At 39.3% G+C, this 126,007-nt stretch overlaps 10 protein-coding genes and 1 long non-coding RNA gene across 14 annotated transcripts; 8 read left to right on the top strand and 3 right to left on the bottom strand.

The window, feature by feature from the left end:
• The first annotated feature begins 4,840 nt into the window (after positions 1–4,840).
• Positions 4,841–22,486, top strand: LOC6049992 (gustatory receptor for sugar taste 64b). 2 transcript variants are annotated; one of them, XM_038260249.1, is made up of 10 exons: positions 4,841–5,310; positions 5,367–5,932; positions 5,992–6,272; positions 6,329–6,520; positions 21,014–21,154; positions 21,270–21,403; positions 21,455–21,893; positions 21,951–22,113; positions 22,173–22,262; positions 22,326–22,486. In XM_038260249.1, exons 1-10 carry the CDS (start codon positions 5,193–5,195, stop codon positions 22,404–22,406), a joined length of 2,205 nt encoding a protein of 734 aa, XP_038116177.1. In that variant the 5' UTR covers positions 4,841–5,192; the 3' UTR covers positions 22,407–22,486. The 2 variants fall into 2 exon arrangements, with proteins under 2 accessions (XP_038116177.1, XP_038116176.1); XM_038260248.1 differs by having other exon boundaries at positions 21,005–21,154.
• On the top strand, positions 9,084–10,800 carry LOC119768840. Its single transcript, XR_005278252.1, has 4 exons — positions 9,084–9,584; positions 9,645–9,716; positions 10,038–10,132; positions 10,193–10,800. It is a non-coding gene; the product is annotated as an uncharacterized LOC119768840 (long non-coding RNA).
• On the top strand, positions 11,138–12,433 carry LOC6049994 (gustatory receptor for sugar taste 61a). The gene is made up of 5 exons (XM_038260257.1): positions 11,138–11,418; positions 11,471–11,909; positions 11,967–12,129; positions 12,188–12,277; positions 12,340–12,433. Exons 1-5 carry the CDS (start codon positions 11,301–11,303, stop codon positions 12,418–12,420), a joined length of 891 nt encoding a protein of 296 aa, XP_038116185.1. The 5' UTR covers positions 11,138–11,300; the 3' UTR covers positions 12,421–12,433.
• Positions 18,409–20,879, top strand: LOC6049993 (gustatory receptor for sugar taste 64b). Its single transcript, XM_038260258.1, has 7 exons — positions 18,409–18,713; positions 18,770–19,198; positions 19,441–19,577; positions 19,693–19,973; positions 20,030–20,192; positions 20,250–20,339; positions 20,635–20,879. The coding sequence occupies exons 1-7, from the start codon at positions 18,596–18,598 to the stop codon at positions 20,722–20,724; spliced, it is 1,308 nt and encodes a 435-aa protein (XP_038116186.1). The 5' UTR covers positions 18,409–18,595; the 3' UTR covers positions 20,725–20,879.
• A 1,797-nt stretch (positions 22,487–24,283) lies between the features above and the next one.
• Positions 24,284–25,877, top strand: LOC6049990 (gustatory receptor for sugar taste 64f). The gene is made up of 6 exons (XM_001866630.2): positions 24,284–24,521; positions 24,581–24,775; positions 24,827–25,265; positions 25,321–25,483; positions 25,545–25,634; positions 25,694–25,877. Exons 1-6 carry the CDS (start codon positions 24,284–24,286, stop codon positions 25,775–25,777), a joined length of 1,209 nt encoding a protein of 402 aa, XP_001866665.1. The 3' UTR covers positions 25,778–25,877.
• A 3,730-nt stretch (positions 25,878–29,607) lies between these two features.
• On the top strand, positions 29,608–32,826 carry LOC6049989 (gustatory receptor for sugar taste 64e). Its single transcript, XM_001866629.2, has 4 exons — positions 29,608–30,223; positions 30,294–30,456; positions 32,417–32,506; positions 32,704–32,826. Exons 1-4 carry the CDS (start codon positions 29,610–29,612, stop codon positions 32,791–32,793), a joined length of 957 nt encoding a protein of 318 aa, XP_001866664.2. The 5' UTR covers positions 29,608–29,609; the 3' UTR covers positions 32,794–32,826.
• Positions 32,817–35,353, bottom strand: LOC6049988 (gustatory receptor for sugar taste 64f). The gene is made up of 5 exons (XM_038260253.1): positions 35,161–35,353; positions 34,348–34,400; positions 33,446–34,179; positions 33,238–33,392; positions 32,817–33,175 (listed from the first exon to the last, which is right to left on the bottom strand). The coding sequence occupies exons 1-5, from the start codon at positions 35,217–35,219 to the stop codon at positions 32,827–32,829; spliced, it is 1,350 nt and encodes a 449-aa protein (XP_038116181.1). The 5' UTR covers positions 35,220–35,353; the 3' UTR covers positions 32,817–32,826.
• Positions 35,354–37,092: 1,739 nt separating this feature from the next.
• On the bottom strand, positions 37,093–38,099 carry LOC6049987 (glutathione S-transferase 1-1). Its single transcript, XM_001866627.2, has 3 exons — positions 37,974–38,099; positions 37,496–37,918; positions 37,093–37,431 (listed from the first exon to the last, which is right to left on the bottom strand). Exons 1-3 carry the CDS (start codon positions 38,058–38,060, stop codon positions 37,279–37,281), a joined length of 663 nt encoding a protein of 220 aa, XP_001866662.1. The 5' UTR covers positions 38,061–38,099; the 3' UTR covers positions 37,093–37,278.
• Positions 38,100–38,740: 641 nt separating this feature from the next.
• LOC6049991 (gustatory receptor for sugar taste 64a) lies at positions 38,741–40,551 on the top strand. Its single transcript, XM_001866626.2, has 4 exons — positions 38,741–39,385; positions 39,449–39,735; positions 39,791–40,043; positions 40,441–40,551. Exons 1-4 carry the CDS (start codon positions 38,741–38,743, stop codon positions 40,549–40,551), a joined length of 1,296 nt encoding a protein of 431 aa, XP_001866661.2.
• Positions 40,552–40,577: 26 nt separating this feature from the next.
• LOC6050002 (mucin-2) lies at positions 40,578–98,776 on the bottom strand. 3 transcript variants are annotated; one of them, XM_038260245.1, is made up of 8 exons: positions 98,440–98,776; positions 72,580–72,716; positions 43,877–46,169; positions 43,213–43,821; positions 42,692–43,156; positions 42,329–42,628; positions 41,657–42,265; positions 40,578–41,595 (listed from the first exon to the last, which is right to left on the bottom strand). In XM_038260245.1, the coding sequence occupies exons 2-8, from the start codon at positions 72,631–72,633 to the stop codon at positions 40,868–40,870; spliced, it is 5,058 nt and encodes a 1,685-aa protein (XP_038116173.1). In that variant the 5' UTR covers positions 72,634–72,716; positions 98,440–98,776; the 3' UTR covers positions 40,578–40,867. The 3 variants fall into 3 exon arrangements, with proteins under 3 accessions (XP_038116173.1, XP_038116174.1, XP_038116175.1); XM_038260246.1 differs by lacking the exon at positions 41,657–42,265; XM_038260247.1 differs by lacking the exons at positions 41,657–42,265; positions 42,329–42,628.
• A 16,349-nt stretch (positions 98,777–115,125) lies between these two features.
• On the top strand, positions 115,126–122,845 carry LOC6049535 (gustatory receptor for sugar taste 64a). Its single transcript, XM_038260254.1, has 7 exons — positions 115,126–115,228; positions 115,305–115,694; positions 115,752–115,921; positions 115,986–116,275; positions 116,340–116,502; positions 122,391–122,480; positions 122,583–122,845. The coding sequence occupies exons 1-7, from the start codon at positions 115,135–115,137 to the stop codon at positions 122,706–122,708; spliced, it is 1,323 nt and encodes a 440-aa protein (XP_038116182.1). The 5' UTR covers positions 115,126–115,134; the 3' UTR covers positions 122,709–122,845.
• Positions 122,846–126,007: the final 3,162 nt, after the last annotated feature.

Below are 126,007 nucleotides of genomic sequence, written 5' to 3'. Positions count from 1 at the left end.
TCGTCTGTATGCCGTTGTTGATCAGCAAGAGCCAACAGTTGAACCACCACATCAATACGGAATTCCCCGATTCGCCCGGTGTGTACAAATATTTAAATTTCAGCTGATGTTCGTCTGTATTGATGAAACGATGAATACGTTCAGCAAGGGTTATCGCTATGAATTAGCTTTCTCTAACTTGGTTGTGGGTTCTATTTGATCACTAATCAGTAATTGAAAGATGAGCGTAGTAGGTTGTTATTGTTAAGTGTGCACAGTTGAAAAATACAATTTTTTAAAGTGGGCAATTGTTCGCGAAAATCGGAAACGGGTTCCACTGCCAGTTTGACAGATCATACGATTCAGCAATTGATTGGTGGCTTTTCAGTTTTTTTTTAATTATTAGTTATTCGCTTTCAATCCTGTCATTATTTCTGGAGCAACATTTAAAAAGGGCGCTTAAGAGTTTTGACAGCTGGATCTATATGGCAAGTTCTGAGTCAAAAGGTAACTATTCAACAAAACGCGCAGTGTAAACGAGTAGCTGGGGAAGCAAGCTATTGTATTACATTTGGATTTTTGTGAAAATTTTACCTGATGGCTCGGAATTTCCATTTGTTTCTTTAAATAACTGTAATAAACTTTAATAAATAAATAACCGTGTCAACTAAGTAGGGGAGAGTGGGGAGACTTGATCCCCGGGGACACTTGATCCCAAGCCTGTATCTCGTCAGCATGTGGGTAAAACAATTAGCTTTGTTCTAGAAAGTTGTGCGAAATTAACTAAAACTCATTGTAGAAAACAAAGAAAAAAATTAAAAAATGTTTAGATTCAGTTACACACATTTTTCTAAAACGAGCTGCAAAAAACTTCCAAGAGATTTTTTTTTCTTTGTATTGATATGTATAGAAAACACTCAAAAATTATTGCGCCTTGCAGCAATTTCTAGAGTTTTGTGTCAATCGTGCTAGACCTAGATTTTTTCATCACACTGCTTTGCAGGACTGAGAACTGTCAACTTTGCGCACTTTGCACCTCAGTAGAGTGCTGCGGGAAAATTTTCATCACAGTTAGCAAACCGAATTTCCATCACACCATCAAAACAAAACATGTGTACTGCATCGACTTCTGACCACAATCTAGTCATCAAGCTGTGGTGGCCGAGGCAGATAAGTCATTGAGATGGTCTGTTAAAGGTTCCTGGATCGATTCTTGTGGTTGCCACTGTTAGGTTTTTTGGTGGATTATTTTTTTCTATTGAGTTCGAGGGCATAATTATATCGACCATCTCGAGCTATGTTCAATGAGTCAGTAAACGGTACCATTATTATCTCGACCCGAGGTCATGAATTGACTGAAAACCTGGCTAAAAACCAATGGATTGTAGACGAAAGAAGCCTTTTTTTATTTTTCGGTAAAAACAGTACTAAATTCTCTTAACTACCGTATTTATGGTAGAACCGGGAAGAACATTTCTTTTGAAAGACTTTATTAGACAGGATTACATGTCCTATATAGCATTGGTAAAAGTTTGAACAAACTAAAGGGTAGCCAATGATAACAAATCGCCCTCTCCGACGGCGAAACTCCGGACATCTGTCTATCTCAGATTGATCCGCATGGGTAGCTTGAATCCCGGGCAGTTGCTTCTGCTCCGCCGTCTGTCACCTTCCCATCCCCTTCCCCAGGACCATAGAGGACGATAACTACTGGCATCATCGCCATGAAGGGACCCGGATCAGCGCCGGATCAGCCGGATGTTGTACCGATCCAACAAGTAGTGAAGACGTTCGCTGGTTGTCCACCATCCGCCCAGCAAAAGACAAAGATTCACCGTAAGTCAAGATCCCGGCGCAACACCGCTGCATCCCGGTACCGAAGACCACGATTCCTCAGTCGAAACAAGACGTTGTCCCTCCACTTAGCCGGTCCAAACACTTTTTCGAGCTTTTTGAACTTCCAAAAATAAACAAATAAATAAACAGTCTGCCATAGCAACGGATATCGTCGTCATCACTGTGAAGAAAAATCACTGTGATGAAAAAATACTGTGATGAAAATAATTGCGCAAGACTCTAGTAAAGTGCAAAATGCGCAATATTCAAAAAAATATTTTTTACACATGAATTGTTTGGTAAACTTATCAACTCCAAAACCCTTACGCATTTGATGTTAAATTTATCGTCATACTATTTTTACAATCAATTGTTTAAAAAAGTGCGTTTAGGGAGACTTGATCCCTGCATTTTTACAGTCACTGGAATCAGCCTCAAGATTAATTAATTGAGCTGGGTTTTCATACATAGTTTCCTTTAGTATAGTTGTACATAACTTACTGCAGTTTGAACCATTTTTCAAAAGTTTCGTAAACAAAAATTTGCAGCTTTTGTAAACATGCTTAATTTTGGTATAAAAAATAATATTTTAAGTTTTTAAATATTTAACATAATAAACTTACAGGTTTTATGTGAAATTGCTGTAACTTATAGAAAATTAAAAGTTTGGATGAATAAGAAACAATTTGCTTTAGATTTCTTCAAAATGTTGAAAGGGGGATCAAGTTACCCCTAACATTTTTAAAATGCCGGTTTAAAATATTTTTTTAAAACGCTTGGCATGATTCGAAGAGTTCATCTGATGAAATATTCTTATTAGCCAAACACAGATAAATGTTTAAGCTTTCAATTCATGCAAAAAGTTTATAGTTTTGTGAGAAATTGACAGAGTTATGTGCGATACAAAAAAAGGGGATCAAGTCTCCCCACTCTCCCCTACTCTTTTGGACTCTTTTGGACCAAACTTGGAGGAAACGTTCATCTTTCTATAGTTTACAAAAATTCCAAGTTTGGTGCCGATTGGACAAAACCTTTTTCTTTGGCCCCGCCCTATTTTTTAACGGTTTTCTTAATAACTTTTTATTGTTTTAGTCGTAACTTTCCAACTATTAGACCAAAATACTTTCTTCTGGATGCATTTTATATGAAATTGTCCAAGGATTTCAATGTAAATAATGTTTCAATCCTCAAATGCCTTCCAATATTGTTTCTTCCCAGTATATGGTTTAAAACGTGATTTTCACTCATCATTTAATTTTAAACATTTTTTATTTGATCACCATCGTGTTCCCCGTGCAATTTTACATAAGAAACAAAGCATATCTAAAACTAAACCAAATCAATGCAAAGGAACAGCCCCCTAAAAATAAAAAAAACTCTGAATTTCCTACACAAAAACCCAATCAAAGCGTTTTCGGCTAGACGGGTTCATTCCGCTTCGAATTCCGCTTCGAAAATTGCTTCGAAATTTTCTAAACAGATTGTCTGATTGAGTTCCGCTTCGGTTCCGTTTGAGCAATTTTTGCACAAGGGCGACACCTGCTGGTGTATGGTGGAACCTCGATGACATTTCGCCGAGTTTCGCCGAAGCGGTTTTCTTGTTGATTTTTGGCAATCAAACGTCAAAGTGTTAGGAAAAAAGTAGGAAGTAGGAAAACTTGTTCGAACCTGTTTTCTTTCGCGCCACGTTTTTTTTACGGAAAAACCTCGGGAAAAACAGATTTGCCGTGGAATTAATCGGACTGGTGAGTTAAGCTCGTTATAAAAAATATAAAATAACAGTGACAGTAAGTAACAGTTTATTTCGTTTTTTCAAATTTTCCCGCAGACACGTTTGGCCACTAAGCAAACCTGGCGGAAGCTTCCCTTTCGACACGTCCCAGAAGTCCTCGCTGTGGATCGAGGTGATGATCAAGTTTTGCGGCAGGTGGTGCTGGGGGACGGGCGGAAGGCGGCTTCAAACCGCACTCAACCAGGCAATCAACGCTCGCAACCGAAGTGGCCGCCCTTCCTCACGCTCACGACAAGAACACGCAAACCTGCGTTGTGGGAGGTACCAGACGTACAACCGGGTGGTGCAACCACCGGTCTACAATGCTTCTTGTAGGCAGGTTCTTTCATCAAGTTCCCGACGCAGAACAGCTAGTTTGGTCCGCCGAGCCCTGCCCAGATCGTCAAGCTAATGGAGCAGCACAACGTCAGTGGCAAGGGATCCGAAATGTTGACCGAAGCCACCAACAATGACGTCGTTACGGATTGCACCGAGGAATACAATCTGTCAGTGGTTTATGTTTATTTTACAGAATAAAAAAACAAATATGAGGACTGGGGGGTTGGGTTCGTGTTAGGCGTTTCATTTGACGAGAAATTTAAATAATAAATAAAATTCTTTCAAAATAAGAAAAAATGCTTTAATCAACCTCTCTGGTTGAATTCAAATTAATTTTGGATTCAACCAAAATAAAAAGAAAACCAAAAAGTAAAAACAAGAATAAGAAGAATCAGCTGTCAAAACTAATCCGTCCATTCCGTTTCGATTCCGTTTGAATTCCCCTTGAACCGATTTGCGGCGAAAACTCAAACGGAACCGGTTGTTGCGTTTGAAACGGAATGCGTTTTAGAATCTAAAACGAACACTGTTTAGAATTCGAATCGAACTTTTTTCGCTCAAGCGGAATTCTAAACGGAATTCACACGGAACGTGCTGAGTGGGAATAAGCGCGAGGCATACGTTTGCTCTCAAGGCCTACTTTCAGGGGTTTGCAAATTCAATTTAGTTTTTTGCCTTCCTCACCTTTCTGAGGAAAGGCTATAAAATCATTCGAAAAATGGACATCCAAATTTGACCTTGTAGACTCACCTTCATGTATACCTATCGACTCAGAATCAAATTCTGAACAAATGTCTGTGCGTGTGTCTGGATGTGAGTCCGTGCACTGAAAAAATTGCACACAAAACATAAAGGAAGCGCATCTGGGGACCTGAAACTTCTGAGGAGGGTGTATTGTTTATAAGGGCAGATTAATGCAACACTGTGATATTTAACCAAACAAGTCTAATTCATTAGTCATGAAAAAGTGCAAACTCATGCTTTCCTAGCATTACACTTCACTGTAAATAACGATCCTATAAATTCTTTAAAAACGCCCGACACGTAGACCCCTGTGGTTGCTGCACCCTATTCAAGCAGCAGAAGGCACTGTGTTTCAAGCTCAGCAAATGACCGTTCCGTAAATTAAAACGCCCGGAAACCCGACACACAGATAAATTAAAACAATTTGTTACTCCTCTGCGAGCACTGACGGTGATGCCATGTGTTTTTGGTTTCATGTGGTAGCGATTAGTTCAGGAGCAAGTTAGTCTGAGTGCAGAACAACATGAAGCTGCTGGCGTTAACCTCCCGACACTTTCAGCTACCGTGGCCACAGCCAAGAAAGGGGTCGGCCGCCGTAAGCAGTAGCTACCACGGCAGCTTTCATCAGGCTATTGCTCCAGGTTTTTGTAAGATTTTGATGAATTTGTGGTTGAAATTAATAAGCCTCTCGTTACAGTACTGTTCATAGGGCAATGTATTGCGCTGATGCCGGTCGTGGAAATCTTCAACCACAACTTCCGGCGGGCTCGGTTCAAGCCGTTGAGTGCGAGATTTTTGTACTCGATGCTTTACCTCGCGATTGCGGGTGTTTACGGGGTGTGCACGTGTCGATGGTGTTTTGTTAAAGGCTTGGACGTGACCTTGTTTGGAGATTCGGTCTTCATTGTGGTAGTGTACATGACGGCCGTTTTGTTTCTGCTGATTGCTCCACAGTGGCACACCGTGCTAAAGATGTTCAACGAGTGTGAGAAGGTCATGCTTCGAGACGCGTACCGGAAGGTAACCGAACGTTACACACGATTCAACCTGGCTTGGCAGATCAGGTTGATCGCATTTGGGATCATGCTTCTAGCAGTTATCGAGGATTCCTTGAGCTTCAACTCTGCCTACCAGGGAAATGTCGTGAATCTTCAGTTCTGCAACCATTCGAACGTCACTTTCTGGGAGAATTTTTACATTCGTGAACATCCCCAAGTATTGCGAAACATTCCCGTCAATTTTGGGTCAGTTCTGATCATCGAGGTACGTTCCAACCTTGTCAAGTTCAACACAGTCAATGCATTAATCTCCCCCTCCGGTAGTGGCTCAACAAGTGCATGCGGCTCACCTGGACCTACCTGGACGTGTTCATCATCTCGTTCAGCTTGGCGGCCCAGTTTCGGTACAATCAGATCTACTACCGGCTGATATCGCTACCAAGTGTCGCCTCGCTACCGTCGACCTTTTGGCGCAACATTCGCACCGACTACCTGGCCGTGTCGCAGCTGGTCGCCTTCCTGGACGACAAGTTTGGCCACCTGATTCTGCTGGCTTGCGCGAATGATATGTTCTTCATAGCGACGCAGCTGTTTCAAGGATTTCAGTGAGTTGACTGTTTAACTGTTTGAAGAAATGAATTAACCTCAATGATCTTTTCAGACGGCGTCCCGCTTTTGCAACGATGATCTACTACTGGTACTCGTTGAGTCTGCTGATATTCCGGACGCTGTGCATGCTCTACGTGGGATCCGGCATCCACGTGGCCTCAATGAGTCCGTTGACTATACTGCGGAATGTGCCCTCGAAGAATTGGGGGCTTGATGTAGGGAAAGCTAATTTATATCCAAAGCTGTAAGTTTGTATTTAAAAATATTCAACAGCTTCAGAGATTCATGGACGATGTGGCCTCGGGAGACAATACGCTGTCTGGGAAAAAGTTTTTCTATCTACGCAGACAGATTATTCTTGCGGTAAGTGAGTTTTTGCTTAAATCGAGGGACGTAAAACATGTGAGCTTAAATGTTGTGGGAGTGTTGATGTGCCAACAGTCGACAGATTGGTGCTGGAGGTACCTGAACGGAGACGGGTGCGCACAGGCGATCTTGCTGAAACATATCCGGAAAAATTTTGTAAAACGGTAAAGCACAGAACACTCGACTACAGTTTGTACTCGTGCCTATACAGTCGATCTAGTTATTAAGAAAAAACATCAATAACAACAGTGACTTCCCATGTTCGCATATATGTCCCATATGCAAAAACAGCCAGCTGAGAAAAAATCAAAAGAAGTTTGTCCCATACATAAGGCCTTGTGTTAAATTTAAAAAAATGTAATTCCTCCGGATATGTAGTACAAAGTACTACATGAAGAGGGTTCGGGGCAACTGCTGTGTGAGTTGTTGGAAATTGACTCATTTGGGTGGACTCGAAAATTGATTTTTCCAGCAACACATTTTGGGTCCTTTTTACTATCCAAAAAAACCCAAAATTTGGAAGCGATTGGTTAAGCCCTCGATGAGCGCAAAGCGAATGAATTTGTATGGGATTTACTACGTGGAAACTTGCATTTTCACATTTTTGAATTTACATAATTCCTGTTTTATTAGTTTATGAAACTTACCAAGTCTATCGAAGACAGTATGGTGCTAAATTGCTTCTAACAAAAAAAGACATTTCGAAATGCTCGGCAAAAATCATATTTTTTGCCAACACTGCCAAGTCAAGCGGAAACGTGAGAAATGTTTTCGGAACATTTCTTCATAACGATTATACGTAAGGTTCATCAAAATATAAGAAGAGTGTTGTTTGTTTTCTACTATATGGTTCCTTTGACAATTTTGGCAGGCAATACAAGTTTTACTAATTATTTCAATACACTGCTGTTGAAAAATCTGTATCTTTTTTTGACACACTTTAGCACCACACTGTCTTTGAGAGAGTTATTAAGGACATCCAGGGCTATACTTCTACGGTGTTAGTTTCATAAAATAATAAAACATGAATTTTGTGAATTCAGAGTCGACGCTGTCGTGCTATCATGTCGCACCCGCCATTTCGACGTTCTGAGAATAACGCGTTTTAATGTTTGACTTTGAATAAACAAAAACGAGAGCTCGAAATGTAAACAATGGATAACACGTTTTGTTTGGTTGACCATTATGTGTATTGCCCCTAATTTTGGTTGTATTTGGTTGCTGGAGTCCCGAGTTATAATTACAAATGTTTACGGTAGTCTTAGTTGTACGTGCGTCAAACGCATCCTGACCTGCAATCCCTTTGGCCTTTTGTCGCACTTACATCAATTTTCAGGGAGTGACAAGATAGCACGACAAGATTGAAACTTCTTTCGTATGAAAAGTGACAAAAATCCGCGGAGCTTTTTTGGTTTTTATTGAATATCTCAGGATTGAATTCGAATTTTGGGGATCTGTGAAGGTCAAAAGGTGAGGCATTGTGAGCTGCACAAAATGATGTTCTTAACTAAATTTGGCTTAAAATGCACGCACGACAAGTTAGCACGACGGCGACGAAATGTGAAAATGCAAGTATCCTCATAGTAATTTCCATACAAATTTCATTCGCTTTGCGCCAATCGTGGGATTAACCAAACGCTCCAAAATTTTAGGGGGTTATTTGGGACCCTAAGAGGGACCTAAAAATGTATTGCTGGTTGGAATTATATCATTTTCAATTTTCCCATATAACTAGATTCCACCCTAATGACTCATTTAGTATATATACTTCACATTGTTTTACATTTTTGAATTTAATGGAATACATTTGGATAAACAAAAATATACTTAAACAACTAATCCAAACTTAAAAATAAAAAAAAACTAAATTTATTGAAACATTCTAAATCATAAGAAAGAGTAAACTACGAACTGTATTTGAAGATGTAGCGATAAAACTAATTTTTATCTAATGGATCACCCATTTTCACGAACGCCTGTTTACGATTTTCGGAGCAAATGTTTTCTATCGATAACTGCGGAAAGTGTTGAACAGTTCGTTGCAAACAAAGTTGTTTGACCCTTTCTGGTTTGATGCGAGTGAAAGTTAACGTTCCAGCTTTTAAAGTTGGACAAGCGTTGGGCGTTCCAGTGTAAACTCAACAAATATTTTTTTTCGAAAATTTAGAATTGGATGGTTTAAAGTTCTAAAATGTCACGCGAAACATTAATTTGTTTTTCCGTCCTTTATCAGATGGCTGGAACTCTTGTGACCTACGAGCTGGTGTTGATGGATCAGATAAAACAGGCCCCCGATGGTTCCAAAGACTGTTCGTACTTCTAGTTCTATGACTCCTAGCAGCTGCAAGATTTCCCACATATTTCAAATAACCGCCGACCCTTTGTACCGTAAATGTATCACAATGTGTATAATTATTAAAAATGTTCCACCGCAACTGACATGCACAACAAGCTCAAAGATATATGTTTTGATTAATGTGAAAATAACCCCCGATGTAAAGCCATGAGCTCACTACCAATGGACGACTTTTGGGGAGCGTTGAAGCCCGTCATTTTTGTGGCCCACCCAAGTAACCATCCAGCATTACTAGAAATCATAAATCAGATGCAAAATAGCATTCACCAGCTAATCAGCTGTAAAACGGCAAAGATTAAAGCAAATCAGCTCTAAAATAACTGCATCGATAACAGCCGTTTTAGAGCTGATTACCAGCTGCCACTAGCATCACTGTTATAAATTGTCAAAAAACTGGCAACACGTCTGTCGTGTTGACCGAGAGTGAAAGAGTGCGACTGAGAAAGAAAAACAAAACGGTAAAAAACTCTCGCTCTCTCCGTCACTCCTAGATCAACAAAACCAAAATAATCATGGTGATGGAAATTTGGATTCGGGTAAATTACTGCTGGAGCCGAGGCTGGAGCCTGTTTTTCTTCTAACTTTCGTGAGTATAGCACAAGATTATTACTTAAGAATCATCTATTAATAAACAAATATATTTCAGGATGCATAAAACAATGTATTTGCCCTCCAACGTGGAAAACAGCGGCCGTTCCGGACCATCAGCAATTGGCAGGTGAATTTTCAATTTCAAGGCTGCAGCTGCTGCAGACTTCCCAAGTAACCATCCAGCATTACTAGAAATCATAAATCAGATGCAAAATAGCATTCACCAGCTAATCAGCTGTAAAACGGCAAAGATTAAAGCAAATCAGCTCTAAAATAACTGCATCGATAACAGCCGTTTTAGAGCTGATTACCAGCTGCCACTAGCATCACTGTTATAAATTGTCAAAAAACTGGCAACACGTCTGTCGTGTTGACCGAGAGTGAAAGAGTGCGACTGAGAAAGAAAAACAAAACGGTAAAAAACTCTCGCTCTCTCCGTCACTCCTAGATCAACAAAACCAAAATAATCATGGTGATGGAAATTTGGATTCGGGTAAATTACTGCTGGAGCCGAGGCTGGAGCCTGTTTTTCTTCTAACTTTCGTGAGTATAGCACAAGATTATTACTTAAGAATCATCTATTAATAAACAAATATATTTCAGGATGCATAAAACAATGTATTTGCCCTCCAACGTGGAAAACAGCGGCCGTTCCGGACCATCAGCAATTGGCAGGTGAATTTTCAATTTCAAGGCTGCAGCTGCTGCAGACTTGACCGGAATTGAACGTTGGAATGCAGACTTGATGGGCTTGCGGTGCTCCGGCTGAAGGTTCAGATATAGGAAATTTCGATGAACAAATGATTAAATAAGATCAATAAAAGTACTAAAGTCAAACTAAGAGTTACGCACGCTTTTCTCCGAAATTAAAAGATTAATTGACTCCAGGCTTTCTAGGGAGACTATTTGAAAGAGGTTTTCAGAAAATGTAACAGTATCTGAAGCTGTTCAATCTCGTCAACAAAACATTTCCCAAACAGGCGTGGCGATACGGGAACAGGAACCACCAGTAAACATCGACGAACACTTCCATCATCTGGCATCAAATCCCCAACAAAGCAAAATCTATCAAATAAAATGATTCCCCTCCGGTCAGCTGAGCGTCGGTAAAGTGGTAACAAACAAACCAAAATAGAACAGACAGGTGGAGGAGAAAGGAAGAGAGAGAAAATATTTTTGCTCCTCTCATTTTTTTTGACATTCATGACAATTGTGCAGGGTTGGATCGCCAACAGTAGGGGACCAGCTGTAAAACAGAAATATAAAGTCCAAAAACAGCTGCAAATCGGTTGTAAAAGCGCTTTTGGTGCAATTTTGAAAACTGTTTAGCTGTTATGCGTTGCACTAAATGCGCTTATAGTGCTGAATAATTTCCTGTTTTAGTGCTGTTTGGTTACTTGGGCAAATATTCACATTTTTCCCAGTGCAAGGTGTTTTCGCGAAGGACATCTACGGAATCAACTTCCGGTGGCGAAGTCTAAGAACGCTGTATTCGTTGTTCTTTCTTGTGCTGGGATTTATCTTTCTCTGTACGCAGATCAACTTGACGGTTCTTTACAAGGGAACTCTCTGGGAAGTCGGTAAGTTTGGGTGTGGTTTATAATTGTGATGTGGGTGAAACTAATATATTTCAGGTGGAATTCTGTACTTTGGACTAAACTTAACTGGAGCGATTTACTTTTTAATAATCTCCAGGAAATGGCGTTCCATAATGATAAGGTGGAAATCTAAAGAAGATGTGTTCCTGAGACCTCCGTATAGAATGTACGGACGTAGCTTAAAGTTCAAAATTAGACTTATCGGATTTTCTGTGATCATACTCGCTATTAGTAAGTGTATAATGTTCAATCTCAAAATAAAACTAATTGAACTCCGTTTAAGTCGAAGAATCACTACACTTAGCGTCAACAATCAAAGTTCATCACAAATATATCAACTTTTGCAATGTAACCGGCACTTTTTGGGAGCTATACTACAACCGAGAACATACACGAGTGTTCAAATACGTCAGCTATAACGTGCTTACTGTGCTGTTGGTTGAGTTCACTCACAAAGTGTATCTGTTCATTTGGTCCTTCATGGATCTCTTCATTACGCTCATCAGCATCGGACTGCTGACCCGGTTCGAACAGTTTTACCAACGAATCGAGCACCTCAAAGGAAAATCAAAGCCGGAAGTATTTTGGGCAGAAGTGCGCGGCGATTATACCAAGATATCCAGTTTGGTAACGTACTTGGACGAGATTCTTTCGCCAATGATTTTGATCACATGTGCTTCGGACGTGTTCTTCATCACGTTTCAGCTGTACATGACGGTCCGGTAAGCTTCTTCTCCGCCAATCTCAGATATAGTACTAACAAATGTTGTACCCAACAGTATGAAAACAACGTCGATCACCAAAATCTACTATCGCTTTTCGCTGATTTTCCTCATATTCAGAGCTCTCCTGATGCTGCTCATCTCGTCCCACGTATACGTGGCATCACGCAAACCACTGAAGGTCCTCCGAGCTGTTCCCATGAGCTCGTGGTCTACTAGCGTAAGAAGAAAGTAGTTCAAGTGAGGTACCAAAATAACATTTTTGATACTTTTATTAGGTACAAAGATTCATCAACGAAATTTTAACGATTGATAACGCACTCTCTGGGCATCGATTCTTTTACCTCAAGAGGAGTGTTATTCTAACGGTGAGATTCTCTAAGGTTTTTGCTTCATCCTTAAATGTTTAGTGAATCCTTATTGATTTTAGATGGCAGGAACGTTGATAACATACGAGCTGGTGATGCTTAGCGAAGAGAAACCACTTGAAAATTCAAACATTTGTGGATAATTTTATGTATGGGAACAATACATTGTCAATACATAACGATTGCTACAACGTATTTCTCCTGAAAACTATGCAGTATTTACAGCAATACAAAAATCTTTTCTTTTTCTGGTTACCAGATTTAAACAAAAACGTTAAATGTGTGTTTTGAAAACAAATCATCATCGTTTCTTTTGAAAAAAATAGACTTTCAATCAGACGAAAATCTCATCTTCGGGGCAACTAATAATATAACAAATATAACTCATTTTGAAAACTAATTTAATTAACTCATCGCCCATCCCGACTGACCCCAGTTAATTATAACTTATGGCAACTTATCAACACTCACTTCCAACACTTGGCCGAGGACCGCCGCCGCCGCCTCTGCCACGACCTGCGTCAATCATCGCAACGCCATACGCAAATAATATAATTAACGGCCACAAACTTCTCATTCTAAAGCACTGAGTGACGCGTGCGATGCCACGCTAAAATATTGTTATCCTTGCCTCGTGATTTAATTCACCTAACCGTGCAACCGATTCACACCGCACACTCCGGAACTTTCACGTCCTGTTTCGTGTGACAACCGAACTCCAAACAACAAATGTTTAATCCTTCACCGCCCTGCAAGCTATACATGAGACTATACATAGACTGAGACACGGACAGAGAGAGAGAGAGATGTACTGAAAATTGGATTGTACTCTCTGTAGGTTACTGCCAGCGCAGCGTGGTTAGGGTATGACAACTTTTAATTGGCCTGGACCAGTTTGGAACTCAATTGTTGGGAATTACGTACATCAACGAACTCTTTCGGTACGCGTCCGTCTTGCGACGTAAATGTTTTCTTCAAGCATCAAGTTTGCATTCGGTCTGGAAGCAAAAAATATTCTGTCCAAGAAGATAGTGTAACCGCATTTCACCTACACATCTTCAAGAATCAAGTACAACAATCTCGATCTACCGCCTACAAAGTGCTAGTGTAAAAAAACGTAAAATGAAAATTCTCGTTTGAAATGTATTTGTCATTGCTCGATATGTAAACGTGAAGATCAAAAAATCAAATTATTCGCGCTACAGCATTGCCATGGCGTTCTCGATTGTGAGATTCCTACTCGAAACTAAGTGTCCGAAGGCTTGATTTTTGAGGCAATTGCAAACCTCTTTTTACACCTTAGCTTCCATCCACCCCGAGAGTAGAACTGACGACTTTTGTATTGTGAGTCCAACTGCCCACCAGCGACTCCACCGAGGCAAGACCCAGGGAGACGACTCCTACAACTGGACTGAGCTATCGACCTAACCTCTAGGTTAGACCGGGGCCAACATTTACTTCCCCGTCTGACGGAAGGCGTGGTCAGACAAATCTCGTCTCGAAAAATGCCACCGGTACACTATGGTACATTGGGTGGCCAAGTTTCAAAAAAGTGACCTTCTCCAAATATTTTTTGGTATTTTTTTCTCGAAAGTAAACATTCTAACTAAGAAAAATCCAAATTTTCAAAGCTCTAAGTTTGTTCATTACGGAGATACGCAAGCTGAAAGTCAAAAAATGGAGTAAAAAACTAGCGTTTTTCGTAAAAAAGGCTGATTGTTAACTTTTAACATAGCTCAGCCATTTTAAATGTTTTATTAGGACAAATATACATCGTTGGAAAGGTAATGAGATAAGCTTTGAAACTATTAATAGATAAAATGTTGTTTCCAAACCAAAAACTGAAGTTTTCATCGAATAACTGGAGCATTTTTTGACAAATCATATTTTTGTGTTTGTTAATCGAGTACTTTTTTGCTAACCGATGCTAAACATGAAACTAAGATCACTTGAAAGATTGGATTATAATCTAACATTGCTGAAATTTCCAGCCTGCGATTTTTGCGTTTTCGGAGATATGCCATTTTGAACATTTACGTTTTATCAAAATTTGCTGCAATCTACATATGCGCCCGTTTATTTCACTTGCTTTGCTACCTACTTCGTGGGCATCGTCGCTTCAAAAATCAATACCTGGTTTCAAGAAGTTCGAAATGACTTTATTAGAATTTTCTGTTGCCTACATTTAAAATTGAGTACTTTAGTCAAAATAAGGTATTCGTACCGAAGTTTCTCAACCGAAAATGGAGAATCTCAGTTTGATACCGAAAAAAGTATTCATCAAAATGTTGACTTAGCATGATGAATTTCTGCGATCAATCCATGAAACTGATCCACATTTAAGTTCTTTGTTGGTTAGTACAAAACATCATAAAAAGTACCTTTAACATATCCTGAAGCTGTCACAAACTCTATAATCAAATAAATTTTAAAAATATGGTTTGTATTTTACCGTTTTACTTCATAATTAATATTTTGAATAAAATTATTTTTTCTGTTATTAGATTTAACAATTCAAATTTTCGCAATTTATGCCCGTAAGGGTGGGGGGGGGTCTCAAATTATATGGCATGGCCTCACAAAAAGAAACACACAGCAGTAAATAATAAATATTTGACTTAAAATGAATTTATTACGCTTAACAAAATTTTGTTGGTGGGAAGGAGGAGAGGGGGGGGGGGTGAAAGAAAGAGGAGGGAGGGGTTGTGTCCTTAAAGTGGGGATGTATTAGCTTATCCATAATTTAATAATATAAACTTGCAATACAATATATTTGCAATTCTGTTGCACTTGCAAATATATGAAAAGACTATTTATTATGAACAATCAACTATTGAAAAACATGAAAAGTCATAAAAATCGACGTATATCATTTCAATACCATACAATTACCCAAATTTGTATGAAAAAACATTTAAAAAGCAAAAAAATAATTTGGCCGCCTGTTTGTATGGAGATGGCCCATAGTGCGGTACCGTCTGGGATCGAACCCAAGCCGACCGGGTGAGAGGCAACCACGCTTACCCCTACACCACGGTCCCGTGAAGATACAAGATTTTATAAACTTTCTGCAAAAAGAAAGGCAAATCTGACAGAAGAAAGTACTTTGTATGTTTGCCGTTGTTGATAAACAAGAACGAACAGCTGAACCAGCACATCAATACGGAATTCTTCGATTCGTCTAGAGTAAAATTTATCAGATCTTCGAATATAATTATTGCAGGGCTGCGTTGCCCTTATATAAAATGTTTGAAATTGCAAAATACTGTGTAAAAATGTTCGAAGTTTGCAGAATATGCCTGCACGCCAAATCCAGATAACACAGATCTGTGTAAAATTTGACACAGATCGCCTAAAACCTGGAATACCCAGAATCTGTGTACAAGCCTTGTACACAGATCTGTGTTCAGCCGTTGTCTGTCAAATCTGTGTAATTTTTCAACCATCAATCTGTGTAAAATTTTACACAGATCTGGGTAATTTTTACCGCACCTGGTTTTTTGCCGTTTTTATAATTAAAACACGATTTTCGATTGATTTTAAAAATAAAACATCATTTATTCTCGTTTATTGACCTAATAAATATACTAACAAAATATTTTTAACCACATTTGATGCACTTTTGCCCGTTTTGTGACTGTCGATTATCGTTATTTTTGGGTTAGAGTTGGCTTCTCCCGATAGCGACGAAAACAACATAACAATGACGACGAGGATGACGTCGTAAAGTGCCACCCAAGCTGGCTTCCGGAACCTGTGGCCACTTTTACTTTTACCAACAAGAATATTCCGGAAACTAAAAAAGGAAAATCAAGGTAAGGTTAGGTATTCAAAGTTTCTAGAAACATTCTTACCAGGTTCCACAAACAATCATTTCATTGGGTACTGGTTAAATTTTGGAAGATGGCCAAAGTCTGAAATAGTAAACTAATTTTAAATAACGAAATAACTCAATTAGAGAAATAAAACTTACCAACTTCACGAATAACTTTAATGGTGCCTGTTAAAAAATGACAACTGTTTTTTACACAGATTTGAAAGAAGGGCTTTTCAAAAATCTGTGTATTTTTTTACACAGATCTGTGTAAAAAAATTACTCAGATTATGAAAGCTAGAACTGAACAACAATCTGTGTAATTTTTTTACACAGATCTGTGTTATCTGGATTTTGCGTGTAGACTTTTAGCCATCTCATTCTTCATCGGTCTGATAGCCGTGCGGGCTAAAGCGCCAGTCCTCTCTGAGAGAAACGGGTACATTGGGAGCGTTCTTTTATTACGTAACGCGAAAAATCGGACTTTTAGACCCCCTCCCCCACCCCCCTCGTAACAAAATTTCCATACAAATTTTAAAAATTTTGTATGGAGCGTAACACGGCCTCCGACCCCCCTCCCCCCCCTACTGCGTTACGTAATAAAAGAACGCTCCCAATTACTGCAATATGGTTGTATGGAAAAAAAATAAGTTGTTCAAATTTAGTGAGCACAGCAACTTTTTAGTTCCTTTAAGAATACTAAACAATTCCCCAAAGTTTGGAAACGATTGGTTTAGTTCTCACTTTGCGCAAAGCGATTCAAATTTGTATGGGAACTTGTATGAGGAAAACCATTTTTTTTGGATTTCGTTTTTTTAGTCCAGGTTTTACGCTATATTAAAACCGGACTCGTATTCGGTTGCTCTAAAAGGTGCTCTACAACTTTCCCCAAGAGAGTAGGGTGCTAGCTAGTAACTTTTTTAGGGGCAAGCTAGCACCCTACTCTCTTCAGAAAAATTTTAGTGCACCTTTCAAAGCACTCGAATACGAGTCCAGTTTTAATGTAGCGTGAAACGTGAATTTTATAAATATCAAAATCCAGAAAAATGCGTTCCTCATAGAAAATTTAATCGCTTTGCGCAAAGTGAAGACAAACCCGACTATATAAACCAGGGGTGCTCAAAGTTTTTGGAGGCCGGGCCAAATTTAAAGCTCAAATGAGCTTGCGGGCCAAATATACAAAAAAGGTTGTTAAAAAAATGAATTACGTTATTTTAATGTAAAATATTACATTTCTGTTATTTAAAAAAAATGTGTATTCAAAATAATAGAAACCACAAAATAACTGGTTTCTATCGGTATTGTTGATTTTGTTGTTTCTGGTATTTGAAAAAAAAAGTTTTTAGCTGAATGTACTTGTGTTTTCAAAAAAAAAAATTAAGTTTTGTTTTTATATTTCGAAAATGGTGGTGACATTACATGTTGAACAATTCACCTATAAGTTAAGTGTGGCTAATGAAAAACTTTTAGAAAATGATGAAAGCTTCCGCATAGTTAACCTGCAATCATTATATTCAAAAAAAAAAAGCGAAACAACATTTATTTATTTCATCGAAAATTTACTAAAATTCATATAAACCCAAACATGCTCAAATGATTTTAAATGCAAAGGAATGCTTATTTAATTAATTTCAGCTAAATGCACTTAAATTTAATTTTTTTATGTTTTTTGAAAATATCTTTTTGCTCACGGTTTTCGAGCCAATTTTTTAATAATGGTGGAGGGGTGGGTTGATCGACGAAAGCTTTGTTAAATATTTGCTGCAAACTTGATTCTCAGATTTCCACATTTTGTCTGCCTGAATCAGTTGATAGTCAATCAGATTCGTTATCTAACTGTAATGAGTTCGAATCCCTAAGGAAGTACAATGTAAGTTTGAGGGTCAGTTTATAAAAGGGTCAATATGACTTGCAAATTGATAAAGAAAACTTTTATTTTTGCAACTATTACAGAATTCTACCTAAAAAAAACTTGTACGTTTTTTGATATTTCTAAAAATGTTTGATAAAAGTTTTGACGATATTTACTAGTTTCACTCACATTGAAACGTGTGAAATTGTTTTAATTACAAAATATTTGGAACAAATTATTTCCTAAATAATATTAATAATATTATTAATAAAAAAAATAAAAAAGATTAGCATAAAAAATCTTAAAATAAACCCTAATTTTGAAAAAGTATAAAATCACTTTACAAGTGGTCAACGGGCCATTTTACATGATCATTCAAAATGGGTCCGCGGGCCACAAAATATCACCTCGCGGGCCACGTTTGGCCCGCGGGCCATACTTTGGGCACCCCTGATATAAACGACCATATAAAGTAACGCCCGGCACCTGAGCAAATCACCGTTCCGTAAATTAAAACGCCCGAAAACCCGACACACAGATAAATTAAAACAATTTGTTACTCCTCTGCGAGCACTGATGGTGATGCCATGTGTTTTTGGTTTGATGTGGTAGCGATTAGTTCAGGAGCAAGTTAGCCTGAGTGCAGAACAACATGAAGCTGCTGGCGTTAACCTCCCGACACTTTCAGCTACCGTGGCCACAGCCAAGAAAGGGGTCGGCCGCCGTTAGCAGTAGCTACCACGGCAGCTTTCATCAGGCTGTTGCTCCAGGTTTTTGTGAGATTTTGATGAATTTTTGGTTGAAATTAAGAAGACTCTCGTTACAGTACTGTTCATAGGGCAATGTATTGCGCTGATGCCGGTCGTAGAAATCTTCAACCACAACTTCCGGCGGGCTCGGTTCAAGCCGTTGAGTGCGAGATTTTTGTACTCGATGCTTTACCTCGTGATTGCGGGTGTTTACGGGGTGTGCACGTGTCGGTGGTGTTTTCTGAAAGGCCTGAACGTGAGCTTGTTTGGAGATTTGTTCTACATGGTGGTAGTGTACACGTCGGCCGTTTTCTTTCTGTTGATTGCCCCGCAGTGGCACACCGTGCTAAAGATGTTCAACGAGTGTGAGAAGGTCATGCTTCGAGACGCGTACCGGAAGGTAACCGAACGTTACACACGATTCAACCTGGCTTGGCAAATCAGGTTGATCGCATTTGGGATCATGCTTCTAGCAGTTATTGAGGATTCCTTGAGCTTCAACTCTGCCTAGGGGAAATTCTCGTATCTTTGGCAGGTTAAGCTCTCGCTCCTAACTCCATCCAATTTGCTGATTTTCACTATTTAAACAACTAATTTTGCAAAACTTTTGGTAGAAACTTGCTTGCTCACTTCTTATTGAGCTATTTATCACTCGATTTCAGTTGAAAACGCTTTTATTTAGCTTTAATTGCATGTCAAAGTTCTGACCTGCCAACATTAGAGGCACGCTGGAATTAGATGCTGTTCCCCTACCAGGGAAATGTCGTGAATCTTCAGTTCTGCAACCATTCAAACGTCACTTTCTGGGAGAACTTATTCATTCGTGAATATCCCCAAATATGGCGAAACATTCCCGTTAATTTTGGTTTAGTTCTAATCATCGAGGTACGTTAGAAACCATCCATAAACCACGTGGACACATCCCACGTGGTTACAGGATGATCCGTTGCAAACTTCTCAAATTCAACATAGCCAATTCATTAATGTCCCCCTCCGGTAGTGGATCATCAGGTGCATGCGGCTCACCTGGACCTACCTGGACGTGTTCATCATCTCGTTCAGCTTGGCGGCCCAGTTTCGGTACAACCAGATCTACTACCGGCTGATATCGCTACCAAGTGTCGCCTCGCTACCGTCGACCTTTTGGCGCAACATTCGCACCGACTACCTGGCCGTGTCGCAGCTGGTCGCCTTCCTGGACGACAAGTTTGGCCACCTGATTCTGCTGGCTTGCGCAAACGACATGTTGTTCATAGCTACGCAGCTGTTTCAAGGATTTCAGTGAGTTGACCATTAAACTGCTTGAAGAAAGGATATGACCTTAACAACCTTCTCAGACGGCGACCCACCTTTGCAACGATAATCTACTACTGGTACTCTTTGGGTTTGCTGATATTCCGGACGCTGTGCACGCTCTACGTGGGATCCGGCGTCCATGTAGCTTCGATGAGTTCTTTGAACATTCTGCGCAGTGTACCCTCGGAGGATTGGGGGCTTGATGTAGGGAGAAATTATTTATTTTCAAAGCTGTATCATTGTATAAACACATTTGAATAGCTTCAGAGATTGATGGAAGATGTGGCCTCTGGAGACAATACGCTGTCTGGGAAGAAGTTTTTCTATCTACGCAGACAGATTATTCTTGCGGTGAGTTTTGGCTTAAATCGCGAGACGTAAGTATGGGCGCATAAAACGGGGTTTGAGTATGCTCTCAATTTGTCATAAAATTAGTGCATTTCTAAACCGTTTTTCAAAAAGGGGTCATGGAATTTGAACACTTCATTCGTGTTTCCCGTTTTCATAAACGTTTGTGCACGGTTTTCGGAATTCATTTTTCTAAGTGAAACTGCGGAAAAGGGTTGAACAATTTGTTGCAAACAAAGTTGCTTTAAATTTTATAATATCGCGTGATACATTAATTTGTTTTTCCGTCCATAATTAGATGGCTGCAACTCTTGTGACCTACGAGCTAGTGTTGATGGATCAGATAAAACAGGCACCCGATAAAACCAAAGACTGTTCGTACTTCTAGTTCTATGTCTCCTAGCAGCAGCAAATTAAAATTAAAATCCCACATGTTTCAAATAACCGCAGAACCTTCTACCGTAGAATGTATCACACTGTGTATAATTATGAAAAAAGTTCCACCACCAACTGGCACGCACAACAAGCTCAAAGATAAATGTTTTGATTAATGTGATACATTTCCCTCCGATTTGAAGCCATGAACTCGCTACCAATGGACGACTTTTGGGGGGCGTTGAAGCCCGTCATTTTTGTGGCCCAAATATTCACACTTTTCCCCGTGCAAGGTGTTTTAGCAAAGGACGTCTACGGTATCAACTTCCGGTGGCGGAGTCTAAGGACGCTGTACTCGTTGTTCTTTGTTGTTTTGGCTTTTATCGCTCTCTGTGCGCAGATCAACTTGACGGCGCTTTTTACGGTGACTACCGGGCAAGTCGGTAAGTTTGGACATGATTTATGATAATGCTGGCGTTGAAACCAATATATTTCAGCTGGAATTCTGTACTTTGGACTAAATTTGACTGGAGCGATTTGCTTTTTAATAATCTCCAGGAAATGGCGTTCTATGATGATCAGGTGGAAGTCTCAAGAGGATGTGTATCTGAGACCTCCGTATAGAGTGTACGGACGTAGCTTAAAGTTCAAAATTAGACTTATCGGATTTTCGGTGATAATACTCGCTATTAGTAAGTGTATAATGTTCAATCTAAAAAAACACTAATTGAGCTCCATTTTAGTCGAAGATTCGCTACACGTAGCGTCATCAATCAAGATTCATCACAAATATATCAACTTTTGCAATGTAACCGGCACATTTTGGGAACTATACTACAATCGAGAACATCCACAAGTGTTCAAATACGTCAGCTATAATCTGCCCACTGTGCTGTTGGTTGAATTCACCCACAAAGTGTACCTGTTCATTTGGACCTTCATGGATCTCTTCATTACGCTGATCAGCATCGGACTGCTGACCCGATTCGAACAGTTTTACCAACGAATCGAGCACCTCAAAGGAAAATCAAAGCCGGAAGTATTTTGGGCAGAAGTGCGCGGAGATTATACCAAGATATCCAGTTTGGTAACGTACTTGGACGAGATTCTTTCGCCAATGATTTTGATCACGTGTGCTTCGGACGTGTTCTTCATCACGTTTCAGCTGTACATGGCAGTGCGGTAAGCTTCTTCTCCGCCAGTTAAGGATGTAGTACTGAAAAAATTTCAACCCCACAGTATGAAAACAACGTCAATCACCACAATCTACTATCGCTTTTCGCTGATTTTCCTCATATTCAGAGCCCTGTTGATGCTGCTCACCTCGTCCCACGTGTACGTGGCATCACGGAAACCGCTGGAGATCCTCCGAGCTGTTCCCATGAGCTCGTGGACTACTAGCGTAAGAAGAAAGTGGCTTTAGTGAGGTACAAAAATATGTTTTCTTATGCTATTTATCAGGTACAAAGATTCATCAACGAAATACTAACGATTGATAACGCACTTTCTGGGCATCGATTCTTTTACCTCAAGAGGAGTGTCATTCTAGCGGTGAGGTTTTTTTTACGGTTTTGCTACATCCTTTAATGTTTAATGAAATTTTGTTATTTTTAGATGGCAGGAACGTTGATAACATACGAGCTGGTGATGCTTAGCGAAGAGAAACCTCTAGACAGTTCAAACATTTGTGGATAGATGTTTTAATTATTTAGGGAACTATACTTTCTTAATAAATATCGATTGCTGCAATAAATTTCTACCAAATTATGCCTAAAATATACCCACATTTCAAGCTATTCTTAAAACTGTTAATCTCGTTATGTGCAACACAATAAAGTTAGTTTTGAAATAATTTCCCGTTCCGATTACTTGATTGAAACAAAAATGGGTAATTTTCTACCAATTCACACGAAATCAGGAAAAGTTGCCCCAACCCCTCTTCGATGTGTGTGAAACTTTGTCCTCACGAAATTTTAAAATAAAAATTGACTCTTTCGAGGTTATTGCAGATCCGAAAAGCACATTAAAAATTCTTTAAAATGACATATTAAAAATTTGTTTACAGTTGAATAACGAAAAATTGCAGTGTTTTAAAAACTTTTTTACTGTTTTTTTTCAATGAAAATACGATTAGGAATCGAGCGTACAATTTTATAAAAATGTCCCTTTGACACCAAATTTCCATCTCATCACCTTTTCCGGCTGCAAATTATTGAAAAACAAATCTTTTCTCAAAAATGCAAGAGGACGTACCGCTACACTGTCACGAGGTATCGTGATCAGGGACAAAAGTAACCCCTTAGAACAAAGTTTCACTCTGGTCGGGGCAACTGCTGTGTGAGTTGGTGGAGAATGACCCATATCGAAAAAAGAAACAAGTTTCAAGCCCTCTGACATTTTTCGTTACTGAACCGTTTAAAAAAATTCTGGGAGATTTATAAGCCCAGAAGGTTATTTTATTTTTCATTCATAACAAAAAATTTCATTTTGATGTTTCGTTTTTTCGGAACTGCAATTTTTTACTAACTTTGCAGAGTTATTTTTTATCGTTTTATGTGGTTGTAGAGTACACAATTATAAAAAATGCTTGTTAGCTTCACATGTTATTGCAATTTCACGAAATATTAACGAATAACTTGGGTTGGGTTCATTAGACATGTGTTGCTCTAATTTACATGAGACATGAGCCATGTGTTGCTCTAATTTAAACGGTTACCCTCCTTCTGGGTCAAAAACTCAAAATTACTGCGAAAGTTTTAGCTTAGTTTTTCATTACCTGCTCAATGATGAATTGCATGATAGTTAAGGCCGTAGAAGGTGTCTTTCACTCTTGTCAATGATGTTTCTGAATTCAGGGTCCAGGGTAAATGCTTCTACAAACAACACAAAGAAACCCATTTTTTAATTGATACGTTCTGAATAAAGATTTGAATGTTTTTTCTAAAACAAACATGGCCGCCAAATGGCCGATCCGGCAAGATGCCTTTCAGAGCCTTAATGACAGAATTTTATCGAGTCCGGCTTCTTAAACCATAAAAAAACACTTATGTGTCTCCAGATTGGGTTTTTATCCAATGTGCTACCCAATGTGTTACGTATGGCTGCATACATCATTTCCATCAAACATACTGAGATACTTAAAATGGCATAAATGGTCATATCTTGAGACGGGGTTGCCAGATTTTTAAACGAAAAAAAAACAAAAGATCTCTATGGAATACCAAGCCGGATCGAACGAAACCTCCCGAGCTCAAATCGGAAAAGCTAAAACTTGGCAAGAAAGCGATTTTCATATGTGTAACGATGAAGTGCAGCTACATAAACTTTTGATTCATTTGATAAATCTATTGTCATTTGAATGTTTGCTAATGAATCAGACGATCATAAAGCTTGATTTGCCTGGAATTTGTTTTTGATTCACTGCGAAGCCGCTGTCTTGCTTCTCATAACAATTTTACAAAAAAAAAACTTGGAACAATTAAATTAATGCAGCCTCAATTTTTTTATAGAGCTGACCTAAATTCAAACAGTTCAAGTTGAGGTAGAACAGCAAACAACTTCAATACCCAGCGATGATCTCCCCGAACCAAGACGATTTTTGGGGCGCGCTCAAGCCCGTAATTTTTGTCTCCCAACTGTTTTCGCTGTTTCCGGTGCAGGGATTGTTCGCAAAGGATGCGTCCGCTATTCAGTTCCGTTGGATGAGCCTCCGGACTTTGTATGCGTTGTTTTTCCTAACGCTGGCAGGGCTGGCGATTTGCGCTCAGGTCAATTTCATTGTAGGAACTAAGGTGTCTACCGGTGTTGTCAGTAAGAAGTTTGAAGGAGGTTGAGGTTTTCTTTTATTCATAACTGTATGGAATTTTCAGCGGAACAGCTATATTTTACATTCAACTTTTGTGGTACTGTCTGCTTCTTTGTGATCGCTTGCCGTTGGAAACAAATTATGATGTATTGGAGAAAACAAGAGGACATTTTTCTGCGACCACCATACAAGCCATATGGGATAAGTTTGAGAGTTAAAATCGGAGTTACTGGACTATCTCTAATAGCACTGTCTTTCGGTAAATATAGTTGAAATGAAAGTTTGCATTTAACTCAATCTCTCTTTCTAGCTGAAGACATACTTCACATACTATCATCAATGAAGGTCAATCAGGATTATATTGATTTTTGTAATATTACTGAACCATTCTGGATGATTTTCTACACCAGAGAACATCGTAAAGTATTTGATTATGTTCCTTACAATTGGCCCATGACACTGCTTGTGGAGTTCACTCACAAGGTGTATTTGTTTGTATGGTCATTCATGGATGTTTTCATAGCGTTAATAAGCATTGGTCTACTGACAAGATTCGAGCAATTGTACAGCAGAATCGAGCATTTGAAAGGAAAACCAATGTCCGAGGCTTTTTGGGCCGAAGTTCGTAGGGATTACATGCAGATTTCCAACCTGGTAGCTTACATGGACCGAGTGCTCTCTCCAATGATACTAATCACGTGTGCCTCGGATGTTTACTTCATAACTTACCAGCTGTACAAATCCATTCAGTAGGTGTTTGCTTAAAGATAGGCGACAAAATTTGAAAAACGATTTTATCCTTAGGTTGAAACTAACTTCGGGAACAACCTTCTACTATCGATTCTCCCTAGTGTTCCTCATCTTCAGAGTCCTGGTAATGCTGCTCACATCATCACATGTCTATGTTGCCTCTCGCAAACCATTGGAGATTCTACGAGCCGTTCCCATGAGTTCTTGGACCACCAGTGTAATTAAAACTAGCATTTTAAGGAATATCTTCTCTATTTTCACATTCCTTCGTGTTTCAGGTGCAACGATTCACTAATGAAATTTTGAACATCGATAGTGTCCTCTCCGGTCACAAATTCTTTTTTCTCAAGCGAAGAATCATTCTGGCGGTAAGTTTGAGTTCATTCCACAGTTGACAGAACTAACGCTTCCCTTACCTCCCTTTCAGATGGCCGGAACGTTGATTACGTACGAACTGGTGATGCTCAGCCAAGTGAAGGCAACGGACAGCGAAATAAAGTGCGAGGATTGATTCGTTTGAAATCAGCACTGACGGCACACAATTAGAAAGCAAACATTCCCGCAATTTTGAGAAAGATCCCCAATGTTCCAGAATTCATCCCAATAAAAAACCATTTATCTTGCTGACGTGTGTCCACCATAGCGAAAATTCCATCCCTCGGATTCCCGCTCAACTAATCACAAACCACTCAACCCTGGACTTCCGAAGCCCCTTGATTGTCATCCTCGATTACTTCCTGGCGTGTTGGGCTGCCAAAGTTAATTTCCCCCCTCCGGTTCGGCCAGGCGTGTAAAACTGTGGTCGTGTTGATGTTTTCCTGCTTTACTTTCGATTTCTTTTTTTGAGCTAGGGTGTTTCAAAACACAAGGAATATTTGGGGTAATTTTGTTTTTTTTTTTTTCGTTTCACGAAAACGTTGCATTGATAATAAATGTTGTTTTTGATTATTCTAAAAGTGACAAACAGTTAATTTTTTTTGCCTTCCTCACTTTACTGGGGAAAGGCAATACAATCACTCGAAAAATGAACTTTTCAATTCGACCTCCTAGACCTACCTTCATGTATACCTATCGACTCAGAATCAAATTCTGAGCAAATGTCTGTGTGTGTGGTGGGATGTTGATCAAAAAAATTTCACTCGATTATCTCGAGACTGGCTGAACCGATTTTGTCCGTTTTGGCATCATTCGATCCATCTTGGGGTCCCATAAGTCGCTATAAAAAATAATGCAGTTTAGTTAAGTACTTCAAAAGTTATGCTAAAAAAAGATTTTGACTAAAGTTTGGAAGATTGTAAAAAGGGTGGTTTTTGTAAGAAAACCTTTCTAACGCATCCAAGACATTGAAGATCTGACAACCCTATCAAAAGTTGTAAGCACTTAAGTGTTATGTATGCACTTTTTGGAGACCGGTCTCATAAGTTTTGATGAAAACGTTGTGAAAAATTTGAATCCTTCAAAAGAATACCCTTGTCTTACAGAACCACCCTACTAGCTTTACCCTGTGCGGACACATTCCACGGTGAAGCTTTCGGATCATGCTGACGCTGCACCTTGCCGAGGCCAAGCCGAGGCGGCCACTTTTTGGACGGCAACATTTTCTTCTCCGTCTGGCTGACAAACATGGCCCTCGTTTGGGGTGCATCCAAACCACAAGGTCGTTATGTTTTATTTTTCATTACTCATCCCCATCCCCAAGAACCAAAGTCCAAGGGCCAATGATGCAGCGAAATACCGCTTTGGTCCTTCCACAGGGCGTTAAAGTATTACCCTTTTATGGGAGATACTTGCACCCAAAGTTATTTGGCCCGCAAGATTACCGCCACAGTTGGTTCGGTTGGGCCGTTTCCGGAGGTTGTATTTTCATTTGAAGAAAATGTTCACCACCAGCCCTCGGAGTGATAACTTAATTTTGGTTCGTCCGAAGGGCGCTTCGTTGGAAAGTGAGGAGAAATTTCCCTTCCAAAGAAAAAAGTGTGTTTTCCCAAGCTATGTCTTAATTTGAATTTACAGAGGAATTCTACCAGCAGCGACGGACTGTGAAATTCGACCAGGAGGGTAGCTTCCTGGCCGTGGTGCGACCCGTTATCATCCTGGGTCAGGTTTTTGGAATTTTCCCGGTCGTGGGCTACGGGGCGGCGCAAGCGGACCGGATCCGTTTCGAGGTGTGCTCGCTGCGGATGTTTTACTCGGTGCTGCTGCAGCTGGGAGGGGCGACCATGTCCGGCTTTTCGCTCGCAACGTTCTGGACGACCGGGGTGGAGTTTTCGAAAATTTGTAGGTATTTTGTGTAAACTTTACATTCATTGTTCAGCAGCAAATAATTTAAATTTTAATTTGACTGGAATTAATGCTTTTAATTCAGGGCAAATGTGATGTCCTGTAATTTATTTGGTATTTCTCTCAGCTTCAAGCATACACAAAAGGATTTTTTCAGCACGAGTCGTACATTTATCCAACGAGGTTCACCGAGGTGGATAAATACGAAGAGTGCTGAAAAAATCAAGTTTTGCAACGAGTTCCATACAACATTTTTTGTAATTCCAAAAAACACACACTGAGTGAAATTTTAAGTCCAATTTTCATGTATTTTGTCAATAAATCGTTTAAATCAAAAAAAATGTTGAAAAGTGTTACTTTTCGAAACAAGTGCTGAAAAGTTCAACTTTTCAGCACCCGTTTGAGTGCTGAAAAGTAGAACTTTTCAGCATTTATTTTGAAAAGTGTTGCTATTCGATTCTGTTATTTTTGGTACAGAAAAGTAGGCTATTTCGTCGTTCAAGAATGACAGGAAAAGTAAATAGTTTCACGACGGAATTGCAAAAAACATTTTTTGCAATTCCAAAAAACACACACTGAATGAAAATTTAAGTCAAATTTTCATGTTTTTTGTCAATAAATCGTTTAAATCAAAAAAATTATGAAAAGTGTTACTTTTCGAAACAAGTGCTGAAAAGTTCAACTTTTCAGCACCCATTTGAGTGCAGAAAAGTAGAACTTTTCAGCATTTATTTTGAAAAGTGTTGCTAATCGATTCTGATATTTTTGGTACAGAAAAGCAGGCTATTTCGTCGTTCAAGAATGACAGGAAAAGTAAGTAGTTTCACGACGGAATTGCAAAAAATACCATTTGTGTCTTCAATAGTAAATATAAAAAGTGTTGTAACATAATCAAGAGATCTTTGAACGATTCAATTTTATTTCTTCGCATTACGGCCGTTGAAAATATGTTTTTTAACTTTATGTATTGGGGGCAAAAAAAATAAAAATAAAATAAAAATTTAAATATCAAGCCATGGTGTCAATATTTGAATGAAAAAAGTGTATTTAAATGTATTTCACATAAGCTCAATTGCTTGGAATCATTAGTTTTATAAATATCTAATTTTTGATTAAAATTTTATTTTTTTGCGGTGGGAATTTCACAAAAATTCAAAATTGTATTTTAAAATAAAAGCCGTCGCTTGATATAATTCGGAATTATAATTCGGAAAAATAACTCGAAAGAGTAGAAAGAAAAAGGGACAGTAAACATTAGTAAAATTATCGTTTTATTTTTAAATTAAATTCAAAATGCTCATACATATTTTGATAGGTATTACAAAGTTGATTATTGAGTTTATATTATTCGAAATAAGTATGAAATACTATAAAAAAGCGCTTTAAAAATCATACGATCTTGTAAATTTGATTCCAACTATTAATACACAAAATTTCATCCGAAAAACTGGCATCCTAATAAACGTTTATTTTGAAATTACAGTCGACTCTCTGGCTGTCGATCTTCTCGATATCAATAATTCTCCATCTATCGATGAATTCTTCAGTCCCTTCAATCTGCAATGCATACTTCAATTATCTTCATTCCTAGAAATTTTCCCTTGTTTGAAGGATCTCTTTCTTCGAAGGTTCCTTGGATTCTGTTTGCTTCAAAGATCTCTTCCGGTTGTCAATAATTTCACTTTCTCATGGCTTGCATAGACATTTTTCTTGGCGAAACGAAGCTTTGAAGGGTGTTTGACATTAGTTTGTTTTTGTTTGATGGACGTTGCCATGATTCTCTCCCATAGCTGGGTATCAAGAAAAAAATATTTTCAATTGAGTCTTTATTTTGCATCGTTCTGTAAACTGATGATTCCCTTCCTCGACGGTCCCTTGGATATTGACAACCAGAGAGTCGACTGTATATAAACAGGTTCACTAGCAAAAATATTTTTCTCGAATTATTCGCTTTTCTCTATTTTTTTCTTTAAAAACATGTTACCGTTTCCAATTTAAAAGCCTCTGAAGACAAAATAATAAATTGACCAAAAATATGTTTTATCCTCTTTCCAGTATCTTGGATGTTTTTCACCATCAATCTGTTGATAACCACGAGCTTCACCGTGCTGGCCCGTCGCTGGCCGGAACTGATGAAGGAGTGGGAAAACACGGAACAAAGTTTACCGGACCAGCCCCTGCTCGCCGCCAGCAACAAAAAGCTCCACCGAAAGGTGGTCACGACCATGTCCGTTCTTATGGTGAGCGCCCTGTTTGAGCATGCCCTTGCGAAGCCCGCCGGTCTGTACCGGGCTTATCGTTGTGGCATCCAGGATCTGCTGGAAGCGCACCTGATGCAGGCCTTCCCGGAGATGTTCTCCTTTATAGCGTATGATATTTACGTGGGATTTGTCGCCCAGGTCGTCACCACCATACTAACGTTCTATTGGAACTTTGTGGACCTGTTTCTCATCACGCTGAGCATGGGCCTGCGCCAGAATCTGGTCCACATGAATCAGATCATCATGAGCTCAAGGGGACAGTTTCATTCTGAGCTGTTTTGGTACGATCACTGGAAGCACTTCCAAAAGGTTTGCGAGCTGGTGCATCTGTTCAAGCGGAAGGTGGCCTATCTGGTGATACTTTCCTTCACCAACAACTTGTTCTTCATTTGCATACAGCTTATTGGTGTCCTCAAGTGAGTATTACGCAGTGTATTGAGCTTCATGTGAAATATTCAGGTTTTCCGCCCTTTCATTATAACGCAGACCCGTCCCAGGACTAATTGTGGCCATTTACGTGTGGTATTCGCTGGCTCATTTGATGACGCGAATGATTATGGTGGCCATGTACGCCGCTAGCATCCATGACGAATCGAGAAAGTTGCTGCCCATGTTCCGGACGATGCCGACCCAGTTCTACAACAAGGAGGTTGGTAATTTATTAATCATGAACTCGAACCAGAGCAGATATTTTAGGCACTTTGAATGTTGTGCCATGTTGTCGCACGTGCATTTCGGAATGAACTGAGTTGAGAACGCCGTTTTGTGGCCTGTACAAATACAACCGTACAATAACATAACAACAGAGTTAAATCTTGTCTAATTGTACAGATTAAGTTTAGTAAGAAACCAATTGGCATGCATGTTACACAACTTAACTGTGACTCGATAGCATAATCGCAACGTATTAGTCTATGCAATAAATTTGATTTAATGGTGCGTTTCAGCCGTTTTCCAAAACCAGCAAATTTGTCTTGTGTTGAGATTATCATCATCATACAACAGACGCTTTAGTAGGCACATTCCGAATCCCTCATGAGAGCCGAGGGCGCTATCTTCATTAATAAATAACAGATAATGTTATGATAACTGCTGATTAGGGTGCCCAGAATACGGGACTTTTTCTCAAAACCTCGCTCCACAAGCTGAATATTGTTCCTTGACCTATTTTAGGACTCTGGGCCAAATATGAGCAAAATCGGTTAACATTTACCCATTGATACTCGGGGGTGAAGTTTGTATGGGAAAAATCGAAAAAATGTATGGAAAACCCAATTTTCTTACAGTTTGGTCTACACGGTGCGCTACTTACATCCAAATATTCCCAAAAGTGAGATTCTCATTGGAAATTTAATGCTCTACAACTTTGTAGAACATACCAAAACTGTAAAACTTAATCCTGAAAAGTTATTAGCGATTTAAAAAAGTCAATTTTGTATGAAAAACATTTTTTTCACCAACTTTAGGCTCGGGTATCAATGGGTTAATCTCAACCAATTTCGCTCAAAATTTGCACAGATGCTAAAAATAACCCAATAAACCGTTTTCCGCTTGTGGAGCAGGGGGTCATTTTTTCTGGGCACCCTACTGCTGATAGCTTTCCCTACTGATGGCTCATTATTTTCAACTTGTTGCCAAGTCAAGGACCTTGCTGATAACACTAACCAACAAAAAAAGGAAATATGACTAGGTGATGCAAAAACTAGAAAATCCCCAGAACCATACAAACCCTGAAAAAGCATCGAAGCATTGAATTTCCATAAAGGTCTTACTTTAGAAGTAGCGTACCTTGCAAAAAAAAACCCGTAAGAAAGTTGATTTTTCAAATATTTTTTCTGATTTTCCCCATACAAACTTGACCGATTTGGCGATTTTGTTTTATCCCAGATTCTTAAAATAGCTCAAGGAACAATATTCTACTTGTGAAACGAGGTTTTGTAGAATAGTCATGTTCTGAACACTCTTATGTGCAGTCATTTTTTATAATTTTGTTGGCTAGTGTAGGAGCTTTTCTGTACGGGCTTAGACACATCAAAAAGTTATATTCACATGTTACAAAAAAAAACAAAAATGCGCATTTTTTCACTCTACAACCAACCTCCCAATCTGTCCTAATATTGTACCGTAATCCTCTATAATCAATAATTGCTCCAGATTGAAATAAGTACCAAGAAGCACAAAACAATCTTGTTAAGGAAAGCGATGCCTCTCTAGATCAGGACCATTTACCCCCCAGAGCACGTTCTTCCTGGCCCGGAAGCCGAAACTGGAGGCTGATCCCCCCACGTTTGGTCGATTATATCGTGGGGCCATTTTTAAATTAGGGAGCGTAAAGCAATTCCGGAATGATGGCCAGATTGTGACCTGACCGGCAATAAATTTAGGTGGTTTGCACTGGAGGAAAAGTTTAGGGAAATTTTAAGCAATATGATGTTTCTGTTGGTAGTTAAACTTAATGGCGTGAAGCAAACATGGTCCGTAGTTAGGGATTTTTCGGAGAATCACAAGGCATAAAAATCGTCCCTAATTACGCTCCTGTCTTCCCTAGAGACTGTCGTTTGCGAAGGAAATTTCAATATCGTTTTTTTCTCTTATTTTATCTTTTCAAGATTCAGCGCTTTCATCAGCAGATGGAGAATGACACTGTTGCTCTCTCGGGATACGGATTCTTTCATCTCACCAGAAAGCTGACATTGAAGGTATGGAGACTAAGGTGTCACAAAATTGACTTTTTACTGCGCCATTTCAAATATTTGCTTTTCGGGGAAGTCCCGTCTCCCCTCTTCTAAGTGCTTCCACAAAAGTCAACTTTATTACAACCCAACATCACATGTTTGAATGGCTTTATTCTTCAAAAAAATAATCAAACCCTTCATCATCTTATTCGTCACAATAGGTCGCCGGTACCGTCGTGACTTACGAGCTTGTGCTACTTCAGGTGAACGATTCGGAAGAGAAAAACGGTGACCAAAATCCGTGCACGTAAAAGCAAAACCACCCGCAAACCAATCACGCCCCCCTAGAAACTTCTCATTTTGCACAAATCCACCTCGACGGGTTCGTCCTGGTGAAACTGTATCAGCACCAGCTCGTAGGTTATGATCGAGCCGGTCACTTTGAGAACCAGCTTCCGGGTCATGTTGAAGAATTTCATCCCGGTGAGGGCCACGGTATCGTTGACAACCTCCTCGGCGAAGCGTTTCGCCTCGAGGCACCACCCGTCCCGCGGGATCGTCCGCAGCACCTCAATGGGCCGCTTGGACTCGTCGTTGACCTCGGCGGCGTACATCGACACGGCCAGCGTTCGACCGATCAGGAAGATTAGGCCGAGCCAAAAGTACACCGTGTGGACAAACGTTGGATGGGAGCTGGAATTGTTTGTTGTTTTGTTTTGTGATTAAATCGGTTTTGTGCAACTGAGTGTACTTACTTTAAACTTTGCAATATTGATACACAAATAAAGAACAGATTATTTGAAATGGATAGCATGGTTATGATGGAAACTACATCGTCCACTTGTTGTACCAAATCACAGATGTTACGGTAGTTTTGTCGTTGTTCACCCCAGAATTTCTCTGTCATGCTCTGAAAAAAAAATAATAATATTGTTGCAAATATCTAACAAAAGTTCAACTCACCTCTCGTTTATGCTTCATCAAATATTCGTTGATTCTCTTGAGCGTATGTGAAAGTCCTATACTGGTCACAATCACAAATAAATCGATGTAGCTCCACAGAAAGGTGCATAAAATGTTGATGTATTTAATGAAAAATCCTCTCACTTTACTGTACTCAAAGTAGTGGAAAATAAAAACAAAATTAGACTTGAAGAAAAAGTCCACCGGATCGCCAATATCCGGACAGTCCGAAGTGTAATAAACGGCTGCAATGATAGAGATCAGATGTTCCGTCAAAGACATTGTTATTACAAGCAACGAAATCATCTTGATCTTCCAAGCGAGAGCCCCTCGATCGACGACGTTGCCCATCTGGGGCAATGTCTGTTCCGCGTCGTACCACGACTGCATCAACTTTGGCCACTTTCGAGCCAACAGCAGAAAGCGATACATCCCGTACAGATTGTACGAGTAGAAGAACACCGTCGTCAGGCGGTTAAAGTTGAAATTTTTCATCAAGAACCGTATGATGGCGTTCACCGCTACAAACGCCGTCCCGGCTAGCCCCACGTACGTGTAGAGTGCCCGTTTGCTGAACCAAGAGAAGTGCAACCTGCGGGGATCTTTGGCCGTAACGTCACACACGGGCATGACGGCAAACAGTTGGGCCGTTGCCAGGAGGCCCCCGACGGCGTCGTGGAATGTGCCGTCCCGAATCCAGTCCTCGCGAGATGCCCGCTTGAAGAGGTTCAGTTCTGGGGAAAGGTAGAGTTTTCGCGAAGGGCTCTTAATTTGCTCAAAATTAAAATTCTCGATTAAATTTTCAAAAGGCCCTATCTGCATAGGAAACCCATGAGGGATAGGTTGTTTTGAAAATTTAATCTAAAATTCAACGTGATTAATTGGGCAAGTTTCATACTAACCGGTCACAAAGTGAGATTTCCGCTCCACAGAAGGGGCGATGTCATTGTTGAACCTGGAATGTGGGTAGAAAAATCTTCAATGCTCGTGGGCCCACTTGTACTATCTACACCCAAACGGAGGCGATCAAATCGTCTGAAAACCTTGACAACGGACATCGAATGACTTCAAAGCAAATCTCTACGAAATCGGTCGAATCAGTGCATTTTTTTTTATTTTGGTGGTAATGGTAATTTGATGTTTCACTTCGCTTGGAGACGGTAATTTAAGCGGATTGCATACTGGACTTCGTCATGTTTATGCGATGATAATGCAAGTAAAAGTTGTCTAGGAATTAATCCAGGTTCGCAAACCCATGACAACCGTCCAATACTGGCCGCTACCATCTCCAACGCGCATCAGGGGCAAGGATAAGAGGTTGGTGCTGCTCGACTATTTCGACAGGCCAAGGCAAAACATCCACTAATTCAAAAATCGACATTCTAGTCCATGTTCCTACTTTTCTAAATAGTCCTCATGAAAACCTACAATTTCGCCGAAGACGCAACATCGATCCGAAAATTCCTCCAAAAGATACAGATATCCGAATATTTACATGCCGTTTTATAATGTCAAAATTGACTGGAGCCTTGTATGTGTGAACCAATGCGCCCACACAATTTAAGCTAAATCAAAAACTACTTTTAAAATCGATTTCCAAATTAAACAGCCGGCTTTCTGTCGTAATTTAAAAAAAACTGGTCTGTCCTTTCATAAAATACCAAACCCAAAAATAAGCTGCCATTGTTATGCATTCTACACTCGTCAACCATTACCTAGTCACTTTGTTGGTCCTACGGCGGAAAAGCCGATCCTGCACCAGCTTTCTGGCCATACCTGCAGGACACACACAACGGGGTCCGTTCAACGATTCTGTAATGTGCAAGTGTGGGAGTTGAGGACACAGAGTCAATAGCACGTGGGGGGCGACGTTTTGCACGATGAATGACCAAAACCGTTGGCGGAAGGACTTAAACTGTTGTTTGTTTGAGCAGGAGCTCGACAAGGTTGATATTATGTTGGCGTTTCGTGAATGTTGGGAAATTAGTACTGCAAACATCGTAATCGCAGTCAAGTGGGACTCACATCGTGGGAAATAAATAATTGAGTATACTGTGCACTGTTGCCTCTGCTTGCAAGGTATGGCCTTTCGTCCTTTGCACAGAAAAAAATAATGTAAATTTGGAAGCTTGAATTTTGGAAGGTTTAATATTACCTCTTTTATGATGTAATTTTACCTCAATTTAGACTGAAAAAGTGACATTACACCAGGAAAATGGTAAAATTACACATTTCCAGAGGTAAAATTACACCTTTTTTTTTTACATAAAAGATGTACCCCTTCCCAGATGTAATATTACCATGATTTTTTTTTCTGTGTGGCTATACGTGCAATGGTGCTAATAATGGACCTTATAGGCGCCGGTTGCACACGTAATTAGTGCTATGAATAATTAATTATTTACGGCTTACTTCAGTTGCAGAGATTTCCGATAAATCCGATTAAGAGGATGCAGCAAATGAGTCTCCAGGGGACGTTTCACGTCAACTGATCATACCAAAAACATAAAAAGCAAAGTTCAAGCAATATTTATTTAAATTTACATCAAACACGAAACACAAATTAATATGATTAAAAAATACTTTTTCATCACTCACTTTTTTTCGAATTAAAAAAATCATAAATAGGAAGTTTGTCAAACAAATATTTTAATTTTTCAGAAGGTGAAATGATCGAGGGACTAAACTTTTTAATTTTGTGTGTTAGATTATAAGAACTCTGTGAATAGCATTTTTTTAAACTCATTTCTCATTACATTTTTCACTTGAAATAAAATCCCAGAAAAACATTAAAATTTAATTTCTTATTTTTGCTTTCTTCAGAAAGATTAACAGTTGCTTTTGAACAAAGCAAAAGAAATGATTTAAATCTTTGTATTTGTAATTTAAATCTTTGTATTTGTATTTGTTTGTAAGACATCAAGTCTTCGGCAAAATTGAAGATATTGCTTTTGAATTCGACTTTTCACACAAAATATTGTATTGCGCTAAATAACCATTTTACACAGACAGATTATCAATAGACTTGATTATCCGAAGGTCTCGAACAATTTTCGCTCCGGATAATTAAATCATCGGACAATGAAATCACGAAAAATAAAAATAAAAATCGTTTTGTTGTCTTATTTTCGATTGTCGAGCCTTAAACTACTCTAACGTGATGTAGATTGTTTTAATCCAGGATGGCGGCCAAATATTGGTGATTTAATATTGTGAAGATGTAGATGAGAGCACAGAGCCATGATTTGATAAATTAATAGGCTATCAACTAATCAAATTTGACTAAAAAATACAAAAAAATGATAGCTATGGTCAAACCAATGATACAAAAAAGTGGTTTCAGGAAGGCCCCAAAAAAGTTTTAGCTTAATTATTTATTTATTTTTCAAACATGTTTCATCAACAAGTTTATAACTTCTAACAACCCAAAAATTACTCCATTCAAACTTCTGTATATTGTTGCTTGGATGCCGTCTTTTTATTCTAATTTTCAAAAGCATGCACTGTTATTTCTTTTTACTAGCTTTAATGTTTTTGATTTTACCCAAATCTCATCAGCAAATTTCAGAATTTTCAAAAAGTTAGATATGTACATTTAAACTTCAACTTTAACGAATCATTTATGCCCAAGAATGAATGACTCATCAAAAATGCTCAAATTCCAACACTATCTTCATTTACCATCACTCGCTATGGGGCAACCCACGTATATATATCAAACACACATTTTTGTACGATTTTCTTATCAGCAGTAATCCAAACGCTGATAAACGTATATAATATCGATTCACGCTGTAGCACGGGTTACATCACAGTGTCGGCACACCATTTATCTAATCGTGCTGCTGCTCTTGGGCCACCAGCGACTTAAAGAATCCCCCAATCTGCTGTGCGCAGCCCTGATCTTCCTCAAAGCCCTTCAGGACCTTGCAGTTGCTGTACCATTCCGCCAGCCTCGGGTACCGGGCCAGGTCGAATCCGCAGTGCTGCAACGATCAAGCGGAATTGAAGGTGTTGTTTTCAAGAGTTAATCTTTGATTTAGAACTCACCACCAGCGAAGCAATCGTCGGCAGCAGGGACAAATCGGCCACGGTTAGGTTCTCCCCGGCGAACCAATCGTTGCGCACCAGAAACAGCTCCAGGTTGGTGAGCCCTTCGTCCAGCTTGGCCATCATCTCGTCCGTAACGGTCGAAGTTTGGCGCTGGAAAATGGGCGCCATCTGGCCGACGGTTTTGGGGTAGAATGCCGACAGGTCGTGGTTCAGGACGCGGTTGATGAGGGCCTTCTCCTTGGGGATGTTTGGGTACAGGTCGTGGCCGGGCGCGTAAGAGTCCACCAGGTACGTCAGAATCGCTCGCGATTCCCACAGATGAAAGCCATTGTCGTCCAGGGTTGGAATCGTATGCTCCGGATTCATTTGGAGGAATTCCTCCGTGCGGGTACCGCCAGCCATCACGTCCACCGGCTTGAACTAATTGGCAAAGGTTAATCGGTTTATAATTAACACATTATTAATTGATACCTACCTCAACATTTAATCCCAGCTCTCGGATCAGCAAAACGACGGCCCTGGCAGGGGGGCTGATTGGGGTGTAGTACAGAGTGATTGGCATCTTTACTATAACGTGGGACTGTGCGGCACTAATCGAAACAACCAAATCGCTTAAACGCCAGTTCGAGACTGAAATCAAAGGCTTGTTTTTGGTTCAAAAACCGTACTATTGATAACGCATTTCAATACTGATAACGCGTTGAGCACAGGTGCTTAGCCACATGTTTGTCTCATTTGCTTGAACGCATAATATATCCAGGTTAAAATTTTCTCAATTTCGATTCAATAAGAACTGAGTATTGTTGATCGAATAAATTGAATTGTCTCTTGAAATTAATCGTAACTGAATAGTAAATACCCTTCTAAACTGCTGGCGATTGGTTGCTCACTACTCACTGCTCACCAAATCCTTCAGCTCTTTAGAAAGTTAGCCTACTCCGACTCCTAATCCGGCTTCGAAAGTTTTAGCGACCCCGACTCCGTCTTTTCATATTTGTCGACTCAGACTCCGGGTTCTCAAAAAGACTCGACTCCGCAGTCCCGGATTAGTAAATATATTTATGTATCAGGAGCATGAAATCGTTCATATCCTTAATTATTGCATAGCCACTCTGCTGAAATTATATGGAACTCCACTGGTTTCACGGTAAACAATAATTAGGAAACCGAATCAATTCTGCATTGACATTCACCTTGCTATGCACACCTCAGTCTCATTAGGAAACGATACCGTAGCTAGAAATGTTCAAATATAGTAGTACAAGTTCTAGTACAAGGCCAGTCCTTAGCAATAACCAAAGAGATACGTTCCATTCAATCATGCAACCAATCATATTATCCGCCCAGTGCCTAGGACTATTTCCGATAGTCGGAATCACCGAGAAAACCACATCCGCACTGCAGTTCCGGTGGTTTTCGCTCCGAACCGTTCTAAGCGTAACTGTGATGACCAGTGCATTTCTAGTAGCGATCGCTGAGCTTCGACGGATAGCAAGAACCGGAGTCAACTTTTCCAACATCATAAATCCTTACTTCTTCGCTGATACCGCCATCATCGTAGGATTGCTTATTCGATTGGGCCGCCGTTGGGAGCATCTTATGGTCCAGGTGGAGAACGTCGAGCGGATACTGCTGAAACCGTGCTACAACCTTGGGCAGGTACATCTGAAGAGAAACTGTTGGCTTGCCGCCGGATCGTGGTTGGTCTTGGCTACCACGGAACACTTTTTCGCCACAACATCGTTCGTCAACGATCAGCGAATGGAATCACTGCGCTGCAACTGGACTTACACCAATGCGATCGAGAACTATGCTCGTCGAAACTACGCTTACGTCTTCAATCTGCCCTGGATGCCGTACAACATTCCAGTGCTGCTGTATCTAAGGGTATCAATAGCCTCTCAGGACTTGTAGTATCATTCATAAATTATGTGTCCCCTAACCCTCTAGTACGTGACCTTCTCAGTAACACTGGCATGGACCTACCAGGACGTTATCCTGATCGTGGTTTGCATCTACATGAACACTCGCTACCGGCAGTTCTTCACCCGAATCGAGGTCGCAGCCAGCGTCGAACGTCCACCACCAGCTGAATCGTTCTGGGGTGAAATTCGGTACCACTACATTGCGCTGAGCGACCTGCTCCAGTCGATGAACTACGAGCTGTCCGCGCTGGTCATCAACTCCTGCAGCAACAATATCTTTCTCGTGTGCTACATCCTGCTGCACAGTCTGGGGTAAAAACGGTAATTTTTGTGTCTGAAACTCCTCATCCAAGGTCTCATCCCGTAGCCCCAAACAATCGACACTATCGTTCACGTATTTCTGGTTCGCCGTGTGCTTCTTCGTAGGACGAACCTGTACGGTTATGCTGACCGCGGCCAAGTTCGACCGTACGCTGAAACGTGCCCTGCAAGTGGTGCATCGAATCCCCAATGAAGGCTGGTGCGACGAGCTCAACCGGTATTACCACCATCTGCGAATCGAAAAGGTCTCCCTGTCCGGGAAACGGTTCTTTTACCTCACCAGGAGGACCGCCTTTGGGGTAAGCAGTGCGGATTTGTTCTAGGTTATTTCACACCCAGGACACAAAAGAAAACCGGAGCTCTTTGTATGAGATTCTTACTCTGAACATTTATTGGCAGAAGTGCCAACAAAGGGAGTCAGTAGCTTGGCTGTCACAGAATGTCATCAGGGTTTGGTATGGGTGTATCAATATATTCCAAGTTTAATACCTTGACTTTTTTTTGATAAGGTCCTATAAACAAATGTAAACATTGAGTGTATCCCGCTTACTCCGATGGACTTTGACATAAGGTGTGAAAGGGATACACTCAATGTTTACATTTACAAATTATACTTTCCCATAATTTCACTGCTTGTCAACGGCACAGTGTGAAATCATTCGAAGAGAACTCACTGATTGATCATGCATTTTTCAGATGTTTTCCGTCATCTTCACGATCGAGATTGTGATGATCAAGTACTCCAAAATGGCCCGCAACTCTGGTGTTCCGGCAGACTGCTCAACGCTGGCGTTTTCACAGGATTGATCTTCAACGAAGAAATAAAAATCAACAAACCATTTATTCAATTTGACTTTATTTACAACAACAACTTCGTAATCCTTCTTGTCATTCCGCTATATGTACAGTTTTAGGGGGGGGGGGGACAGCGATTCCCGATGAAACTATGCTTGCACGCCTGGTACTCACTAGCTCATAGCATCAAATGTGTTCATAACTTCGAATCTTTGTACAGACTATGGGAGGGGTGGCAGCTTTCGCTAGTGTTAACACATAAAAATAAAGAGTATTTTTCCTTCTTCTGCAAGAATCATCCCGTATTCTTAACGCGAGGTTAAATTCCCTATTTCGAGTGGGGCTCAAACTGGAAGCCCTTTACGCTGAGCGTGATTGAAATGATTTCCTTGGCGGACTCGGACAGGTCCCGCTTGCTGCGCTCCAGCAGCGTGTTTTGGTTCTCCTCGACGTTAACCTCCTCGATGGTGGCCGGTTCCGGTTGTTCCGCCAGGGCGTTGATGTCGTTCAGCGTGCTTTCGCTCAAGTGGCGTACGATGCGCAGTCCGGCTGGCAGTGGTGGCAGGTAAGTGGCCGGTGGGTTGGTACTGCTGGGCCTGTACGGTTGCGGGCAGTTAGGATCCGGCGAGCCTGGGTAGCAAGACGACGGGGTGGTGGTGTAGAATGGTCGTGGGCAGGCCGGGTCCGGCGATCCTGGATAGCACGGAGCACGGGTTGTTGTCGTTGGACGGGGAGTCGTTGGACAACGAGGATCTGCCGAGCCTGGGTAGCAGCGAAGAGCCGGTGTGGTAGTGGGCACGGGTCGCTGGGTGGTAGTTACAGGCTTAGGACAACGGGGGTCCGTCGAGCCTGGGTAGCAACGAGGAGCCTGCGTCGTCGTTGGCGTTGGTCGCGGCGTTGTTGGGCACCGTGGGTCGGTCGATCCCGGATAACATCTCAGAGCTGGTGTGGTGGAAACTGGTTTAGGACAACGTGGATCCGTGCTTCCTGGGTAGCAGTTTGGTGCGGCAGTGGTCGTTGGACGAGGAGTTGTTGGACATCTCGGGTCAGTGGAACCTACGAAGAATTTTATTTATAACGAATGATTCAAATCACCCACCCAGACCTGATCTCATACCTGGATAACATCTCGGAGCTGGTGTCGTTGTGGGCACTGGTCGCTGTGTGGTAGTTACCGGTTTGGGGCAACGAGGATCCGTACTACCTGGGTAGCAATTTGGCTTTGGAGTAGTTTGCACAGGGCAACGAGGATCCGTCGAGCCTGGGTAGCATCGAAGAGCTGGTGTCGTTGTGGGCACAGGCCGCTGTGTAGTAGTTACAGGCTTGGGACAGCGCGGATCCGTACTGCCCGGATAGCAGTTGGGCTTCGGAGTGGTTTGCACAGGACAACGAGGATCAGTAGAGCCTGGATAGCATCTGGGAGCAGCGGTCGTTTGCGGAGGAAGATAGGTTGGAGGTTGAGTCGTTGGTGGCGGTTGTGGGCAACGTGGGTCAGCGGATCCCGGGTAGCAACGTGGAACTGGTGTTGTTGTTGGTGCAGGTCGCGGAGTTGTGGTCGGCCGTGGCGTTGTTGGGCATCGTGGGTCGGTCGATCCCGGGTAGCACCGCAGAGCTGGCGTAGTTGACACCGGCTTTGGACAACGAGGATCTGTGGATCCTGGGTAACAGTTGGGAGCGGCAGTGGTCGTTGGTCTTGGAGTTGTTGGACATCTTGGATCGGTGGAACCTATAAAATATACGTGTTTTAAAGAATGCTTCAAATCACCTAAACCTTAGTCGTAACCCATACCTGGATAACATCTTGGAGCCGGAGTCGTAGTCGGCGCTGGACGCTGTGTAGTAGTTACTGGTTTGGGGCAACGAGGATCCGTACTACCTGGGTAGCAATTTGGTTTCGGCGTGGTTTGCACAGGGCAACGTGGATCCGTCGAGCCTGGGTAGCATCGGAGAGCTGGTGTCGTGGTAGGAACAGGCCGCTGTGTAGTAGTCACAGGCTTAGGGCAACGTGAGTCCGTACTTCCTGGGTAGCAGTTTGGTGCAGCAGTAGTTGTTGGTCTTGGAGTTGTTGGACATCTCGGGTCACTGGAACCTAAAACATAAGCGTTGGTAATGAAATGATTCACAAAATTTTAAACAACCTTCTCTAAGTTACCTGGATAACATCTTGGAGCCGGTTGCGTAGTAGGCACAGGCCGCTGTGTGGTAGTTACAGGCTTGGGACAGCGTGGGTCCGTACTTCCCGGGTAGCAGTTGGGCTTCGGAGTGGTTTGCACAGGACAACGAGGATCAGTAGATCCTGGATAGCATCTGGGAGCAGCGGTCGTTTGCGGAGGAAGATAGGTTGGAGGTTGAGTCGTTGGTGGCGGTTGTGGGCAACGTGGGTCAGCGGATCCCGGGTAGCAACGTGGAGCTGGTGTTGTTGTTGGTGCAGGTCGCGGAGTTGTGGTCGGCCGTGGCGTTGTTGGGCATCGTGGGTCGGTCGATCCCGGGTAGCACCGCAGAGCTGGCGTAGTTGACACCGGCTTTGGACAACGAGGATCTGTGGATCCAGGGTAGCAGTTGGGAGCGGCAGTTGTCGTTGGACGAGGTGTTGTTGGACATCTTGGGTCAGTGGAGCCTAAAAGATTACCATTTAAAAATAATGATTCAAAACCCCCTAAACGAAAACCATACCCGGGTAACATCTTGGAGCTGGTGTCGTTGTGGGCACAGGTCGTTGTGTAGTAGTTACTGGTTGCGGGCAACGTGGATCCGTTGAGCCCGGATAACATCTTGGAGCCGGTGTCGTCGTTGGCGCTGGACGTGGCGTTGTTGGGCACCGTGGGTCAGGAGATCCCGGATAACATCTCAATGCAGGCGTGGTCGATACGGGTTTCGGACAACGTGGATCTGTGGAGCCTGGGTAGCAGTTTGGTGCCGCAGTGGTCGTAGGACGAGGAGTCGTTGGACATCTCGGATCAGTGGAACCCGGATAACATCTGGGCGCCGGTTGCGTAGTAGGCACAGGTCGTTGTGTAGTAGTTACGGGCTTGGGACAACGTGGGTCCGTACTTCCTGGGTAGCAGTTTGGCGCGGCAGTGGTTTGCACAGGACAACGAGGATCAGAAGAGCCTGGATAACATCTTGGAGCAGCGGTTGTTTGTGGGGGAAGATAGGTGGGAGGTTGGGTGGTTGGTGGAGATGTTGGACACCGGGGATCGGTCGATCCCGGATAGCAACGTGGGGCCGCAGTCGTCGTTGGAGTTGGCCGTGGAGTAGTTGGGCATCGAGGATCAGAGGAACCTAAAAAAATGCTAAATTAAGAAACATTTAACTAGAGAGCAGTCATCTAACAAACCTGGATAACAGCGTGGAGCAGGCGTCGTAGTGGGAGCAGCCGGTGTCGTTTGAGGACAGCGTGGATCCGTGGAGCCTGGGTAGCAGCGAGGTGCTTGCGTAGTCGTGCGTGTAGTCGTTTGAGGACACCGTGGGTCGGGTGATCCTGGATAACATCTTGGGGCAGCCGTGGTCGGTGGTGGAGTCGGTCGCTGTGTAGTAGTTGTTGATTGCTCTGGCGGCAGGTACGTAGGTGCCTCGAAGCAAGATGGATCCTGGGAACCAGGATAACATCTTGGTGCTGAAGTCGTGGGTCGTGCTCCCGGGCAACGAGGATCAGTTGAGCCTGGGGTACATCTGAGCACAGGCGTACGGCAACGTGGATCGTTTGACCCGGGGTAACAATTGGGCTCAGATGGTGATGGTCTGACTTCTTCCACTGGTCGCGGGGTTGACGGTACTGGTCGTGGACAACGTCGGTCAGTCGATCCCGGGTAACAATCCGGAGCTGAAGTTGTTCTTTGACTCTCAACTGGAGGTACGTAGATGGGTGCCTCGGTGACCGGTCTCGGGGGTCTAGTTCCTCGGCCAGTTGGTCGTGTGCCACGTCCTGTGGGACGGGTAGCACGCTCGGTAGAAGGACGGAACGTGGTTGGGCAACGTGGATCCGATGAGCCTGGGAAACAACGTGGCGGTGCCGGAGTAGTTACCGGTGGTTCGGTTGGGCATCGTGGGTCGTTGGAGCCAGGGAAGCACTTCAAAGGAGCCGGAGTTGTTGGGGGAGCAATTGTTGGGCATCGTGGATCGGTGGATCCTGGGAAGCAACGTGGAGGTGCCGGGGTAGTGGGAGCTGGTGCAACTGTTGGACAACGTGGATCTCTTGAGCCCGGGAAACAACGAGGAGATGCCGGGGTAGTTGGAGCTGGTGCGACTGTTGGGCAACGAGGGTCCGTAGATCCCGGGAAGCAACGCAGTGGTGCTGGAGTAGTAGCTGGTGCAGGTGTTGCTTGTTGACGACACCGTGGGTCTCGAGAACCTCGATAGCAGTTGGGCTTATCGGTAACGAGAATAGTGTTGCACCGATCATCTGTGGATCCTGGCGCGCAAACAAACTCAGTGGTTGCAACGGTTGGTGGTCGTGTACGGCGTCGCTGAGGAGCAGTTGTGGTTGGTTGGTACGCTGGAGCGGCAGTCGTTGGCCGAGTTCGGCGTTGCGGTGTCTGCGTGGTATATGTCACGGTTCGTTGGGTCGTGATAGGGACGGATGGTTGAGCAGTTGAAACTGGTCGACGACCGCGAGTTGGGAACGTGGCCGGAATAGTTTGCGGTGGTCGAGTTCCTCGACGTGGGGGAACTGTAGCAGCGGGAGTTGGTCGTTTAGTTGTAGTTGAACCCTCAACAGCTTTGACTAGTTCTTCGATTTCACAGACTTGCGGACCACAGCCTCCTCGGCAAATTTCAATATCACACTTGAGGAACACCTGCATCCGATCGGGGAATTTGAACGCCTTGATGTCATTGTGCACAATGAGAGTTGCTCCCGTGTTGCCAGTCTGCGTCGTCTTTTGCCATTGACCAAACAGCTTCTTCTTTCTGGAGCATCCATTTTTGTCGGAAAGTTGCAGTCGTTTTGTACCCTGTGCATCGTAATCGGGGCTATCGTAAGCATAACAATCCCTAACCGATACGTCATACTCTCCACGTGGATCTCTCAGATATACCAGGATACTGAGCGCTTCGCCGATCTTAATGATACTCGGGATCGGAGATATGCTTGGGTACGATCCTCGCTGGATGTCCATCCAACATTCAACGCCTCCTGTAGCAGTCGGGACATTGACCACTTCCAGCATGTCCACAACGAAAGGCTTGAAGAAGATGGTGTTCTGTTGCTGCTCGACCTGGCTGCAGGAAATTCGCCGGGCAGTATCCCAAGCTTCCTGAACATCTTCATCGCTCTGGATGACCAGCACGTTGTCCACGGACGAACACACCGAGCAAGATGGCTTGCTTCCACAGCCATTGAACGGCACAGTGAACGAGAACTGTCGCCCACCCCGACCCGGAGTCACGTAACGACACTTTGGATCGTTAAAGTAACCCTGACTGTAGATGATACCCTGGAAGTCCGACTCGAACTCGATGGTGACGAACATGCCATTCTTCTGGTCACAAGTGACATCAATCGTCTCAATGTGGGTATGATCGTAACGAGGCGCGACCGAATTGGCCTGCCGCGGGTACTTTCTCGGTGCTAGTGCATTTGTGTACTCACTTTCCTCCAGCGGAAACAGCTGTGACAGCACCGCAGTGGACTGTAAAAATATAGAAGGTGTAAATTGAATATTAGTGATAGGACCACTTTGGTAGTTGAGTGTATAAAGCAATTTCCCGCGAGGCGACATTATACTCCAAAGTCTTTGCTTTCAATCTCTTCTGCTAATGAAATTCCGCTAGACGAAATGAACTTCGTTTCACAGATGCAATGGATTGTACCTTCTAAGGTATTTTCAAATCAATTCTAACAGCAGATGTGACTTTTGGCGAGGAATTTACGCTCACAATATGCGCTGAGAAATTCTTAAGCAAGGAATCACGTCGTCACGTTCCCAGACTCCCATGAGCTGAAATTAAAAGTTTGTCCAAGTTCATTCCTGCAAAAGTGTTCACACGTTGAGTGGGGGCGACTATTTCTCAATCAAAGTTTTTGAACAGTTTTTGCATTCTTCAACGAGTGATGAATGTTTTGCTGATGAATTGCAAATCAAACAGTTTGACCTCGGCGGTACAGAAGTCAACCGCCAAGGATCGGCAGTGCCATTTTGAGACGGGAACCTTCAGACGGCAGCTGTCAGACGGAATTTAATCCACGCCATGGCTTCCAAAGTAATATGCATAATTTCCCGCTCAATCATCTTGGATTTGCAAAATTTAAAAGCAAGCCAGAGTTCAATAGCATGGGGTCGTGAGTCATTTCTGTCTTCAAAGCCTAGAGATAAGGAAACAGCATCCAATTCCAGCGTGCCTCTAATGTTGGCAGGTCAGAACTTTGACATTCAATTAAAGCTAATTAAAAGCGTTTTAAACTGAAATCGAGTGATAAATAGCTCAATAAGAAGTGAGCAAGCAAGTTTCTATCAAAAGTTTTGCAAAATTAGTTGTTCAAATAGTGAAATCAGCAAATTGGATGAAGAAAGGAGCGAGTGCTTAACCTGCCAAACATACGAGAATTTCCCCTACTTCAAATATCTCGATTCGAGCGTTACTCTAATATCATTTTAAAGCCTTCCCTTGATCCCTTTCAAGTCATGGACAGTTTGGAACACGCAAGAATCGCTCTACAGGTGCCGTTGACAAATCGCTATCTTCCGTGACGGAACGGAAATTGCAAACTCAAAAAAAGAAGCTCTCCCACTTTTCTTGCTAATTCTCATCAAAACTCACGCCGTGACCATTCCAGCGCGCTCCATCTTTGACGCCGAGGACATAAATTACCCAAAAACAGAAACGATACAACTCGCTGTTTTATTATTATTTTTTTTGGCTGTGCGAAAAAACGAAACTTTTCCCCTTCTCACAAAGCGGCGTGTAATGTCCTTTCTGTGTTGAGTGTTAATTATGTAGAGGTAAATAAACACGGTGGGTGGAAGCCGGGTGAGAGTGGGTGCGGTGAGGTTACTTTTTCCTACTAAATCCTTCTACAACTCGCAACTGGGGGCGGTCAGGGAATCGTCGTCCTTGGAGCAGGGTCAGAGTAAACATTTTCACGTTTTTGCCATTGGAGGGAAAATAAGCCTTGCACGAAGTAGTCGTTAAAATTGTTGTTTCTCGTAATTATTGTCAAGTTGGTGATATTTTACGAAATTATATGAAGTATAATAGTAAAGCAGATTTTTTTTTATTTCGAGTAAAATGCTATGAATACAAAGAGACGAGTTGTTCCTTTTAATTCCGCTACATATTTTAATATCTTGACAGATACGTATTTCGTCTACTACTTGCAGACTTCATCAGTGTTCTGTTCTCGACTCGAGTAAAATGCTGTTCTAATCAAGTTGTCGTTCTTGTCGAGTGTTTGAAGATGTCCTTCTTACATCATCATTGATCGATAGATTACACCTTTGCACTTTCGCATGTTTACATTTAAATTTAACTACGATTCATAAAATCGTAATTAAACGTGTGATTAGGCCGGTTACGTCGAATCTTAAGTTTAAACCTGTTTCAACAAACCGAATTGACTTGTGTTTCATCATTCCCTTGTCATGTAAGTTCACTTTTTTTTTTTGGTGTCTAAAAAGACGAGATTTTCACGACAAAAAAAATCTTCCTATAACATCGTTGATCGGAAGGCACGTTTACGTTTTGATTTGGGTTATTACAGTTGCAGAAATATTTTGTTTTTTTTCCGTCTATTTTTAATACTTTGAGCAGAAAAAAACTATTCAAGACATAGTATTTAAGAGGGCTCGACGAGGTATGCAGTTATTAAAACCTCTAATATTGAATGTTTGATCCTTTTGAAATGTTAGTCTTGATTCAAAAAACTGAAAATATTGTTTTCAGAAAGATCGAAAATTTCACGAATGTTTCATAATTTAACATTGAAAATCGGACCATTAGTTGTTGAGATATTTTAGAAAATAGTGGGTTGTTTGGGTGAACTTAAAACATATCAATTTTCCTGTTTTTAAATTTTTGCATGGCAATATCTCACAACTAAGTGTCGTTTCAACGAAGTTCAAAAAGCAAAATATAGAGAAAAACCTTTCAAAAATATTATTTCAAACGTGGGCAAACAAGTAACCTTATTTTTAAAAATGAATAACTGCCACTATTTTCAAAAATGTTACCTAAAACAAGCTATATCTTGAAAACGGTGCACTTAGTCAAATTTTCACTGAAGTACCGTAAAACGGGGTGACTTTGATAGCCGGGGTGACTTTGATAGGTTTGTGATTTTTCCGCAAAATGAAGAGTACAATTAAAATACGTACGCAATGGTTCAGAATCATACTGACTGGTACTGGTAGAGAAGTGTTCAAAGTACCTCAACAAGAACTTTGCATAAAATTTTGAAATGTTTAAAATTTTAGTTAACTATAATTAAGAATATGTTGATGAAAGTCATTATTTAAAACTTCTCAAAGTGTCATGGTTTTCTCAATGAACATGATTTTGAATCGGAAAACGGAATGCATTTTTGGGTTCTTTGGACAATTTTCCACTAGGAGAATGTTAAATAAGTTTGTAAATAATAAAAATTATGTGTCCTTGAAACACAATTTAAAAAAAATCTCCAAATTTAAAGGCAATTTCAGTTGAACAAATTTCATGTAAAATGTGAAAACTTGTGATTCATGCTTTGTATTCAGTTTAAAATGCAATATAAATCGATAATTTTATAAACAAAACTAGTTTTAACAAATTTCAGGCAAAATTCCTACTTTTCAACAATTTTATGTAAAATTTATTAGTATTTTGATAAAAAGCTTATAAACTTAGTTAACTAAATATAAACATTGATTTTTTTCTTTAAAATTATATCAGCTACTTTAGTGATGGTACATTTAACGTACAAATAAAGTTTGAACAGTTTAAATATGATTTTAACAAGAAAAACTATGACTATCAAAGTCACCCCGGAATTTAAACTAAGAATTTTTAACGTAACTATTTTTCTAAACACTATTGAAAAAACTTTTTTTCCAAAATAGTGCATGGACTTTGTGTGGCCTACCCCAGTACATGTTTTAAAAATAATAATCTTGAGAAAAACCTTACCTGTTGGAAAATATTTCAAAAACAAATTGAAATCCTATCAAAGTCACCCCGGTTTACGGTACTTTTTGATTGCAAATTCAATTTTACATAGAAAAATGAAGTTGAAATATTGTTGCGACCAATATTTCGATTTTTGAAAAATATCAGTATTGATTCAAAAATTTATAACTCGGTAAAGATTTTTTGCACATTTTGCAAACCAACTTTTAGTGACATTTTTTGTCTAGTCCTTATCCATCATTATTTTTCTTAGTGAAGTTCTTATCCATACCTACTACTTTGCCGAAGACACTAAATCGATAAAAAAAATTCCTTCAAAAGCTACAGATGTTTGAATTTTCATATGTCATTTTGTATGGACAGTTGCCAATTTTGTATGGAAAATGATATGGACAAACTGATGATGCAAAAAAGCTTCTTTGGAAATAGCAAAGGTACAAAAAAAGTTTCAGTCGGATTAAAAAATACAAAAAAACAATCGAATGACCGAAATCTCAGAGAATTGCTCCTCAAAGTTGAGCTAAAGTTTCAAAATGTTGATATCGAATATTGGAAAAGCAACCTGAAATGGACAAATGTTAAAATACACATTTTAAAATAAAACAATCCAGAATTACCGTACCGTTTTGCTCTTGAACAGATTTTCAAAATTTAAACAAAATGATTCTCCTGTGTACTAAAGCCCCAGTATCTTCAAGTGATGATGAACCTTAGTTTTAAAAATAGAACAGCATGCTGTACCCAAATTACATTTTGGTCTAACATGCAAAAAAACAGCATTTCATCAGCTAAAAGGGCAAACCAATTATCGTTACAGTGCTGATTTCCAGAAAAAAGCACATCAGTAACTCCATTTTTGTCTGATCTCATCTAAAATCGTTAAGCTGGAAATATGTTTCAATCGTCAAAAAAGCACACCAAAAAGGATTAACCCGAAAAAGGGCAGCGTTCCCTGTTTTTCTCTTCCCACGGGATTGTGGCCTGCCATTTGGGGTGTTCAGCGAGCAGAAAAAAAACCAAACTTTGATTTTACCGCCATAAAATGGAAATTTTCCTGAGGCAGCAGCAATTTGGATAAAACGGACCTCATCCATTATTTGCATGATGGATAACTTTCCGGTTTCGCCCTGGGGCTTACCAATTTTTTAATGTGATTGACACACGCTCATGAGATTTATCGTCGAGCGTGCAAATCACGACCCTACAAAAAAAAACCTTGTCCTCAGCAACACATGCGTTGTCCTGCTGCTGCTGTTTAGCGGCTCCGCTCTAACGTGGTCAACGCTTTTTTTTAGCACCATCCAGAGTTGAAGCGCCCATGTAGCACCACCCTAATTAGACTAATTAATGGGGACGACGCGTCATTGGTTGCCTTCGGGGTTGGCCGAAGATGCAAATTTAATGAAATGCGTTAAGATTTTTCTAGAGAGGGAGAAAAAAATCAAACAGTGGCCATTTCAATTTAAAGCCGGATTCTTCTTTGTCATTACTCAGCCAGTTGATGCTCATTAGAGGTGAAGCTCTAAAATGTGCCGCATTGTAAGGTGATGGGAACGATATAGTAACCTTATAAATTTCGAAATGATTGTTGAATACCGTAAACTAAGGGGGATATCAAGGGCCTAAAAAATGTTGAAAATTTTTCAAAGACTATCTGAAGAAACTTAACCCGACTTTCAGAGTCGAGGTAAATAAACATCAAAAGATATTTGCAACGGCTCAAATGTTCATTATTCTACAACCATTGCAATTTTAGTAACAGTTAAATACATTATGATTTTTTTTTTGCGTGAGTTTTTTAGAATAATTCTCTACGAAATCGGTCTTTTTTATTTTTTTATTTTAGTATTTTTTAAATCCGGCTGAAATGTTTATGGTGCTTTCGGTATGCCCAATGAAGCCATTTTACATCATTAGTTTGTCCACATAATTTTCTATACAAAAATGATGTATGAAAATTCAAAAATCTGTATCTTTTGAAGAAATTTTTTGATCGATTTGGTGTCTTCGGCAAAGTTGTAGGTATGGATAAGGACTACAAATTAAATAATTTAATTTTTAATTTTTAATTTAATTTTACATTTAACATTTTGTCACTAGAACTGTAAAAAACACTATTTTTTTATATGTTTAAGGGGTTACATACATGTAAATCGGCAAAAATGTCAGAGGTTGGTTTGAGTACAAACTTTAATTTTATTTTTCAATCTGTTTTCAAAACATAAAAATAAACATTTTCAACTATCAACAAAATAAATTTGAAGACATTTGGTTGTATCATTGCCGACATACATCTACAGCATTTTCAAAAAACGGGTGCCACGATATCTCAACACTGCCTTGACCAAATCGGCTCAAAATTTTGGTGAAGACTCATTAAACCGGTCCCGTGTGCATGACGAAGGCTGATTTTCAAAAGGTTTATTTTTAAAAAAGTTAAGCATATTTTTATGTTTTTCATATTAAAAATCGTCAGTTTTTGATTTTTGTATTTTTTTAAATGCAATATTGTAAAAGCGATCTGCGTCATGTACACAAAATATGTCTTGCGAGTTCACACCCCAAATTTCAGCCAATTTGGTTTACCCCATTTCGAGATATCGTGGTACCCGTAAGTCAACTTGGTGTTCAGAGAAAAACGCTTGCAAAGTTTGACAGCTCGCTTTGCGTATGGCAAAATTTTGATCTTAAAATTTAAACGTATCTTCCTCTGTTTAGTCACGAAATATCTTCATGAAACTTTCTGGAGTGATTGAAAATCATCTTTTAAGTTGATTTAATAAATTTTGTGTAGTATGAATTTTGTGATTTTCTACATGTATGTAACCCCTTAAGGGGACATCAAATGCCAAATTTTTAGAAATTTCCAGGTTGTGCAAACATTTTTTGACCGAGTTATTATTTAATGAATCAATACTGATTTTTTCAAAAAATCGAAATATTGGTCGCACAAAATTTTCAACTTCATTTTTCGATGTAAAATCAAATTTGCAATCAAAAAGTACTTTAGTGAAATTTTGATAAAGTGCCCCGTTTTCAAGTTATAGCCATTTTTAAGGTAACTTTTTTGAAAATAGTCGCAGTTTTCATTTTTTTTAATTAGTGCACATGTTGGGCAACCTTTGAAAAAAATATTTTTGAAAAAATCACAATTTTTTACCGCGTATCATTTTTTGTGCAGTCCTTATTCATACCTACAACTTTACCGAAGACACCAAAGCGATCAAAAAATTCCTTCAAAAGATACAGATTTTTGAATTTTCACACAAAATTTTTGTATGAACAGCTGCCAAATTTGTATGGAAAATTATATGGACAAACTAATGATGCTAAATGGCTTCTTTGGGCATACCGAGGCTCCAAAAAAGTTTCTGAAATTTGTAGACCCAATCTCACCCCCCTGAAGACGATGCTGTATAACTTCAGGTTCTTGTTTGACAGAAAATCTCTACGAAACAAATGTGATACTTATGCCCATAAAAAAAACCACACGGCTATCAGGTATTGAAGAATGCGAAGTATAAACGCCAATATGACTATTTTACCCTTTTTTGTATTTTTTTAAGAAGAAGAGGACATCAACTTTAAAATATGTAACGGCCTTATTTTTCTCCATTTCATTACGGCAAGGACAACTAATTTGTTTCATTTTTTTGTATGAACTTACAGTAATCTTCTCTGTATTTAACAAAACTCAAAAACACTGTTAAAAAATTACGATTGAATATTACAACTAAACCAAGCTAGTTCAAACGAACCCACCTCGTCAAGCCCATTAGCACTTCAAAATTACCTAACACTCAGGTTGGTCATGATTGTCGTGCTTCCAGGGTCACCGTGCACTTGACACCACTTTCCCATTCATTAAAGATGCAAATCAGTTTAACTGCTAATCAGCAGGTGTGTTTGGCTAGTTCCCTCCTTCCTAATGGAATGTAAATATTGAGAATCACTCAACCAAATTTGCAAAGTTCACCTGCTGCTGTTGTCCCCAATTCCGCCTGAAGAGTTCACCAAAACTTGGGGCCCAATTCATCCTCAATTAGCTCCTTGTCAGTGGAGTTAATTAACTGCGCACAAAACCACCCTCCCAAAAATTCCGGCAAAGTATGCGGCTTCACTTTTCAAGTGAGCTTTTTGAACCTGACCTACGTCAAACCGCAGAAGGCGAGTCACCACCAACTACCGACTAATTTGGACCTCCCAAAACATGCTTTCGGGGTGGAAAGTGGTGATTATACTTTTGGCTTGTCTCTTATTTGCCCATCTTCACCGCATGGTTAACCCTCTACTACTGGTCGCTGTAATAATTGAAAAATTGTTAAATTTGAAAACTAATTTTAAGATTTTTGTTCGATTTCACTCGGTTTTTGTAGTATAAAAAAGTTTTATCAAACCAATTTTTCTTGTTAAAAAAATATATAAATATATTGAGGGTTGACAGTCCCACCGTGGGCCGGCTGTTGTGATCCAAGTTTTAATTTTGGACATCACTCTTCTTCACACCGATCATCATCATCCAGTGAATCCACCGCTGGAGCCGAATCCCACGAGCTTGGACGTCCTTGGAACTACTTCGAGTTTAATAATAAGTATACCTGCAGCCACTGCCCTGCTGGCCCGTAGATATCTCAACCAGCGCAGGAGTTGCATCTACCCGCTGAGTACCGGATGACCTTTTTTCGCTGATGGTACTCTCCCCCCAAAGTGGGACATCCTGACTCGATGGTCACCCGTGTCCAAACGGCGCGTCCCCGTGAAGATCGTCGAGGTTTGATATTTCGCCGGGGTGCTCTTCAACACGACCCCATAAAGCACAGCAGCAAAAAAAAGCTTCATTTCCTTAGGAGATATGATTGCATAATCACGACCGAGAGCGGCTTGCATTAATTTGCAGCTCTCGAGCCCTGCGCGCCCAGGTCGCAAAGTGACTCCTGGACAGCGGTACAATACACCACCGTTCGATGAAGGTCTTCTCGACGTCGTCGACACGCGCAGGTTAATCGTGAACAACATGATGCAAAGAGGGTGGGTATTAATCGCCGCACAGATATTAATTATTATTATTGAGTAGAATGAGAGGGGCACAAGATGAACCATTCTGCGGGTTTAACCGGTTCAACCGGGTCGGATGGGAGGTTGAAGACAGTGTTCGATAAAACTGGTGAAGAGATTGAGACATCGATTTCCAAACTTACACGCAGAATACTCACATTTCATTGATTGAACCGTTGATTAAGTGATCGTCCTAGGCATTCTTTTGAGTGAACCCATAGTTGTTTTCAACAAAAAAAAACTTTAACAGCGCTTAAAATGCAATTCTGACAAAATTTAATTGAAGAATAGCAGTGCATTTGATAAAGAAACTCTCATAAACCACGTGCAAAGTGACACCTTGTGGAGGGATTTGACTATTTGTAAGACCAATTGTTCACAAGAGGACGGGAGGATCCAAGAGGACCCCCCGTCCTCCCCGTCAGGAATTGCTAATTGATCCGGGAAAATAAGATAACTTTGTGCAAAAGAAGGCAATTTTGATACAAAAACTTTTCATCATCTTTCAAACAAAATTAAACAAAAAAACTAAATTGTATGCAAAATTAGTTTAATTAACGGTATTTTTTGTGACTTGTCACTGAATCAATAATCAATTTTTGTTTTCGTGTAAACAAGAAATATTTAATAATTCTTTTTATAACTCCAAAACTTGCTTTTTATTTTAAGATTTTATTTTGAACCAACTTCTGATATAAATTGGTCAACATTAATAAAATGAAATTTCCAACTCATTGATAAAAAAAATATGGCAAGCATTTTCTATAATCAAAATGAGTTTTCCAAAACATAATTCTGGAATGCAATTATCCACTATCCATGCACAATATTAGGAGAGAGTGGGGAGACTTGATCCCCTTTTTTTGTATCGCGCATAACTCTGTCAATTTCTCTCAAAACTATAAACTTGCAAGAATTGAAAGCTTAAACATTCATCTATGTTTGGCTTATAAGGGTATTTCATGAGCAGTTCTCTAGGATTTCGGTCATTCGATTTTTTTTGTATTTTTTAATCCGACTGAAACTTTTTTGGTGCCTTCGGTATGCCCAAAGAAGCCATTTTGCATCATTAGTTTGTCCATATAATTTTCCATACAAATTTGGCAGCTGTCCATACAAAAATGATGTATGAAAATTCAAAAATCTGTATCCTTTGGAGGAATTTTTTGATCGATTTGGTGTCTTCGGCAAAGTGTAGGACTACACTGGAAAAAATGATACACGGTAAAAAAAATTTGGTGATTTTTTTATTTAACTTTTTATCACTAAAACTTGATTTGCAAAAAAACACTATTTTTTATTTTTTTTTTATTTTTTTATTTGTTTTAGAGGACATAAAATGCCATCTTTTCAGAAATTTCCAGAATGGGCAAAAAATCATTGACCGAGTTATTTTTTTTTTATTCAATACTGATTTTTTCAAAAAATCGAAATTTTGGTCGCAAAAATTTTTCAACTTTATTTTTCGATGTAAAATTGAATTTGCAATCAAAAAGTACTTTAGTGAAATTTTGATAAAGTGCACCGTTTTCAAGTTATAGCCATTTTTATGTAACTTTTTTCAAAATAGTCGCAGTTTTTCATTTTTTTTAAATAGTTTGCCCACTTTCGAAAAAAATATTTTTGAAAAGCTGAGAAAATTGTCTATATTTTTCATTATTGAACATTGTTGATACGACCCTAAGTTGTTGAGATATTGCCATGCAAAGGTTAAAAAACAGGAAAATTGACGTTTTCGAAGTCTCACCCAAACAACCCACCATTTTCTAATGTCGATATCTCAGCAACTAATGGTCCGATTTTCAATGTCAAAATATGAAACATTTGTGAAATTTTCCGATCTTTTCGAAAACAATATTTTCAAAATTTTCAAATCAAGACTAACATTTCAAAAGGGCCAAACATTCAATACTACACCCTTTTAAAATGTTAGTCTTGATTTGAAAATTTTGAAAATATTGTTTTCGAAAAGATCGGATCAGATGAACTCTTCGAATCATGCCAAGCGTTTTAAAAAAATATTTTAAACCGGCATTTTAAAAATGTTAAGGGTAACTTGATCCCCCTTTCAACATTTTGAAGAAATCTTAAGCAATATGTTTCTTATTCATCCAAACTTTTAATATTCTATTAGTTACAGCAATTTCACATAAAACCTGTACGTTTGTGTTTAAAATATAACAAGTTTAGTATGTAAAATGTTTAAAAACTCTAAATATTATTTTTTAGACCAAAATTAAGCATGTTTAAAAAGCTGGACATTTTTGTTTACAAAACTTTTGAAAAAAGGTTCAAACTGCAGTAAGTTATGTACAACTATACTAAAGGAAACTATGTGCAAAAACCCAGCCCAATTAATTAATCTTGAGGCTGATTCCAGTGACTGTAAAAATGCAGGGATCAAGTCTCCCTAAACGCACTTTTTTAAACAATTGATTGTAAAAATAGTATGAAGATAAATTCAACATCAAACGCGTAAGGGTTTTGGAGTTGATAAGTTTATCAAACAATTCATGTATAAAAAATATTTCTTTGAATAATTTTTGAGTGTTTTCTATACATATCAAAACAAAGAAAAAAAGATCTCTTGGAAGTTTTTTGCAGCTCGTTTTAGAAAAATGTGTGTAACTCAATCTAAACATTTTTTTATTTTTTTTTTGTTTTCTACAATTAGTTTTAGTTAATTTCGCACAGCTTTCAAGAACAAAGCTAATTGTTTTACCCACATGCTGACGAGATACGAGATGTCCCCGGGGATCAAGTCTCCCCACTCTCCCCTATAGAATTGTAATTTTATTTTGATGTGTACTAATTATTTATGTGCATTCCAAATATTCTTGGATAAGATCACAATCGTTCATTTCTTGAAATCAAAATTGTGAAAAGGGTGTCATCATTAAAATTAAATAAAATGTTAACGAGAAAGGTCGTGAAATTTCTATAACCCAAAACCAACATTTTCAAGTTATTAACTTTTTGCTCTTATTTCTAGTACTCAAAGGTAATTAGGTGGGCTTAAAATGAAAAATACTAAAACACTTTAAAATGTTGGTATATGAAATACACAACTTGCAAGTTGTGTATTTCAAATACGGACATTTTAAAATGTCGCATGCGGTACCCAAAAAATTATAGGTCATCGCTCTAATTTTCTTTTACTAAAAAAAGTAAAAAGTCAAAAAATATATCCATGAATAGGGGAAGGGGGGGGGGGGCTGGGGAGGCTGGGGGTCTGGTGTTTGTGACAGTTAAAAGTATAGGAAAAATGCGTGACATATCTCAAATTCTAAGACATATCTCAGAATGCTTCTATTGGATATTCACCTTTTTCAAATCACCAAACAATGTTTTCATATGATCTGTAAGTGTATTAAGCAATGTGTTCAAAATGTCTTAGTGTTTTTCATAATTAACATGCCCAATTTGAGCCAAATCGAAGCACTTTTGATCTGCATCACTGGCCTGGTGGGGCCCGGGCCCCTTCTTCGACCAAAATTTGTTCTAAATTTGTCCGAGGGGACATTCTCAAACACGGTAATCAAAAAAATCCATGCGTGCGCCCTCCCTTCTGTCAGAGCCTAGCCACGCTACTGATCTGGATCCTGCTTGACGTGGATCACTGTATTCTTATACAGTCCAAACTCGATTATCCGATGCCTCGATTATCCGATGTTCGATTATCCGAAGGTTTGTATGGGACTTTGGATAATCGAATCACGAACAAAAAAAAATTTCGTATTTTTTTCATTTTCTCGTTTTTAACGTAAAATTTGAGTTCTACGACCCCATTTTAGTCAAATTTGAGTTGTTGATTGCATTTTAAAATAAATCGCATTTTTTCAATATTGCATCACCACCATTTTGGCCGCTATCTTGGATTTAAAAATTCTAAATAATTATAACTAGTTTAGGGGTCATACCTATGCTCAACAATAAAAAATTAGACAACGAAAAAATGTTTTTTCGTGATTCGATTATCCGAAGTGAAATTTTTCTGAGGCCTTCGGATAATCGAGTCTGGACTGTTTTCGAATTTTGTATAAAAAAAACGTTACTTAATCCACCTATAGGTGGTTGGTGCCTTCCTCGCATATTTTTATCAAAATATCTGAGATCCGGCCTCAAAAAAAGTTTATTAAAAAAAACTTAAGTACTTATAGCTATTGATAGGGTTGTCAGATCTGCAATCTTTTGGGCTTGTTGGAAAGGTCTTTTGAATACCTATTCAACGACGGGTCACATGACAGATCCGGACAACTTTGTCATCAAAATATTTGAGATTCGGCCTAAAAAAAGTGTATAAATTACACTTAAGTGCTCATAACTTTTGATGGGGTTGTCAGATCTTCAATCTTTTAAACGCGTTGGAAAGGTCTTTCAAATACCTTTCTAAAAATATATAGCATGGCACCCTTTTTTACAATATTTCAAACTACAGGCAAATCGGTTTTTAGCATAACTTTTGAAGTATTTTTCTAAACTTCATAATATTAACTAAGGTCTTGTGGGACCCCAAGACGGATCAAATGAGACCATAACGGTTCAAATCGGTTCAGCCAGTCCGGAGATAATCGTGTGCATATTTTTCGGTGCACGGACTTACAGACATACACATACACACGCACAGAAATTTATTCAGAATTTGGTTCTGAGTCGATAGGTATACGCGAAGGTGGGTCTACGAGGTCATATAAAGAAGTTAATTTTTCGAGTAATTTTATAGCCTTTTCTCATTGAGGTGAGGAAGGCAAAAAGGTTTTTAAAGGTCCTATAAACGGAATTTTCCATTTTTGCTTTTTAAGTGTTTTTAAAACTGCCTTGGACACGGGAATTCAAAAACACACAAAAAAGCAAAAACTAAACCTTAAAAAAGCGAACTGCACCGCCCCCACCCCCATAGCCTTCGTTTAACTATAGAAGAAACTAGTTCAAATCACCGTCAAATCAATGCAACATTTAGCAACACTTTAGTTCACACCTCTAAACGCAATGCGTGGGCATCGAATTTGGTTAACTAACTCTGTTCCCTTCACGCCCAAACTGCCATAATACACACTCTGCCCAGAGGGGCTTGGCTCCAATAAACCAATTAACAGCTGCTGACACCTATTCGGAGAAATTTCGCCATCTTCAAACGCTTGAAGCTAATCGCTTTTAACCCCTCGCAGAAATGGGTCATTGTTGCATGGTCGCATTTGCATAGACAACCATTTTTTTTTTTTCTTGTCAAGCTTTATCACGTGAAAATGTTTGCCCAAATTGTTAACCCTTCTGTTTGGCCTCCACCACCGTGGGTAATGTCACAGACAAGTGGATGCTCAAGCAGAGGTCGGCGGGACTCCCACGTAAATCGTTCACATTTGGACGTCCATTTGTCGCTCCGCACCAGTCGTTTGTGCAGATCATCAGCCGGTAAACAACCGGTTTGGGGCGTCCAAATCTGGCCCGACCACCGGGGGAAAGATACCGCGCGTGGAAGAAAGATGTGACCAACTGACTGTCAGTTGAATGAGCCCTCAGATGTCGCAGCTGAGTTGCCGAAAAAAAAAACAAGATTGCACACGTTTAGCCCCGCGGCCGACCAAGGGGCCAATGATTCATAGCTTACATAATTTCGCTTAACATGTTTACTTCATCGAAGAGGGGGAGAGAGAAGCCCCTTAAACCATCAGTATGCACAGTGAACGACCTCTCCCCATTCGGTAACGAATTTATTTTGGGGCCGCCACTGAGGGGTCAGACCCAGCAGCAGCGGCACATCTTTATCGCCAAATCATGGACCTTTTCCAGTTCGTTTTGGCCACACGGTTGGGCCCTTCGGAGAGCTGTTGTGGATGCTGTGCGTACGAATCGTCACGATTAAGACTTGGCTTGGCTGGGAAGGGCACTTTGGTGGGGCATTTTGAAGACTTTTTTTTTTCTCACAGACGTTATGCTTTTACTTTTACCAGATTGGAAAGAAGAGCTCTCCAGTGGGGTGTAGCTCCCGCAGAGATGTAGGACAGAGGCAAGGTCACGTGTCTCTGTGTGGTTGACCGTTGCGGATCGGTGGGGACCGTTCCTTTTTGGGAATGCTGTTGAATTTCGGATGACCCTTTTGGGTTCATCTTTTGGTTGGATGGACAAGACGACTTACCTTTACTGATTGATTGACAATCTCTTTGAAGTATTCCTCAGTCGGATCGATAATTTTGAAGTTTTAAAGCATCTTCAGCTTTGATAACTAGAGTTTATTTTTCTTTAAATTTATTATTAGTTACATTCAATTCGGAGTGCATAATTGGCAAAGGAAGCGCGTGGTCGTAAAAAAATATTCGGAGTGAAAAGTGATTTTTTTTGTGTGTGCCTTTTGTTTCGCATTTTTGTCGTGAATTGTGATATAGTTTTCGATAAAAACGATCCGAGTTCGTTAGGTTTATCGCGTAACAAAATTATTTTGATTCATCAAGAACGTCGTGTGGTGCGCGAGTTTTTTTTTAAAGACCTTCCCATAGCTCCGTAGCTCGGAGGGCTCGACGTCGGTTGTTTGTGTGGTAAGCCCTCTCCATAGCATCGTAGCTCGAGAGGCAACGAAAATCAATACCTTATCTAGCTAACAGAAAGAAGATCGGAAAGCACTTGATGATTGAGTTCGTCGCGTCTATTCCGTAACAAATTCATGAACTAAATGATTATATAATTAAAAATCAGACTACGCTATCATTGCACCTCATTTTATAAATAAATATTATTTGGTTTTATCTTTCCACAGCCGGCTGTCTAAGATTAAACCATTTCATTAAAAATTTACCAACAGTTAAACGGGAAATGTCTCATCCGCAGCAACCGATTGTTTGCCTTGAGAATAAAATATAATACCTTTCAACAAACACTATGATTTTGGGTCGCATCATCATCTTCTATGATGAATCCTGACCAAACACCTTATCCTACTAATCAATTTTCAGGTTCCTGGCGCTTGTGGGGTGTAAGCACAGAGTAAATCAACTGCCCTAGTAGCAACCTGCGCTAACTAACATTCCCGTCCCTTAAAATCGAGATCTACAAACTGACTTGGTGGGCGCCGTTGGTGGCCAATGACTGTTACCTATTCGCAACTGATCTTGTTCTGGAAATCATGGTGTTTTATCTTTTCAGCGCATTCATACATGCAGTTGATAAGAGAAATACCACTTGATAGTCGAAGCCTATGATCAGTAGTGCTGAAAGGATATTACGGTTCTGTTCAGCAACGGAGAAGGACAACCATGGGTGGTCTCTCATGCTCATGCTCATGCTCATTATTAGTTACATTCAATTGGTTTATTTAATTTTTCTCTGAAATTCTAGAATGCTGAGATCCAAATAAATAGTAGATCTGCACAGTTTGTCTTTTTTGCTAATTTTTTTCTCAGCAATTATTATACCAAAAAAAACACGTATATTTAGCAAGTTAACGGTGTATCGTTTTTTTGTTTATTCACCAAAGAACTGTCTAAAATAAACACCGACAAACAAAATTTCTGCGCAGACTCAACTCGAACTTTGAATTTTCCAAAAATATTTAGACAAAAATGGGTTTTCTCCAAAGTTTGTATGGGGAATTAGTGCTGTTCGCTACTCCCACATATTGCATGCAATTTTTTGGTTATATGCAAGAGCGACGAACCGCCCTAATTCTCCATGCAAACTTTGGAGAAAAACCATTCGGTCCTGTATAAATATTTTTGAAAAATTCAAAGTGCACGTGATTCTGGGGACCCCAAACATCATGCTTCCCCTCGAGTTGAGCTTGCGCAGTCATTTTAGTCATTTTTTGTTGGTCAGTGTATTTTATAGCAAAGTTTGTTCTTTACGCTGTGTCCCCTTAAGGATTTGCATCTATTTTCATCAAATGTTTGAAATCAAATTCATACAAATTCATATTTTTTGGCAAAATTTCACATAACAAAAAAAAATTATTCACAATTGAAATATTATTTTTTTGAAACTTTTTTACCATTGAAGTTATTTTAGAAGCTAAGGCCAATACAAATATTACTTTAAGTTTGATTTCAAGGTGGATTTTTTATGTATTAAAGCAAAGTTATCTATGTTTTCAATTGATATGGTTAATTTTTCGCAAAAATTCTCAATTTTGTCTAAGGAATTGAATAAAGAAGAGGGCTCAACATTATTTGTATCCCCCTTATGTCCAATGAACATTGCTAATTTTAAACAGAAAGTGTTAGTTAAACGTGTATTTTATGTTGTTTTAAAATCCTTTGTTGAAATCTACCGTCCTCTTACAAACAAACAAGTCATCCATCACAAATCTCATAATTGTCATTGACTTTTCGGTCTGTGGCACACCAATTTAGCTAACCTGCGTGTACAACACGACTTCATACTTAATCTTTCCAAAATTAAAGGGCCAACATCTTAAACAGCAAGAAAAAAAAACTCTGATGAAGATCGCCTCCATGTGTGAATCCCCCAACCAGCAAATCAACCCAAGATCAGATTCCACCGACCTGATAGACGAAACCGAAAAGGTGACCCACTCGACGATCAGCGACGAACAGCAGATCTTTTCAGCAATAATTATTATGATTACTTTACGAGTCCCTCGATACTTCAAAATCTGCGACCCCCTTCGTTGACCCTGCATTTGTTCGCTGTGGGGACGAGTTTGTTGGTCACCGACAGTCTTTTGGTCAAACATCTGCGTTAACCGCAGTTTCGACCACGACGACCGATTAGCCTAATCTGGTTGTCCCCGCGCTTCATCCCGCGTGTGGCCAAGCTGAACCAGCAGGTGGCGTTACTTCACCTTCTCTGGAGTCACAGACATACGGATGGGTCTTGGGCCAACTCAGAGATTTGAACACTCAAGCTGCTGGTGATGGCTGCTGTTTGGCTGTGCCGCTAGGTCATCCCCGCACACTAATGAACCCGTCAGAGGTCCGCTGGTCATCAGTGTCGGCCTGGGATTGTCCCCGACGTGAAAGAGAGTGCATCAAATGTCGCGTCAGTCTCGGGGGGGGGGGCATCGATCATCGCAACACTTCCTCCAACGATCGGCAAAGGTTTACGGTCATCTACGTGGTCACCGATGGTCATATCAACGGACTTGCAGCTGGATTTGAGTAAATGCGAAATGTTTTTAAATCGTCAGTTTGACGCTACCGGGGAGTTGCATTTTTATGGATGGATGGACGTCACACGGCTGGTGGACAGATCGCGTTGCCTAGTCAACGATTAGGTGGGTTTATGTTTGATTTATCGCTGACTTTGGGTTGTGCCGCAATGGGCTGGTTGGTTGGGCATAACGACGTTTGTTCAGGCACGAGGTGATCTGCTGGGTGCTACTGGTATTGGATGCATGTTTGCAATTGGTTGAAGAATTGGATGTTGCTGGGGCCGTTTTTAAATAGAAATATTCTTGGTTTGGAGCAGATTTGTTGAATTCAGAGTCATCCTTGCGCTTTCTCAAGAACATTATTATTTCATCGCTGCACCTCAAGAATTGATGTAGTGTATCAATGTAAAACACGGCATACAACCTTTACAGTAATAAACCTAATTTTTTTTTGACCTCTCCGACCTTGAAGATCTCCCATCAAAATCTAATCTCCCATTAGTACCATCACAAGCAGGTTGATCATTGTACCACACCGTATTCAGCGATTCGTTCCAAACCTTTTGCAAATTAACCCAACGTCCATGCCAAGACTTGCGATCTTTCGCAGATGTACACGATCTTTTTGGGTAATTGCTCGTTTATTATAGCCTCACCGCGGAGATCATAAGTAACGGCGGCGGCGGTGGCTTCAAATAATGGGAAAATAATTGTTTTGGCCACCTGTCTTTAGGCACATCAATTTGCGATGGCACTTCTTTCTACTTGTGCTCGCCCGAGCCGGGGTGGAGGCAGCGTTTTAAAACCCATATAAAAATAATTAAACGCCGTGTTACTCTTCGCCACACGTGGACTGACCACACCGACGGGGGGGATTCAGACTTTTTTTTTCGAGGGAAAGGTCAACCACTTTTTACCACTTCTTGGCGGCGATTAAGCATCGGCGGCGTCTTCTTCCTCGAATGGCATGCCGTCTGCCTCCGGCCGATTGCGTCTTTTTATAGCGTCTGATTCAGCAGATATTTTAGCATATTTTAGTACGTGTGTTCTGCCGTGATTTGGCCACGGGGAGAGTTCGTACGCGTGTTGTGGGTTCTGCTTACATAAGCTCCAAGTCAACCCGCAAAGAAGATGACTCGAGCACCTGCGTAAATTTGTCACCTGGCGGAATTATACGGGCTTTGGATTGCAGAGTGGTTTGAGATTTGTGGGCATAATGTGTGTTGTAACTTGAGTCATAAACTGAAAACAAATCCAATCTGAACATTTTTACCACATTTTCGTAAAGCCAAAGAAAAACGCAGAAGACCTGTTTTTCAAGTTTTGAAGATTATGAAGGGCTATCTATAAAAATGTTAATAATGTGGCAGATTTTATTGATTGATCGCTATAAATAACAGCAAAGAATGAATTAAAATAAATTTCATACTTCGAGTCTAAGCGAAAGAATAGCTCATCAATTTACTTACATGAAGATGTCCTTCATTTCACCACAAAAATTACCTTTAATTTTTAGAATTAAATTAAAATTACCTTTAGGTCAGAATTCGGGAATTGAAAACATTATGTTATCTTTTTGCCTTCCTGACCTTACTGAGGAAAGGCTATAAAATCACTCGAAAACTGAACTTCTCAATTAGACCTCCTAGACCCACCTTCATGTATACCTATCGACTCAGAATCGAATTCTGAGCAAATGTCTGTGTGTGTGTGTGTAGGGATGTGGGTCTGTGCACCAAAAAATATGCACTCGATTATCTCAGCACTGGCTTAACCGATTTGGACCGTTTTGGTCTCATGCGATTCGTCTTGGGGTCCCATAAGTCCCTATTGAAAATTATGAAGTTTAGTAAAGTACTTCAAAAGTTATGCTAAAAAAACGATTTTGACTAAAGCCCGGAAGATTGTAAAAAGGGTGGTTTTTGTAAGAAACCCCAGCATGTTATACATTTTTAGAAAGGTATTTAAAATACCTTTCCAACGCAACCAATACATTGAAGATCTGACACTCCTATCAAAAGTTATTAGCAATTAAGTGTTATTTATGCACTTTTTGGAAACCGGATCTCAGATATCACGATGAAAACGTTGTCCAGATCTATCATGCAACCCGTCGTTGAACAGGTAATCAAAAGACCTTTCCAACGCGTCCAAAACATTGAAGATCTGACAACCCTATCAAAAGTTATAAGCACTTAAGAGTTATTTATACACTTTTTGGAGGCTAGTTCTCAGATATTTAGATGAAAACGTATTCCAAATATATCATGCGACCTATCTTTGGATAGGTAATTTAAAGACCTTCTCACGAGCGTGTCTATTTTGGATAGCATTACCCTTTGAATGAGAGGAAGGCACCAACCACCTAAGGGTGGATTAAGTAACGTTTTTTTAAAGAAATTGCTGTAATTAGATCATCTTGAAAATAATCATGAAAAACAGCAAAATAAAAGCACCACAAATCAAAATCAATGTTAAGTAGTTGTATGGAAATTTCCCAATTTTCTCGAGCTTGGGAGTTTAAGTGTAAAAATCTAATGTTTATCGACTCTAATCAAGGTCAGAAATATGGATAAACGCTTTATAAAATTAATGCAATGTTATGCAATGATTTGAAAATTTTACAAGAAACAGTGTTTTGTTACATGTTTTATGTAAAATATTTGTTCAAACAGAAAAATCTTTAGCGATACATTACATCATATTAAATAAGATATTTAAATTATACCTAAATACCTAAACTAGATCATGAAAACGCATCCCTTTGTGTAGAAGATTCCCCCTCTATTTTGAAAATTTTGAATTTGACAATTATCAAAAAGGGGAAAGTATATTTTTTAGTCATTTACAATTTTGCTTCCAAAAATCTTTTTTTTTTAAAGGTTCTCGAGAACTGTATTGTTTTAATTAACTGATGCTAAAAAAAATATTTTTTCTTCAAAAATAAAAAATGTAGGCATTATCCATAACGGCCAAATTGTAATTTTAGAATCGAAAAATTAATGTTGGGTTCTTATAACTTTACACAAAACTTATCATTAAAAATTAATATGTTTAAAGATCGGTAATTCACAATTATTGTCACACAGAAAAAAAAAGTCGCTATCAGATATAAAAATAAAAATCTTCTAATTGGATGAAAAAATCTTTTATTTACTAGAAGATTTCCCATCTATTTTCAGCTAAATTTTTAATTTGAGCAATTATCTAAGAGGGGAAAGAGGTTTACGTTTATTTTGTAATCATTTTCAAACTGTATTGTTTCAATTGAAATAATACGAATAAAAAACGAATTTTTGAAATGACATTTCTTGATGAAAGTTAATGATACTGATATACATTTCAGTTTGACGCAATCAATAACCTTAACTTTGCAATAGTTCAGCAGTTTTTTTAGATGTAGATTTGTATATATTTTAAAATCAGATTTGAAATTTTAATATAATTGCATGCAAAAAAGGTTTCTTTTAACATATAACATTTTTTGTATTCAGAGATCTGTAATTTGCAAATATTTTCAGAAGGAAACAGAGAGTTGCCCTTAAAAAGCGCTCAGTTCTTAAAAAAGGCAAAATGGATTTAAAAAATCTCCGAATTTTTAACCTATCCATATACAATCCAGACTCGAGTATCCAATGCCTCAATTATCCGAAGTTTAGTCAAATAGGAATGGTTCATTGCCTTAAAAATTACTAAATGCAATTTTTAAATATTTAGCATCCTTTTTGGATTTGAAGTTTTTAAACCTATTTAGAGTTGTTCACTTAAGCTCAACAATCAAAAATATGACAAAGAAAATGCGGAATTCGAAATTCCATGCAATCCAATATATTTTTTCTATACTCGAGGATATATTTAATGTTTAAAGAGAAAACTTTTCCAATGCGACCTTGATATTGATATCAAACAATCATAACTTGTGCAAACCAAAGTCAAGTCTCTTCACGAATCAGGTCTCATCACAATAAAAGCCCCATCAAAGCTCGAGGTATCAAACCGGAAAAAAAATATTCGTGCATAAAATATTCAACCTTGAAATATTTTTGTTTTTATAGCGATTACAAACCAGTTTTTCTCATGAACATAAAGAAACCAACTTCGCATACCATAAGGAAGACACACACAGAGTCCGCCACTGTGAAATCATCACACCGCGAAGCGGTCCTGAAATCGTCAAAGCTAGCCAAAGTCGCGCGGATGGCTCGTTTCGAAGGTTACTATCAATACTGATCCATCTCGTGGAGCTGATGGTGATGCTACAGGTTCTCCACCATAAGGTTGATTAATATATGCAAATGGCTTACCACAGCAGCACAATATTGCGTGTGTCATCTCGGGGTCCGATCGTGGGGCGGGGAGAGCGAACAAGTGATTCAAGGTTATCCCAAACGGTCCACGGCCAGCGATTGCCAGCAGCGTCATCCGGATCACGGTGAACCTGCTGTGGCGACGACGCACATGCGGTGGCCCTAAAATTGCCACCCCTTTGGACGGCTTCGCCGTCAATCTCTGTTGTCGGAGTTGCTTTTTTTTCAAAATTTCATCTTAGACAGATTCGTCATTTCAATTTCTCCATCAAATTTTGATGATTTGTAAGATTTTAAATAATTTACCATTTGAATTGCTAAAACATCAATTTCGTCAAGAGAGCATGGCGGTGACGGCGCGATGTATCAACAAATGTGCGATGACAAGTTGGGCGTGTGACCCGTGGTCCATTAATTGGGACAAGACACCGACGGGACAGCGAGGAGGACAGCGCTCACCGACGGTGTCAATCTAGTTGGGCATGTCACTCTCACGTCAAAAGGGTCGTAAAAAGAGTGTTGCCGAAAGTCCTACGCCCATCAAGTGGATTTAGGGTCAAGATTGGTATAGGAACACGGTTTGTAGCGGTTCAGCGGAGATTTGGAGATACAGATGTATCACGATTGTTGAACTTTGGGGGGGTATCAGGACCGTTTGACGACCTTGACATGCGAGCAGCTATCTACATAATCGTAAAAGGACGAAACGGTAGGTCCATCAAAATACAGTTACGTCCTTTTTTTAATGAATTTTCAAAGTTACGGGCTCTCATCGCTGATTTGAAATCACAGTTATAATATTTGATCGTTCTTAAAATGATCGGTCATCAAATGCAGTCCATAAAACCCCAAACGACTCCCTCGCCGCCCTCTCAGCTGCGATTAATATCGCAAATTAATTAGTCACTTCAGCGTAACGGGTCGCCCCAAAACACGCGTACCCGTTTATTGGCGTTTCCCGCGCCATCTCGCCTGTCAATTAGTGCAGAGCCCGGCCAGTAGAAACAATTTTACTACTGCTGCTACTACTCACTTCACGATGCGGGGTCATAAAGATGCAAATCTTGCTCAAACCCAACGCTGCCGCAGAGCTGCCTCTATTGTGAGTACCAGCGATTGTACCCTTTTCGGAGTACCGTTGAACGCTGAGGGTTTGAAAAGATTGTTTTTAAGTTGATTAGAAGAAATTAACTCAAGCCACCCTACGGTCTACGGTACAAGCCAAAAGTCAAACGTTCACCGATCGAATCGCACTTTACCCGAGCTAGAACCCCGGCAATTACAGAGACTAATATAAGCCCATTATCCCGTTCGATTCTGATCCGGCACCTCTATGCTTAGTTAATCAGGCATACCTGATAGGACATCATCATCATCATCACAGTGGTAACCAAGTCCGGCACGCGGATGAACTTTTCCAAAGTGGTCTATCTCCGGTTTGCCATCTGATTTACATCACGAACGATGTTCGCCAAGCCGGAGACCTTCGGCGAAGGTTCGCTGTGTTTCGCAGGGGAAATATCACTTCTGGGCAATGCTAGAAGCTTACCGCTAACCCCTAACCCTTTAATGTCCGTCATTGCTCAGTTTACAGGCGCAAGGTCTTACAATTAAAACATTGTGTGAATTTGGAAGATTTAATTTTTGAAGGTTATGATTTAGATTTAGACTTTAGACTGACAATTTAGACTGAAAAAGTGACATTTCTATACAAAATTACACTACACGCCCCAATCGACAGAATTGAATTTTAGTGATTTTGCTGAGGAAGAACAACGTTTTAAATTTCGGCTAAGATTATACAGTCATGCCCCGTTTCTGCACGCCTCGGTTTTGCACTGCCCCGGTTATGATTCGTTCAGCTGCCTCGGGTAAGCACGGCCCAGTGCTTAACTGAAGCACAGAGCTAATGGTATTTTGGCTATATGGGAGACTATAATCGTATCGTATACGATCGGAATTTTTTCATACATTTCGGAAGTTGTAACATTTTTTTTGGAAAATACTATTTTTTCACAAAACTTCGCATTATCGAAAAAATGCTCAAAAGTTCAGTTATTTTACAAGATGGGTATCAAATGATCAAGATATTTTAATCAATTTCGAAGCATTTAACAATTTTTTTTAAACTCAAAATTTTCACAAACAATATTGTCAAAAAATACAAAATTTATAACAGTGAAATTTTAGGTGTATTTTTTCCTAAAATACGTTGTTTTGTGATTTTTTTAGTAATTTCAAAAAAGGTTGTTATAACATTCGAAATATATGAAAAAATCCGATCCTTCGATATCTATGTTGTAAAAAAAACTGAAAATTGAAGTATTTTCAAAAATAAGTAATTTTATGAAAATTTTAAGTTTTATTTTTTTTAAAGTTATTACAATCCAATTGTATGAAAAAGTCCCGGTCATTTGACCCATACTGCAAAAAAAACTGAAATTTGGAGTATTTTTTGAAAAAAAACGTAGTTTTGTGAAAAGTTGAGTATTTTCAAAAAATGTTGTTACTACATTCGAAATGTATGACAGAAATGCGATCATGTGATATCCATATTGCAATAACAAATGTTTTGAGGTTTTCAGAGAAAAAAATATGCATTTTCAAAATACAGGAAAAATAAGTATTTTTGTAAAAAAAATCATGTTACTATCAGCAATTCCATTTGAAAAGAGCCTAAACCAAAAAAAAAGTTCTCCGATCGGGCTCAAAATTTTTCTGGGGGTTCCTTGGCCAAAATAATTAGACCCGTATTTTTTTGTTTGGCCATTAGGGTGGCCTACATCGTGCTAGGGTGGTTCAAAAAATGGCAATTTTCGTCATTTTCGCAAAACCACTTTTTCTAAAATCATATCTCCGCGCCATTTCATCCGATTTTAGCTGTCTTAGACGCAAAGAAAGGTGATGAGTTTGGCTATTTGGGAAAAATAGTAAAGTTCCAAAATCTAGCTTAACTATTGAAAAGTCGTATGAAAACTTAAAATGGCGTTTTGACCGTGTCTGGACCAAAGAGCCTATGTCTGAAAATATTTTATCGGATTCCTCGAAAATTTCACATAACATATCAAAATTGGCGATGTCGAACCGTACGTTTTGGAGATACGATTTTTGAAAATAAAACTGCGTTTTCGACGCCACGCGCAAAAACGGGAAAATGACGAAATCGGCAAAAATCAACTTTTTCACTAAAACTGCGATAACTTTAAAATTTCAGCGATGACCTATACATGTCTGGGTACCAAAATTTTCGTAATTGAGAGACGCAACTTTTGGTACCATAACATCTATAGGTCATCGCTGAAATTTTAAAGTTATCGCAGTTTTAGTGGAAAAAGTTGATTTTGCCGATTTCGTCATTTTCCCGTTTTTGCGCGTGGCGCGTCGAAAACGCAGTTTTTTCAAAAATCATATCTCGGAAACGTACGGTTCGACATCGCCAATTTTTGATATGTTATGTGAAATTTTCCGAGGAATCCGATAAAATATTTTCAGACATAGGCTCTTTGGTCCAGACACGGTCAAAACGCCATTTTAAGTTTTCATACGACTTTTTCAATAGTTAAGCTAGATTTTTGGAACTTTTACTAAATAGCCAAACTCATCACCTTTCTTTGCGTCTAAGACAGCTAAAATCGGATGAAATGGCGCGGAGATATGATTTTTAGAAAAAGTGGTTTTTGCGAAAATGACGAAAATTGCCATTTTTGAACCACCCTAGCACGATGTAGGCCACCCTAATGGCCAAACAAAAAAATACGGGTCTAATTATTTTGGCCAAGGAACCCCCAGAAAAATTTTGAGCCCGATCGGAGAACTTTTTTTTTGGTTTAGGCTCTTTTCAAATGGAATTGCTGTATAATAACAATGGATAACTATCATCATCCCGAATTCACAACACTATATTTTTATGTTTGCATGATTTTTCATTCGATTATAGCCAATGTCTCCCATATAGTCAAAATCCCATAAGCTCTGTGCTTCAGTTATGCACGCCTCGGTTTTGCATCCCCCATATGCGGTGCTAAACCGAGGCATTACTGTATCATTTTGTGGTAAGGAACCAGGCGCCTCCATGGTTTTATGCTGAGAAACAGAAATTCAATGGAGGCGCTTGGTGTCTTATAATGATTTATACCTCAAAATTTACAACCTTTCGCAAGAAATTACCTAAAATTCAATTCTGTCGATTGGAGTGTTTTTAGGGAGCCCAAATCTATCATACCTTGATGAAACTGAAGCGTTTACTGACATCAACTTACAACGTACCTAAATAAAACATTTTTACTGCTTATCACAAAGCACATCAAATTTTGACCTAAATCACTAGCGATAATATAATTCAAAACAGTGATATTGGACCATAAACCATTTTTGGTCAATAGCAAATAAGAAGCATATTGTCGTCACCCACGTAAAGTTCCAACGAGTTCCGCCCAGCCTGAGTGATTTCATTCACATAAACATAAAGGATCCACTTACCTGAACGAGCAAAATTAAGCCTAACGAGTTTAGGCTGAGTATCCTCCGCCTCATTCTCGCGTGGTGGTGTTTGGTCCCTTCGGGGGAACCACCAGCACCAGCAAGGGGGTGGATCGGGGCCACGCAGGAACGGCGTTCTGTGAAGTTAAATAGAGAGAGATAGAGAGTCAGAAAGAGGTGACGATGAGTGGCGTTTTTCAGCGTTACGTCCCCGAAGCAACAGCCGGTTGACCTCCGGGGAGTTTTGGTCCAAGGACCGCTGTCAATTTTCCTCGAGACACACAGCTTCAAGAAGGTTCGTACGCACCGAAAAAGGATCGTCTAGAGAACGGGTCGTTGATTTAATTATTTTCACGGTAAGTTTATTTCAACGAGCCGCTTTCTCGCTCTCAATGGATCTCAATCTTCAGTGGAGTGATAAATTTCGAATGGGGACACTTTTGGGTGAAGATTCCCCGGTATCATCAAAATTGAATGTCATTGTGGGGGTGTTTTGTGAAATTTGTACCGTTTAGGGAGTTTGTTTCCACTGGGAAGCTTCTCGTTAACACAATGAATTATTGAATACAAAATGGCTAGACAGCAGATACTTTTAAACTTTTGTTCTCATGAATGTTCTGCCAAAAAAAGAAAATTCTCATATTTTTAACAGCTGGTGTAAGGAACGATTCTTGAGCAAAATCAAGAGAATTTGACACTGGCATCATTGAAGATTCCTTCCACTTAATTATCATATAAGCCATCAAAGTCATCAGCATCACGATATTTGCTCAGTCATTGTTGATCCGGGTGGTTCACACTTTCAAGTGGCTTCCTGTTTAAAAAAGCATTTTGTATTCACAATTTTTCGATTATTTGCCAGCTGATCAGTCATGTAAATAAAGATGTTAGTATGCAAACTTGGTTAGAAAATGTGCCTTTGCATACTAAGATGCACTCTACGGCTAAACCAACGCAGATTTCGATAACCCCTGTTGACGGTAACTACGGTAATGTAGTTTTTGACACGAAACAAATGTTCTTGAGTATGATCAACTTAATCTTTTAACAAGATTAACATCAAATCTATTGGCAATAAACAACTGAACAAACAATTCGATCTGTGGCAAGGGGTCACATCCTATCGTCACCTTTTGAGCCTGTTCAGCTCAAACATATTTCACCCTGGTTTAGCACGTACCATATCGTATTCTTCCCACGCAGCAAGACCCACAAAGACCGCTCGCAAAATTAGCATATTTTTCTCAGCCCATTCCGGCGGTGGCGGCTTCGGTATGATGACCTATCCGCAAACCCGTCCAATAAGTCACCTGTCAGTAAAATCTGTCTCTGCCTCAGTGACTCCCTTCCGCCCCTGCCTCCAGGCTTAGAAGTTATTAATGATCTACTCCTCAACGCAAGCTTCAATGTGCTTTTGCGTACGCAGAGTTGAGTCGTTGAGTGAAAAAAAAAGTCTTCAAACAAGCTACGCTACTAGAAACAAAGGTTCGTTCTCCCCATCGGATCATCAAACACAAACACCTGGGGCGGTGACACTTTGACCGGGGCTGGACACCTCCATTAGACGTTGGCACCGGCAAAGAAGTTAATCTTGACATAATCCGCCATCTCGTTCATCTCCTTTTAAAGCCGAGAGATGCGCCTGAACCAAACGAACGCGCCACGCCGGGTGTACTTATGTAATTAAGAAATTCACTGGTGGAACTTATTCGACGGAATCCACCAGCGGTACGAGTGCAGTATGTGACCAGAGGACAGGTACGTAGGTTGCAGGTCCAACAAGTTGGGTAGACACTACAGCGCGTGTGTTCAAAAGGGTGATCCGCGAAGGCGAACCGAAAATCAGATAACGGATGATCGGTACTTAACCTTTGCCAGCCTTTTGAGGTTACGATGCGTTGAGTTCTTGGACGCCCGCGATCCTTAGGCCACTGAGAATTGAAGATTGAAACTGCGACATTCGAGAGCGAAACAATGAACGGCGGAAATATTGACATTTCGGATACAATGTACTGAGTTGGCTTGGGCGCCATTGATTGTGGTTAGTGTTTTTTGATCATTTAAACCGCGCTGAGAGTTAGCATCCATCAAATGATTGTAAGTGCGTACAACTTACCAAAAGGATGTCAGGTCAAAACGCGTTTGACACACATACATGACCGACTACCATAAACATTTGTAACTATAACTCAGGACTTCGGCAACCAAATTCAACCAAACTTCGGAACAATGCACAGGATGGTCAAGCAAAAAACGTGTTTGTTATTGTTTACATTGTAGGCTCTTTTTTCTCGGAACGTCAAAATGTGACTTGCAGCGAGATAGTACGATAGCAGCGATTTGATGACGGAAATTTTACATTTTCTCTCAAAAACTTCAAAGATTTCAAGTTAGCCTCTCTGATTATTTCATTTCAAATAGCACGTAGTTTCATCAATTACGATTTTTAAACATTTTTCATGATTCATGACCGATAGGCTGGATTCGTTTACCTCTAAAATAGATGCGATTTTTATTATAATTTTTTTTTTCCCCTGAAGGATCTGAATGGATTATAAAAGATTCAATAAATTTCGGAAGATTTTTTTTTCACTCAAAAATAATGTCTAGATTGGTGCGCTGGAAGTGGGGACGGAAGTCGTGATTATTCAGGTTATTTTTTTGTGTGCTTTTGGGTCGCTGTTAGTATGGGGTGAGTGCATAATTTGTAAAGGGAGCGCATGGTCGTAAAAAATATTCGGAGTGAAAAGTTATTTTTTGTGTGAGCTTTTGTCGTGTTTTAATGTGTGCTATTTCTTGCTAGCAATGATAATATCAGTCCTTCCTTTATCATCGCTGATCGGAGGGCACGCCGCCGGTTGAGTTTGTCGTAGTAATTGTGTTCCAAAGTAACAGGGTGTTAATTGTGTTTCCTACTTCAGTCGATTGCGGGCGGCGAGGCCACGCCTTACTGAATTATTTGTGTCCTGAGCGTCATTTTTGTTGAGTAATTGGTGTTTTTTTTGTGCTTTTGTAATCTTAATCAATTGTTTTGTGATTTTCAAAGCCCTTCCTATATCATCGTTGATCGGAAGGCACGGCGTCGGGTAAATTGTATTTATTTTTTCGAATAAGGTTTTTTTTATGGTAAAAAAGCTATTTCTATATAATGATAGAAAGACGCACTGACATTTTGGATCGTCGAGTTAATAGTGGGGCAAAATAATTTTGTGTGAGTAATTTTGTATGTTAACCATGAAGACCTTCCCATAGCTTCGTTGCTCGGAAGGCTCGCCGACGGGTCTGTTATAAAAGTCCTCCCCATAGCATCGTAGCTCGGGAGGCATCGAAAAGCCAATACCTCATCCTACTAACCCATAAAATAATAATCACGCGATGCTTGAAGGAGATGCTATGGATTTAACGGTCTCAAGCGTCATCAACAAGTATATAGCGAAAAACTATGTGCTTGATGAATCTGCAACTTCAACTATCGGACTAACATTCCTCCCTTTCGTTGAACTGCAGGCTTCTTGGGAGGGCGCCGGTATTGACTATCAAAGTAGGGATCTTCAGAGGTTAAACAGTGAACGGATGGTTGGCTCCCACTGATCATTTTTGATTCATTGTTTAACTTCAGCTGATCTGTCAATATCGGAGAAGCAGCTCATTGGCAGTCAACCATGCTCATGCTCAGATTTTTTCACAAAGATACAACTCTTTGAAAAATTAAACCCCTTTTTTAATTTCAAGCTCACTTTTAAATTTTTTGCCGTAAGTTCTATAAAATTATCAAGTTATGATTGCAGGTACTGTCCACAATTTTAAATATTTGGTTTTTTGTTTTTTTAGTGACTTTGAATTTATTATTTATTTTATTTATAAGTTAAATTTAATTCTTAATTTTTTGTTATAGATTCATTAATTATCAAATCAAATTTGCTAAACTTACACACATATTAATAAAAATCGATTACTTTAATCTAGTCAAACATTACCGAAATATTTGGTAAACATAAATATGTCTCGTTCAACAAAATATAAAAACATTTGCAGAACATTTTTTAAAACCAAATAAAACAAAACCATACCATGAGAGATTTCAAAATTTCTCGTTAATCATGATGCTATAAAAATAGATGACCTATCAATAAAACTTCTCCAGAACACTGTATTTTCTTCCAAAACTTGAATAAAGTCATGACTAATAGCGTTCATCATTTGACAAATCCCTCGATTTAGCAGCGCCATTATGATAAACTAAGTGATTTTTATGACCAGTGGGGCTACCACACCTTCAATAGCTGGGATCCCGGATGTTGGGAGTGCGAGCTGAATCTCCAATAAAAATAAGTCATTGACGAGGAAAACCATGCAGCGGACCCTACTCAGGATGGGTGGAGAATAGAACGTGACGATGGTGACCCGGGTTGGCAAAAGAGCACATCCTAGAGATTGGTCGCTAATTCCGTTAGTCGTGTTATAACTAGTAGGTTTGAATTTTTCGAATGTTTATCCCAATTATCAATAGGAGTTGAACAGAAAATGCTTCCTTCATTGTGTGTACTAACTACATTTGACACCAACTACGTCAGTTCTTACCACGGTGTGATGAAGCCAATCTAGCACCAAACACATGAACCGTTCAGAATTGGTTGTTAGCTCATCACTCGTATGTGTTTTGCTATTCCCCGACCAAGTGGCTGGTCAAACTCTTACCGTCAGGCCAATCCCGCGCGGTGATGAGTGTACGAGAAAACTAATAAAACTTTTATGGCAACATTGTGTGCGGCAAAGAGTGGGGGGGGCCTCCTCGGCCACGGCGATATGGCAATCAATGTTTCACCTGTCTCGTACGAGTACGTTGAAAGAACGAGAACCGTTCGTACAAGCGTAACTAAATGTCAAACAAATAATTCTGATAATTAATTGAAACTCGTAACCGTCGTCTGGTAAGCCACTGGTACAGGTGGTAGTGAATGGATTTTGCTGACCACACTGGTTCGACTCTAGGGCTAGCGTGAAGGGTGGATTGTACAGTTTGCACAGGGTGAAATGAAGAATTGCACAATTTTCATCTAATTAGAACCTAATGGGATTGGCTTATAGGATTTTTGGTAATTTGTATTTCTCCATGCTGTTTACTGGAATTGGTTATATAAGCATTGTTATAACGTCCGAATATGATTATATTTTTTCTGCTAATCGTTCAGCGTTCAGAGTTTGTATGGTTAAATGTGTTACCTTCAATATCAAACCAATGCGTATTCTAGCACATAAGGGTTTATTCAAATATTACGTTCAGAGATTTTTGGGATTTCAGAACTCGGATGATCACAGCTCTGGACAATCAATTCTGGAACTGTACTGCCGTTCTAATCTAGTCCGTTCCATATGTAAAAAGAGAGTGAGATAACGCTGTGAGAAGTCCAAAAAAAAGTTTTACCATTTTTCTCATTCTAAACCAACAATTTCTATATGATTTTTTACACAGTTTTTTGTTTCAAAATCAGTCTAAAAATATAACTGAGCAATTCTCTACCAAAACCGGAAATGAATTTTATTTGTATTTTTTTATTTGGCTCAAACTTTGTGGGGGCCTTCCCTATGGCCAAATATGCTATTTTGTGTCATTGTTTCATCCATACAAGTCTCCATACAATTTTGGCAGCTGTCCATACAAGGTATGTAAATATTCAAACAGCTGTAACTTTTGAGTGAATTTTCTGATCAATTTGGTATCTTCGGCAAAGTTGTAGGTATTGTTGAGGACTTTTGAGAAAAAAATAGGTACACGGAAAAAAAAATTTGCAGATTTTTTTATCAACTTTTTTTTCACTAAAACTCAATTTCCCAAAATACGTATTTTTTTATTTTCGAGATTTTTTTATATGTTTTAGGGGACAAAAATCCGCAACTTTTGAGCCATAGAGAAACATGGTCAAAAAATCTGCCGCCGAGTTATGAATATTTGAAAAAATAGTGCAAAAACAATTTTGACATTATTTTTTAATGCAAAATTGAATTTGCAATTGAAAAGTACTTTACAGATTTTTTGATAAAGGCTCCGTTTTCAAGATATAGCCACCGAAAGTTCAATTTTAGCGAAATATTTGCAGTTTTTCAATTTTAAAAAATAGTGACCATGAGTGACCATTTCTAAAATTTTTTTTTTTTTTGAAAAGTTCAAATTTTCTATAAAATTGTCTAAGAGACATTGAAGATTGGACCTCTGGTTGCTGAGATACAGCGGCTTAAAGAAAAATAAACACGAAAATTGAAGTTTTCAAATTTTCTGAACTTCTCAAAAAAAATATTTTTAGAAATATTCACTCATGGTCACTATTTTTAAAAATTGAAAAACTGCAAATATTTCGCTAAAATCAAACTTTCGGTGGCTATATCTTGAAAACGGAGCACTTTATCAAAAAATCTGTAAAGTACTTTTCGATTGCAAATTCAATTTTGCATTAAACAAGAATGTCAAACTTGTTTTTGCACTATTTTTTCAAAAATTCATAACTCGGCGGCAGATTTTTTGACCATGTTTCTCTATGGCTGCATAAAACTTCGTTTTTTTCCAAAAAACTTACCTAATCCACCAATGTGGTTGGAGCCTTCCTCACTCATTGCCAACACTGGCTGTACACAAATTTCATCTATTTTCGGATGGTGGATCCGGAAATAGTTTACATACATTTAAGTGAGATCTGGCTTCCAAGAAGTACACCAATATCACTTAAGGGGCCATATCTCCAGACAGGGTTGTCAGATCTTCAATGTTTTGGACTCGTTGGAAAGGTCTTTCGATAACCTAACTAACGATGGGTCGGATGGTGGATCCGGACATAGTTTACATACATTTAAGTGAGATCCGGCTTCCAAAAAGTACACCAATATCACTTAAGGGGCCATATCTCGAGACAGGGTTGCCAGATCTTCAATGTTTTGGACTCGTTGGAAGGGTCTTTTGATAACCTAACCAACGATGGGTCGGATGCTGGATCCGGACATAGTTTACATACATTTAAGTGAGATCCGGATATATGTGAAAACACATTTTTATACATAACTTTTGAACTACTTATCGAAACTTCAATCTGTATAAAACTCGATCTATGGGACCCTAAACCAAGTCGAATGCAACAGGTTCGGGTCAAATCGGTTCAGCCAGTGCCGAGAAACATGAGCTAGTTTGTTGGTCACATACATACATACACACACACATACACACACACATACACACACACATACACACACACATACACACACACATACACACAGACATTTGTTCAGTTTTCGATTCTGAGTCGATATGTATACATGAAGGTGGGTCTACGACGTTTTTTTTACAAAGTTCATTTTTAGAGCAGGATTATAGCCTTACCTCAGTGAGGAAGGCAAATCACTATTTTTAAAAAAAAATCATAACTCGGCGGCAGATTTTTTGACCATGTTACTCTATGGCTCAAAAGTTGCGGATTTTTGTCCCCTAAAACATATAAAAAAATCTCGAAAGTCAAAAAATACGTATTTTGGGAAATTGAGTTTTAGTGAAAAAAAATGTTTCTCAAAAGTCCTCAACAATTCCTACAACTTTGCCGAAGACACCAAATTGATCAGAAAAATCACTCAAAAGTTACAGCTGTTTGAATATTTACATACCATTTTTGTATGGACAGCTGCCAAAATTGTAAGGAGACTTGTATGGGTGAACCAATGACGCAAAATAGCTTAAGGCCTTCACAAAGTTTGAGTTTAATAAAAAAATGGTCGAAATCGGCCGATTTCGTAGAGAGTTGCTCAACTGTCATAAATTTGATTTAAAATAAAAACTAACAATTTGGAGGTCAATTTGTGGAATTTTCAACAAGATACCGACTTGACTTTATTTGTCCATAAATAAAGGCAGGTCAGTCATGGTATCAAGGTAGGCTTGAACATTTACACCAGAGGTTCAACCTGGTTCAACTGTCATTTCCAGGTTTGTTTTGATAGTTTTCCAAGTTAATAATAGTCACAAAATGATAAAAAATTGATTATTTCAGATTTTGATTCCTATTCATAGATATCAAAATATGACCGGCAACGATGAACACATGAATGCAAATCTAAACTGCTAAACCCTTGAAATTAATTTGAAAAAAAAACTCCGCTTATCTGAGGAGGAATATTTTGCAGAACGCCTATTAATTTAAGACAAAGCAAAACTAATATATGGTGTACATTTGAGCCATAACGGTATGCATTTTATTTTTTCTATCCGTGGTTTTCACTTGCAAAAGAAATGGACCAAAGGATTGGATTAGTTCGTTTTAAAATTGAAATATTTCTTCAGAAATGAACAGATAATGGTATTTTCAAGGTTTACGTATTCTTAAAGATATACTCTGTAAAATATAAACAATTCTTCATGCACTCAGACGATTTGCGAGACATTTCTATATGCCTTTATTTTGCATATGGGAGAGCACGAAAGTCATATTTATTTTGGAATTTTTAGAACAAACATTACTTGTTTATTCAATAGGCTAAAAGAACATGATAAAAACAAGACTATTGGAAAGTTTATCTCATTTTTGACAAAAATACATATGGGACGGACTACACAGAAAAAAATCAATTCTCGTTATCGTGAATTAAGTTCACGAATGTGAGAACCACGAAGGAATTTATTCATGAGTATGGTGCATTTGCACTATAAACGTGAATAAATTCTTTCGTGGTTCTCGCAGTCGTGAATTTAATTCACGATTTTGAGAATTGATTTGAATTGAAAAAAGTGTTCCCAAAATCGTGAACAAGCGTTCATGAAAATGGGAACCACGAACAAAGTGTTCAAATTTCATGGTACGTTTTTCAAAATCGTACCATGGGATTTGAACACATTGTTCGAGGTTCTCATTTTCATGAACGCTTGTTCACGATTTTGGGAACTCTTTTCTCCGTGTAGATTGGCCGCAGATGATTGTCACAAATTCATACGTTGTCATTTGTCTGATCAAGTTCAAAGATTTGACCTAAATTTGTCGAACCACTAGTTTGCCAAACCAGACTACCGTCACTAGTTAGCATAACGCTCCGCTATTATGTGCATGCAAATAGATGTATGTCACCACACTGGCTGCTGCTACTCCGTCCCATCTCCATATTATGTCATAGTTCACAGCGTTTCCCAGCCCCAAAGATAGCCTTCCCCGAGCGGTGTCGTTTCGTGGATATATTTAAATGGAACCGCTCAACATTCAACACTTCACCCAACACCCACAAACGCACACACACCTTTTCCTTTCCTTCGACACACTTTTCTCTTCGTTCCACCTTCGTCGTCATTATTAAATCAAATATCCACCAGATTCATTCAGCTTGGTAGGCTCACCTTTCCCAGGTGGGTTGTCTCATTCGTAACTTCAAATAAACCGCGCGGCGTTACGACGGCTTCAGGTCAAACGATACCTGAGATGTGCCAATTGGGGTGATTAGGGACAAATTTGACACACACTTAAAGGAAGGCAAGAATTTTGGCCCTCTGTTTTACTTGAAGTTTCATACAAAAATTTTAGTGTCATTCATTTTACTCATAAAAATCCTACGTGTCCCAAAAAAAACAAATCTCACCATACTGGATACTTTTATTGGATTCGAACCATACACAAAAAAAAATTGTATAAATTTGGGAGGTGTATTGAATATTACCTATTTTATGATGTAATTTTGCCTCATTTAGACTGAAATAGCGACATTACAACATAAAAGTGGTAAAATTACACATTTTCCTAGGTAAAATTACACATTTTTTCTGACATAAAAGATGTACCCCTTTCCAGATGTAATAAATATTACCAAGATTTTTTTTCTTTGTAGGGTACGGCTTAGTCAGCACAAACCATTCGCAATAATAAATTCTCCACACGCACCAAATAGGGTGGCCCCGCGAATCACCACGTGACATTTGACATTTGAGATCATCGTCGCGCGCGCTAAAACGTTTTACCTGAAGATTCACCTGAATCGCGGGTAGGTTGTACTGCGAAAAGGACGTACCACACGGCAGGCAGGTTGTCTAATAAAGTGGCGATGGCGCACGCTTTAATTGCTTGGCAGGTAGGTTGGGGGAAAGGCCGGGTGGCGGCTAATTTTATGTTCAGAAGGAAAACGTATTAACATCTCATTCGCTGATGTTATTGGTAATAAAATTAAATTTTGATAGCTGGATTTGCGTCGAGTGGTGTGGATTACATGCCAAGTAGGGGTGGCAGATGTACTGAATGGTTTATAGCTTTATTATGTTGCAAGTTAGATATTTATGCACAATTATTTTAAAAGTAAATGAAACATATCGTAACAAAAATCGTCATTCAAAAGTAATGAAATAAATGGGTCATTCTAGGTCAACTGGGTACATTCTTGAACTCAACCTTGACCGATAGAGACCAAACTTGGAGGGAACGTTCATCAAAAACGATTATTTTTCGCAATTTCGTTTTCATGAGGAAATTTGTATAAATATTTTCTTTTACTATTTTGCACTTCACTTATAGTCTTGTGCAATTTCTTTTCATAAGTGATAATAATAAACTTTAATTTTTTGTCATAAACTTATCTTTAAAAAAAATCATACTTCAGCGTTTCTTCGGCTCAACGACACGAGTCACGAAGGAAATAGTTTTTCATCTTTACGACACCTCTTAAATCCAGCTCAAGAACGTGCTCTCAGCTGGTACACATATTGTACCTTACAGCCTGACTCAACGTCTCGTCGCCTTCGTGCTAACTTGTCGTACGTGCATTTTGGGCCAAATTGAGTTAAGAACGCCATTTTGTGCAGCTCACAATACCTCATCTTTTGACCTCCACAGATCCCCAAAATTCGATTTCAATCCTGAGATATTCAATGAAAACCAAAAGAGCTCCGAAATTTTTGGTCACTTTTCATATGAAAGAAGTTTCAATCTTGACGTGCTATCTTGTCACTCCCTGAAAATTGATGTAAGTGCGACAAAGGGCAAAGGGATTTCAGGTCAGAACGCGTTTGACGCGCGTACAAGTTAGACTACCGTAAACATTTGTAATTATTACTCGGGACTCCAGCAACCAACTTTGACCAAACTTCGGGACAATGCACAGAATGGTCAGCCAAACAAAACGTGTTTGTAATTGTTTACATTGCTAGCTTTCGTTTTTTTTATTCAAGGTCAAACATTACAACGCGTTTTTCTCGGAACGTCGAAAAGGCGGGTGCGACAAGATAGCACGACGACGTCGGTCACCCAAACTCACCACCCCCTAGTAGCCAGCTAGTGTCGTGAAGGTGGTGAAATTCCCGGCAAAAAAGACGGACTTTTTTCTGCCATGCCGGGCACAATTACTCACACTGAATTATGTCGGTCGATGGGTCTGTAGGGTAAATCAACGGCTTAGCCGATGCAATGACCATGGGGCCTTTGGAAATTCCACCAGCATTTTGTATCACAATTCGTGGTTCAATGATCGAATTCACGCCAACAGAGCGATATTGATGCCCACTGGATAAAATGATGCACCTATTGAACTGAACTATTTCCCTGTTTGAAAAATGTCGCACGTCGTACGAGTTGTCGCGCGGTTTTCATTTTACCGTTTCGATATCGATTGGTCGAAAGGACGACAAACGAACGACAAACACTCGACATGCGCGACATTGTTTTTTCCATCGATTTTCCTTCAATTTGACGTCACGATATTCGTCGACGCAGTTTGACAGTTCTCTTCAGTTGGTCTTGTTTGGACTTGATCAAATCAGAGAAACTTTGTACCGAATCGAACCAGTTTACGTTGCCGAAAGTTAGTGTGGATTTTGGCCGGTTGATTGGTAAGTTGTGTTGCTTTTTGTGAGCGGCTTTATCATAGCAATATATTCCAGATTTCCTGATTTCGGCCTTCGTGATGGAGGAGGAGGAGGAGGAGGAGAACGGGTCACATCGTTGCTCCGGCGGGCCATGCCGGAAGACGGGAAGGGAAGCACCCGGTCTGCGATCGAGGAAGCGGATTGATGTTTAACTTTCCGCGGGAGGTGGCGGTGCGTGCCATACCCAAGGAGGAGGACAATGAAACGGCAAGTAATGGATGTTTCCCCCCAATGGAACAGAAGGAGGGAGAAAGACCATTCCCCTTCCCGTCAAGTCTTGGGGAGGTGTACAATGTTCCGTGTGAAAAGAAAGGTGGAGGAAGACGGCGTTTCTGATCCGCCGGAGGTTTTTATACGGTGAGTTGTGTTTTTGAAACGATAGAGGGGGTTTTGCATCCCATTTGGACGACGGAAAATAAATGAGGACGATGAAAGTGTGCGTGGGAGGGACTGGAGAATTAAAAACCTGAAACCTTCACAAATTCTAAACAATAAAATTCTATTTTTCATACCAATCTTTCCTGAATCTTTTCAATTCCACAATTCAAATTTTCTAAGATTCACATAAATATAAAAAAATCTATTAAAAGGTATAGTTTCGTTCAAAAATATGAAAAAATATATTAAAATTATGAAATTGTGTCTATTCAATTCAATTCTATTTATTTCTTTGGTTATCTTTTAACAATACACTCAAACCCCGATGGTTTGACACCAACTGTTGTCAAACGAACGGGGTAACTTTTTAGTTTGACACTGCCACATAACCTAAAAACCCGAAAAAACAGCACACGACAAAGGCACGACAACCTAAATAACAAAACCGTGCGACGTCGGTCGAATGTCGTACGACAATGTCGAACAATTTCGATGATCGATCGCACGACAAATACGACATTTTGGTGCAAAAACGTATGACATTCGTGCGAATGTCGCACGACATTGTCGTGCGACGTCGTATGATTGCACGGACGACAAACGACGGACGTCCGACGGACTTTTCAGTCAGGGTTACCATGGAGTGAAATTGGAAAAAAATGCTAGCATTCAGGTGGGCTTGGTGCGGAGAAATTGTGTAACTGAAGCTGTAAGACCCACGTGAAACGCAAATTGAGGAAGGGAAATTAAAATATAGCTATCAATGTAAACATTCATCAGGGAAATGAAAGCTATTGATTGGCGTGTTGCAATTGTTTCAATACAATCTTTTGTTGAGTTTTGTATTGAAATTGATACTACATGTCCTAACCAACATCACAATGGCATAATCCATTTGACTGAAATCAAATTGCAATAATTTTTGACAAATCCTGATTGATTTTCTATAACTATCGAATAACAGGGTTTTGTAGTTAATAACAACTTTTTTACTCGGCTTTCCACGTGACCCCTCTTGATTTTGCAATAACCCAGCAACATCTTCAAAGGACCCCGCCGCGGTCGTCCATTGCTTGGTCACCTTTGGACAGTCTCTGGTCGTGCCTTCCTTGAATAGTCGCACCCCGCGAAGCAGTTGGCGCAGCTCATCATCGCCAAAGCTTATTACCATTGGGCACATCATAACTGTTTAAAGTGCTCGTCGCCGTCGTCGGTGTAACAACTAATCACTGACTAGGGCCTGATGGCTTTTCCGGGTCCAGCGGGTTCGCTCGAAAGTTCGTTCATGGTGGAGAATGGGTAACGTTTCGGGGGCGTGCCAAATAAAGTAATCGATCGATGGGGAAAACGAACTTTTTCACGCTTTTATCGTCAGGTTCGACGTGATGCAAAATAGTCACTTTTCTCGAAAGATTCAGTAGAAGGTGTGAGCGAAAATAAAGAGAAAAATAAGTAAGTCACGTTGCTCAGCATTCAAGCGGAAAACTGCAGGTTGATTCGTGTTTCTTGGGAATGGTATTGTGTTCTCGCGAAAGCAATTGGAGCCTCTTGAGGTTATTTTTTTTACTTTATTTTTTTTATATTAAGGGAGAGGAAATTACCACAGAGCAGGGTTGTTAAAATATCAAAGTATCAGCTCTCAGCAACTACAATTATCTCGCGTGAATATTCATGCCTCAAATACAACTGCTCTTCTCACTTCATTGAAACTCTCAGCGCCGAACATAGCCGAACACGTTTTCGTGTTTACCCACTCGCGATTGACATTTTCATTTTCTCTCTCATTCCCGCTTCCACGATCATGCTACCGCAACAGCGTTTAACCACAAAAGCCGCCACAAAACCAATTTTGCAAACGCAGTTTAACAGGACGTCATGCGTGGTCGGCTCCTAATCGCCATCTCGCGTTCTCTCATTGCAGTTTTCGGAGAGATTGAGAGACTCAGCGGTGAGAGCGCATAGTCAAGGAAAAGGGGAGGAGTGATAGAGAGAGAATTACATCGCTGGGAATCACGAGACACAAGAAGAGATCTCACAAGCTACAGTGACGGCCGCTATACTCTTGGATATTTTTGGTGCAGAGGTAATCTATTGATAGCTTTTTTATCACTCATTTGCAACACTGCCACAGAGTAACTAAGAGAGAAAAGTTCTCAGTAATGTCACACTAATCACCTAACCAAACTAAAAAGTTACTAACCACGGACACGGACACAGAGAACACAGCTCGAGATTGGCCTGAGAACTATTTCCTCGAGGTTCATTTGCAAAAAATAGTTCATCATTCAAACAAAAAACCAAAAGTGTCGACTTCGGGATCGAACCTGAGACCTTTGACAAACTAACCCAATGACTTTACTGCCTCGGCCACTACTGCTTGGTGACCTAGAAATGGTCAGAAGTCAATGTATGACACTTGTTGGAGATTTATGGTCTCAATTAACGAATGAACACTTTTGTTTTGATGGTGTGGGTTGGTAGCATTATTCTTTCGGTTTTGGCGCTGAGCCCTCAATTAATTTTGAGGGAACGATTCTCTCCACTCTGAATTTTTGGTGAACATTTTTTTGTGTGTTGTGCAAATAAAAAGTTATGTATTCCTACACCCAAAATTCCGAGCCGAGAGAATCGTTCCCCCAAAACTTATTGAGGGCTCAGCGGCAAAATCGAGAGAATAATGCTACCAACTCACACCACCAAAACAAATTAGTTCATTCGTTCATTGAAACAATAAATCTCTAACGAGTGTCATACATCGACATCTGACCACTGCTTATTCACCAAGCTGTAGTGGCCGAGGCAGTTAAGTCATAGGGACGTGGCGTTACGTCGTGCTGCCATCTGTTTTTTTTTTTAGTGCAAAAGTGGAAAATTGCTGAGTTATCGTCAAGGTTAAGGTCTCTGGTTCGATTCCCGTAGTCGATAGTTTTGGTTTATTATTTTGACGGATGAACTTTTTTTGCAAATGAACCTCCAGAGAATTATTAAAAAAAAATCATAAACATCACGAGTTATCGCGATTTTACGAAAAAAAAGTTTTGAAAAAGTTGGTCGTCATCGATCATGGCCGTTCATGGTCACCCGCGACAGACACGGACGACGAAACAAAGAGAAACGCAAAAAGTAACTTTTTCAAAACTTTTTTTTCGTAAAATCACAATAACTCGTGATGTCTATAAGCAAACCCCTTATGTCTATATATCAAAATTTTTGTAATTGTCTGCTCTACAACTTTGTACAACATTGTTACACTCTAAAAAATAACCCTGCAAAGTTAGAAAAAACACGAAAATTTAAAATGAAATTTTTTGTTCTAAATGAAAAAATGACCCTTCTAGATCTGTTCGGCCGATGCCGAAGATTTCACCAAGAAATTCGCAGTTTGAAGCAGTGTGCGCAACCCCACCCCTGCGCCACTGACAGAACGGCGCTGCCAACTTGACAGAACAACAACAACGGCGCGACGACGAGAGTTCGCGCGCAACGAACACGAAAACCGAACGGAAAGTGCGCGCCAAAGCAAGTCGCACGAAGGATCGCGTAGAGAACAGATCGTAATCCTGTAAATATCATCGGAAATACAAGTTTAGTGCTAGTGAAAAACTGTGTTTTCGTCCCGGAATTGAACTCCCAAAAGAAGCTTGAGTTTTTACAGTCCGCTCAAGTTGAAGGACAGTCCACCTTGTCCAAAACCGTTGCCAGGAGCCCGCAACATTTGGTCCATTCGAACCGGACAGAGGACCCGAAAGTTCGCGAGTGAAAGTGAAGAGTGGCGGCGGACCAACCGGATGGTCGCCATCTTGAAAATCTCGATTCCGCAGAAGAAGAAGTTTGAAGTCGCGATCAATTCAAACACCTCGCGTGCCTCCGGATGAGGAAAAGTTTATCTTCCATCTCGCGATCGTCTCGAGTGCTCCGCGTGAAAACGTGTCGCGTGTCTGTGTCTTGCAGAACGACGGATCGGAAGACGCTGAGGGAAGATCAGCGAAACGCGTCAAGCGAAGCGAAGTGAGCCGGAAGTTGGTTACCGGCAGAAGAATCAAAGTGCGTTCACTCGGCAAGGAGCAAGCAAGCGCTGCCATCTTGCCTCAGATAAAGTGCTAAACCGAGACCGGAATGATAGTTTAAGAAGGCGACTCCGTGGCCTGAAGAACGGCGGAAACAGTGGCGGCAAGAGCCCGCAAAAAAGCGAAAAGATGTTCGCGTAAAAACCTGTGAGTGTGTGCGGTGAGCGTAGTGACGCCATTTTGTTTGGTTCCCAAGCGTGGAACATTCCAGTTCACAGTACCGCTGCGAATTTGGCGGTCGCTCCAGCTGCACACGGTAGAAGAAGAAGCAGTGGAACGTATCCGGCTGCAAGCGTCAGCGGAGACGATTCCAGATCCAGCCGCGTCGAGGCCACAGCACCGACGGAAAGGGCCTGCTGCAAGCGTCAGCAGGAGAGTTCCGGGAGGGTGGCTGCGACGAAGAATCCCGAAGAAAAGTGTTTCGCTTAAGAGCAAGTGCGACACCCCGAATAAAAAGTCCTGAAGTTGGCCTGCTGCAAGAGCAAGCGAGGAAGGTTTCGGATACCGGTTGGGAAGCCGCTACCCGAGCAGAAAGTGTTTTGCTGATGTGCTGCCGCTGTTGTGTCGCCACGAGCGCGATCACGGCGGAACATTGAAATCTAGAGATCCCAAAACTAAACACCAGAAAAGATGAATCCCGCTGGACATCCGAGGTCCTCGAAGAGGTTGGCCAACAAGCGACGCCAGCTGAAATTGAAGATCCTGCTACTCCAAGAACGACTTTCCACCCTCGAAGAAGACCAGCAATTGCCATCCATGCCGGAGTTCCGGGTGTTCGCGAAGAACATCGAGCGATTCTACGGTGAGTTAGATCGAGTGCTGCGAGAAATTGAGGATTGCGACAGTTTTGCCGATGAACGAGACGCCCACGACATGGAGTGTGCGGCGATTGAGGGGCTACTCCAAGGAGTCAACAACAAGATTTTAGCCCTCAGTCTCGCACTGCTGTCCAAGCCCGTCCAAGCCACTGAACAGCAACAAGTCAAGCCTTTAGCAGTCTCGCAGCAGGTTGCCATCCCAACTCCGCTTTTCACGAACGACGCTCGTGGTGAAGGAGAGTGTACCGGTGACTGCGATGTTCCGGAGAGAACCGACCTAGCTGCAGCTGATGCTAAGGTATGTGCCCCAATTCAACTCCTCTCGAGCCCATCCAACGCAACCACAGAGCGTGGCGACCCGTTGTGCACGCGGTGCAACGGTTGCCACTTGAGTACCGACTGCTTTGTACCCAGTGAAGTACCTCTCGGACAGAGTCACGAGACGAGCTCCAACCTGAAAGCCTTCCAAAGCATGCCAGACAGTCCCGCCGAACCTGAAGTGGTTCAACACGAAGCCTCGACAAGAGTTCGAGGTGACGTCGACATGTCCGGCGATTCGGGCGTACCTCCTACGCTGCGGTCAGAAGAGCGGATACGCGGTGACCTCGCCGTTGGCTGGTGTCAGCCAGTGGAACTTGGTTCACTGCTACCAGCCGACGCAGAACGAGAAGACGCCAAGTCCGATGACCCAAGGCAGGGGACAGCTGGACTGGTAGACGAAGATCGCGATATCGCCACGAACCAGGCAGTGAAGGACGAGGACGCTCGATCACTGCAACCAGCCGAAGCCGACGAAGTGAACGACGAGGACCATTCGCTTCCGATCAATGCACAGCCCGTATGCACATCACCAGCCGTCCAAGAGGACGCAGCCACAAAGCCAAGCCACAAGAGTGAGACGTACAGCTGCCAGCTATACAACGCCAACGTCGCACGATCGACTGATCGTGTCCGTGCAGCCAGAAAGTTTGCGGAGAAGCTGCTGCAGTCCGTGATCTTCACCAACAACGAGAAGCAGTCCCGTTTGGTTTGGGACCCGGGATTGCAGCTGAGCTCTGCCTCCCGCTCAACCATTCGACCAACCGAAGAACACCACCAGATGGCAGCAAGCTCGGGACGAAGCATGCGCATCTGGTCCGAGATCCTTAACCACCAACGAATTCCAGCGTGGCCAGCGGCCGATTCTCTTCTAGCGGGATTGATGTTAGAAGCCGAGCCTTCAACCCGGGGGGAGAATGTTCGGCCGATGCCGAAGATTTCACCAAGAAATTCGCAGTTTGAAGCAGTGTGCGCAACCCCACCCCTGCGCCACTGACAGAACGGCGCTGCCAACTTGACAGAACAACAACAACGGCGCGACGACGAGAGTTCGCGCGCAACGAACACGAAAACCGAACGGAAAGTGCGCGCCAAAGCAAGTCGCACGAAGGATCGCGTAGAGAACAGATCGTAATCCTGTAAATATCATCGGAAATACAAGTTTAGTGCTAGTGAAAAACTGTGTTTTCGTCCCGGAATTGAACTCCCAAAAGAAGCTTGAGTTTTTACAGTCCGCTCAAGTTGAAGGACAGTCCACCTTGTCCAAAACCGTTGCCAGGAGCCCGCAACAAGATCAATGAAGATCAGAGATGTCAACCATCGCGACGCTCATTTTTGGTTCGCGGCAAATTTTTTGTTTGTAGTGCTTTTCAGTTACGGAATTTGACAAAGTTGTGTATGAAGGACTTGTAGAACACACCAAATCTTACAACTTTGCTGAACATAGTGTTAATTTTTGATGAATACAAAAAAAGTTACAACCAAAAATGCGTTAGGCAAACAAAAGCATCGCGAACCATTGGTCCTGAGGTCTGAAATCTTCTTGTAACTTTTTCCGTAAGAATTTTACAGCTATACAATGTTCTAAAGAAATGTTGCTGTTGATGAGTTCTACAAATGCTTCGAACACCATTTTGTCGAATTCCGTAACTGAAAAGCACCACAAACGAAAAATGTGCCGCGAACCAAAAATGAGCGCCGCGATGGTTGTCATCACTGATGAAGATTTGAAAAGTACACTAAATTTCCCATAAAATGACATGTTCCAAAAATTTTTACAGTCGAGTAACGGAAAATGGGAGAATTTTTAAAACTTTTTTAGTGTTTTTTTGATGAAAAATACGTTTTTTAGGAATTCTGAGTACGCCATCAAATCGAGCGTACAATGTTACATAAAAGTCCCTTTGACACCAAATTTCTATCTCATCACCGTTTCGGGCTGCAAATTATTTAAAAACACCTCTTTTTTCGCATGTTCAAAAATGGAAGGGTTCGTATCGCCCCTCCGTCACGAGATATCAAAAAACGGACCTTAAATTCGTGATCAGGAACCAAAATAACCCCGTTGAGCAAAGTATCACGCAAATCGAAGAGAGGTCGGGGCAACTTTTCCCGATTTCGTGTGAGTTGGTAGAGAATTACCCAATAAGTAATTAGTGTTTGGTAGTAGTGCCCCCATGTGTTGAGAATACGCAAAAAACATGCTTGATCTTTTTTTTAATTTTTCATATTATTTTGATGTAGAGAGATAATAGACTACTTACTACATATTTCATAGAAAAAATACACATCACATGCAAACGCCCTACCTAGTACACCTTCAAACGCACCTTTACGAGCATGATGCTCCTGAATCGTTTGATGATTATATTGTTCACACCTCGCCGCTAGCGCTCTTCACATCTCTCGCGCGTAAATCATGTTCAGTAAGTCTTCATCAGCACCGCACACAGCTCATAAACACGTGGATGATTCCGTGTGACACTAATGCCTCGCAAGACTTTCATGCTGCCTGGTGAAGCAGTGCATTTGCTTGTTTGTTTTAATTTACAAACCACGTTGGTTAATCCCACTTGTGCGAAGCGTTGTTAACCACATGATGTAGAACCCTTCCTGGCTCAAACTAATCGATTTCCATTAGCCGATGATTGTGCAAAACCCGTTTTCAAACCTTGCGCGAACTCGTTCGGGATGTGAGCTTTGACATTTTCACACGTTCTTGGTCATCTGCCACCGAGAGCGCGCGCGCGCGCTTCTTCAAACATTGCGAGGTGAGCAGATGAAACTAGTAAGTTTTGTATATACAAAACTACAAAAAAAAGCATCTTTTGTTGCCCCATCCGATGCTGCTGTTACCTTTGATGGTCTGATGATGTTCCAGCATAACAATAATCCGTTGTTGTTGGCCGTCGCTAGGACATCGAAGGTAGGCCGCTTTTCGACGACCTCCAGCGCGCTTCTAACAGCGCCGATGATTGGCCCCTGGCCAACAGGCAGAAGCCATCTCGCGGAGCGTAATTTTATCAAAACGAGGCGCTTTTTATGGTTCGAAATTGGCGTGGTACTATACCACGTGCTCTGTTTCGGACCTATTCAGCGTGCTTGGGAGGTGAGAGTTCATCATTTCTCTGCGCAGCAATCGACGGGTGGTGGTTTTAGAACATCGGGTTTGAAAGGTGAAGCCAAGGCTGGTCGGAATGATTCAGTAACGCTACTGATGACGGGTTTCGTGGAACAAAGCGTGATTTAGCCTTAATCGCTACAAGTGAACAGCAGCATCATTAGGTTAATCGTCCGTGCTTGTCGTCTGAGAGTTAAGAATGAGATATAGGTCATACTAATAAAAGTTTGGCTGAGCTTAGCTTAGTTGACCGATTTGACCCTAGCGGATCCCGAACAGACGGTAATAACTAAATTCATGCCATTTCAATAACAAATACTGTTAAAATAACAGAAAGTGTTATGGAATCTTCTTGAAAAATCATTTTTTGCATAAGAGTTCAATAACAGTTTATGTTATCATAATAAAATATGTTATCGGTCTGATATTGATTGAAAGCCAGAACAACTTGTGAATAACATTTTCCGTTATGGAAGAATAACTCCAACTGTTATTGGGATGATCGGATTAGTTGTTAAAATAACAAAAAAATAATAACAAAGATTTGTTCCAAGAATAACGTTAAATGTTATTAGTCTGTTATTACAATAACAATCCAATAACAAAAAAATCATAACTACGAATAACAAATTTTGTTATAAATAACATAGAATGTTATTGTCCAAGTATTTTCAAATATCAAAAAATGTTATTGCCAGGTTATTTCCGTCTGCTCGGGGAGCATAATACGAGCCTAGTTTGGTGCTGACAAATTGATAAATGTACTTGGATTGTGCCAATCGTCAATCTCACTAACAAATAACGCAATCAGTATTGTTAGAAGTATCCGATATAACAATGAAAATTCATTTGCTGATGACGATACGTTCCCCTATCGTTTTCAACCATCCAGGAAATAACATTTTGATGGTCACTTCGAATAGCAACACTAAAACGCATATCGTCCATCCGATCGATATCATTACCCTTGCCGGCCTCAGACTGTCCACGTTGACCAACTCTCAACCAGTCGGCTTGGGTTCAATCCCAGACGGTTCCGGTGGTATTTTTCGAGACGAGATTTGTCTGACCACGCCTTCCGTCGGATGGGGAAGTAAATGTTGGCCCCGGTCTAACCTATAGGGTTAAGTCGTTAGCTCAATCCAGGTGTAGGAGTCGTCTCCATGGATCCTACCTCGGTGGAGTCGCTGTTAGGCAGTTGGACTAGCAATCCACAGGTCGTCAGTTCGAATCGCGGGGTGGATGGAAGCTTAGGTGTAAACAGAGGTTTGCAACTGCCTCAACAATTAAGCCTACGGACACCTAGTTTCAAGTAGGAATCTCGCAATCGAAAACGCCAAGGCAATGCTGTAGAGCGAATAATTTGATTATTTTTTTCAACCAATACAAGTATATTCCGGATTCAAAACATTCTGGATAAAAGATTTCGAACACCGAACTTGAACAATGGTATAGTTAACCCAAAAGGTTCGTTGATTGTCAACAGCCTATGCTTTGCACTGCTAAATTTGTAAACAAAGCTATTTCCTTAGCAGAAATTTCAGCACTTCTTTGAATATCTAAAAAGGCTAAATTGTCCATGTCCACTAGGGTGACAAGAAAAATTGAAAATTTTGAAGAATCTCAAGAGATACCCCTTGGGTCGACTTTTTTAGGTAATAATAAGTATCTGTGCAGATTTTTAGCCAAATCAGTTGATGGTCGCTGTTTATCGTTGAAGTTTATATGGGGAAAATCGCGAAAATCTATGGGGAAAAACATCACTTCAGGATTTTGGCAGCATGTGGCGCAGGTCTCGCCCAAAATTGCTCAAGTGTGAGATTCTTGTTGAAAATTTAATTTCATGCAACTTTGTGTAAGGGTGCAAGAAAATCCGAGTTCAAAATACAAATTATCAATCCCATCAGATTTTTTTTTAGGCATCCACAAAAGCACGATCCCAAGAGCGGCCAGAACTATCAGAACAATCCACACATCTTCACAGAATGGGCTGGAAAAAAATCTCCGGAATCGTCATGTTAAGATGACGTACGATTCCAACATCGATGACGTACGATTCCGACAGTTCTTCCTGTCTAAATTAGTATTCGGTGGGCTATGGCGAGTCAATAAAATCCTCACCTGCTCATTGAACGGATTTATAAAAATTTCAGAATGACAGAGTCCGGCAGTGGCGCTGTAACGTACTCTTCCGAAAATCCGAAACGAGTAAAGATATTGTGAAATTTGTCGTTATCACACGTCTGCTCTTATTGAACGTGTTGAGCAAACGCATTTCAGCATTGAGTTACGACGAGATAAGTGTAGCAATTGCGACGTCTATCCCTTGGAACTGTTTTCTCCTCAAATCTACTTAAAGAGGACTATTGCGAGCAACCACTGGCTCGCGCCGCAGATTTGACAATTGATCTAGAAACATATCTTTTACAGAGCTGGACATGTTATAAAATAAAGTTCCAAGTGTAAATGTTGAAGTTGCCAGTTGCGGAGTTCGGCGACAACTAAACGAATTTATTCGATAACGATTATCTCCGGACAAGGTATGTAGATTAGTAAGGTTAGGCGGGTTTTCAAGCTGTCATAATAGAAAGATAGCACGGAAGCCAGATTTTATATGGAGATTTTCAGAAAAGTGAAAATTTGACCATTTTCCGGGCAAATTTCACCATATTAACAAAACGGATTTTGACCGTTTTAGTCTCATTCGAAATGTCTTGGGATCCCATAAGTCTCTATTTAAAATCGGCAAGTTTAGTTATGCAAAAAAAAAATCGATCTTGACTACATTTCAGAAGATTGTGAAAAGGGTGGTTTTTGTAAGAAACCCCGTCTTGTTATACATTTTTACTTTACAATATTGTTTTGATCACCGGAAGTCAATTATAATTATTTGCTTACATTGGCAATTTGCGGCGAGAAATATTAAGCTAACCTAGGACAGAAAGAGGAGAGACAGAATTGAAGATCGCGACAACAGTTTTTTTCAAACCTTTTGTCACATGGTGGAAATGGTGGATCCAGACAGGGCGCTGGCAGTTATAAGGGGAAAGGAGGTGAAGAAGCTAAGGGCCATTCATTCTAAGTGTAATATTTTTGGGGGTCGTCCCATAGATGACGAAACACGAAAAGAAATTATCGTGTGTCAACTATGTGGGACATTCTCCGACACCTTCTGTGTCGGTTAATGGAAGACCCCTAAAAAGCTAGTTCTTCAGCTTCTTCACCTCCTTTCCCCTTATAACTGCCAGCGCCCTGTCTGGATCTATCCACCATGTGACAAAAGGTTTGAAAAAAAACTGTTGTCGCGATCTTCAATTCTGTCTCTCCTCTTTCTGTCCTAGGTTAGCTTAATATTTCTCGCCGCAAATTGCCAATATAAGCAAATAATTATACATTTTTAGAAAGGTATTGAAAAGACCTTTCCAACGAGCCCAAAACATTGTAGATCTGACAAACCTATCCAATTTTATTAACACTTAAGTGTTATCTATATACTTTTTGGAGTACGGATCTCAGATATTTCAATAAAACGATGTCCGGGTCCACCATGCGTTTCGTCGAAAGACCTTTCAAATGGGCCTAACACATCAAAACTCATACAATCCTTTCAAAAGTTATTAGCACTTAAATAATATTTAAACAGTTTTTTGAGGCCGGATCTCAGATATATTGATAGAAATAGTTATTGTGCGAATCTTCCATGCGAACTATCGTTGAAAAGGTTTTTTATCAGACCATGCCAATGAGCCAGAAAGATTGAAGGTCTGAAAACCCAATCAAAAGAAATTAGTAATAAAGTTGTTTTGTTAAACATGTTAAGGGGGAATGTTGCTATTTTGACTGAATGTGACTTTATGAATGTGAGGAAGGCACCAACCACCTAAAAAGTCTCAGGCTATGAATTTGAAATAATTTAGTCAAATTCTAAAAATAAAAAACACAATTTTTAACTAAACATTAAGGATACATTTGCCTTCAAAAGAGATGAAACTTGGTCAAATATAAACGGGTACTCACAATTATACCGAATAAACTTGTTCCAATGTTTAAATATATTGTTTACAAATCCGACAAGATTTTGCCATGGGACTAAAATATATCAACTAAGTGCATTTTTTCGCTGATTTGCTCCAAATGGCAGAAAATTATGGCTACGCTCATTAGAAATAGTGATTTAGGATACGGTGAACAATGTTCGAAAAGTTTCGGAAAACAATCTTGCAAGAAATCTTCTCATCTTTGCAAAAGTTACCAAATTTTCAGTGGAAAAATAGCATATGAGCCTGAATGCAAGCTCTGCATAAAAATATATTTTGGCAAATATTTTGGACTATTCTGAAAAGAGGATAAGAAACCTACAAGAATGTGTAAATCGCTGCGAAGGGGCTGAAGCTAACGAAAAATTTGAATTTCTGTTGAAATGTGTTTTGCTCGTAACTAAAATGAGCTTAAAATATGTACAAACATTTTCAAGCTTTTTGACGATTGCAAATTTTGGAAATATTTGTCCATAAATTTTGTTATAATTTGTTCTCGACCAGAGCCGAAGGATAAGAACTTTAATTTTTTTTTTAATTTAAGATTATTTATTTTTTTAACAGCATTAAACAGAATTTAAATAGTAGTTTATGCAACAAGTTGCAAAAAGAGGATTTTTTCAGCACGAGTCGTACATTTATCCAACGAGGTTCACCGAGTTGGATAAATACGAAGAGTGCTGAAAAAATCAAATTTTGCAACGAGTTCCATACAACATTTTTTGCAATTCCAAAAAAACACACACTGAGTGAAATTTTAAGTCAAATTTTCATGTATTTTGTCAATAAATCGTTTAAATCAAAAAAAAATGAAAAGTGTTACTTTTCAGCATTTATTTTGAAAAGTGTTGCTATTCGATTCTGTTATTTTTGGAGTAGTTTCACGAAGGAATTGCAAAAAAAATATTTCACATGCTAACAGTTGTCTTATCAGCATTTGTTTTCAAATTTTCGATTCAAAATGTATTATATCTGTGGGCCGAGAGTTATTTTAAAAGTAAATGTAAAACTAACTGGCTCAAAAATAAATAAAGGAAGGCAACAACTTTGCATAAAATTTGCAGTGGGATTTAAATTAATACAAAAAAAATGTCTCAAAAAATCAATAGCCCCAAATTTTTATACTACACATATGAAAAGTCTTGAAAAAAAAACAATCCCGCACACCACATAAGGAATAACAAATTGAATCAATACAAAACTGTCTAAATCCAACTTAAAAATGCTTCATTAAAAAAAACTTATATTTACTTACAATTCACGCTTCAATCCTCAAAACAGCCGCAAAAATCGCTCGATCTTTGTTCAAACGCACCCGATTGATTTTCCACTTTTCACCATTAATTTTCACAGTCCATTTGTCAAATTGTAACCGTCCAAACGTCCACCTGAATGTCACTGATCTGCACACAACACAACACTCCTCAAGGTCAATCCGCGAATTTCAACGCGCAGTTCGGTTAGGAAACGGCACCGTTTCACGTTTCACCAGCGGTTCCTTCCGTTTCAGCAAAAGTCTGTTGACTGTCAACAGTTTTTTCGGGGTCCACCGAAAAGAAGACGGTTCGCAGAAAAAAAATTGATCGACCGTGTCCGTGTGACAACTGAAAGGCTTCCACGGGCTGACATAACTTAAATACCTTTTTCCCACTCGGCGTCTACTAGCGCAGACGAACCCAACGACCGCGGGCGAGCGCACACCCAAACACGGCCGATCTTCATTCTCCCCCACTTGAAGCTCAACCAGATTTTAAGGTCCAGTCGAAGTGGTCGTAGGTGAGCCGGCGAGCAGCATCTTCAGTCTTGATCCTCGACCTGCTCAGTATCGGTCAGAGCTTGGAGTGGCTCTCTCTTTCTTAGTTTTCTGCCATGTGGATTTGATGAGCAAATTTTGTTTAAAATGTTTATACTATTTAGACTTTTATTATGAACGAGGTCTTAATCTTGCTTAATTTGTAACTTGAGCACTTTTAATGAATTCAATGGATGGTTTATCATTTTGAAAGGAAACTACTAAAGAAAATAACTAATCTTAGAAGCTTAAAATACGGATTTAATTTTGAAATCAAAAGAAAAATTAAAAAAGTTCATAAAAACTATTATTTTAATTCACCCATTCACTAGTTAAAAGTGAACAATCCAACAATAATTGACAAACCTCTCTCCCTCTCAGAAAGCGGCTAGTCACGATTCACGAGGATACAACAAAAAAAACAGAACAAAACATCAACACTCTCACTCTCAACCGGCGAAGACGCGATCGCAACAGCGCGACATTGAGCTTGTTTGTTATCTCATCTTCGGAGAGCGAAAGTTATCAAAGCTGGCGACGACGATCGCGCGCGAGTCATGCGTGAGAGCGCGAAGCTTACAGCTTCGCTCGCGATTATTGCATCGTCTTGCGCAAATTGAGAGAGTGAGAGAGCCAAAGACACGTGCTTGGGAGGTAAAGGAAAAAAGCCGGTTTTGAGCGGTGGTGATAAAAGGGGTAGGGTGATATTCACTGCGAGAGCGCCTTCTGAACATTTTGTTAAATTTGGGATGCAAATTTCTTAGTTTAACATGAAAACCTGGAAGAAATTAAATCTTAAAACAAATTAATGAAAGAACTTAAAATAAATGTGTTTTCGACCAGATAAAAAAAATCATTTAATTTATTAAATGATTAAATTATGAAGCGTATTTTCACTCAAAAAATGCATGCAAGAACCTACAGTGCTTAGTAGTACAGTATACTCAACTCTACTCCACACCTCACAATTACCTCCATCTGATCGGAAGGGATGTCACCCAACATCCTTTACCCATGCTCAATGAACAACGAGCATTTAGCGACCTCAACAGGTGATTACATTTTTACGACTCTCTTCGCATATGGGACAGCAGGCCAACCAACTCTTCCAAGTTTCTGCCCGAGGATTACGAAGATGAGTCTTTTTTTCTGCCGTCGAATTATGCGATCAAAATAAAAGGCCACCAAAGTCATCGTGGATGACGAAGATGACGAGTTATTTATTAGCGATTTGCGAATTCAGTACTTATATAATTGCGAGCGGACTTTTATTGACCGATAATTGACTGGACCAACCGACCTTGACAGTACGCGGCAACCTACATCCTAGGTGAGTTTGTGCGATCTATTATGACTATTTTTTTCTATTTTATCATTGATAAGACTTAAACCATTCAGGTTAAAAAAATATGCTGAAATATGCTTGAAATTTGTTTACGTTGTATGTATTAAAGTTAAATGATATTCTTGAAAAAAATATTCTTTCTTCAAAATTCTTTTTTTTTTTGCTATTCCGTCGTGATACAACTTACTTTTCTAATCATTTTCGAGCGATATATTATTGATAAAGCTCACCAGATTCATGTTAAATGTACCGTCAGTGGGGGTGTCTATGGGTAAAAAAACGATACACCTCTCGTAATGTCCTAAAAACAAAAACAATTTAAATAACATCGAAAAATTTTCAACGCAGATTTGTTCTTAGATAGTTTACTAACATTTTCCCAAAATATGGTGGATTTTGATGAACACTACCTTAAATGCCAATAGTTTGAAAATTTACCCTATCTCACCACTGAGAGAGGGTGACATTAGGTCAAATGAAACTAAAATGATGCTCAAATAAAACGATATGGTTAAAACAAGTCATTTTTTTTTTTTTTTTTTTTTTTTGGGGGGTGATCCAGCCGCACATCGTTGATGTCGAAACCTCTAAACTGGGCCCTCGTCCTGTCACGTCCGTCAGTAGTCTTGTCGTACATTACAACTAGAACCAGATCTGCCAATGAATTAGTACACTTCGACCAAATAAACACTGACGCTGTATGGATCTGACTCTAGAATAAATGCACAGTTGTGTGTTATTCATAAGTCCAAAATGTTCAATTATTCAGATAAGTCCAAATATTCATTTGCGGATAACTACCTAACTTGAATTGAATACAAGATTTAAAGCAACCTATCCGAAAGCTACTCTTATCTCAAATCCCCGACATTTTAATTATTAACCAAAAAAAAACGTTTCTTTTAAAACCTGTCTGGCTTCTTTTAAAAAAAAAACACAAAAAAAATAACAAGTCGTGAATTGAAAAAGAGACGACCATTTGATCGTCAGAATTCCAGTAGATCCTCGATTCGCAACAATGGTCGATACAATCATAATCCGACAACCGTTAGTTCAACAGATCAACGAATTTAGTCCGATATCATTTCACTATTGATTGATCGAGACTCTATGGAAATTTTGACAAATCAGAATGGTTTTTATGCTACTTGAATGAAAATCACCGATTCTGATAGAATTACTAAATTCACTGTTACTAATTTTGTCCCTAAATAACTAAAGGCAAAGTATAAAAAGTTGATATTTATAGTTAAAATCCTAAATTCTACAAACACTATTTTTTAAACCCGCATCCTAACCTGACACCCACATTAAGATAGGGAAAAATCACATATGTAGCGGTTCATTGTACAAATGTGATATTTCCACTATCAGAGAACCTCCTTGTCTCGATGACAGCTTACCGGCCATCGATTAAGCCCTGAGACTACGCCAAAGTGGGTTCTCGCAGCATGAAGTGGTGTCCATGTGTAAAAATGGAAGCTTCAGCAATATACTGAACACTTCGATTTTAATTCCACATCGAATCAAATCATACTCTTTGCCAAACAAGCATCAAACCTATGACACTCATTATGACAAAGCCCAGGGATATGGTTAAAACAAGTCATCCAACAATAATTCTTGTTCGAAGGAATCGTATTGACATGCTACAATGTTTGAAGTGGAGATTTTCAAACATTTGAGTAGTTTTCGAGCAATTCCAACAAAAATATTAGAAAAATGATTTTTCGAGAGGTCACCTCAACTTTAGACAGCTGCCAACATAACAGGATTTGTTCTAGGAACGAGATTATTTCTGCGAAGTCATCTTAAGATGTCCCCTACACAACCCTTTTAACAGAATTTAGTTTCATTGAGAAGAACCTGAGAAATGGTAAAATCCGTAAAAAATCACTTTGACCCAATGACCACTGAATGTAACTAAAAAATATTTTTAGGTAAAATATAAATTTTTAAGCAATATAATTTTCATTAAAATATATATACATAAACCCTCATATTTGAAAAGGTACAACAATACTCAAATGTAACGATCGATTCCGTTTTGAAACTTCTTCAGGGCTGTGGAGTCGGATCATATTTCAAGCGACTCCGACTCCGACTCCGGCTTTCTGAGTTAAGCCGACTCCGACTCCGGCTCCGGCTCCGGCTGTCCACAAATTGATGACTCCGGCTCCGACTCCGACTCCGGCCTTCCAACTCTAGCCGACTCCGACTCCGACTCCAGCTTTCCACAAATTGTTGACTCCGGCTCCGACTCCGGCACCTAATCTGTATTTAAAATATTTTAAAAATTTCAATTAATCACATCACTCACATTTCAGTTCACACTTGCGCGAATAATACCGGGGTGACATTTATGTTCGAGGTGTTAAACAAAATTATACATACGAATTATTTATAGAAACAGAATGATATGGAACCATACTAAGCTTGGTAGATAAGTGTTCGTTGTTCTATGTTACATGTTGTCAGCGTTATTGAAACAAAAATCATAAATATTTTCAGATTTAAACGCATTTTCTGCACAACAATTTTCTAAATAAATTTAAATTAAGTTGTTTGAAAAATTGGAACTTTTTATTTACAAACTTTAAATTTACATTCATTTTTTTTTAAAGTTTATATGCTAGCTACACTCTTTAACTGTACTTTTTTAAATGAAATTATAAAAGAAAGTTAACTTTCATGATCGAATTAACATATAAAATCCATTTGGATAATTTTAGGCTGAAATGTTAAAGAAACACAGTAACTATCAAAGATACGCTGGTTTTGAAATAGACTATTTTTAAAGTCACTATTTTTAAAGCTCTTTTGAATTTATTTCAGAGGACGTATATGGAAATTGTGTGATCCAGCCCAGAACACACTTTAAACATACAAATCATGAGAAAATTCTAATATTTGAAAAAAAATTATATCAATTATATCACCCCGATTTAAGGTATTTAAAAAAATAGACTTGTTCATCGATATTATTTAAGGATCCACTACACGCAAACATTTTTTGCTTCGAGTTTTTTACGGAAATTGTCATAACTCTGAATAGCAAACAGTTAGTATTAAGTCCTGTACAAAAGTTATGCAAAGTTTACAAGACCTAAACTGATCTGATTGTTTCAATAGTTTCTTCAAAAAGCCTTAAAAAATGCGAAAATTTCGTTTAGGGGAAGGTGGGGCAAGACGACCATATGGGGCAAGAGGAACAATCGCTCGTACGGCCGTAATTTTTACAATTTTGATTATTTCCAGTATGAGGAATTGTAGCTAGCAATGCAATTAACTGATTCTACTACCACATAACCGCCAAAACAACGTAAACGCCACAGGCATAAGATTTAATGAAGTTTTTTTAAAAACCTTTGTTTTCTTATAATATTTGGAGTGTACACAATAAGGCTTAGGGTTCGTTTTAAGGCTCATTCTATCAAAATGCTATTTTTCCTAGATTAGTAGTGTCCCTACCAATGACTTGCACATATTATAAAGTATGATTTAACTTTTAGTTATTTTTGTTGAGAGCTTTTCAAAAATCTTATTCAGGTGGGGCAAGTGTACCATATGGATTTTTAGTATGGAAAAAAAAATCGAATTGCTGCAAAAACATATTTTATTGGGAAATGAGTACATAAAAGTACTTAAAAACTGATAAACAATTGTTAAAAAAAATATCCATGCTAAATCTAGCGATATTATGAAAATTTACTATTTATTATATAGGTAATAAGTTTTATTCGTAAAAACGATCAAATATTTGGTAAAATATTATTATTTAATCCAAAAATGATAGAAACGTTTAAAATACATTCTAATCTGATGTATCTAAGTGATAACAGTACAATTGTTAGCAAATTAACATGTTGTTTCATGCCTTGTTCCTCTTGCCCCAACGGGTTGTTCGTCTTGCCCCACTAGTTGAGTAAAACGTATGGAAAATCAAAAAATTTAAAATCAATTTTTTACATTAAAAAACTGGATTTTTTAAAACTTGTTCTATCAAAGTCTTAGTCAAGACTTCGAATAAGATGATTATAAAAAAATCCGACAGATTTTTTTACATTTTTAATGGGTTATAACGAGCATTCCTTAGCTTGTTACACTTGCCCCACTTTCCCCTACTTTGCATCACATTTCTACAGGACCTAATACAAAAAGTGGGACTCCAACTGTTTTCTTTTCAGAGTTATGACAATTTCCGTAAAAAAGTCGAAGCAAAAAATGTTCGCGTGTAGTGGATCCTTAAGGATCAACACTTTAAGAGAAATTGTAAACATTGAGGTAATCGATATATCTAATCAATGATTATTTCAAAACTAGTTGCAACTTATTTTTGATATTTTTTGTTTGTTTTAAATGTTTTCAGCAAGGCACTTTGATTTATTTTTATTTAAATACAAAATGAGCATGTTGCGGTCCAAGTAGTAGATTGATATAATAGTTGATAATTTATTAGTATTGTTATAATGTCAATTTTACAAATGTTACATTTTTTTCGTTAAGTACTGGTAGTGTACCTTTATTTTCCTATTAACAAAAAGGATCTACTTTAAACCTTACCAATTCTATGGTAATATATTGACATTTAGTTGAATTAAAAGTTTGCAAAATTAAGTTAAGATAAGTTTTATATAGAATTTCCAGAGTTATATAAACTTTTATACTAAGCAGTAAGTAAACTTTATATTCAATCCAATTTATTTTTTTAATCAGTCGAAGATGCCTATTTGGAGTTTGGAGGCTGGATTTATTGTGATTTGACAACAAATAACTTTATTCATGTTAATTTATTCGAAAGGGGTTCAAACATATTTTGTATCGTTTTTGATTTTTGTAATAGTATTTGTTATAGAACTTTTTAAAGAAATCATTCTTTTCAGCAAAATGTTCGGCATGAGTTTCTGTACAAAACGTAGTACTAGGTTTCTGCCAAACTTTAAATTGTTTACATGTTTCATCACAAAATGTGCATAGGGCCCAAGGGGTGTAAATACTTTTTTTACATACTGTAAATACAAGCAAAAAGAGACAGTAAAGAACCATTTTATTATGTTTAAATTTTTTGACTACACAGCCACAATTATTTACTATTTTATGAGTTATGACACTATTGAACAGTGTATGCAAACATTGACAAGAGAGGATTAACAGATTATCATTCTGTGATCTTAGTGAAATAACACAATAAGAGCTTTCCAATCACAATAGAAATACTTCGAAAACATCATGACATCTGATAAATATCTTGATCCAAAAAAAATGATTATAAAAATGTCAACGCAGTGCACGCGATTCAATAAATAAATTTAAAAAAAATGAGAATTAACCTGAATTATAACAAATATCGAAAAATAAATAAGTTCATGAATTATATAAAATATTTTGAAACTCCGACTCCAGCTCCGACTCCGGGTCAATCAGAAATCTACGACTCCGGCTCCGACTCCGACTCCAGCTCATAAAATTTAGCCGACTCCGACTCCGACTCCGACTCCACAGCCCTGCTTCTTACTTTTGCTGACTTTTTGGAGTGATATGTTGTCACTCTTACCCTACTTTTAATTAAACAAATTCAACATTTCCGCACATGCTAATCACACGCCTGGATAGGACGTTTGCCCTCCTTATTTCCAAATAAAAATAAACAATATTTAATATTAAAACAATTAAGAAGCGTTGAATGTACGTCCAATTCGTGAAATTATTCGATACAATTTGCCATCATCGGCCTCGATCGATCCAGATTCCCTTTATAGGAGTTTAACCCATGAACAGGATAGACAAATACCAGCAGTGCATACGCCCAGTACAAATTTTATCCTGGTTGACAATTTATCAAGCGAACTGAACATAGCTTCGTATAAATGCATTCAAAGGCTGTAATAATGCTACTATCGAACCGAACCCGAAAGCTTCCATCATCAATGGTTCAGCATTCTAAGCCAGCGACAACAATGATCTATCTGCTCAAAATCAATTGTGTTTTGGAAAAAAGGTTATGTGACCATTTATTAAGACAAACAATTCAAAAAATCTAAATTCAATACATTGTTCTACAATAGACCAAAATACCACCACTAACCCCTAGGAAAAGTCCTGACATTTGATTGTTAAACCTGCCCCGTTCGATGTAATGTTGCAACGATGTTCCCAGAATGTTACCAATAGCTGAGCCTTCCTGTCATGATGCGTCAGCAGCCACCGTGCATATTGGTTCTGAATGGACCAGATGCGTCACAGTGCAGCTTGTTTTCCTTCAACACCACCACCACCACCACCTGCCATTCCAATCCGAATCCTTGTCAAATGCGACGTCACCTTGGCACCGGGGTATTGAATTCCGTTGCCATAGTCAACCCCTCCTAGATAGAGAGATAGAGAGAGACCTTCCAACAAAAGGTGGCATCTTTCGCGCACATATGACAACAACTATATTTCTCTAATATGCACCACGATGATGTACTATTATGTGGTGTTTGCATTGTACGCAGGGTACTGACACATATTAGTTCTACGAATGCATGTTTTTCGCATTCATGTGCAGAATCCATTCAATAGTTTAACAGGGTTAAGCTTCAAGCATTAGATTTTCTACTTTTGCTTAAAGAGCTTACATCTTTTTATCAATGTTGTACTTGCTACCGCAAAGCTTCACATTCTTACAAACTTGAAAGGAACTTTGACATTTTCATAACGATTAATAAAAAGTTGCTGTATCATATTTCACCGTAGATCATCGCTAGAACCACGCGGGGTGATAGATGTAGGGAGCTGCCCCCACTTCTGACTCACGACACAAGAGACCGCAGAGGCTGTCATTAGATAAATCTATCTGAAAACGCATCCAATACGCATCAGTTAGTGCGGAAAGCTTGCAAAAGTTTTTGAGAGCCAAGGCACTGTGACTCAGTGAGTAACAGCACAGAAATGAGAAGGTCTTTTAAATCTCTTTCAATAATTACAATCAAATATTGAAGTCTGTTTATCTGTGGTATGCAAGCATACTTTTAATGAATGATACGAATATTATAATGAATGGCATTTAGGCAGAGCAAAAAAAGAGAGATTTGTGAAAATACTATTTACTCATTGATGTTCTTTTGAGGTGTTCTTCGTCTCACTTTCGTCAGCATTTACATCAGCTGCTTAGCTAAAAATACTTGCAAGAAGATGATAACAAATCAAAGGCTCAAAGTCGAGCCCGAAAAAAAAAAAAAAAATATTTACCCAATATTTACCATTAATTTAACATAGCGGTGACAAGAAGCGTACAAATAGGCGCTTTTAAACTTTAAATGTACAAATTGATTCAATTTGTTACAAGTGCCTTTCATGTTTTTATTCTAGCTTGAAAAAAGAGCAATTTTCCGACGACCTTAAGTGGTTCGTTCGACGAAATTGTACTGAGCAAAAGGGGTAAAGACTGAGTAAACGTTGGACTTGCTATATTAAATCCCGTCATTAATCCAGACCAGGGAATCCTTTTCTTTCCTGGCCAAGAAACTTTCAGTAAACCGGGCGACCGGCTGTCTGGGTTATTTTTATCACCCCAAATTGTGCCACCCCTAAAATGGACAGCAGGGTCCGTTAAGCTGGTGGAGTGTTTCCTCTTTGGAGCAGTTTCAACTGTTGGTGAGCTAGCCTTGAAAACAGTGTTGTACGATACTTTAAGCATGACTGTAATAATTGATTTTGAATAAAAACACACTTGAAGATAAAGAGTCGACATGTAAGAAAAGTGACATTTTCTCAATCTTACTGGTTTCATCGAAACTCCGTCAATCTACCAACAAACATCAATTAAAGGGTAGCGTAAAAAAGCTTTGTTTTATAGGGCAAAAGAGACAATTAACGTATTAGGCAAATCGATGCCACAGTGCTCTCTTGTACTAAGCTTGTCAGGATAACTATCCAGTTAGCATAAAATATCACAGAGGCATCAAAATGTAGAACAACAACCCATCCAAAAGATGGAAGTTCAACAACAACAAAATCAAAAGAACGCTTGCTGTTAGCCAATAAACTCACCCAGCCTAATGGATGTTTACACCCTTTTATTAAGGATAATTGCATTTTTACACCGAAAGTAACACCCTATCGAACTCTTACCGTGAAAAGCTTCCGTGTGCCAGTCCAGATGTTGGTCGAGCAGAATTTTCCCCCTGGCGATAAAATCAATTACAATTAGCGTGACTGAGATTCAAGCTCGGGCGCTTTTCTTGGAATGCACTGAAAATTAAAAAAAAAAAACCACTTCAAAAAATTACCTTTGTAAAATTTATTAGTTTTGGGGGATATAATTTTCTCATTTTCATAGATTTTCGCATAATTTACAAAAAAATAAAACGAAAAGTTGGTGAAAATCAAAAAAGCCAAAATTTGACTGCAGGTATTGTACCTGAACTTATGAATGTCCCATATGCATTTTCATAGCTTTTGAGTTATTATTGTAGTTTGGTTAAATAGTGTGATATTTCAGAAAAGCCTACAACATCACTGAAATCCAGTTTTCCACGAAAACTTAACATATAACTAGTGATTTTTCGCGATTTCAAGGAAGCCGCGTAATTCGTAACATTCGCCCATGGCCGTGAAATTTGGGAAATACTGTGTAATGCCACGAAATTTGAAACATTCAATTGATAGATCGCTACTCAGTGAATTTAAGATTTATTTTTTAATTAAAACATTTTAAACGATTTTTAATAAGCATTTTAAATGCAGTTTACAAATAAAAAAGTTTCTCATATCAGATCAACAATTATTATTTGAAGATATTGTTCATTACAATATTCTACAAAATGCAGATACAAGTGCAGATAGTTTTTTAATCCGCAAAATTCCAAAAAGATTTTAAAAGAACATTACTCAACACTTTCTTTTGCATTCAAATATTTTGAATATAAATTATGTGTTTTAATACATTTGTTTAGTAAAATAATACATATTGAAATCATATGTATTAATCATTTTGTAATGTATTATATTTTTTCTTGCATTATCAATAAGTGTAAAAACTGCCTATTGATGAAATTAAGGAAAACAAAAAAATCTTCATTGCACTTATTTTAATGATTCTAGTTTTCATGAATTAGAGGTTCAGGACGTGCTTCGTTTTGGAGGTATATAAGCAAATTAATTTTATAAAATCTCAATAAAATTAAAACAGCTGAATCATAAATTCTTGAACCTTATAATATAATATATAACCCCGAGTAGGCCGCGGGTAATCGGCTCTCCTCCCACTATTATTTACACACAAGATCCTCTGTAATTACTCTTAGCATTAAGAACAACGTAATTACAAAAGCCGACTCGGTCCTAACCAGGTCCCAGTACCGCTAACTACTGCTAACTTTGAAGACACTTTTCTGTTAATAATTTTGCTAAAAGTATACATTTTAACGTTTATTTTTAGCAAGTTTTTGAGTACCGTGAAGTTGCCGTGAAATTTCAATGTTTTGTAATTGGCATGCCACGAAATTTCGATTTTGTTGCCATGAAAAATCACTAGCCCTAAGGAGCGGCCGTGGCTGACTGGTCACGGTGTTTGCTTTGTAAGCGAATGGTCCTGGGTTCGATTCCCATCTGCTCCCAACGAGAAAGTATAGGAAATATAAATCTTGAAACTCTGAACATGAACGAAAAATCAAAGTCGCTCGAGTCGGGGTTCGATCCCCCGTCCTTTGGATTGGTAAGCAAAAAAAATGCTAACCACTATGCCTTCGCGACTTGGTGAGCTATGACTGGAATAAGGAATACTGTTACTACTATATACAGTATGTAAAAAAAGTATTTACACCCCTTGGGCACTATGCACTTTTTGTGATGAAACATGTAAACAATTTAATGTTGACATAAACCTAGTACTACGTTTTGTTCAGAAACTCATGCCGAACATTTTGCTGCAAAAAGCTCATGAAAAGAAGTTTTCTATAAAAAGTTATATAACAAATACTATTACAAAAATAAAAAGGTGCAAAAAAGTTTGTACACCTTTCGAAAAATTAACATAAATAAAGTTATTTGTTGACAAATCACCATAAATCCAGTCTCCCAACTCCAAATAGGCATCCTTGACTGATTAAAAAAATAATTTGGATTGAATATAAAGTTTACTAATTACTTAGTATAAAAGTTTATATAACTCTGAAAATTCTATATAAAACTTATCTAAACTTAATTTTGCAAACTTTCAATTTAACTAAATGTCAATATATTACCATAGAATTGCTAAATAAACATTTTGGAGTGGGTATAACACCGTTTTGTATCGCTAGAATAGATTTTTCGTTGGAATTTCGTACCAACCCGGAATTACGTCGTCGAAAAATCCGCCGGCATCCGAACCGGTCCACAATTCACAAGTTAACCTATGTGTCATCGGAAAGGGCATAAAATTTCCGATCTTTTGATACCCATACATCTAGGTTTTCTATAAAACCCACGTTTTTAAATACCTGGGCAAAAAGTAAGTTTGATCCACGAGAACAAAAATTACGAAATTCCATACATTTTTGGCAGGTTGCTCAAACGAAACCATAACAACGTTTTTGCCTAGGTATTTAAAAACGTGGGTTTTATAGAAAACCTGGATGTATGGGTATCAAAAGATCGGAAATTTTATGCCCTTTCTGATGCCACATAGGTTGACTTGTTAATTGTGGACCGGTTCGAATGCCGGCGGATTTTCCGACGACGTAATTCCGGGTTGGTACGAAATTCCAACGAAAAATCTATTCTAGCGATACAAAGACCCCCAAAACGGTGTTATACCCACTCCAGAATGTTTATTTAGCAATTTTATGGTAATATATTGACATTTAGTTAAATTGAAAGTTTGCAAAATTAAGTTTAGATAAGTTTTATCTAGAATTTCCAGAGTTATATAAACTTTTATACTAAGTAATTAGTAAACTTTATATTCAATCCAAATTATTTTTTTAATCAGTCAAGGATGCCTATTTGGAGTTGGGAGACTGGATTTATGGTGATTTGTCAACAAATAACTTTATTTATGTTAATTTTTCGAAAGGTGTACAAACTTTTTTGCACCTTTTTATTTTTGTAATAGTATTTGTTATATAACTTTTATAGAAAACATCTTTCATGAGATTTTGCAGCAAAATGTTCGGCATGAGTTTCTGAACAAAACGTAGTACTAGGTTTATGTCAACATTAAATTGTTTACATGTTTCATCACAAAAAGTGCATAGTGCCCAAGGGGTGTAAATACTTTTTTTACATACTGTAACTATATACGCGCTGGGTCCTTGTCCATTTGACAAGGGTTCGGAAGTTCTAAATAACGTTTGAATCCGATTGGTCCAAACGTTCTTCAGGGCGGGGCTTGTCGATAAAGCTGAAGTACCTCGCGCTCGGCTAGCCAGCGCAGAAATGGGTCACCGAAGCTCGGCAGAGCTAACACCTTCCAAATGCCTATGCGAGTTATTTGCATGTATAGAATGTAGATCTAAAAATACATGGAAACAACTCAATTTGTAAGAAGCGACCGCGTGGTCCCGTTTGGTTGGTTGCACACACACACACACACACATGAAAAATCACTAGCCCTACACATAACCTTATGTGTAGGACAAACTTCAAATGCGGTTTTCTCAGCTTACATTTTTGTTTGCATATGGGACATTTATGCGAACATGGGCAGTTACAGAAAAGAACTACAAAACTTTTTAATTGCAATTCTAATTTTACACTAAAAAGAAGGTCAAAATGGCTTTGATATCTGATAAAAAAAATCAGAGGACAGAAGGAAATTACACGAAAATAACAATTTTTGAAAACACTCGGCAAAACACCACGATTTTGTATCATTCATTTCGACATGTACCCACATTTAACATTGCAGAGTGGTCCAGATCGCGGAATTAAGTGGCAATGGATTTTTCAAAAAATGGTGACGTTCTGAATCAATGGTGTCTTCAGTCGAGTTTTGCCTTCCTAACTGAGGAATGGCTATAAAATCACTCGAAAATTGAACTTCCTAAATACAATAGATATACATATACATACACCTTCACGAATACATATCGACTCAGAATCATTTTCTGATTTTCTTTCCACACGCATCTCTCAAAACTGGCTGATACGATTCTGGCCGGCTTTGCCTTTTTATGACCGCTTTGGGGTCCAATAAGACCCTGTTCAAAATTATCAAGTTTTTTTTATTCATAAATGTATTTTTATCAGGTCCTTTTCGGTGCTGGAACCTGGTTTGGACCGAGTCGACTCAATAAGCTGAAGGCCGTAAACAATGTAAACCTGGATTAGCACAACTTAAAAGTTAAATCACTTTATAAATGTGAGGAAGGCACCGACCACCGAATGGTGGATTGAGTTTTTTTTTTATTGAAAGGGGCAAGTTTTAGTTTGGTTGAAAGTTAGGTTGGTTCACGATTAAGGTGGTTTTGAAAATCAAACTTTATAGAAATATTTTTAGGATTTCTCTTCTTAAAAACTAATTTCTTATTTAACATCTGATACTAAATTATAAATTTTTACGACACTTTCTAAAAAAAACCGACGGCACTTAAAAGATCACAAAATCCGTCCTCAAGACACAGATTTTTGCCTTCCTCACTGAGGTAAGGCTATAATCCTGCTCGAAAAATGAACTTTTGAAAAACAGCTCGTAGACCTATATTCATGTATACCTATCGACTCAGATTCGAAAACTGAACAAATGTCTGTGTGTGTGTGTGTGTGTGTGTGTGTGTGTGTGTGTGTGTGTGTGTGTGTGTGTGTGTGTGTGTGTGTGTGTGTGTGTGTGTGTGTGTGTGTGTGTGTGTGTGTGTGTGTGTGTGTGTGTGTGTGTGTGTGTGTGTGTGTGTGTGTGTGTGTGTGTGTGTGTGTGTGTGTGTGTGTGTGTGTGTGTGTGTGTGTGTATTCCCCTTGGTGCTCAAAATTCTTGCCAAGTTTTCTCGGCACTGGCTGATCCGATTTGAGTCAAATAAGTTGCATTCGATCCAGTTTGGTGCCCTATACTGCACTATTGAATTGTTTGAAGATCCGATAAGTAGTTCAAAAGTTAAGTATAAAAAAGTGTCAGAGTTGCGAATCGGATCTCATATAAATGCATGTAAACTATGTCCAGACCCATCACCCGACCCATCGTTGGTTAGGTTATCAAAAGACCTTTCCAACGAGTCCAAAACATTGAAGATCTGGCAACCCTGTCTCAAGTTATGACCACTTAAGTGATATTTATGTACTTTTTTGATGCCGGATCTCACTTAAATGTATGTAAACTATGTCCGGATCCATCATCCAACTCATCGTTGGATAGGTCATCAAAAGACCTTTCCAATGAGTCCAATACATTGAAGATCTGGCAACCCTGTCTCGAGTTATAACCACCTAAGTGATATTTATGTACTTTTTTGAAGCCGGATCTTACTTAAATGTATGAAAACTATGTCCGGATCCATCATTCAACCCATCGTTGGATAGGTAATCAAAAGACCTTTTCAAAGAGTCCAAAACATTGAAGATCTGGCAACCCTGTCTCAAGTTATGACCACTTAAGTGATATTTATGTACTTTTTTGATGCCGGATCTCACTTAAATGTATGTAAACTATGTCCGGATCCATCATCCAACCCATCGTTGGTTAGGTATTCAAAAGATCTTTCCAATGAGTCCAAAACATTGAAGATCTGGCAACCCTGTCTCGAGTTATGACCACTTAAGTGATATTTATGTACTTTTTTGCAGCCGGATCTCACTTAAATGTATGTAAACTGTGTCCGGATCCATCATTCGACCCATCGTTGGATAGGTAATCGAAAGACCTTTCCAATGAGTCCAAAACATTGAAGATCTGGCAACCCTGTCTCATGTTATGACCACTTAAGTGATATTTATGTACTTTTTTGATGCCGGAACACACTTAAATGTATGTAAACTATGTCCGGATCCATTATCCAACCCATCGTTGGATGGGTCATCAAAAGACCTTTCCAATGAGTCCAATACATTGAAGATCTGGCATCCCTGTCTCAAGTTATGAACACTTAAGTGATATTTGTTTTTTTTTATTGAGAAACAAGGCTTACCTGATAAACTTCGTTCTGCCTTTTTTCGTTTGTTGACTCCTGTGATCAAAACTTGATTTTAACCTTTCCCATGCAATCTGCAATTTTTCCGAAATCGGTTCCAGGGTGGCCAAGGTTGTAACTTTTTGGCGTAAGAACCTTCCTTGGACTCACGAACTTACCATACGAACCCAACACAACAAAGAGCACCTCGATCGAAGGTTCCGTGTTGAATTGATTCGCGTTCGAAAAAAAACGTCGAAATGTTGTATATATATAGAAGATAGATAGAATTTGTGTCCAAACCCATCATATCACCAAATGTTGGTGAAAAGTGAGGAAGGCAACAACCACATAGGTGGATTAAGTTAGTTTTTTTACTATTTTCATAGCTTTTTATTGCATGGAAATTTGCCTAAAAGTTGTATGAAAATTTCATCAATGCAATTTTCGATAAAAATCAAATAAAAAAACATTTTGGAAATTGTTGTGTAAGCTTTAATAAGATAAAGATTTTGGTTTTGTACCATGACGATTTTCAAAAATCCAATAAGCAATGGGATTTTCTATGTTTTTTTTTTTTCTATGACGTTTACATATAAAAATCTAGTATTGAAAAAAAAGCCTGAAAAAGTAGTGTTAATTTCCGTGTTCTTTCACCATAACACAAACATTGCAGTGGAAACCCCGCCACTGATTTCAATTATGTTCACCTTGCACCCGATGACCTCATTCCGGCGAGCAAGCTGCGTCAGCATGGTCGCGTCGGACAAAGCGCTGAAGGAGCAACCTCCGGTGGAAAACTTCCCGTGGTCATTGCACGACACCTACCACGAAGCCGTTCGTCCGTGTAATTATTGCGCTAGTCGTGGGAGGGAGTGCTGTAAGCTAATTATGCAAATACATTTTGATAAATCATTTTGCAGTTCTCATCATCGGACAAATATTCGGAATGTTTCCGGTAACGGGAATTTTCAACCGCAATCCGTGCAAGGTTCATCTGGAATGGATTTCGGTGCGCGTAGTGTTGAATCTGGTGATCTTTGGGGCCGCTCTGGTCAACGCCGTTGCTGAATTTCTGCGGTTACGGCAGGTTGGCGCGAATGCCAAGAATATAAACGGGTTGGTGTTCTACATTGACTGTGGTACCATAAGTGTCCTGTTTTTGAAAATGGCGACCAGCTGGAACCAGGTTGCCGTCAAGTGGGCCCATGTGGAGAGGATTTTCCTCGAAGAGACGTATCGGGTGGAGTCCTGGTGGACGATGAAGCGGAAGATTCGAATAGTTGCCGGAATGTTGCTGCTCGGTGCCGTTGGTAGGATTGCGAAATGGAATTATGTGGTTGTAAATTAACTGCGTTATTGGATTCTAGCCGAACATTTGCTATCAATCGTCAATTTAGCAAACGACCACCGTTTTGAGGCAATCAATTGCGGTTGGCAACATAACATTACGGATGCATTTCGCCACTTTGCTTTGCGGAAATTTTCTAATATTTATATACATTTCCCATACAGTACAGCATCTGCCGTTTTCTTTTTGGTAACGTGACATTGATGTTCATGGCACCGCAAAACTATGCAACTTATTACGTTCTTTTTCTCAGTATGTTTCCTTCGCCTTAACGCTCTCCTGGAATTACATGGACATTTTCATCATCCTGCTCAGCGTGGCAATTGCGTCTCGGTTCAACCAGATCAACGCGTACCTGGAAACGCTGGCCGCCGGAGGAGTCCTGGTCCCGAACGAACCTTTCTGGATCCGCGTCCGGATCCATTACGTGGCCCTTTGCGAGCTGCTCGCCAAGGTCGACCGGACCATGTCCTGGCTCATGCTGGTGTCTTGCGCCACCAATTTGTACTTTATCTGCCTGCAAACACTGAACGTGATTTCACAGTACGGCAGAGCACAACACACCCCTTAATATGAATATATTAAAAAACATTTCTAACTTTGCCAGGAAGCATCCCCACGTGATGAACGACTTGTACTACGGCTACTCGCTGTTTTTCCTCATCGTCAGAACGGTAACGATGTTCCTGTGTGCGGCCCGCATCCACGAGGCCGCCAAGAAGCCGCTGGATATCGTGTCCAAAATTCCCAACACTGGCTGGTGCGTTGAGGTAAGCGACCGAGTTGGCGAGTTTGATTTGATTTTCCGCGCAAACTGTGATATGATTGAGAGGTTGGTAACTCGACGTTATTGTATTTCGCTGATCTGCGAACTAACATTTTGATTTTGTTACTGTGGGAACTAGTCCTCGGACGTCGCTAAACTATCTTTATTTTTTGTTCCGGAAAATACATTGATTTTTGGACGACGCGCTCCGTGTGTTCATTTGCCGAAAAAATAGGAAACAATATTAACACGATGAAAAAAATATTGTAAAAATTTGTGCATTATTGATCATTGTGAAAGTAATAATGAGTTGTTCGTGATCTGAGCAAAGATATTGGTTTAGGCAGCGAATGTTTCCAGAAGCGATTTTTTTCAACTTTACTACTGTGGCCGTGAGGTTACGGGTTTCGCTTTGTAAGCGGAAGGTGATGGGTTGGGCTCCTGTCTGGCTCGGAAAAGCCAGATCCCTTCAAAGAGTAAAGAGAGAGGAAAGACTCAAATCGAAAGAGTAGCATCGTCAAGGAATTTGTTGAGGACTTTCCAATTACATTATATTTTATTATTATAAGTTATATTTTTATTATAATTTTTATATGACCGCACACTAGACACACCCTACAAAACACCAATGCAATGATACATCGGAGCGTTTGGTACGGTATGTCCACGCATCCTTCCTCCCCTGTAGATTCTTTGAAATGTGATCCGTTCGCAGAATCCTCTCTGCGGTAAACACAACGTAGTAGGGCTGGCCGCTTTAATTTTTGTAATACATTTTCGGGTGTTCTCGAATGTACTGCAATTATTAATAATGACAAGAAAAGTACTTGGGGCGTAATCTAATCACAAGACTTTCCAGCATGCTTTCATCGGACTGGCTGCGTTTGTGTTAGATTAGATTAGATTAGAAAATACATTGATTTTTGGACTGTATTTAAAAAGAACCCAAAGGCCATAATGAGTTACATTCATACGTTCACTGTTTGAAATGGGTTAAATAGTAAAATTTGGCTCTTTTGAATTATAAGCCGAGTTTTTGCCTTTTTATAATTTGCTCCAAAGATTTGAGTACATTTTTTGACGTTAGAAATAGTCTCAAAAGTCTGTACTATACCCAAGATTGAAAAGTAAAATAACATCAAATTGAAAATACTCGGAAAAAATCATCGTTGGTCATTGATTTTTTGTTCATAGTACTAGCTCAGATAATACCGGTCCGATAAACAAGATTACAAAATTGTATTTTATGCAACAAGTTATCATACAACTTCTAAAAAGTTCAACTTTCCAGCACCCATTTCTGCGCTCAAAAGTTCAACTTTTCATCTCTTGTATCGAAAGGTAGTACATTTCAATTCTGTATTTTTTAGTTAAGAAAACTAGACCGTTTCGTCACTCGAGAATGATAGGAAAAGTATGTGTTGTTTCGAGACGGAATTGCAAAAAGCATGTTTTGACGAATTTCTCAACTGACCTACTTCAGTTTTCAACTCGAATATAGCCTTCACAAATCTCTCAGAGTAATTTTGGGTCGCACAACAAAAAAATGGTACGCGAAAAGTCAGCATGTGGGTAAAACAATTAGCTTGGTTCTAGAAAGTTGTGCGAAATTGACTTAAACTCATTGTAAAAAACAGAGAAAAAAATTAAAAAATGTTTAAATTTAGTTACACATATTTTTCTAAAAAGTGCTTCAAAAAACCTCCAAGAGATCTTTTTACTTTATTTTAATATGTATAGAATACACTAAAAATTTAAAAGCTTTTTTATGCATGAATTGTTTGATAAACTTATCAACTAAGAAGCCCTTACGCATTTAACGTTAAATGTTTTGTCATGCTATTTTTACAACCAATTATTTAAAAAAGTGCGTTTAGGGAGACTTGAGCCTTGCATTTTTACAGTCACTGGAATCAACATCAAGATTAATTAATTGGGCTGGGGATTCGTACATAGTTTCCTTTAGTATAGTTGTACATAACTTACTGCAGTTTGAACCATTTTTCAAAAGTTTTGTAAACAAAAATTACCAGCTTTCATAAACATGCTCAATTTTGGTTTAAAAAAGAATATTTTAAGTTTTTAAATATTTTAAATACTAAACTTGTTATATTTTGAACACAAACGTATAGGTTTTATATGAAATAGCTGTTACTTATACAAAATTAAAAGTTTAGATGATTAAGAAACATTTGCTTTTAAAAGGTTTCTTCAAAATGTTGAAAGGGGGATCAAGTTACCCCTAACGTTTTGAAAATGCCAGTTTAAAATATTTTTTTTAAACGCTTGGCATGATGCGGAGAGTTCATCTGATGAAATACCATTATCAGCAAAACATAGTTGAATGTTTAAGCTTTCAATTCATGCAAAAAGTTTATAGTTTTATGAAAAATTGACAGAGTTATGTGCGATACAAAAAAGGGGATCAATTCTCCCCACTCTCCCCTAAGCGTTAGGTTATTGTAGAACACCCACTATGACGTGTGACAACATAGCACGATGTTGAGGATATCTGGTGATATCGAGTAATAACCTGTAAAAAACAAAACCTAATACACATCGGTAGAACTTGAGATTCAAAAAGAGGGATTTATACAGTGCAGCCTCTAGCGGTGGAGAGCTCCAACTTTTATAACAGATTTTATAATAGTTTTAACCGAGGGGTTGATCAACAGCACGATTTTTTCTCCAGCCGGAGCAAATAACTCGAAACACAACTTTAGAACCCCTTGACTGATAGAAACTGGAATAAACTGTTATACACATAAAAGAAAACAACATCGTAGCTGGCCATGTAAAAAAAAACAATTTTCTAATGTTTACAAATTTCCGTCCATCTTCAGGAACCATTTTCGTTCATATTCCATTGCGTCCTAAAAGAAACGGATTTCCATAAAAAAAATCTGATGAAAAATGAAACTTGATCGAAAACTGGAAAAGTTCTATCAGAATGGATTATTTTCCGGTGGTTGGGGATAGTTGGATTTTTATGAATCTTGTACAAAGAAGACATAAGTTGAACTGAAATAATCATTACGCTTGAAAGGTACGGTAGTTATTTGAAAACAAGTGGTTCAATGAAGCAATTTTAAATATGCTTCCAAGTGATCACTTCTGTTGTCTTTGTTGATGTCACCAGGCCATGTTTTTTTTAACTTTCAATCTGTACTCTTGTTAAGATGGTTGTTTATGGAAGACGCAAAACGCAAAACGCTTAACATTGCGTGGGATGGTTAGTTTAACGGAAACACATTTTCACTCAATTTTTAGTTGATAAAAAGGTGCAAATCGTGATGAGCTTGTTTGTTTTGATTCGTTACCATGAATGTCAGTCTAACTGGTATACATTTTCTTTTATGAGATCGTAGTGTGCTGAGAAATCATCCAGGACAAATTTATCGTAGAACACTAATGAACTGATTTCTCGTCACACTTTTTGAGCAGAAATTTGTTCAGAGTTCCACGGATGTGCCTAATATCTAAATGGTGAACCAATAAACAGTTTAGAGCTAGAAATGCGATATCCAAAAAGGATTTCCATTCAAACAAAAGTATCGCAGTTCCATTTGCGTAATAGGGCTATTAAAAAAAGAAATCTACAAAATTTGAAGCCGCCGGCATACATAATGCAAAAAACTTACTTAATCCACCTGTGTGGTTGATGCCTTCCTCACTTTTTACCAACAATGGGTAATATGAGTGGTTTGGACACATATTTCAGCTATTTTTTTAGGTCCAGAAAAATAAGTACACAGATATAACTTAAGTTGTCATAACTCGAGACAGGGTTGCCAGATTTTCTATTATGTGGACTCGTTGGAAAGGTCTCTTGATTACCAAACCAACGATGGGTCGGATGATGGATCCGCACATCGTTTACATATATTTAAGTGAGATCCGGCTTTAAAAAAGTACATAAATATCACTAAAGTGGTCATAACTCGAGACAGGGTTGCCAGATCTTCAATGTTGTGGACTCGTTGGAAAGGTCTCTTGATTATCTAACCAATGATGGGTCGGATGATGGATCCGGACATCGTTTACATGCATTTAAGTGAGATCCGGCTTCAAAAAAGTACATAAATATCACTTAAGTGGTCATAACTCGAGACAGGGTTGCCAGATCTTCGATGTTGTGGACTCGTTGGAAAGGTCTCTTGATTATCTAATCAACGATGGGTCGGATGATGGATCCGGACATCGTTTACATGCATTTAAGTGAGACCCGGCTTCAAAAAAGTACATAAATATCACTTAATTGGCCATAACTCGAGACAGGGTTGCCAGATCTTCAACGTTGTGGACTCGTTGGAAAGGTCTCTTGATTATCTAACCAATGATGGGTCGGATGATGAATCCGGACATCGTTTACATGCATTTAAGTGAGATCCGGCTTCAAAAAAGTACATAAATATCACTTAAGTGATCATAACTCGAGACAGGGTTGCCAGATCTTCAATGTTGTGGACTCGTTGGAAAAGTCTCTTGATTATCTAACCAATGATGGGTTGGATGATGGATCCGGACATCGTTTACATGCATTTAAGTGAGACCCGGCTTCAAAAAAGTACATAAATATCACTTAAGTGATCATAACTCGAGACAGGGTTGCCAGATCTTCGATGTTGTGGACTCGTTGGAAAGGTCTCTTGATTATCTAACCAATGATGGGTCGGATGATGGATCCGGACATCGTTTACATACATTTAAGTGAGATCCGGCTTCAAAAAAGTACATAAATATCACTTAAGTGGTCATATCTCAAGACAGGGGTGCCAGATCTTTAATGTTGTGGACTCGTTGGAAAGGTCTCTTGATTATCTAATCAACGATGGGTCGGATGATGGATCCGGACATCGTTTACATGCATTTAAGTGAGACCCGGCTTCAAAAAAGTACATAAATATCACTTAAGTGATCATAACTCGAGACAGGGTTGCCAGATCTTCGATGTTGTGGACTCGTTGGAAAGGTCTCTTGATTATCTTACCAATGATGGGTCGGATGATGGATCCGGACATCGTTTACTTACATTTAAGTGAGATCGGGCTTCAAAAAAGTACATAAATATCACTTAAGTGGTCATAACTCGAGACAGGGTTGCCAGATCTTCAATGTTGTGGACTCGTTGGAAAGGTCTCTTGATTATCTTATCAACGATGGGTCGGATGATGGATCCGGACATCGTTTACATGCATTTAAGTGAGACCCGGCTTCAAAAAAGTACATAAATATCATTTAAGTGGTCATAACTCGAGACAGGGTTGCCAGATCTTTAATGTTGTGGACTCGTTGGAAAGATCTCTTGATTATCTAATCAACGATGGGTCGGATGATGGATCCGGACATCGTTTACATGCATATAATTGAGATCCGGATTTATGTGAAAACACATTTTTATACATAACTTTTGAACTACTTATCGAAACTTCAAACAATTCAATAGCGATGTATGGGACCCTAAACCAAGTCGAATGCAACTGGTTCGATCAAATTCGGTTCAGCCAGTGCTGAGAAAACTTGGCAAGATTGTTGAACACATACATACATACACACACACACATACACACACACACACACACACACACACACACACACACACACACACACACACACACACACACACACACACACACACACAGACATTTGTTCAGTTTTCGATTCTGAGTCGATATGTATATATGAAGGTGGGTCTTCGAGCTTTTAATAAAAAGTTCATTTTTAGAGCAGGATTATAGCCTTACCTCAGTGAGGAAGGCAAAAGCTCAAATTCACACGAAATAACCAAACTTTTGCCCTAAAGCGCTCTCCTTTATCCTTTTTTTCTTCTTCTTCTTCTGGCATTCCCGTACACCCATTGTTGCGTAATCCTGCCACGAAAACTTCCGCCAGCTGGACCGCTTTTCCACCCAGCTGAAAAGCGAAACAGTCGCACTTTCCGGAATGGGGTTTTTCCACATTACCCGTCAGCTGCTGTTTTCGGTGAGTACAAACACACACACACTTTGAGATAACTCCCCTTCAACCATTTTACCTCTTCAAATCGGCACGCACGCACCTTCCGGAAAATTCGGCGGCCACCAGATGGCGGGAACGATTGTGACGTACGAGCTGGTGATGCTCAAGTTCGACAGGGAATCCGAAGGCAAGGGGTACATCCCGCCCTGCTCGATGTTCGACATCGAGAGGCAGTGGCTGCCGTCGCATTGATTTTGATTGATGTTGTTCAATAAAAAAAAATAAAAAAAAAACGTTTCATCCAATATGGTGGGGTAGGAATTTTCCAAGGCAAGACAAAAAAAAATTAAGCTGAACAAATAAAATTGGAAATACTAAATAAAACAAAACTGTAAATTTTAAAATCTCACGAAACAAAATCCCACCATGAAGGGATAGCGCATCCTTCCGAATATGCGTTCATCAGAATAAAATATTTAAATATGCATGTATGTGTGTGTGTGTGTGAATGTTCGTCCTGAATGTTTTCATTGTTGTTACTTTTTTTTAGTAGGGGAAATATACCATTTCTCAACCTATTTCTATTATCGGCCTATCAGCACTTTGATCATGAATTACAGCTTTCCTAAAGTGTTTTTGACTGTTCCAAAGTAATAGATAGCTCAAACAAAAGTGAGCAAGCAACTCTGCATTGTTGATACATCTGGAAATGTTGATTTAATAGCGCAAAACGGCAAAAGTGATGAAAATTGGCCGAACGGCTTAGACTGATTAAAATGGGTATATTTCCCCTAGGTTAAATATGTGCAAGACTCAATTCAACCTTCTGCTCACAACAACGGCGGTGGCAATAGTGATGAGATGATGATGAACTAAAAAAATATCTCTGCACTTCAAAGGCAAAAATACCGGTTTTATAAAAAGATGGATCCGATGGATAGAGAGAAATGACACACACGCACATCAGGTTTTAACTTTTGGTGTTTGGCAACGCCAACAGTCAGCAGTAGTGGCGGTGGTGACCTTAGTGAAGTCCGCCGGTTCGACCTGTCTCTTCGATGTCTGGTCGATGCACGCACCTTGCTCGTCGCCGCTCGTGCTTGGGCGGGAGATTTGCATTCCTATCAAGCAGAAGACCCTAACAGCATTGTTGCACATGTGCTACATCACACTCACCAATTATTGTGGAATTGGGTGACTTTGAGTCTATGCCATTAATCTTTTTTCTAGTTATGCTTTGAAATATCAATTCTTATGAAAAGAACAAATTTTAAATTACCAAATTATAGTCAGTTTTGAAAAATAAAAATCTAAAGTCACGCCGATTGACGGTTCACAAATAAAAATGTGTAAACTAGTCACATCAGTTTAGTAATATAATACAAAGTTAGTAACTGCAACCTCCAACGAAATGTGGGTTAATATTTCTGCTGCCGAACCGTCCCATCGGGGGGTCAACTATGACCAGGCAGGCATGGGAGGTGACTTTTGACCGGGATTAATACATCACAGTGAAGCGAGAGCGAGCGAGCGAGAGATAGATAGGCAACTCTTATTGTTGTTATAAATACAAAGAAGCTAACCAGGTGGATACAATCGCGGAACGTTTTTCGAAGAAGTTTGCTGATATCGTGACAAGAGCAACGAACGGCATCCGCCTGGATTGAGCAATGAATTTCGGGGAAATTCGCTGCCATGCTGAATTTCGAGTCATTCTATCAATTTCGTGGAACTTTTGCTCATCGGATCCGGAACGGATGTTCAGCCCATGAATCGAAGCAAGTGCTGATATCCCATGCTTTGATTTGTTATTCATGGATCCAGCAAAATAAAAATCAAATTATTGCCTTGGCGTTCTCGATTGCGAGATGTCTACTCGAAACTAGGTGTCCGAAGCGGAGTTGCCAGATAAATCTGGGAATGCCGGATTTTTCAAGTGTCTGCCAGAATAAAGATTAATAAATATAATTGAAAATCAAATATGTATTTCTTAAATAAAATGCAAATTCAACATTTTTGAGGCCTTAAAATCAGTTAAAACGTCAGAAATCTACAAACTTTTGCATTAATTTATATCCTCCCTCCCCTTCACCATTCAAATTTGTTTGATTTTCGTCTGCCAGATTTTTCCAGATTTGTAATAAATACTTAGCCATGTTTTTCAAATTAAGACCTGGTAACCCTGGTCCGAAGGCTTGATTGTTGAGGCAATTGCCAACCTCTTTCTACACCTAAGTTTCCATCCACCCCGTGATTCGAACTGTTAGTCCAACTGCCTAACAGTGACTCCACCGAGGCAGGATCCAGGGATACGAATCCTACACCTGGACTGACACGACCTAAACGATGACACTGAGAAAAACTCAGATTTCACAAAATTCAAACTTTATGGATCTTTAACAGAAAAAAACCAGCAGTCCGATCAACAAAGTGAAAATAGTTACCGGAAAATTTCTCAGCGTATTGAAATAGTAGTTTATGCAACAAGTTGCAAAAAGGAGATTTTTTCAGCACGAGTTGTACATTTATCCAACGAGGTTTACCGAGTTGGATAAATACGACGAGTGCTGAAAAAATCAAGTTTTGCAACGAGTTGCTTACAACATTTTTTGCAATTCCGAAAAAAACGCTTATTTAATGGAATTTTATGTCAAACATTCATGTGTTTAGTAAATTCATCGTTCATAACAAAACAATATTGAAAAATGTTACTTTTCGATACCAGTGCTGAAAAGTTCAACTTTTCAGCACCCATTTCAGTGCTGAAAAGTAGAACTTTTCAGCACTGTTATTGAAAGGTATCAATTTTCCATTCCCGTTTCGTTTCTCGAGGCCGTTTCGTTTCTCGAGAAGGGCAGGAAAAGTTGACAGTTTCACAGTGGAATTACAAAAATATTTTTTTCTCGGTAAAGAATTTTTAAATTGCAAAAAAAAAACATTTTTCGAAAAACTTCAACTTAATAAGGTTATATATTATAACATTTTCAATTCCAAATTTAGAATTACTTCTAAAAATGATTATTGAAATTTGAATTTGAATACTTTCAGATAAAAAACGCGATTTTCTTTGCGTGACCCTGTTTTTTTTCTGAACAGTCAAAATCGATCACAAAACCCCTTCTCAAGGTACAGATGTCAGATTCACATGCCCACTTTGTATGTCCATCTCGTAAAATTGTAGAGAGCCAGGTATGGAATAACTAATTATGCAAAATGGCTTCCTTTGAAATGCGTACACATTATTTCATTCGAATAACAAAAGTACAAAATCAAAAATCTCGAAATGCTTTGGTTTATATGCACCACAAAAGCTTTTAAGGCACAAACCAGTGTTGCATGGTGTATTAAAAAGTATAGACCAAATACAAAGTTAAAACGCCCAATCCTCTAACTCAATATGTTTAAATAACAGCTATACATTCTACAAAAAGATGCAATCTCATGGCAAATAAATGTAACAGTGGTCTCAAATAAGTAATTGAGACAACGTATATATTTAACAATTCATAAACATGTTTTTACGGACCCCATGTTCATGGATAGCGCTTAAA

This window comes from Culex quinquefasciatus, chromosome 3 (assembly GCF_015732765.1).
Source record: "Culex quinquefasciatus strain JHB chromosome 3, VPISU_Cqui_1.0_pri_paternal, whole genome shotgun sequence".
In the NCBI taxonomy this organism is placed as follows: domain Eukaryota; kingdom Metazoa; phylum Arthropoda; class Insecta; order Diptera; family Culicidae; genus Culex; species Culex quinquefasciatus.
This window is presented reverse-complemented; position numbering and strand designations above follow the sequence as displayed.

What these genes read in the sequence shown, in the direction of transcription:
- LOC6049987 (XM_001866627.2), bottom strand. Translation starts at nt 38,060, where the DNA reads ATGCCAATCACTCTGTACTACACCCCAATCAGCCCCCCTGCCAGGGCC. An exon ending in AGCTGGGATTAAATGTTGAG is followed by an intron (nt 37,919 to 37,973) that starts GTAGGTATCAAT and finishes TTTGCCAATTAG; the next exon opens with TTCAAGCCGGTGGACGTGAT. An exon ending in CGACGATTGCTTCGCTGGTG is followed by an intron (nt 37,432 to 37,495) that starts GTGAGTTCTAAA and finishes TGATCGTTGCAG; the next exon opens with CACTGCGGATTCGACCTGGC.
- LOC6049992 (XM_038260248.1), top strand. Translation starts at nt 5,193, where the DNA reads ATGAAGCTGCTGGCGTTAACCTCCCGACACTTTCAGCTACCGTGGCCA. An exon ending in TGAGCTCGTGGACTACTAGC is followed by an intron (nt 22,114 to 22,172) that starts GTAAGAAGAAAG and finishes GCTATTTATCAG; the next exon opens with GTACAAAGATTCATCAACGA. An exon ending in AGAGGAGTGTCATTCTAGCG is followed by an intron (nt 22,263 to 22,325) that starts GTGAGGTTTTTT and finishes TGTTATTTTTAG; the next exon opens with ATGGCAGGAACGTTGATAAC.
- LOC6049535 (XM_038260254.1), top strand. Translation starts at nt 115,135, where the DNA reads ATGGTCGCGTCGGACAAAGCGCTGAAGGAGCAACCTCCGGTGGAAAAC. An exon ending in ACACTGAACGTGATTTCACA is followed by an intron (nt 116,276 to 116,339) that starts GTACGGCAGAGC and finishes TAACTTTGCCAG; the next exon opens with GAAGCATCCCCACGTGATGA. An exon ending in ACACTGGCTGGTGCGTTGAG is followed by an intron (nt 116,503 to 122,390) that starts GTAAGCGACCGA and finishes AACTTCCGCCAG; the next exon opens with CTGGACCGCTTTTCCACCCA.
- LOC6049994 (XM_038260257.1), top strand. Translation starts at nt 11,301, where the DNA reads ATGATAAGGTGGAAATCTAAAGAAGATGTGTTCCTGAGACCTCCGTAT. An exon ending in TGTGATCATACTCGCTATTA is followed by an intron (nt 11,419 to 11,470) that starts GTAAGTGTATAA and finishes ACTCCGTTTAAG; the next exon opens with TCGAAGAATCACTACACTTA. An exon ending in AGAGGAGTGTTATTCTAACG is followed by an intron (nt 12,278 to 12,339) that starts GTGAGATTCTCT and finishes TATTGATTTTAG; the next exon opens with ATGGCAGGAACGTTGATAAC.
- LOC6049988 (XM_038260253.1), bottom strand. Translation starts at nt 35,219, where the DNA reads ATGGCCAGAAAGCTGGTGCAGGATCGGCTTTTCCGCCGTAGGACCAAC. An exon ending in GAAATCTCACTTTGTGACCG is followed by an intron (nt 34,180 to 34,347) that starts GTTAGTATGAAA and finishes ACCTTTCCCCAG; the next exon opens with AACTGAACCTCTTCAAGCGG. An exon ending in TGATGAAGCATAAACGAGAG is followed by an intron (nt 33,393 to 33,445) that starts GTGAGTTGAACT and finishes TTTTTTTTTCAG; the next exon opens with AGCATGACAGAGAAATTCTG.
- LOC6049989 (XM_001866629.2), top strand. Translation starts at nt 29,610, where the DNA reads ATGTTTTTCACCATCAATCTGTTGATAACCACGAGCTTCACCGTGCTG. An exon ending in CCCAGTTCTACAACAAGGAG is followed by an intron (nt 30,457 to 32,416) that starts GTTGGTAATTTA and finishes TATCTTTTCAAG; the next exon opens with ATTCAGCGCTTTCATCAGCA. An exon ending in CCAGAAAGCTGACATTGAAG is followed by an intron (nt 32,507 to 32,703) that starts GTATGGAGACTA and finishes TCGTCACAATAG; the next exon opens with GTCGCCGGTACCGTCGTGAC.
- LOC6050002 (XM_038260245.1), bottom strand. Translation starts at nt 72,633, where the DNA reads ATGAGGCGGAGGATACTCAGCCTAAACTCGTTAGGCTTAATTTTGCTC. An exon ending in GGCTCCAAGATGTTATCCAG is followed by an intron (nt 42,266 to 42,328) that starts GTATGGGTTACG and finishes TATATTTTATAG; the next exon opens with GTTCCACCGATCCAAGATGT. An exon ending in AGCTCCGAGATGTTATCCAG is followed by an intron (nt 41,596 to 41,656) that starts GTATGAGATCAG and finishes AATTCTTCGTAG; the next exon opens with GTTCCACTGACCCGAGATGT.
- LOC6049991 (XM_001866626.2), top strand. Translation starts at nt 38,741, where the DNA reads ATGTTCAAATATAGTAGTACAAGTTCTAGTACAAGGCCAGTCCTTAGC. An exon ending in ATCCTGCTGCACAGTCTGGG is followed by an intron (nt 39,736 to 39,790) that starts GTAAAAACGGTA and finishes CTCATCCCGTAG; the next exon opens with CCCCAAACAATCGACACTAT. An exon ending in CCAGGAGGACCGCCTTTGGG is followed by an intron (nt 40,044 to 40,440) that starts GTAAGCAGTGCG and finishes TGCATTTTTCAG; the next exon opens with ATGTTTTCCGTCATCTTCAC.
- LOC6049990 (XM_001866630.2), top strand. Translation starts at nt 24,284, where the DNA reads ATGATCTCCCCGAACCAAGACGATTTTTGGGGCGCGCTCAAGCCCGTA. An exon ending in TCTAATAGCACTGTCTTTCG is followed by an intron (nt 24,776 to 24,826) that starts GTAAATATAGTT and finishes CTCTCTTTCTAG; the next exon opens with CTGAAGACATACTTCACATA. An exon ending in TGAGTTCTTGGACCACCAGT is followed by an intron (nt 25,484 to 25,544) that starts GTAATTAAAACT and finishes TTCGTGTTTCAG; the next exon opens with GTGCAACGATTCACTAATGA.
- LOC6049993 (XM_038260258.1), top strand. Translation starts at nt 18,596, where the DNA reads ATGAAGCTGCTGGCGTTAACCTCCCGACACTTTCAGCTACCGTGGCCA. An exon ending in GTTTAGTTCTAATCATCGAG is followed by an intron (nt 19,578 to 19,692) that starts GTACGTTAGAAA and finishes CCCCTCCGGTAG; the next exon opens with TGGATCATCAGGTGCATGCG. An exon ending in CGGAGGATTGGGGGCTTGAT is followed by an intron (nt 20,193 to 20,249) that starts GTAGGGAGAAAT and finishes ACATTTGAATAG; the next exon opens with CTTCAGAGATTGATGGAAGA.